Raw genomic sequence first — 121,896 nt, 5'->3', positions numbered from 1 at the left:
ACGCCCGATCACCGCAGCCGCCCGATCGTATTTACTTTATACGGACCTGCTTCATTTCTTTCCCGGATCGACGTCCGGGAGGGAACGAATAAATTGCATTGTTTTTGTGGAAGCAAACAACCAACGCTTCCGGGTACACGTGCCGACAGGTACCCACCCACGCACACTTGACTATCGGCGGTGGCACGCGCTCAGCTCGGCGCGATCGTTCCGGAGCGCGCTGACCGCTGCTATCTCAAGCAGCGCCCCGCTGCGGCGAAGGCGTGACTTGCCCGCCGCGTCCTCTCCCAGTTGGTTCACTAGTCCCTCTCCCCTCCGCCAGCCGGCGAGAGGAGGCAAATGGGTCCATAACGAGAGACCAGCGCGCGCAGTGTGCACGCTAGAAGCTAGACGCGACGCACGTGCCTTTCCAGTTTCGCGATCAGCCAGCGTTGCCCTCACACGCCGCCGAGGCAGTCCATTCATTGAGCCAACCGCGATTCGCGCGGATCTCTCAGGCCTTACATACGCCACCATCCTCCCGAAACGCTATTATAGAGCTGGGCCACCAGCTGCGTGATATTTTTCCTTCTCTCTCTCTGTTATTGTGAGAAAGGAAGAGTACACATAAGTCACCTGCTATAGAGGGGGAGAGAGTAGAAGAGAGCGCGAAGTGAAGAGCGCCACGTAAGAGTATATACCCGCCACGCGCGCGCGTTTCGCATACGGCAAAGAGAGTCTACGCCAACTGAGCACGTTGGCCGTGTTTTGGGGAGGAAACTAGTATCGCGACGAACCGTCTGTAGTTACCCTGATCTCGGAGGCGTGCGGACAACCCCGTTCAGTGATCGTGGAGCCCAGCTCACGGAGGCGGTGATCCGAACTCTCTCTTCGTAGCGCCCGGACCCTCATCCGATTCGAGCCACGGACTCCGGGCCCAGGGAACGTCGTCCTCACCACAGAGAGGCATGGACTACTCCCCCGTCAAAGTGATGCGTTACAAGGTAAGTCCCCCGATCTCCTATGCTCTTGTAAAAAGCCATACTGGACGCTACTATCATCTCCTTCCATAGAGGCTGGAGAGGACCGCTCCTTTCTTGGATTCCGCACTGTATTCAGTTCCATTGCGAGGAGCGCCATACACGTTTTGCTTCTTTCGAGCGGCTCGTGACGCCGGCTGTTGTGGGTTTTTTTCCGCTTGGATAATAGCGCGCTCTGTCCCTTCCCCTACAAGTGGGTCGCCAGTGGAAGTGCAGTAATCGATACTCCTGATCTCGAAATAGAGAGAAAAATGGACTCGATGCTCGTTTTCTACCAACCACATGGTGTGCCGCGGAAAGAGAATCAACTCGTTAGTAGCTCTGATCCGACCTAAAATCCTGGATTGACCGCCGTAATGGCGTTTATCGTAACGCTGAAGCGCGGATGTAAACACAAGCACGTGCTCTGTGAGGTTTTTTTTTCCACCGGTGTCTGGGAACGTGGTAAGCATTTTAAGAGCCAGTAACGGCAGTTTGGAACAATTTTTTTTGTTTAAATACTTCTAGGGACGAAACTTTGCCAGTGAAAAGCGGTGCAGGGTGCGCGTTCATGGTCGATACTGCCCGCGGTAACCGCACGGTGTTGCTTTAAGTCGCAGAATATGTCGCCACATTTCGCCCGCAGCACAGAGAACTTTGTGTCCTCACATCTAAGAGCGCAGTCTGCATGTGCATCGATTAAACTCAGCCGTACTATGATTAAAAAATAAAAAAATCCTATCGACTTTAGTAAGTACGTTTAGGTGCACGGGGAATGCTTTCCGAATTAGCTCGCTTTTAAGGAAAGGGAAAATGAAGGATAAAGCCAGTCGCGATTCACTTGTGAAGATCTCCAAAATGGCGAATATGACAAGAAATCGCGAATACTGTAGCATAAATATTGTCACTGAGAAGAGTATTGCATTAATTGAAAGAAGTTTCTGAGGCAAGGATATGGACGGCAATCTAGATCCGTGAGGAGGTGTTCTGATCTATGTGGACTCATATGTCGCGACAGAGCCGCTAAGCACGTAGCGTTGTTGTGAATTGTCTTGTGGTTAATCTTAATCCAGTTGGAGCAAATCCGGCAGACAAGGTCGTGAAATTCCAATATTTTTTAACGCATTTTTTTCTCAGTGACTAACATACTGGGATGTTAAGATTGATGATGTAGAGAGAGAGAGAGAAAGACGAACAGAAAGGCAGGAAGGTTAACTAGGCTACGCCCGGTATGCTAATTGATGATGTAGGAATCTAATGGCGATGTAGGGCATATCGAACGTTCTTGGACGAAAATTTTGAACATTGAAGACTGTAAGGTACTGATATGAAATATTGTAGGTAATGGTCGTCTTCCGATACGTAGGAAAAATCTTTACAGTGTTTCCATCGCTGACATCGAACAGCGAAGACTCCCATAGAAAACCAATGGGCAGCGCTTTTGAAGCCATCAAAACAATTAATAGCCGAAATATTCAAGCCTGCTGACTAAGGATATATTGATTGTTATAGTGAAAGCTTACGATACATGAAAAAATATTGCGCTCATGAACTCTTTCCGTTGAAAAAGGCATTTGTCCAGAATTTTTGGGCATGTGACGATTGTAAAGAGCGGCTTAGATTTACAGATTGGACTGCCGTTGTTTTGTGGCAATCAGACACAGCGGCACGATGTCATTTACTCACGCCATGAGCAGCGACATCACAAGTCTTCAAATGTCCAAAGCGCAGCTTTGCCACGTAATGGCGGGAAATGTTCCGTTATATCGCCATTAAAGAATGGTATTGTGCATGCTACATACACGGCTGCACTCACAGCTTGAGACGCCAACAGACGAAGTGAACGTTCGCCCCACTTTTAATGCATTATAAACAGCGCTGATGTGCCGAGACAAAGAAAAACTCGCCCTGCTTTTGTTTCCTTCAGAGCTTGTAAACAAACCGACCTATTTCACACTTGCTTCAAGAAAGACTTCGCTAAAACCGGAAAACCTAAACTTTCTTAACACTTTTTTATAACGTTGTTTATTTGTTTATTTATTTATTTATTGCTTCAGGCCATACAAGGAGTTAGAGAAAGCAGAAACAAAAAAAGAGGCGGGGTGTTAAATGAATGAGAAAAGGCGGGATGATCTAATGAATGCGAGGAGGGAGCGGTGATTTGGTTTAGTGGGGTTTAATGTCCCAAAGCGACTCAGGCTATGAGAGACTCTTTAGTGGAGGGCTCCGGAAAGTTCTACCACCTGGGGTTCTTTAACGTGCACTGACATCGCACAGTGCACGGGCCTCCAGAATTTCGCCTTCATCGAAATTCGACCACCACGGCAGGGATCGAACCCGCGTCTTTCTGGTCAGCAGCCGAGCGCCATAACCACTGAGCCACCGCGACGGCTGTGAGTGGTGATGTGGCCCTTGTGTCCAAGCAATATATACATGACGATAATTCATTAACGTTGATCGCCCGTTGGTTAAGCAGAGAGGTAGATAGGTAGTAGTGTGAGGCCTAAGCAAAGAGACCTCTCGCTTACAACTAAAGTAAAGTGAAAGTATAGAAAATAAAGGAAGGATATGGAATATTATGCCGGTCAACATACACAGTTGGCTAGCGTTCAACAATTATGTGGTATTTCAAATCTTCCATGGGTATAGTGATATGATTCGGGAGGTCTGAGTCACCAACATCAGCGCTTTATTTCCAAGGCCTCTTAATTCAGCTCTTAATCACTTGATATCAAAACGTGGAGTTCATGGGCTCATGTAACAAGTTTTTAAACACGACCAGACACGTGACGAAGTAGAGGCGTCAACAAAAGTATCGCGTCGCGTTGTCATGCACTCGAAAATCGTGGAATAATTCCGTTGAGATTACGCGCCTTCTCCTTTCCCGACACGACATAAAGGAAGCTTTATCGCATGCTCGTTGCCATATTTGCGCTCATCGCAATATTCTTGCATCGCACGTGTTTACCCAGGCGGCTTAAGACGCCAGACGGGCTTATCTCTGCGCGGATCAAGAATGCGACACCCGTCTGGCCTGTAGTTATACTCCCTTTGGACCACGGCATCTTTCCGCAGCTTAGGAAACTACCGGGATTGACGTCACCTCTCGGTTGGCTTTTAGAGCAGCAACTTTCCAGTCTGCCTACCACGTCCAGGCGATAAATTCCTTCGCCCACTTGTACCCTCACACCAACGCCGTGCTGCGCCTGCACTATAAATAACGAACGACTAGGTCTGCGGAATAGGGGGACTTGATAAGAATCCATGTCCGCAACTGTCTTGAAGCCCATTAGACCAGCTCTCATCTTCGAGTCATATTCATTATTTTTTTCAAGAACCGTCTTGAAGTCCAATTTTTTTAGAATTCGTTTTGGGGGAAAGAAAATGGCGCTGTATCTGTCTCATATATCGGCGGACACCTGAACCGCACCGTAAGGGAAGGGATATATGAGGGAGTGAAAGAAGAAAGGAAGAAAGAGGTGCCGTAGTGGAGGGCTCCGGGGTAATTTCGACCACCTGGGGATCTTTAACGTCCACTGACATCGCACAGCACACGGGCGCCTTTAGCCTTTTGGCTCCATAAAAACACAGTCGCCGCGGTCGGGTTCGAACCCGCCCGGCAGGGTGTTCCCCTGCATAGCACATTAGCCTGAAATCGACAGTGATGCCGCCTAGCACTGTACGGCGTACGTGCAGAGAAGCCCAGCCTACTCGCGCGCATTATTTTACTGAGGTCGCGCAGAGCCGTTTGTGCGTTCCCCCCTGAGCCCGGTGGCCTGCCCCATCAGTGGGTGAACCTATCAGGCCCTGCAAATGTTTTCAGAGACCTCTACTCCCGCGGGGCAATGTCCACACGTTTGAGATACAGTAGGTGATGCAGCTGTCACTGGATGAGACAACACGCGAGCCCAAACAAAATTCCCATACAGTTGTAGACCTCGTTCTTTATTTGTAATATCGAGTTGACCTATAGTTTGTGATGAGAAGACGGTCATGCCTGGGCCGCGTTAGTTTTTAGTCTCGTTCGTCCTACGGTCAGGTGAAGGCTCATCAAATGATTGGCCAATTTAGCTTGACGCTTTTAATTGTGACCTTTTATTTTGTATTACATTGACCCCAGAAAAACAAGTCAGTGCATGAAAGCGCGACCTATATCACCCGCACCCTAAGTGAAAACGACAGACATTTCGGAACACTAGGGGATGTATCGCTACGCATTTAGCCGTGCGCGCAGCAAAGCGTGTCTGCGCAGTATGGAATGCAGACCTGCGCGGCCGTGTTCGGGACGCTCACTCCCGTCATTCATTTACTAAACGAGAGTGCAGAGACTCCGCCTGTCGACCAGAAATACGCGCTTGATGAATTCCGAGCGGCGGCACTATGACACCATTGGAAAGAAAAGAAAGAAAAAATTAATAAATTCAGGAAAGAAGACACCGGCACGCGTTGTCCACTTGCGACAAGCCCTTTGTACACAGCTGCGGCGTGGTCAGCGGAATCCAGTCTGTGCCACGAGCGGAACTGGATTGCGCTATCTCTGGGAGACGCTTTTATATGAATTTTTTTTCTGAGTCGCGTCCAGGTACGCTCGTTCATAGAGTTCACATCCGGATGACGGCTAGTGAATTACAATTGCGGGTCTCCATTTCTGCAAGAAACCGGTATGAATGCGATAGAGGGCTTGGTCAGCATGCATGCCTAAAGGCGCCTTATAGATCGATATAAGCGCGATACACTGTTTGGCTGCGTACAGATTGGTGGTGTATATAGCGGGCGTGCTGCACCGATTTTCTGCATTCACCGAAATTCAGTTTCAACTACGCATTCAGATTGGCCTCTTAAAATTGACGTCTGGAATAGAGTCTGTGGTGATACATATCCGGCAAAAACCACAAAACAATGACAAACCAGACAAGCAGAAGAACACAGCACAGTCGTTGCTGCAGTGTCGATTTCGTTCTATGATTTGTCGTCATTCTGCGCTGTTTGCCGAGAACATTTCTTTGCGAGCTTCGTTTGATTCGCGATCCAAATCGTGAACAGCCTTAGCGGGAGGCCTTGCAGCTTTTGTGTTTTCTTGAACTGAGAAAGTCAGGTAGACATCGTGTAAAATAATTAAACAAAAAAAACCCTCTTCAATCAGTCAAATGCATGCTCCTCGCAAGTGAAGCTCTGCAGCGTTTTGGTGGGTGCACATTTGGCGTCAAACGATCAAGACCCCAAGAAACGCTAGGGCGGTTTGTTATTCGCTGGCGAACCCCGACGCCTACACGAAACAGCAGCCAGGGCTTCGGTACCAGTCATGGGCCACCGTCACGTGGTCAGAATTCACGTTGGAAATGCTGCCCTCAATCGCGTGACGCAAGATTTAACTTTCCCCAGCTCGCAAGGCTTTGGCAATGCAAGCCTCGGAATTCAGGCGGCTGGACATGGAGTTGACAGAGAGAGATAAAGGGATTAAAATTAAAACAAAAAATAGGATAATTTAATGCCCAGAGAAGAGAAGCGCGAGCGCTGTTTTGCCGCGGTTGGCCCCAACACATGCCTCTACATTTACAATATAGGCGCGCTTTTGTAATGCCCTATAGCTGATTTTTGCCGCCGACGACCGTGGCCGGGTTAGTGCGCCGTCGGGATGTTGATAAATCGCTCAGAGCTCGGCCTCTGCGCAAACGGCGGTCAAAATAAAGTCGTACAAAACTGAGGGCTTCGCAAGCCGAAACAAGCCATGGACATGGAACGAAGAGAGACGACAGGCGGAATGCGCCCCCTGCAGAGAGACGTTCGCTAATGCTTCCATTTTATAGGGCATAACAAGTTTCTGACGTTGTGAAAATTAAAGCACGCGGGAAACTAGCTGTCAGTCGTTTGGAGATGTGGACGTACATGTATTGCACGTGCTAGGAGATAGCTATAGTGTGAGAGAGTCGGTTCAGCTGGCAGGTTGGTTTCCTTTAGTTCAAGGGAACAGCAAATAACGTGCGCGAAGAAAGCAAAGGATTTAAACACTTTTCACGAATTTTAAGGGCAAAAAATTGAAAACAGCAATAGCGCCTCACCCAAAACAATTGCTATATGAGGGCTCCTAAGTCCATAAGACCACGTGATCATGACCACAGGTGACACAGTCGCGTGCAACCTGCCCCATTTGCCTGCTATTCAAAATGACTAAATCAATGCCTTACTCTCCTTAAGGGTTTGAAGTTGTTTCCATGGTTGCCACTTATTGCCTTTGAGAAAATCGCGGAGTTAACATTGTAACCGCATGCACCTAATAGAGCTCTCTTACCGTCGGCCGCTCCCCAGATGGGCGACTTTTTTCACGTTGGCGTAAAACAAGAAGTTTTGCTCCTTCAATGCAACCCGCCGCAGTGGCTTAGTGGATAGGGCGCTCGACTACTGATCCGGAGTTCCCGGGTTCGAACCCGGCCGCGGCGGCTGCGTTTTTATGGAGGAAAAACGCTAAGACGCCCGTGTGCTGGGCGATGCCAGTGCACGGTAAAGATCCCCAGGTGGTCGAAATTATTCCGGAGCCCTCCACTACAGCACCTCTCTCTTCCTTTCTTCTTTCACTCCTTCCTTTATCCCTTCTCTTACGGCGTGGTTCAGGTGTCCAACGATACATGAGACAGATACTGCGCCATTTCCTTTCCCCCAAAACCAATTATTATTATTGTTATTATTATTATTATTATTATTATTATTATTATTATTATTATTATTATTATTATTATTATTATTCAATGAAAGAAGTGAGCTACTCCTGTTCTTGAAAATGCAAGTATTTCGCTGAGGAATGTATAAAGCGAAAGTGGTTGCAATGTCCGTTTTGTCGTAACTCTCTGTAACACCACGATGTCTCATGTATTCACACGCGGCAATTTCTTTTTGCTTTGCTTGCCAGCTTAATTTCTGTGCCCGTTGTCCCATGGCTCTATTGCCACTTGTCTCGCAGCAGCTCGACCGCGCTGAGCACTTAAGCGCGTATTTAACGACTGCCGAGACAAGTCGAGGCCAGCGTATTTCCACAGGCCAACACAATATTGCTCTATTTCGAGAAAGATGTTTGTCACCAGCCACGCGGCACGTTCAGCGCGGGATGCAGTGTTTTCATTTCGGTTACGATGAGCAACAACTATATGGGCCGGATGGGCGGGAGGGTAGAAGCTTCAACCGGCAAAAAATCCCCGTCACGTGGGTGGGAAGTGTCTCGCTTCTTCGATAAGCTCGTCCTGACTCTGCAAAAGTCACGTGAAAACATTGCGGTTTTCATGCCGACGTCTCCAGTCTCCCACGCTGACTGTGGACAATGTTTCATCTATACCCTTTCCTCCTTCGACAGCTCTGTTACCCTTCAGTAACGTCACATACCTCTCGATTGCACCCATATAGCTTCGCTTCCCGGAATGTTACCAGCGCGCAGGTGATATATCGTTTATCCTAATATACGCTTATCGGAGACATTTTTATCAGCGCAACGCTGCTATACTTGCCTCTTAAGACGTTCAGCGGAAGTAGATAGTGCTTCGCTTTGAATAAACAAGAGTCTTTCTAAGGCACGTGCTACTTACTATGAGACACTGGCGCGTCCGTTATCGTAATAAACACACTAAACGATAGCGACAAGGCGCGTGTCCGGCTTATATTCCAGCTATCGTAGCGTCTGATGCGGACACGCAGATAAGGAGCCAAGAACCTCTCTGTATACGAATGAGGCCTTCGGCGGCACGGGTTGGTCGGAGTCACGGTAATCACGCGTCTAGACACTACGACGCCACGCCGCGTTTCAAGTTCGCGCATGCAATGAATGGAAACTTGTGGGAAGGCACTTTCTCTCTTTCCTGCTTCCCTCGCCTGCGCGGGACGATCGATCAGACTTATGCCGTTACCGAGTCCTCGTTTCCGCTGCGAGTTTTCCATTCCTTCAGTCACGAAGTGCCCGCGGTAACCGCTGCCTTTGTGCCGCAGCAATTCGGTGAGATTGTGTCTGGTCACTGCGTGGTCATTTACGGATAATGAAGGTAAGGGAAAATGACAATTCCTTTTCTATTTGCTTGTATGGTAAAGTAGGTTTAAAGGACCTTGTCGTGTATGCAGATATCAAGAGAGGTAGAACTCATATCGGGCTTACAAACTCGCAAGAATATTTCACTTCGCGTTTGCAACGAACAAGCAAGAAAGCTGATTCTATTCCATGTATTTCCTTATCTGGGGAAAAAAAAATACTGCGCTTTATCTGTCCGTCCTTGTCGCTGGGTTGCAGCTCTTTGCCATTTGGAAGATGCAGTCCTTGTAGCCAGTGAGGACTTCCAATATTACTGCCATCTTCTGACATATAGTTGACGAATCTCAAGAAAGCGGAATTAAATGTGGAACAATGCCCTTATCCCGCTCAGAAAAGAATTTCTGAAGCTCTCCTAGTTCCAACAGCGCACACATGGTACAAACAAAGCATTCTTTTTTTTTTCTCTCGCATGTTTAAGCCTCCACGAATAATTAATTCTGCCGAATTCCGTTGATTCAATAGCGACGTCAGGGGCCGGCCCCACTAGAGTAAAAACTGGGTGAATATATAAATAATTCATAACGATAAGATACGTCATGTCGACCATGGACGCATCTCTGTGCGTCAGACGATTACGGAAAGGTGTACATTCGCTCAGTATCGTCAATTTCCCGTGTCCGCCCCCTCGTTTGTCGTATAGTCTTGGACTCGCGTGGCAGAGGTCCCCTGACGCACGTCAGCTCCCGTTATCGGCCGAATGAGCGCAATCCGCGAGGCCTTCTTGCGCAAACATCTCGCAACTCTTCGGCGCACTGGGTTCTCGGCACTTCGATTTCCTCGTTAGCTTTTCACCAGCGACACTTGTGCGTGTACTACGGAAGTGGCATGCTAGCGTCGAACTTGCCCGTCGGAGCGGAAATAAGGCTCATTCACCACTTGCCGAACATTTCCGCCAGAGTGCGCGCCGCGTCAAGGCGAAAGCTTCGAGGGAAAGCGCACTTGCTCTCCGGTCTGCGTTCTTTTCAAGGGCGGAGTACGATATTCGCTGAGAGCTCGCGAAGCATGCCGCAAAGCCACATGGGCGCTTAAGTCCGAAGTGAATTCTACGCGCTTAGGCGCGTAGGCGGGTGGTTTAACTCCTCGTGGAGTTGGCCGATTAGAATGGCGCAGCTGTTAAGTATACGCTTGGGCAACACACTGATGTTTCAGCCATGCAATTTTGTTTTCTTTTTCCGAGAATTTGAGGGCTAAAACTCGCCGATGAGAGAATTTTAACGGCGTTTAAAGGACTACAGACACCTAATTATAGTTTCTTGTTTTCTGCTTTCAAATGACGTGTTAGACATTACAATATATGGATCACCGAGGGGTATTCGCCTACGACCGCGAAATAATGTAAAACTGAGTTTCTTCTGTCATGCTCTTTCGGTTTCATCAGCTGAAAGATTGCCTTGATGTATAGTTGACCTTTAGGTCACGTTAGGCACAAAAAACCTGCAATATAAACACTGATACGTAGTTTCAACCCTCTACAGCACTTAAGCATCTGCCTCGCATGTAGGAGGCTCGGGGTTCGATCCCCAGTGCCTCCAGGTACCCACCGGTCATACAATGGGCACAACATTCCCCTGCCTGGTGCTCGGCTTCTTTACGGTGAAATGCTTGGGAAATGGGTCTTTGACCCCAACTTGAGTAGAAGAAAAAACCCGTGGCGCTCTTTGGCCACAGATTCCCTTGTGCCTTAAAAGTTCGTCATCGTCATCTACAGCACCTGCTCCAAGAGCTGGAATGACAACAAACAACATATCAGCAGTTTTACTGCCTTTTTTTTCGTGCTTCACGTCACCTAAAGGTCAACAACACGTCACAGACATCATTCCGTTTATGAAACCGAAATGGAAACAGCGTCAAGAAGAAATTTAATTATAAACTATTCAGCCGTCGTACGCGAATGTCACGCGGCGATCCATGTATATTAGTGTCTAACGCATTATTTGAAAGAATAAAACACGCAAACAAAAATTTGGCATCTATGGTCCTTTAAAAAAACGCTAAGAACCTCAACTGACTCATTTTTTTTTTCCAAATTTGGCATATTTCTCTATTTTCTGCAATCAAAAAGGGCCTGAAAGAGAAATTTTCGGGCCTAATCTAGGGCAAACATATGTTGCCATTTTAACGCACGGAACATATGGTTAGGCTTTACCTGTGGTGTTGTGACCCTGGAAATCACCATCGTAAACGAGAAGGAAAATCAGAAGGCTACTGGAAATAGCAGCAGCAAACACATGTGGTAAAGAGCGATCGCAGGAGAAAAAGACAGAAAGGCAGGGAGGTTAACTAGGCAGCGCCCGGTATGCTACCCTACATGTGGGAAGGGGAACGGAGGGAGAGATAGAGAGGGGAGAGAACAGAGTAGAACAGTGGTTAAGGGGATCGCGAGAGAAGCTGGCTAGGAACTAAACAATGCGAAATATATATGTGGCTAAGTAGTGGAGCTGACTGCACGTTATAGACAGACAAACTGAAAAAATGCAACAGGCGCGCCCCACAAACTAACTACCATGACCATTTTCAAACTGTCACGCTAGGTCGGGCGCGCATTTTTTCAAAGAATGAAACGTTAAGCGAGACTGAACTGGAACCTTTTGACATCGGTAATTTATCCGCGTATTGTTGTGGCTCGCCGATGTGCGCGGGTCTATTGTTCGCCTTCTGTGAGCACGCAAGCCGAATAAGTAGATGACGTGCTGGCGTGTATCCATCATGCCGTGTGCTGGCCATTGTTACCGTTCGGCATCTTTTCTTTCCTATTCTATTGCTCTCGTGATTGAGTTTTTGCGAATTGAGCTCAATCCGTGTCACGTTCTGTGATCTTCGACAACGTGCTAGGCAATGTAAACGAATCTGAACAATTGCAGCGGGGAATCTGCATATATGTGACGTAATGCATACTCAGTGGTGGCCGCTATAGAATAAGAGAGTGTCATGTAAAGCTAGGAGATAACGGGAAATAGCTCATTCATGGCGCACATTCAAGTTCATGAATGCGCACATCGACCGCAACCGCTTGGACTGGAGCCAAAACTTAGCGCAACCATATCGATTCGACTCGAGTTAGCAAAACACAGCAGGGCACAGTGGTTATCAAATCGACCTTGTCCTCCCGATGCGCCGGGAAGGCCAATCGATATCGCGGCCAGTTGAACCGTCGCCAGTTAACCAATATCGAGGGGTTCCAGTTCGGAGTGGTATGTCTCCTGCGATGACGTCACAATCTTGTTTGGCGAAGGAAGAGGAATGTAAGTGTGACGGCCACGGCGGTGGCCCGGCAATGTATCCTGCTTAGCATCAATCGAGTTGGCGCCCTCCTCACCCCGATTCGATGGGCGCCGGCGAGGCGTGCCGCCCGATGCGACGCCGGAAGCCCATCGTCGCCACGCCGGCCAGTGCTCCCGACACGGCGCTCCAGCTGCGTCTAGCCGTGTCCCCCGCACAGACAGTCGCCCGCAGTGTCTGTGTTCCGCCACTGTGGCACGTTAGAGAAGGGGGGGGGGGGGGGGGGGGAAGGTGCACACTACGATCGACGTCGTGATCGATGCGGGCGCACAGGCGCAGCATGACGCTGGCTTTGCGAGACTTGGTCCGCGAACGCGACGCCAGTTACGTCGTAAAGAGATCTCTCCTTTCTACTCGTTAGATGGGGAGGAGGAAGGCTTGTTTACGATGCAAAGCGTTCGCTGTAGCTTGTATACAGCCCTGTGCGGAAACGTCTGGCCGGGCGAGGGCGAAATTGAGTTTGCGGACCCCGCGAGTGGAATATATACCAGAGCTAATGGATAGTTTCGGCGTGACCTTCGTTAAGTGTATACGCGCTTTGCGCTGAAGACGGCGTCAGGGTTAGCTATCGCAGCTTTCTCTCTCTCTCTCTCTCTCTCTCTCTCTCTCTCTCTCTCTCTCTCTCTATATATATATATATATATATATATATATATATATATATATATATATATATATAATATATATATATATATATATATATATATATGTGTGTGTGTGTGTGTGTGTGTGTGTGTGCGCGCGCGCAGTGAATGTAGTGAATGCGTGTGCGTCCACCCGGTGGGTATACACACACGCTGCAGCGTCATCCTTTAGCGACGTGTCGAAGAAAATAACAACTAAAGAACATAAAAGTCGTCGGAATACCGGCGGCACTGCTATCAGTGCTGTGTTCCGGACGGTTGCGTCTCTATTTTTGTTTATTTTCTCTCTTTTGTTTTAGGCTGCGTTAATTGACCTCCTCCGGGCGCGGGTGCAATGTCAGCGCGCGAGCTTTAATGAGCTGCGGAGGGCGTTTGCTTCCTGCCGCCGTCTGTGTGTGTAGCACTTCCCTTACGCGATCTGATTGAGGGTTAGCGTCTGCGGCTTTATCTCTCGGCTCGATACAGAGGGCGCTGTAGTCGTTCGACAGAGAGCGATGAACCGGGCGCCAGACGGTGCCTTTTTCGGTCTGGGGAACTTCGTCTCGTAGACTGCGGGGCAGATGGTGCCGCGCTAGGCTCTGATGTCGCGTTTAGTCCTTCCGGATGTTGTGAAGTCGTGTACTTCGACTAGTTTCATAAATTTCGCGATTGTATTCAGTGGCATACTTTTCTTTGAAGTCTGCATAGTCTTACGAAGTCTTCAGAGCGCTGTTTCTTTGTTTATAACTTTATTTACTCTCCAAGTAGGCTTTAGCAGTCAGGGGTATTTAAGTGGGCGCTTTCGACAGTGAGCCCCTCTGTGGTCACGTGATGAAGACGAACCTGGAGTGAGCGCGGTAATGGGTGATAGGGACGGCTGTGGTGCAATTTTCGAGGTCAGTTTCATAGACCAGCAAGAATAAAAGTCGAGAAGTGTTTGTATTTAACATGTATAGCTAGTTGGTTATGCTTTCTGGGGAGACATTTATGCGATCCGGACATGACAGTTAAGCGAGGAATTGCCGTGATGTCGGTCCGTACTTTGAGCTTGCAAGTCCAGCGGAGTCTTTGCGTCCACTCTGTGTATATTATATATGGGATGAATAAGATGGAAGGGCGATTTCTCCTTCAGCATCTACCGCAGATGTAAAAAAAACACACAAAAAAACTGCCTGTCTATATACATACACTGTTCGCTTGCAAGCTGCATCAAATGCGGCATTCTAACGATACATGCGTACCTATAGCCAGTGGAAGGGTAATTACTTCCAAGCGATGGAGTAATTGCTCTGAGCCTGCATTTCAGCTCAGCCGCGTAGGGAGGGCTACCAGAGAGTGATTAATCGAACTTTGTCTTGCTTAGCATTTGTTTTTCTGTCCTCGTGACACTATTCGATAAAACGAGGAGGCAGGCAAAGGCGGAAAAAAAGATTAAATCAGCGTCGCGAGAAACACTGCGTCTATCTAGCCTGCCAGGGAAGAGCTTGTTGAGGTGTGGCACAGGTGGCGAACAAGACGCTGCACAAGCAACGAACGAGCTTGTTGAATGAACGGCGGCTACACAGGCGTAACCAGCCACTATACTTCGCCACACCCTACAACGCGGCGGTCGTACACTCGTACACGCGAAATGAAGCAAGCGTAGTAGTACACATGCCGTCGACGTTGGGACCCAGCAAGAAAGCTACGCCCATTTGCGTACTACACGTTTTTATTTTGTTTCTCGCTAGGGGGCCAGGCACGTGTTTCACACCCCCTCCCCTAAATATAGACAGGGTGCGCACACGCTTTGTAAAAGCGCCTTAGCAGCTCGAAGGGTGCTTTTATAGCTCGATCGCCCCGCCCGCCGGCTTTGGCTATACGCTAGGCGTGGGAGCTCGCGCGGCGGCTTCTCTACGAGAGGCGAGATCCACTCCCCGTACGCGAAGCAATGTCGAGCGGCGACCTACGCGTGCGCGGGAAACGAGCGGGTTTGTTTTGACGGCGCTCTCTGCTCTTCCAGCGGCGCTGATCCGTTTCGGACGCAGTCTGGAGCTCGAGGGGCTGTTTGATTTCCTGTTCACATATAGCGGCTGCGCCGGAGGCGTTCGCTCCTGCTTGTAAAGGGAGTGGGTCTTCAATCCGCGGTTTCTTATTTCGGCATCGCGCCCTTTACGCCTGGCTGAGTAAGAATCCACAAGTGCACAAGTGGTAGGGTATTGATAAAGGGGAGCCGGTGGAAAGAAAGAGACAAAGATAGAAAGAAAGAAAGGCAACCACTAGAGTTTGCTTGGATTCACTCGTATGTGTGAAGTTGTTAAGTAGCGGCCTCTTTTAGAACACATCATAGAGTATATTGATGCTATATCGCGTCGACGTGGTGGGTCCGTTAAGCTTGTTTTTGTTTTGCTAAATTTACAGGACTCCGCTTATAGCGTCGCAGACTGTTAGTAGGCGTATGCACCGTATTGGAGATGTTTTACTGAATGCTTGTCGGCTGCATGGCTGTTTTGTAATCTCTACCACCTCTAGAATCGTACGAACACGACTGTCTGCCCGCCTGATAGACCAGTTAGGGCTAAACTGGTCGGTATTTTTTGGAGGCTCGGCACATGACTATTTCGAAGTCAGCGTGCTCCGACAAACGCTATCTTGTCTTCATATTATATTCAATTCATTCGCTAAACAGCTTGATGAATGTAGAGTTCGCCTGATAACTTCTTGTTTCAGGCCACATTTATTGCTACTTTCAGGTAGAAGTTGCAAAACCACGACTCGCATTTCTGTCTGCCGCCTCTCCTGGAATCGACGCTTTTTAATCAGCGATGCTTCGAATAGAGGAACTTCGTAACTGTGAATTGAAAAGGATGCTAGACTCTGTGCCTTTATACACAGGACAAATCGGTCATTCATTTTCGAGAAAACGCAGACTCGGAAAAGAAGAACGCACACGAGGACCAATAACACATTTACGATGACGCGCGTCTGGCGCACAAAGCCCCGTAATTCAGCGATATCCTATTCTCTCGCATAGGATATAGAGTGCCGTGCGGAGTGAAGCAAAAATAAGGAAACGGAGGAAGCAAAGATCAGTCTAGGGGGTTCTACGATAACTCTTTCGCCGTTCCAACAAGCTTCCTGCCTCCCCCCCAGCACACACCCAACCTCGGGTGCTCAACCGAACTTGCAATCCGTGGCGGCGCCGTTGCCAAGATACGCGAACATAAATAACTCGGCGCGCGCTGTTAGACGGGATTTTTCGCAACGGTCGTCTGTTTTGGAAGTTCCTGTTGTAATCGGCCCCAGCGATCACATTCTTTAAATTCCTGCACAGCCAGGAACGAAGACGCCGAGAGTCGGAGCTCTGCGGCGTCGTCTCAGTGCGCGAAACCGGTTCCATCGACAAGAATATAAAAGAGGGCATTTTTACTGAACTTTGCGCGCCGCCGTCTGGCGCGAGCAGCAGGGCAGGGCGGGCAAGCTTGCTTCTGCGCGGGCAGCCGCCGCCTCCGCAGTGTGGACTGTGTTCTCGTCTGCGTTCGTTCAAACCTGTGGAGGCCGGCGCGCGCTCCACTGACCGTTCGCTAATCGCGCGCGGCGCTCCAGAACTATGAACCGCGAACTGTTTGAGTTTGAGTTTCTGGTCAGCTTTGCACTCTCGTTCGAAGCTTTGCATTTTGGTCACAGGAACGAGCCTTTACCTTAATGTACGCTGCTGGTTGGAGCGGGAGAAGTTCCCCCTTCTGACCACCTCGCACTAAACTCTAAACAGTAATAGGCCTACGTCGGAGTACAAATGAAGTAGGCTGTACTACAGCACACACCGTTTTATTAAAGGGAGTGAGCTGGAGGACAGCTTACTCCTTTCTTTAGTCCTTTCTGTTCAGAGCGTATATTCTGCACGCTGTTGGCCGGCGTTCGCTACTCGCGTTTAAACCGATATTCCGGTGACGTCTCCAGCGCCGTGCCTCCGGCTGATCGTTCTCAATAAACCGGGACACGTGCCTCAGTGCGCATGCGCAGACAGACTGCATCTTCGGAGTCTTGTAGGCAGTATCGTGTTCATGCACAATGGTACTGACCTGCAAGCAATGCCCTGCGTTTATTTCACACGAAACAAGCCATTGCTTGCAGAGAATGTTCGTATCTGAATCGTGAATACTGGAGTGGATGTCACAATGTGGGATTGAAGCTGATGATTGTTTAATCCCCCCCCCCCCCCCCCCCTAACCAGCGCAACGCACCGTGCTCTCGTTTTCAAAATCGCCTTTTCAGCGCGTCCTAATGAAAATTAACTGCGCAAATAAAAGGCAAGACACGAAGAGAGACACCAGACGGGACCCACGCTTTTAATTTTCCTTTAAATAATCTAAACTAACTAGCTTAGCAGCTCATATTATTCAGTGCGTCTTCTCGCAAAGTTTCACGCAATTGTCCCAGTATACTTGTGCGCGGCTTCTGAGAGCATCGATCTCATTATTTCACCAGAGGCATACAATGAGCTTCCGCGGCAGGTGATCGAGCCTCGCGCGCGTGCGAAAGCATCGCCACTGCGCCTACCGCGCTAGCAGGAGTCACCGCAGCCACCTGCTTTTCCTCTTGAGGCACCCGTAGACAAAAGCACGTCGCAAACACCCTTGTTACAGCAGCGCACAGCAGCGCACAGCAGCTCCGAGCCGTGTGTTGTGTATCCTCACTAGCACGCGACGAAAGGGTACGCCAGCTAGCTATTCTCCCCAGCCTAGGGCGAGGCAGACGAGAGCAGTTGGCGGCGGCCTTTTTGTCGGAGGGCGCCGAGGCTTGACCTGTTGTCGGTGGTGGAAGAAGAGAATCAACTCTCCTTCCGTCGGCACCGCTGGCCTGCCCACATACCTTCTTCTCCACGCAACACGCCTTTGCTCTTCCCAGACTGTGCATGAAGACAGGAAAGGAGCGGACGGGGAGGGGGAAAGGGTGCAAAGGCCGTTTCCGTGTTGTCAAACAGGATCGTTGGTCCGTGACAGGACGTAGACGCTCTTTCGCGCGGAGCGTGTTCTTACTTTTTTTGACACACTTTCTTTGCCCAGCGCTGCTTCATACGAGTGTCTTGGGGGCTTCTCGCTCGACCCCCCCCCCCCCCCCCCCTTGTGCAAATCCAAATCCGCTCGCGAAGCCAGCCAGTCTGCGGCGAGGGTGCGCGCGAGGAATTCGCGTGCTCTGACGCCCGAGTAAATACGTCGAAGCGGCGTGGTTTGAACTCCACCGGGATGGTTACTTAGGTGGGAAAGGTGATCATTGGGGCAGTGAGCTTTGCTGATGGGCAGCATAGCGAAATGATGAGTGCGCAGCGTTTTATTGTGCATTTCCGCCGTCGCCTCACTACTCTCGGTCAAATGGGCTCGGGATGGAGAGGGCACTAGCTGTTTTTATTTTTTTTTTCCGCAGGGTTAGATGACGTCGCGCCAGCTTAGGCGGTGAGCGAAAGCTGACTCAGGTATCCAGAAACACTTGCTCCAGCGTTTCGCTCAAAGCGTCCGTAGGAGACGTAAGACACGTGCGGATTCTGTATGTATGAAAGAAGAAGAGGTCTTTGTTTGTCGTTTCACAAAGAAGACAGAGTGATGTAATTTAGCCTGCTATTTTTAAAGCCCACTAACATAAAAGTACAAGCTCCGTACACTTTTGTGCGGTTTTAACGAGCTCTTATAAGCCCAGAAATTGTTTCTTGGACGCCCAATACCTCTAGTGCGCCGTAGACAATAAATAATATTTGACGTCCATTACGCCGAAAACTTTTTCCACTACGCCGAGTACGAGTAAGGCGCGTTGTTACAGCCACCGGCGATCACTAGGTCTAACAGCTCTCTGACACGCCTCCTATAAGTGCCAGCATCTCAGACCGGCCGCCAAAGGCCGGCGAATATGGCCTAGCTGTCAGCAGCGGTCCCTTGGCGTCCATGAGGCTCACAGACGTCATGCTGTGTTTCACCTGTGTCCTAAAACAAGTGTACAAGGTGTAAAATTCAGCTGTATTTAATGTATCAATATCTGCTATTTAAATCTTCTCGACATGTTGTGTGAAGTATTTGTGTGCGCGCGGAAATCTAATAGTGCAGGGATGGCCAGCTTGGAACTTTGTGCATTACTTTTTTAATGTTAACTGAAGAAATATGGCCTATTAAACTGCAATATGGTTAGTGTGCTCACTGCGGAGTGAGGCCGCGGGAATGTGAGCGCTTTCTAGTTTTCCGCCAGTCCGTGCAGTGTCTCCACAATTAAGGACATACGATACTAGACACTGGACGATTTGCGACCGCTCTGGTCTTATCTTATTCTCTCTATTCTGTGATCTACCACTCATTAATCTTAATGAGTTTAACTCATTAAGCTCGCTTTGATCAGTCCACGAGGGAAAATGAAGCAACATGTTAGATATAAGCCCGAAGGAAATCCGAGAGAGCTGACCTACAGTGCTCGCCGAGTTGGGCAGCACCTCTCGCTCGCCAGTCGTGCGGAAAAAACAATACAACGCGTGCCGGCGCCGCGCACTGCGACTGCGGATGGCGATGCATACGCGGGAATAATGCGACAGTCGATAAAATTCCCCCCGGCCTCATTTTCTCGTCGTTTTCAAGGGTGTTTACTTTTTTTTCCTCTTACCGGGCATACGTACAATGTAGACTCCTTGCGCCACCTATTGTGTTGCGCGTGAGACAGAACAGACACGTCGAGCGCTCTCGAGAAGGTGGGAAAGGGGGGGGGGGTCGCCAAAGGCCGGACAAACGCGCACAGTGTGGTTGCAGCATTGTCGAGACTTGACAGCGAGGTGCGGAGAGCGAGAAAAGGAAGCAAACAGCTGTGCATTGAGTCCTTTCGCTTCTTTCTCAACTGTGTTATTCGTTCCTATGCAGCACGCTTTCTGCACTTGTTCATAACCTTTAACAACGAAAAAAAAACAACGACAATAATACTGTTACTAATTACGATTACTACGATGTTGGCGGTTGTGACGAAGACAATATCCATTAAGATTATGATGACGGTGTAAGAGGGTGAAGTACTCTATAGGGAAGGTTGGGTTAGAATTATGTGTTTAGGGGGTCAAACGCAAAATGTGCACACGACGAATGATGAAACACACGACTAAGGCTGTCACGTGGCAGTTTCAGTGTCGTGGGACTAGCCCTGGCAATCACAGAGCTGCATACGAGGTCGCAAATCAAGCGCACGAGGCTTGGTTGTAACTGTCACGTATGATATGTTTTTCCATGACAGTTCTGGAGGACACGACGTCTTTGTAAGGTCGTGCGGTTATTTATTTGTGGCTTTTTATGGGTCGCTCTGACTGCCAGCGCTTGTTCCATGGAACTGAAGATTTTAGGCTACAGCGTGTGTCCTGCACTTTTCCGTTGTCTTTGGCATGTTTGTTTTGCATTTTTCCCCTAGACATTAAAATAGACCTCCGTGCCTTCATTCCCTTATATGTTTGTTTGTTATTATTCATATGCAATATTTATAAAGTATTTACAAACGATCAATCGGAGAAGTTAATTTCTTTGTTAATTTCACCATCGAGAAGGAAATCAGAAAGACAGGAGCGAGGCAGACACACGAAACCGGGGCCTGTTGATACTAGGATCCGACTTCAAGATGACCAATACTGTGTCAGCTACAACGTTGGTGTGACTCACTGTGGTAATTATCCGCAAACAAATGTGCACCTGCAGTGCCATGCAAACGTTAATACACTTTCATTTGCAAGCACCGGGGTAGGTACCAGTGCACTCAGTGCAATCTTAAGTGAATTCGTGAAGGAAACGATGCCGTGCGTCGTTAAAGAGGATCAAGTACTGTGGCCGACTCTTTCGCCATCTGGTTATCGATCGCGACTCGTAATCCAGGAAAGGAAAACCGGCATTGCTTGCTGACTTTCTTTTCTTTTCCGTGAAGCATCCTGCGGTCGCTGTCTGCTTCCTCGAAGACAGGAAAGAACAGTACCCATTCCACCGCTAGCTGCTGCTCGAAGAACCGATACCCAGAGTTTTGACTCTTGGGCCCAACTGACGCTTCCTCGCATTTACGAGCGAAGATCCTTTTTAGAAACCAGGGGACTATTTACTTTTTCTTGCCTTTCGTATACCTGAAAGGCCTAGCTGCAGCCTAAATAGCCGCCTATACAGAGGGTTAGCGTGCTAGAAAAACAATAACTGTACAAATCACAGTGAATAGAACATACACATGCAAGCTCGCACACGCACATGACTTTGCGCATGTCTATCTCTTGTGTACTACAGACAGCGTGGCTCACCACTTCAACACATTATTCACGCGGTCACGAGTGTTCACGGGTGCGACAGTTCTTATCGGCACTTATCGATACATATCCGCATAGGCGCGCTCTTATAGCTAGACGAAAAAGGAAACGTCTAGATGAGATTATTTTGCTTTCTTCACGTCTGTTGTGCAACTGCGCCTGGTCATTAAACCTCTTGACCGGCGGCCGAGATATTGACCGGCTATCTGCGTGACATGTTTTCGAAATCATCGCCCAGCACTTTCTCGTCTCAGTCTTCGTCGCCAGGAAGTGGTCGTCCATTATTCATATGCTTTAAAGCCCGGTGGCTCATAACCTCGTGCATGCAATGTGCTTGGAACTTGGAGGAAAGATGCAATGACTCACTATTAGGATTTTGTCACATTAATTGTGACCTATATAGAAGATCGTACTTCTGGCTCTGGACGCCTTCAAAATTGTTATGCGCCTTTTCCTGTCTGCACAGCGGCAGGCAAAAACTAAATAATTAAACGCACGTATTTACTGTACAAGCTCTCAATCCAAGTAAATCTGGGAAGAAGCATTTAGTACGAGTGTTTTGAACCTAGAAAACATGCGGAGTCCCGTACCAAGTTCACTGAATTGTGCAGAAAGCTGCCATCCTAACAATAAAAGCTAGAGGTACGCTTAGTGTTATCTACCCAGAAAGGCAGGCTTCGCACGGTGAGGGGAGAGGAAAGAATTAGAATGCGTTACGTCTGCGCCTCGACAAACTTAGCCACGTTCGAGCTTATTATAATGATCGATTAGAGCTGCACGAACTTCCCTATTATTATGTTAAACAGAGGCAGCTGTCGCGTGATGAACTGCCGGTTCAACGCCTCTTGCTTTGTACATCATGCTCCACACCAGCGCAGGCTACCTCGAGTGCCTTCGTGATTAATGACTACCGTGTAAGCTGTTGCCGCTCAGAGCAGGGATGCAACTTTGCAACAGGATGCGGGCATCGGGGTCATAACTGGAAATCGTGATGGTTAATCGAGGTCCTCGGTGCCGGCAACGCCTTTAGCCAAGTCGCCGCTTGGCGAAAAAGGAGGGAACGTGTTGACGATGAAAAACGATACTTGGTATCGCTGCGAATGACGGTAAATGGCGAAGCGAGGAGGCTCGCATCATGAATTAAGCGGACCCTGAGGCTAAAGGGTATTCACTATGCAGAAGAGGAACCTCGGACATTTCACGGTTGTTCGTAACTTCTAGAAAAGACTAGGAAGGCTTCCCTTTTCGGATGTAGAGGCACAGGTCACATGCACATGTTCGTTCTGTCAACCTCTTCGCTCTTCCTGATATTAAAGCAATCGCTTTCTCTGTCGTTATATAATGTTTTTTATTAGCTTCCGTTATGCTTAACATGATAAGAAGCGATATAGGGAGACACAACTAGCATAAGAACGTCATCCATGGAAATACCATGCCGTCCGAAGAATACTCCTAAAGCCTGCCTTCACACCACTCTTTGTTTGGCCAGCCTGAGTACCAGAAAGTCCGGCCCGCCAGCGGAGGATTCTTTCTACCCCACTCGCGTTCATTCACTCCACGCTAATGACGTCGAAAAAAATAACAAAAATTCGTAGCCGACCACTCCTCAGCTCAAGAACCACCCACTAGGACGGTCGGCGACGTAGGCGCGCTGAAAAAAAGGCGCCCTGCATCCGGACGGATCTTCCAAGGCAGAGGAGCAGCGCCGACGGCGGCCCCAAGAGCTGCGCCCGAACACTCGGAGAGGGTCCGCCGCAGACGGAGCGCGAGGGTGCTTCCAGGCGCGCATGGCGCCCCGGCGTCGGTGGAGAGGAACAAGGCCGAGATTCGGAGGCTCGGCCGCCTCCCTCTCCCCTTTCCGGCTGTGGGAGCGCAATAATGTCACCGCCGACGTCAGCGTCGGGAGCGCGAGGAGAAGGAAGAAGAGCCCGGGTTGGGAATTTTCCACTACGTGCATGTGCGCAGGCCCGCGGCGTGCGCGCGCACTCCCGACGCGCGCTCTGCCGCTTTGAGAGAGAAAGAGCGCAGACGCTGGCGCGAGAGAAACTAGCCTTCCTCCACCATGCGAGCGCTCCTGAAAGCACTCTTCCCTCCAGCGGAGGAGCACGGATCTGTTCCGCGAGGCAATGAAATGAGGAACATAGAAGGAGGCGAGCGGCGCTTCGTGCTCAACGTGGAAAGGGCGAAGTTGGAGGGTGCGAGGAGAGGAGAGGGCACATCGAACTGCTCGCGTATCGATTGATGGTGCGCATGCGCTAAATGTTCCGCGTCTCTCCTCTGTACCGTCTCACCGGCTGGTGCACGCCGGAGGCTCCTATGGCGGCGGCGCTTCTGCGCATGGCGCGGAGAGTGAGGTTTGGAGGCACGGTGGCACACACCCCCCATTCATAGGAAACGTTTGGATCCCAGCCGCTGCCGCCGCAACCGCAGCGCCTCTCCAAGAAGCGCCGGCTTCCTTTACCAAAGTTCGTGCGCGGCATAGGTTCGTGAAACCTAAAGCAGCATCGGAGAACGAGCCGTGGCGGCGGCGCCAGGAATAGGAGTGCCGACCCTGCAGGCCAGGCGCCGAATGCGAACGAATGGCATGCTCGTCGGGTTTGATACTACTGCCTTGGTGCGATGAATGCGGGTGCGAGCGTTGCTTTCACACAACTAAGGCCTGCTTGAGAAGGCTGATGCGATGAGACTGTGCCAGAGTGCAGATTGTGTGGATTGGGAATACAATAGGCTACGTGTAAACGCGGTACAACAACACGTACTGTCATAAAGCATGCGTAGCAATGTGCACTGCGCTTGTCAGATGGTGCAGACGGTGTGTTGCGAAATGAAACACATGAAAACAACTCTCTCGTATCTCCTTTTCTTTTGTATTTTGGAGGACTTGCAACACACACCGCGTCAGCGGTTCCTCATTTTGGCAGGAAGTCTAGTCTACGCGCTGGTATATGTTTCTGCAATTTATTTCTAAACTTTCTCGCAGTTCTAAAACTTCTGCTTTGAAGTAGTCCAACGAAAAGGTATTGCAGCGGCGAAGTCATTAGTAAGTCTTTGTATGTTCGTCTGAAGTTCGGTAGGTCGGTCTCATATCCACAGATCTTCCTTTCTTCTCTTCGACAGCACTGGTTGGTCGAAAGCACGCCTGTTGGACAAAGAGAAGGAAAACAAGGTTAGAACTTAGGTATTCAGTCAGAGTGGCGCTGTGAAGCACTTGGGTGGCAAGGCCAAGTCTGTGTCACGTCCTTCGGCAAGGGCGCGATGCCTATTCGCGTGCGTCGAAAGCATTAGCTCGCTGTGTCACATGAATCAGTAATTCTGGCTTCGTGCCTGCTCCTCAAGATGCGTGCTTAGACCACTCATACATTACTTTCTTTTTTTTTTTGCGAAGGTGCGCAAGAACTGTGATAGCCCCTACTCCTATAGTAGCTGCCCCACCGTAGGAGCAATGGAACTTTGAGCCGCAGATATGTACGCATTAACGATCGGCGTCCTGTCCGGAAAGACGTCTTTAGCACCTCCTTTCGCGGAAGCGAGCGGTGGAAAAAAACGGCTGCGGTGGGAAGAAAATTCCGATGGCCTCTTCTTGTAAGTGGCATTTAGGAATTTCCGTCCATTTCAGGAATGGAAGCATTATCCCCGTTATTTTCTTGGTTACGCTTCCCTGGGGGTTTAACGTCATCTTGCTTCCGTCGAGTCTATATCAAATTTATGCGCGCAATACGACCGCGCAGTCTTAGAATGAAATTTTAAGCCCGAATACAGCCCGTGGCGACAGCACTGAAAAACCTTGCCGCAAAAAAAGCTTCACCGCTAAATGGCTTTCGCAAGCGTGAGTGGTCGCCTGTTCTGGAAATATGTGATTGCAGTTAAAGCCAGCGGCTTGACGAAGCGGCGGACAGCTCTCTTAGGCGAGACCTTTTCACCAGCGCTGATTAAGCTTAGCTTGTTTCTTTTCCTCAGGCTTTCGTGTTTTCCAGAATTTACTTTCCGTTATGCTATTCGCAGAATTTATCTGGCCGGTGCTGCCATCTCGCCGCCACGGCCCGCATATAGCTTGGTTATAAATAATTAAACATAGCGCTTGAGAAAACTTCGGCAACACCAAGAGGAAACTATACGCTTCGCTTCTCTGGACAAGTATGGTGGACGAAGATAAAAATGCGAGAATACACACACACACACACACACACACACACACACACACACACACACACACACACACACACACACACACACACACACACACACACACATATATATATATATATATATATATATATATATATATATATATATATATATATATATATATATATATATATATATATATATATTAGAGAGAGAAGGAGACTAAACATTTGAAGTTCGGAGTAAGTAGTGCGAACACCAATAAAAAAAAAACTCATACAGCGGTGGTTCTCCCTCTTATGCTGCCTGTCGGTCGTTATGTTAGTTTAATTAATGCAGATGTGATCGCTTATTGCGCTCTGAGTTTGAATTGCCAATATCCAGTACACCCTTCCTGAGAAGTCTAGACCTCTGCTGCATGCATTGATTAATGCATAAAATTGCGCGAATGAAAAAAAGCGTCTCTAGATTATTCCCTCTTGAACTGCGTGTAGCACATTCGGGATGCATCTCTAACATAATGAGACAAATTAACTCCACTTTTGCATAAAGGCCTGTAAAGTTAATGCTGACTATTCACTGCTGCATTGTGACGCTGGCGCCCTCTACAGTCAAATGAATTTTTAATCTAATTGCTCAACTGTCTGCTTACCATCCACCTATATGCTTATCATCCTTCGTTAGGCTAATAAACGGTTGATCATCTGTTTCACTCGACACTTCTACTGGGAAAGTCGCATTTTGTTCTTAATACTGGTTGTGGTATAAATTTCACGCATTTGTTTTCTAACACATGACGCTTTTTTACCACTAAACCACTGATTTTCCCATCGGTACTTGCACCGCTTGTTTGACCATTCATAGGAGTCGCATTGCACTGTCACGTGCCATGATTCTATAAGGGTATCATAGACAGCCCATGTCGCGCGATTCGCTGTGTAACGTTTTCAGAGAGCACGTTACTATACTGTCTGTGAGCCCGTCATTGTTGGCTGTCGGTCAGCTATACAGGTGCGGGAGTCACATAAAACAACAGAAGTGCCATCAGAACGCATCAGAACGACTGCAATATAAACACACACACACACACACACACACACACACACACACACACACACACACACACACACACACACACACACACACACACACACACACACACACACACACACACACACACACACACACACACACACATATATATATATATATATATATATATATATATATATATATATATATATATATATATATATATATATATATATATATATATATATATATATTAGAGAGAGAAGGAGACTAAACATTTGAAGTTCGGAGTAAGTAGTGCGAACACCAATAAAAAAAAAACTCATACAGCGGTGGTTCTCCCTCTTATGCTGCCTGTCGGTCGTTATGTTAGTTTAATTAATGCAGATGTGATCGCTTATTGCGCTCTGAGTTTGAATTGCCAATATCCAGTACACCCTTCCTGAGAAGTCTAGACCTCTGCTGCATGCATTGATTAATGCCTAAAATTGCGCGAATGAAAAAAAGCGTCTCTAGATTATTCCCTCTTGAACTGCGTGTAGCACATTCGGGATGCATCTCTAACATAATGAGACAAATTAACTCCACTTTTGCATAAAGGCCTGTAAAGTTAATGCTGACTATTCACTGCTGCATTGTGACGCTGGCGCCCTCTACAGTCAAATGAATTTTTAATCTAATTGCTCAACTGTCTGCTTACCATCCACCTATATGCTTATCATCCTTCGTTAGGCTAATAAACGGTTGATCATCTGTTTCACTCGACACTTCTACTGGGAAAGTCGCATTTTGTTCTTAATACTGGTTGTGGTATAAATTTCACGCATTTGTTTTCTAACACATGACGCTTTTTTACCACTAAACCACTGATTTTCCCATCGGTACTTGCACCGCTTGTTTGACCATTCATAGGAGTCGCATTGCACTGTCACGTGCCATGATTCTATAAGGGTATCATAGACAGCCCATGTCGCGCGATTCGCTGTGTAACGTTTTCAGAGAGCACGTTACTATACTGTCTGTGAGCCCGTCATTGTTGGCTGTCGGTCAGCTATACAGGTGCGGGAGTCACATAAAACAACAGAAGTGTCATCAGAACGCATCAGAACGACTGCAATATAAACACACACACACACACACACACACACACACACACACACACACACACACACACACACACACACACACACACACACACACACACACACACACACACACACACACACACACACACACACACACACACGCACACACACACACACACACACACACACACACACACACACACACACACACACACGCACGCACACACACACACACACACACCGCACGCACGCACGCAAACTGAGACAATAAACATCCATGCCCAACACGCATTTAGTGCAGCCTGTATGTTGCTTCCGGTGACATTCCTGTTGCGTCGTAAACTGCGCGAGAAAACACAAGCGAGCCTTCTTTCGCAAGTTTATTTCATTTCATACTCCCGCCAGCAAGAGTTGTGCAACGATAAAAACTCAGCGCGAACAGCGAACTTCGTGGGGTGAAGAAAGTTGCACAGAGTAGGGGCGTGGCCTACGGTGCCGCTTCGGCGAGAACTCCGGCAGGATTCTGGTGCCGTGACGTCACGAGCACGCCTCTCGCCAACGTGCCGCTGTATATCAGTGCCTGAGGTTCGCGTCGCCCTCTGGTGGCGCCGCTGAGGCCAATGCCAGCGTGACGTCATCCGCTGGCGCAATCCAAAAATATTTACGTGCTGTTTTTAGACCGGCTGCTTGGGCCGACCCATTCCGCCGTAAATAGGGGAAGTCTGCCACGAACTGCAGCAGCTGGGGGAAAGTGGAGAGAGAGGACAGTGCTCCCCCTAGCGTGCAGGCTCAATGGTGAACTCGCTAAACTTGAAACCCAAGACGCGCTTTTAGCGGCCCTAAGCAATACACACAGGCTGCAGAAAGCAAAATTTCCTGGTTAGAGGAAAAGACGAACTTATATAACCAGTACGGCGAACGGTGCTGGGAACAGCCTTGCGCCATCTGCCGGAGAAAGGACAAGGAGTTTTCAGGGAGAGAGAGAAGTTTTTAAAGCGAATGAAAGTGAAAAGGTTGGCCGGTGAATGATGTCGCAGGCCCCCTATTCCACAATGGGGGAGGGAAGAAGCATGAGTCATAATAAAAAGGAGATACTGATGAACTAAGGTGCTGCCGTGTTCGTGTTTAGGATGTGGGTAATTGTACGCTCCAGCAGACTTAAGCGTGGCAAGTTCTAACTTGCCTCACTGAAAATCTGGGCTCTCTAGTTGCTCATTATTGCATCAGAAGCAGCTGGACTCTAGCGGCTTATTTAGCTGCTGATGCCGACGGTTGCGGCAACATAGTGCAGAAAACCACGTAGGGGTGGACTTGCGGCTTCACACCAAGTAATATACGATTCTGCAGACGGGCTGCTTGTTCAGCGTTCCCTTGCAGGAAGTGAAAACACTTACGCTATTAGGTGGTGCCCAAGCTTGCAGATACGATAAAATTTAAACTCTACAGCCTTTTGCTGTCGTGCCGAAAGGGCCGACGTGATGCTTTGAGTAGGTAAAAATGCTGCAGAAGTAACATGACCGGAAAATAAAAAACTAAGAAAACACGAAAATAAAAACGCACGTACGGTATAAAGTTTCCCATTCAGTTTCAGTGTTCCGAAGCAAAATAATAGAGCACCGCAGCGGTGGCCTATTGGTTTGAGCATCCGCCTCGCATGCGGGAGGTGGGGGGTTCGATCCCCAGTGCCGCCGGGTACCCACCGTTGATACAGTGGGCACAGCTTTCCCCTGGTCTGGTGCTCGGCTTATTCAGGGTTAAATGCTTTGAAAATAGGTCTTTGACTCTACCTTGAGCAGAAGAAAAATACCTTGTGCCATGGCGCTCTTGGGACACAGATGCCTTTGCACCATAAAAAAATCATCAGCAGCAGCAGCAAAATAAGAGATTCATTATACTCCGCTTGAACGTTGAAAATTATTCTTACGTGCGAAATTCCGCATTTGGGTGGCGTTTCTTCAGCCTTTTTTTTTCATGTTATTAAGCTACGATGGCTGTATTCAATAGCGTTGTCCAAGCGGAGAAAGGTCAGCTCTGCGCATGCGCTGCTTTTGTGATTTTTTCGTGCTATACAGAATGTCTTTCGGAAAAATGTACAGTAGAGTTTCAGGGTTACGCTCGTCGGAGCACTGTGTTATCTTTTATGACAACATATTGCGCAGCACAATATTGGTGGCAGCTCTGTATTGAACGTTCTTCATGCAACTACCTCAAACTGCCATCATCGAAGGACGCAATACACCACAACAATGGCTGCCGGGGCATAATGGAATCACAGAAAACTGCCGCTCGGACGACCCCATTCTGGACTGCCCTTAGTGATGGTCTTTACGAGGGTGCGCACTCTCCACCCCTATCTCGGGAATGGTAGGATCCACATGCTTGCGTGGGAGTTCATGCGCCTACCTCGTGGAACTCGGGCCAAGTTTTCAATCTACGTCAGCTTCCTCCGGAGCCTGACCTACTGCTCCGTCTTCCCGCTTGCCTGCTGCAATGAGAAGCAACTTGGCTGCTTCACCCGCGGCGGCAATGAGACAATAGAGCATCTGCTCTGTGAAAATCCCCTGTCCAGTACGGAGGGGCAGTCATTGCTAACTAGACTGTTCACTCAGCCGTCTTGATGCTCTCCCGTTAGTGGAGATCGAAATCGTCGGAGGATGGCGCCACCGGTCGTGAGCGCTGAACGCTTGCCAAAGCACTGCCGCGCTTCCTGAGGGCGCCGTGATTGCGTCAGTTATTTCTCGTGTCGGTTATTTACGTGCTTCATTCTTACTTCATCCTTCTCTCTCTCTCTCCCCTCTATTCCCCTTATTGTACTCTCGTCCCTCTCCCTCTAAAGGAAGCTTCATCCTGTTGACATCCGCGCCTTTCTTTTCCCCTTTCTTCATTCAGTTGTATTGCCCTACATCTCCAGGCAGTGCCCAAAAGGGAATCCGAGCACAGACCGCAGGCATTGCTTTGCAGGTCACATTATGCTCTGCTGATGCATCTAAGAGCCATCACTGTTAAATTTTTATTTAAGCGACAGCTGCATGTGGAACACCACCCGGTGTTATTGGAATCATTTTTCTCTCTTCCAACACCCGCAAACTACACCAAACCACAAGTAAATATGGTTAGAATACGTGCTCGTATTTCTCCAAGTTGAGAAGTTGCTGAAGACACGGTAATAACGTATTTGATTTCAGTCCGGCTATGGTACCGCCCTGGTAGTCTAAAGTTGCATCCAGAAGTCTTGCGCCAGCGCTGTCTTGACCAAATGTCGCGACAAGCAGTTCTGGATTACGTCCGACAACGGCCGGGGAAGTAGTCCACGCAAACTGTCGAGTTTTTAACGCCGCCGCAGAATCGCAGGCCAGCGACACCCTTCCTCTCAGCAAATCATAGCCGAGTATAGAGAGCCTCAGCGCAACGCTTGGTGCCGCTCGCTTCCAAGCCATTCACCACCACCCGCGAAGCGCGCCGTATACAATGCATATATACATTGTTGCTATGCATCATATCAGAGCTGTCATCTCCCGCTGCCTCACGGGTCGTCGGCACCTCACGACGAGGAATGAGGAGAGAGAGGAGGGGGGGGGGGGAGGAGGGAAGGTCCCGAGACCAGACGCCCTCCACTTTCACCAGAAGCGAGGAACCGGTCGTGGGCTACGGAGCCCCGTAGTCTTTAGGAGTGCCTGCTCGCCGCCGGCGGCCGCACATACACGCACACACGCTCACGCGTCTTCCACCCGCGAGGCCGTGTCTCGGTGAATGAACAGAAAAGGTCAGCGGCAATTGAAAAAGCCGCGGGTGCGACGTCCGCGGAGGGCACTGGATCACCTCGGCCGCTGCAGCACTGTTTCGACACGCGGCTGCCACGGGTCCGACTGTCGATATCTAAGTGGATCATCGATCTTCAATGCCAGAAGTCGCAATCAGCGTTGCTGCCTTCACGCGTCAGCGAACGTCGCCGCTGTCCTTTCTTTGCTTCTGGCCTCGCTGGGAACTGCCGATTCTCACCAATTTCTTCGTCCTCGTCTGGCCGTCACGGAGGTGCCAGTCGGGCGGGCGGCCGCTTTTAAGCCCCCCCCCCCCCCCCCTTCCCCCATTCCGCTTGTCTGATCCGGTGAGACGATTCGTGAATGAAACTGAGTAGCAGTTGCTCGTGTCTTAGGCAGTGCTGGAAGGACTGCCAAATCAATACAAGAAAAACCTCGAAGAATTTTAGGTCCTACGGGACAGAGAAGTGACAGGAGTGACATTCGCACTAGTCAACCTCAAAGGCATTCTGGTTGTCTTTGGCCTACGTGTGAAGAGGAATTTTTTTGTTTAAGACACGATGCTAAGTATGCAAAAATTACAGAGTGTCACTGAGAATCAGCGGTCCGAAATTTCGGTGATATCCGTGAGCCAGACCGGTCAGTTGCAGTTGCACTGAGTTGTGCCGGTGCGGTGCTTCGCAGTAGGTATTCCAAACCCCCGCAGGTATTCATGTTTGGAGGGAAATTTTGTAAGCAAGTTTATTTGCAATTGCGTAGAAACTTCAGTACCATTGGTTTTCAACTGGAGCGGAAGCGGGCGGAGGGGAAACTTGATTGACAGCCCGGAAGAATGACGCTGTAAAGGTTGCATTTGCTGCCTTGTCGATGACTGGAACAACGAGAAGGGACACTCATCATCAGTATTCAGAACGAGTACTTTCATGTTTTTATGTACCCCATGTTAACCGCATCACCAGGGGCCTTGATTAAAAAAAAATAGAGGCACATATCTCCCGGAACCACGTATACATCTACGCTCTCTTTCACAATAATCACTAAAGGCATTGCCCTTCTCTGTTTCCATGAACTGTCGTACGACATGAACAATCTCCGCTCATTTTTTTTTAATATTCTGGCATTATTTCGTACGCCATTAAGATTTCATTGCTCAACCTACAAAATAAAATAAAACAAGTTTATGTGTTAGCTTAGAATTGACTATGATGAATGGAAAAGCGTGGCAGCTGTTTCACTCAGTGTGGGCTGCTGAACTGCATGCAAACAAGGGAGAGAAGAGTGTTTAGGTCGGCCACTCACTCACTCACTCACTCACTCACTCACTCACTCACTCACTCACTCACTCACTCACTCACTCACTCACTCACTCACTCACTCACTCACTCACTCACTCACTCACTCACTCACTCACTCACTCACTCACTCACTCACTCACTCACTCACTCACTCACTCACTCACTCACTCGAGGACCGTTGCAAGTGAGCGGCATTTGGCCGGATCGGGTTGTCGCGATGGAAACAGAGGCGAACGACGCGGCGCTACGCGCGCCGCTGTTCGAATTTCTTTTCATCGGGCTTTTACCTGCGTGGCACGAAAAAGACGCTAGAGTCGTCCTGGAATGTATCATGGAAGACGCTGCAGTCTTTTTGTTATCACCAAAGTAAAAGCGTGAAAAAAAAAGAAATGCGAACGGCGGAGCGCCTATAGGATCCGCTATGTTCACATTTCTTTCCATCGCCCCTGTACGTCTGTCAGAGAATACGACAGGAAGCGAACGTGAGACACGCCTGACTAGCGAACGAAACTGTGCCGAAGCGCGTGAATCACACGGACTCCGGAAGGTAGGAGACGAGATACGACGCAACCAGATACGTCTCTTGAGACATAAGCTGCATCATGTGCTGCGAGGATGTGCAGGAAGGGCAGCATCGTATTTTGTAGCTTCACGGGCTCAGCTTCTTTGTGAGATCAACGTATCAGCCTTGCTCAGTTGAGCCATTCACTGCGCAGTGAAATTCTTGTTCACCGCGCTGAATCGCGACGCGCGCCGTCAAGCACATGGACGAAGCTTACGCTCTAGCCATGCAGAAGCAAATAGAAACGAATTTATATCCCCGCCTCGTCTACACTGTCCGTCTCAGGTGCAGTCGCGTCATAAACGAACTTCGAGCTTGCACTTGCACAGATGTTGGATAAGCGCTACAGTCACAGTCTCCTCATTCCTTTTTCTTGTCCCTCCGGCATGGTCTGGCCTCACTTGAGGTCTGGCGCCATGTTTTGTCTCAGAGCGGTCTTGCCCGGCTCGGTCTTCCCTCAGCAGAGGTCTTGTCCTGCTGAGTGCGTGCGTGTGGCCTGCGCACAGGGCGAGTGTTGATCGGCGCGGACCCCAGGCGCCGTTCACGCCCTTGGGCAATCGGGGCTGTCTCCGCTACTTTTAGCCGCGGCCCCCGCCTGGACGGAGACTCGGCTGCGTGGTCCTCACGTAAGAGAAGGGGGCGGCCGCCGAGGTAATCTGGCACGCCCTGCTCGCTTGGCGGCGGCGTTCTTTCGCCTGTGCTGCCGCTTGTGCTTCGCTGGCATTCAGTCAAGGGGCTGACGTCGCGAGCACGTGCTCCGCTTCTTTTCGCCGTGCGGACAACGCTCGCGCTGTCGGCGATCTCTCTCCGGATGCGCGGTGTCTGGTGACGGGCATCCGCTGCGTCACTATGCGCGGCATCCTCTATGCTCACGAGACGCCGGTGCGTCGATCATCCCTCGCGCGTCAGGTGCATACATGATAGGGCGCGATTGTGCGACGCCAAGCGGGCGGAAGAAGGGACGGGGGGTAGGAAAGGGTCGGCATGCCTTGCGTCGTCGGTGTAAACTACCACCCCCCTCGCGCGCGTTATGTGCGTTGGGCTCAAGTGTCGGCTAGGGCGGAAGTCGTTCCCAGCAATCACGGGACAACGACAGCGTTCGGTACGCTACGCGCAGATGCAGGGGTTCTATGGAAAGCTCGGGGAGTATTCCTTTACATAGCTCGGACACTATAGACGTAGTGTGCAAGCGGCTGTCCTGGCAGTGCAAGCTTTGATCTGCAGTTACGAAGACTTGGAGAAAATCGTGTCGGTTTTCTTCACTGCCGTATGGCGGCGCTAGTCTGGATGCTAACTGAAACCTTATTGACGCGTACTTGACGCATCAAAGCTGCACCTGGCTGCTGTGCCATGAAACACAAATTTCGTACCCTTATTTTCTTTAACAGGTGAAAAGTGGGGCTGGTTGATGCGTGATCTTGTGGCGGAAAACGGGGGGTTATAGCAGTGGGGACAGCATCGTGTCCCCACTCGCCTATGTCTCGTGTAAGCGCTGTTTTTCGCCTCAAGACCATATTTTATTGTTGGAAACGCTATTGATATCGTGGATTTCTGCAGACAAGTCAACTCCCGAGTTTTCCGTCTTTTCAAAGGAAACTAAACAATGTCGCATGGTGAGCTATCTGGAACCGACATGGCAGGTTGAATTGCAGATGTCTGCAGCAGATTTTTCTGATTAGGTTCAGCGAAGTGCTTTGTATGCGATCTGTGGCACTCGCGCACAAAATTACTACACGCAGGACTGTTGCCCCCCAGGTGTGCTCGTTCAATAAAGTCGGCGGGCACTCTTTTCTTTTGAGCATAAGAAAACAGCCGAAGAAATCATACGAGCGTCACAGCATGAAAACGTCAACGCTAACGCGACTGTCTTTTGCAACCGAGTATCTAAAACTGCGGCATGCTGCAACCTCAAGAGACACCCAGCAATTACTCGAGTCATGCGCATGCGACACTGACAAAGCGTACACAAGGGAAGTGCTAGGAGCTTTCGCTGGACGTGCGCCGACCATTAAGCACCTGCTACTAAATCAACAAAACGTTGTTGGAAACAGTCGCCCAGTTCTCTCACCTGTGCGCGCACCCCTATAGGCCATTCTAAACTAGGCTCACGGATTCTTTCTCACCGTGGGCTTCCTACATGACCGAGCGTCCTTCTTCCTTTCAATTTGATTACATCTTTTTCTCTCTTCGTTTGCGCGCTGCATGCGGCCGTTGTTGTCGCCCACTTTCATAAGAGCGTGCTTACATCATGCGCTGACGCCGGCGACGCTTGGCAGGGCGATCCATTTCGTCACTAAAGGTTCTTAGTCTTCTTGCGACTTTGTTGTTTGTTCGGCAGCGCTGGAAGCGGGCCGCGAACAGCACTCAGTATGCGCACAACGACGCGTGATTAACTGGAGGCAACTGGGACCGCTCCAGCGAGCCGGGAATAGCCGGCCCTGTTCGGCGACGTCCAGGTGGCGCTCTCCGCGGCCCTCTCCTCCTTCGTCTTCGCTCGAGCGTGTTATTCCGAGTCGTACGCGATGCGTGAAATTTTTCGCGGTGCGCGGCGCTTCCGTCTGGTGACCTTGTTGTTTCGGGGTGGGCAGACAGGGCTGGCATTTAATAGCCTCTCTGTATCTATGCGAGAAGCTTTGTTTACAACCTATGAGCACTCTCTTAAGGCAACAGACTATCTTTAGAGGTTCTATTTAATTTATGTTGAGGTTCTTTTGAATTTATGTTGAGGTTCTTTTGAATTTATGTTGAGATTCTTTTGAATTCAAGTTGAGGCGCCTGTGAGGAAGCCCGGAGGAGTTGCAGATGCTATGCATAGCAATTGGTAAGGAGGCCTGGCACCTAGCTTCCTCTGAGTACCCGTGCAAGAAATGCATACCATCCACTCTCTCCAGACGGCAGGATGCATTATTTACAGATTCATTTGGATTCCGATCGAGCCTCCTGTAATGGATAACAGCACCTCTTGCAGAAGCAGGAGGTACTGTGCTTTGCACGTATGGGCTGAACGACTCGGCACACAACTTCGTCTGCCTACCGGTGCAAGAAAGTTAGCATCCGTGAATCCACTCTTGAGACGACAGTAGACGTGCTTTGGAGAGGCTATTCAATTTTGATTTAGGCTTCCGTGAGGGCGACGAGCACTGCGAGCTAAAGTTAGAGATTTTATGCATAGCTCATGCTTCTATCGGCTTACAAGCACAAGCCACGTTGCTTGCACTTGGTATAGAAGGCATTGTTCCTTCGAGGGATGCCCCCCCCCAATCACCCAAAGAGATTTTAGATCATGCTTGCCACAATGCTTTGCGGCCTTGTTTAACATTGAATCTTGTCGATAGGTCTACAAGTCTCCCCGTTATTAGCTAACAGGATGTCGGGAGATAAAAAAGTCGTTCTTTATTGAATGGAGGTAATGCCAGTCGCGTAACATGTATGAGCTCGTACGGTTTGTTTCCTTCCCTAAACTTAAAAAAAAACAGCCGACACATTCTTTCTTGTTGCAGTCAAAGAACTCACAGCCGCAACGTAAACTTTTTCTGAAATATTTGAAAAGCCCCCATTGTCGTAAACACTTGGTCGCACTTCCAGTATGTTCCTCCGTGGCAAGCGTATACCTTCCTATATGTTCCCCATGACGAGACGCGCCTGATGTCGGTGACGTTGCTGTTTTGTTTAATAATTTGAGTTTACGCTTCAGATGACACGAAAATTTTCCACCGTTCGTCCTGCCCTTGTTTCTCATCATCCAACGGCATTTCAGAGTACGCTCCACGCCAAAACAAAGCGCAAAAGTCATGATTGGTTGTCACTGCGCCGCAAGACAGCAATACGTGGGCGTACTGCCTGTAAATCTAAAGCACCGACATGAATGCTTGTACATGAGTAGAAAGAGAAAAGACCATGCTCTTAGGCAACGAACGGAAGAATGCAGTCGCACTTTTGAATAAATTTCAAAGGTCTCTTCCCTCCAATGGTTCTACTCACATATAAGATTCACCAGATGTAGCTCACCGTTAGGCGAGTGCATCATAGCACGACTGGAATAACCCCAGAAAGGTACGTAGTGTTCAACGAAGACAAAACGATGAAAAAAACGGTGAAAGAGGACTCCATTAAAGATGCGTATGACTTTGATTTACACCCAGCCTGTCGCGTACGTCGTTCGGCGTCACTTCGGCTTATTCTGGTCGCCGCAGCACCACCGTGCGACTTAACGACGCGATCTTATCGTGCAGGAATTCGGTCATCGCTTTACGAGTCACGCGAGGCTTTGGAAAGAATAAGTAAGGCGCTTGACTCAAGAATAGAACCGATCACTGCATCGCCACAGCAGAGGCCTCTCTTATCCTCTTGCTCGCGTATTCTTTCTCTTGCCGCACCCCTACAGCTACTGAGAGCACATTTTCGAGTCTGCAGTGTTTTTATTGGTGGTGGCTGTGTTGTGAAGCGTGTATTCGACTCCGAAAGGCGCTATCTAAGTGATTCGTGCTAGACGGAGTGCAATTCGCGATCGCCTGTAAAGATATCCGGCCATCGATATGCAAAGGGCAGTAACTTTGAGCGGCGATCATTAGGTGAAAGGAACAGGCCGCAAACTCTCAGCTGCGTACAACGTATATCTTGAAAACTAAACATTTTGACAGATTTACCTGTCTGGTTGGGTTTGAAGACATAATAAACTGCACATCTCCAACCAAAAATGTTAACTTTCACCCAACGTTTCGGGCTTCGAAACGTTGGGTGAAAGTTAACATTTTTGGTTGGAGATGTGCAGTTTATTATAAATAAACGTATATCTTCCAGCCAAGCAATACTCAAATGATTTACTCAGCAAGAATGGGGGAGAGAGGACCGAGGGGAAGGCGCTTCGGTAAAGAGCAGGCAGATGTGTTCCCAGCCTTCTACGTGTATGTTGTATGTGCGGTACGCAAGTGCGTATAGGAACGGAAACTCTCTCCGGCTCGCGTGTGACCCACACACGTACTCAACCTCGAAACTCACAATTCCTTTTTGTTTTTCCTTTGACTTCTCCCATGGAGGCACGCAACGGACGGAGGGAGGCCGTTCGCTGTTGTCGAATAGGCCACTGCCTCTGAGGCCGACAGAGAGAGCGCGACGTACGCATAGTTAGCGTTTAAACGAAACCTAACGCGACGACGCCGATAATGGTCTGCTTGGCGCCGCCAGTTCTCTTCCGGCTTTCTGTAGTCGCCGCGACTTCGCCGGTGGGGACGTCAGATAAAGAGCGTCTCCTTGTACGCGCAACGCCTGCGCCTCTCTCAACAATGCGGGCCTGCTGTTGTCCCCGAGCCCAGCCGTGGGCGAACCTTTCAGTCCCGAATCTCGTGCTAGAATATATCGCGCTAAGAACGCAGCTTTGTGTACTGCGCGCTGTGTAGGTTGCGTAGACCCGATGTGTGCTACGGCGGATAACCTTAGCGCATGCCTGTCACTTAGCCTTAGAATAGTCCGCCGACCAGATAACGGAAACGAGCGCCATCACCTGGCCCGCGAATACGTATACGACCGCGAGAAGTGTACAGGCGGCATTGTTGGAGAGGTCGTTTTAAGGCCGTTAAAGTCATTTCCTCTGCTCACTGCCCGTTTAAAAGCGCGCCATTCAAACACAATAGGAAACAACGAACACGAAGAAAGGCTTCCTCTGTTGATGCTGTTAGTGCCAGGGCTGGAGTACATACATACACGAAAACCTTTTTTAGGCTATAGATACTACAGAGGGTACTAACGGCGCGTTGTTAAAGAACTCTCTGTGTGTAACCACAAGTGCGAAGTGTCGTCCTCAATTATTGCCAGGCAATGGGTTCAGAACCAGCTCGTTTACCAACAGTGCTTTCGGGCAGTTAGTCCGAAGGCGGTTAGTCTCCCTCCCTCCAAACCCGCACCCCGCCATTGTTTGTTTATATATAGGCGCACGTCTGTGAGTTGTGCGACCGTGAATAGCTGTGCATTGTTGTCTTCCTTTCGCCAGTGGGCAGACACATCGATGCATGTACAGCATTGGGCAGTATATACCTGCCGCCGTTAGGGCAGCAGCTGCGGCCGACTGCTGCGCAGCTGCAGCTCGCACGCTTCTCGATTGAGGCTATACGCTGCAGCTTGGATTGGCTGCAGCTGTGGCGGCAAGCGCATTGTTGTCCGGCGCGCAGGTAAAAATCGAGCATTTTTCTCTCCGACTCGATCATTCCAAATTTCTGCGGCAGGTTAAATACTTTGAGCCAGCGTCGAATGCACACTGGCGGACTCGGCTGTTTCTGAACAGCTTAATGTCACAATGATAGTGAGTACTATAGTTTGGGACTAGAGGCGCCTGTTCCAAGGATGTCTGCTGTTCATTTCGGGAACCCCATCGGCACTAGCAGCTATCGTTAGTCAGCCTTTAGTAAATCGAAATGAACCTGTCCAACTTAACTGTCCAGGGAGTCCAGGAAGGCCCGCAAGTCCAGGAACACCGTACGTGAAAATATCTGGCATAATATATATGCGGCCCCACAAATCTGCTATTTGGCTTTACGCCGATTAAACCAGCGGGCTCTGTATACAAGAGTGACCTTTTATAAAATGTAGCTCGGCGTCTCGCAAAAAAAAAAAGAAAGCCGGCAGAGGGGGAATGAGGTACATGAGTCAACAATGGTTCCGGGACCAGTCAAGTGCCAAGCTGGAGCGCAGACGTTGGCTTTTCTGCGAGGCATGGAAGCTCCGGCACCACGTGACCGCATTTGACCAATAAATAGAAGCACGAGCGGCGCGTGTACAGACACGACCGGTCTGGAGGCAGCAGCGAGCTCTGCCGCTGGTCTAGTCCGGCCGTGGTAGAGGAAACGGGCAGTTTCTCTGGCGAAGGCACATGCTATAGAAATGACGGGGGACATACGGGGCACAGGTATAGCACAGAAGCTGCCATAAATTTGCCTAACGCGCAGGCCACCCTCACGCACTCACTAGGGCTGAGGTAAGACCGAACACAGGGAAGGCAGGACGGTGGTCCTTCAGCCGGTGAAGGCAACACTAAGACAAAGCATGGCAGCAGACTTCATCCAAAAGGAGGGCAAATTGTCCCCGCGGTACAGAAAAAAGAAGAGAGCGCAATAAGTGCACGGGTTCTGCGAACTCAGGAGTTGCGGGACTGGAGGGGAGCTTTTAGTTCCGCCTTCGCACCTCACCTTTCCCTAGTTTTTCCCTAACCTACTGGCGGGCTCCCGTAATGCGATCCCTTTGCACTGTAGGCTTGAAAGCACGGCGCCCTTGACACTGCCTTGTCGTCCTGTTTGTCTCGCCACCCTGAGTGCTGCTCCTGCGGCGACTGGGCGAAAAAGCAGGTGCAGCAAAGTGTTCTGCGACACTCGTGACGGCTTACGGCGTTATGATGCGTGCGCCACTCCTGGCTTGTCGCAGTTTTAAAAACGGAACTGCGGATTCCACCGTCATAGGTCACGGATCATTTTAAGGACCACCGCGGGTTCGCCCCGTTGCCTCCGCGAGCGCATTTTTAGAAAGCCCGAACCCCGGAGTCGCGTATTTTTCTCTTCGTGCCTTTATTCCTCTTCCTACAGCTGAAGCCTTTCGGTCGAAAACAGGAACACAAGAATAGGAAAACGTCGCGCTGCCGTGTTGACAGACAGGGGCGTTAGTCACTCGCGCTGCTGGATCGAGTGCGGAGACGGCGCCTATTTTTGTTTTGAGAATTCGAAATGCGCTGTTTCTTTTCGGAGGCACCGCCGACGATATAAGTGGGTGAGACATCTCTCCGCGTTGTTGCCGCAGTGGGGATAAGTGGCGTAAACCGTGCGGGAAGAGGTGCGATGATATTAGCATTTTTTTTTTCTAATTGACTACACGCTGTGATGAGATGGCAGTGATTACATGTCGTGGTCAGTTAGTTTATAGGGGAATGTCGTGCGATTAAGATTTAGTTACCGGTGCGAGTTGTGCGCAAACAAGTGCTTTTCTTTAACCACGCATTTTCATACTATTTTCGTGATGCCGTGGTATACATATATAGTCTACGAAAGGAGAAAAATAAAGGTCCTGGAATTGTGAAAGTGAAGGAAGCTTAAAAACTCTCTTCAGACGGAAAACGCGTCTTTTGAGCGGTGGGAGGCGCTGCTGACCAGCGATAACCTGGAGGACCAACGGGCCGTCATACAACACAGGGCAGCTCAAGCCCGACGAGCCCTGGAATGACGGCCCCAGCCATAAGCTCGCACAACTCCCCTTCTTTTCAATAACGTTTCCTCCTCTACCTCCTCGCATAATTCTTCCGCCCTTCTAAATTCTTCGCGCCCTGTGTAAATAGGGGAAAGGCGAGACGTAAAGAAGGATAAAATGAAAGGGTAAGAGGGAAACAATTGAAGAAAAGAAATGATGAGTGAGAAAAGGGAAGGGTAGAAAGAAGGGAATGAAGGCATAGAAATGGGAAGAAACGGAGGAAGGAAAGAAGTAAGAAAGAAAAGAGGGAAAAGAAGGAAACAAATAAAGAAATTGGGAAAGGAACAAAAGAGAAACGATGGAAGCAAATAAGAGAAGAGGAGAAGGAAGCACGAAGAGAGAAAGATTGAAGGTAACAGGAGGGAGAAAGGAAGAAAAAAGAAAGACACAGAGAAAGAAGGAAGGAAGGAAAAAGGGGAATTGAGGCATGAAGGGAGAATTAGGAAGGACGAAAACAAGGAAAAAATGAGGAAAGAAAAATGAGGGAAATGAAGTTAAGGAGAAAGGAAAAGAAAGAATGGCAGGAAGGAGAGAGAAAGATAGTGGAAGGAAAAGGTCGCTCGCCCAATACGGCGGCAAAACCCGAGGGCAAACACCTCGCGTTGCGCCTGCACTCGACACTGCGCGTACGCGCCCCATGGCTTTGGAGGACGCCCGTTCAGGCAGCGCGGCCTTTTCCTCAATAACGGCGGAAAGAAAAAAATCCCTGCGCGCTTTCCGTCGTTTCGGCTTTCGGCGGCGCGAAACACAACACGCTGAGGGGGAGCGCAAAATAGCGCCAAGGTGAGCTGCAGGCCTGTTCGAAAGCGCCACGGTGTCGCCTTCCGTGACCTTCAGTCACGTGACACCTCGGGCTGCTCGCGCTCAGCATACGCGCGGTCGGATACACTTTAGGGAGGAAAACGACAAGGTAAAGAAAAGCAGCACTACGTTACTGAAAACGGCAGGCGTCGGTTTTCGCCGTGACGTGCGAATCCGGAGCGCGTATGAATGAGCAGGGAACCACGTGGACGGCGTTGAACTTTGTTCCTTTTTTAGTGGTTTTTGAGGGAAATAGATGGCGCAGTAATTGCCTCACATCTCGGTGAACACTTGAACCGCGCCGTGAGGGAAGGGAGGAAGGTGGGAGTGAAATTATTATAATTAATTATAATTATTGGTTTTTGGGGAAAGGAAATGGCGCAGTATCTGTCTCATATATCGTTGGACACCTGAACCGCGCCGTAAGGGAAGGGATAAAGGAGGGAGTGAAAGAAGAAAGGAAGAATAGGTACCGTAGTGGAGGGCTCAGGAATAATTTCGACCACCTGGGGATCTTTAACGTGCACTGACATCGCACAGCACACGGGCGCCTTAGCGTTTTTCCTCCATAAAAACGCAGCCGCCGCGGTCGGGTTAGAACCCGGGAACTCCGGATCAGTAGTCGAGGAATAATTGGTTTTTGCGGGAAAGGAAATGGCGCAGTATCTCTCTCATATATCGTTGGACACCTGAACCGCGCCGTAAGGGAAGGAATAAAGAAGGGAGTGAAAGAAGAAAGGAAGAGAGGGGTGCCGTAGTGAAGGGCTCCGGAATAATTTCGACCACCTGGGGATCTTTAACGTTCACTGACATCGCACAGCACACGGGCGCATTAGCGTTTTTCCTCCATAAAAACGCAGTCAAAACAGAGAAATAGGTGCTCTAATGGAGGTCTCCGGAATAATTTAGACCGCCCGGGTATCTTTAAAGTGCACTGACATCGCACAGCACACGGGCGCCTTTTTTGTTTCTTTTTTGCGTGTGGCCGTAGGAGCTATAATGACCGTGGAGGAGGAGAAAGACCGGGTAGGGAACAAGTCGGCAGAGACCAGCGCGAGTGATCTACTATGTGCCTAGGTAGTAACAGGCAGTGAAAAGTTAGTAACGATGCAAGAGAAGTAGTAACTGCTGCACTTACTACCTTTTTCCTTGCAGTTACAAACTTTTTTTTTTAATAATATAGTCCTGCCTGCCTGTGCGTTCACAGCGAGGCACTCGAGCGAAACTGCGAACCTTGGAGTTCAGGCTTGTGTTTCAGAGCCACCGAAAGTTGTCCCTATGCTCTGCTGTAACTCTGCACTGCAGCACTTTACGAATTGGGATTTTTTTTTTTGAACTCTCCCTGGCATTGGTGCTGGGTGGCAGAAAAAGCTTCGTATTATGACTCTCTCGGTATTGCCTCTTGCGCTCGGAGTTAGTTGGTTAGAAGCCAGAGTGGTATGTCTGATTTGGTGGACGCAGCAGAGTGAAGGGCGCTATGTAATGCTGGAACGGCGCGAATAGAACCACAAGGCACCACCAGCTTGCATACTGCACCGAATACAGCTTCTTCTGTAAAAAAAAACAAACAGAAGAACGGAGGACAGGGGAATAGGGGGAAAAGGGTGCGGAGCAGGTTATGGGGAGACGCTACCTAACTGAAACCTGAACCGCGTGCCAGGGCAGGGATGAAGGGGATGATAAAGAGGAACAGAGAAACAGCTACAGGTACAGTCGTGAGCGATTTGAGAGGGAACAAGGTTCGAGCATCCATTTATTCATTAATCCGTACTCATATGTGTGGGAAGCACTTTTTTTCAGTTTTCCAATAATTTTCCTCTTGGCGCATAACATGCAAAAGTCGTTCCCAGATTTCGTGACGAATAAACCAGAAAATTTGCAATTTTTTTCTTCAATACGTTTCTTCGATCTCATATTGCTCTCGATATCGCGCATGGCCTATAGAGCGCCCGTCGCTGGATTGTGATATCAGGTTTCTTGGTTGGACTGTGAAATTCAACCTTTACTGTCTATTTCATAATTGTTTTACTAACTTCTGATCACTTTTCCTTAATTTCCAATGTGTTAATTTTACACAGTTCTCTGCCTAATCGCAGCGAGTGGTGCAATTTTTTTATTTTCGCACTACGAGGCCCCCATTAGTCCTTGACTTTGGGACCCCCATCTCAATTTTAGCGTCTTTTTGACTACGTATAAGTGTTTCCCGAGGTTAATAAACTAAAGCTGAAAATAAACAGAAGACAACAGAAGGGCGACTGGAGATGCGGGTGAAGCAAATTGTGCGTTTGCTGACTCTGCGATGACAGCGCGCAAAGGTCTCATACGACAGAACATGACGTCATCTGTGACCCCGCCATGATGGCCTTTCTGGTTTTTCGAAAAGACACACCGATCTGACGCGCACATCATTTGGCTCTGCGTCACATCTTGCGTCGCAGAAGACAGCAGGTAGCGACGAGAGTGTGCGATACCGAATATAGGGGGCGCAGGCATCGACGCGCGAAAACGCAGCCCGCTGGTCACGCCACACAGCGGCGGATCGGTCCGCTGCCTGCGCTCGTACATGGTGGTCGTAACAGGAGCGCGGTAGCGCGGCGGCTGCCAACGGAGCGTCCGATTTCGGCGATTTTTCCCGCCGCGTCTCGGCATGTCCTGTATGTACGGGTTGTTCCGGGCTCGTCCGGCTCGGTGCTTGGTTCGCGGCGACACGCCGCGTCTTTGAAACCGCATCGCCGCGCTACCGCGTTTATCGCCGATAACGAGCCGCGATTTATTTTATACTTTTTGGCTCTTGCGCGCGCCTGCCAGGTGCGTAGTTCGCTTCTAAAAAACGGCCAGGATGTTTGCGTCTCCCCGGAAACGCGCGTGATCCGTAGCGCGGAATAGTGGATGAAAATGTTGCTGCAGGGTACACCTGGGTGGATTCATAATTGAGCAGCGCGCAGGCTAGACGCTGTAATAAGGGGGCGGGGTTAGAGCAATGTGCGCGCGCCTACCGTTACCAGTGTTTGTCGGTTTTGAGAGCTATACAACTGTCAGGAGCGAGCATACAGTGCGCCCTGTATAGTTTCCTCGTTACGTTCTCCCCACCGTCTATCGTTGCGCCTTTGAATTATGGACGAAGTGCAGCGAGATATTTGTTCGTTGACGTGGATACGTCGCGCATGTGCTCTGACGGAATTACACAACCGCGCGTCGCGCCGGAAGTTGGGGTGCAGGAAATAAGGGGATGCTAGATTCCTGGCATCAGAAACGTCGCGATCAAAAAAAAAAATCACAAAGCCGCGAACGATCAATGTCGAGAACTTAGTTGTAATCAGAGCGCAGTTTCCAAAAAAAAAAAAGTGGGTGGGTGGGTGGGGGAGGCCTGAACCTGAGGGACAGACTGCAAGGAATATACAGAACTTTCGTTCTCGAGTGCGGGCGAGTTTTTTTTTTGTTCTCCATAGGAATGCCGGAGCGGAAGTAAAGGAATGGGAGGGAGGGTTTAAGGTGGCGGACTGTTGACCCGAGTTGCCGCTTTTCAGTCCAACATCCGGCGCCACTCTCGAGTTTGTTTATAAACACGGACGCTATTCTTAGAAGCCAGTCGCGCTTTCACTGCGACTGAGAGATGTAGAGGCGTCAGACAGTAGCGGAGGTGCTAGAGAAAGCCCCGACCGTGGTATGCACGCCTTCAGGCATTTCCTTTTTGAACTTGGGCGACCAACGCACATATCTCGGCTGCTTTTTCCACATTGCTGTTAGCGTTGAAGATGACGGCGCTCTTGAAAAGTTCAGCGCGCAGCGCGTGCCTTTCTTTTCCCCTTTCTGACTTATTCCTCCCTGTGCACTAAACGCAAGACGGCGCGCGCGCCGAACGCTGCAAACATGTTCGGCCACCGTTCCGCCTTTTCTGACTCCCACCAAGTCTCTTTTTAGCATCCCTTCAAAGAAGCGTCTTCTTTTTTTTCCTTCTCTTTTCGTCGCGCGTTTTCGCAACGCCCAGCACTCCGCGGCCCCTTATTCACTTTCTTTCTTCTTCTTATCTTCCCGCTTCGGCGGAGACGTCGGCCAAGGAAAAAGAGAAAACGTCCGAGACCGATTTCACCGACGATCTCCGGCAGCCACTTGGATGTCGGAACGCGAGGGACGCGTTTGGAATATTCACCTCTCGACTTTAAATAAATATACACGACTGACGAAACCTTCTTCTCCGAATGCCCTTCCTTTACGTTGAAGGCCCGTACCGTCCGCTAGGCGCATGTGCTCGACATTGAAAAAAAATTGTTCCGTTTAACATTTCCTGTTTCTTTTTTTTCCTGATCGTTTTTCTCCGCGTTGTTCTGCTTCGTCTTCATCCAAAGCTAGATTAGCGTGTGCGCTTTCGAAGCACGCGCGCGCGCGATGTCCTTGCCGTATCTTAATTCCCCTCCCAGTGGACCGAGCCGTTCAGCCTGCTGCCATCCCGCCCAACATTTCGCTTTTCTTTCTGCCTTTATCGGTCTGCGGCACGTGGTCTGGTGGTAATTGGAGGCGTATAGCCGCCGCATTACACTGTTCCGTCTTTCTTAAGTAGTATTTAATGATTGGAACGGTGGTGTTAAGTGTCTGCACTGTTTATGAAGCGGTAGAGGCGAACGTTCCTGGTCGGTGACTTCTTCGCCTGTTACCGCATTGGTCGCTGTGCCTTCCACTGCGTGCTCTTGATTGTTGAACGCTATCTATTTCAGGTAAGTTTAACAGTACTACGCAGTTTCTTCGCTTGGGCGCCAACTGCGTTGGCGCTGCTATTAGTCCCTAAAAAGGCAACAGTTACATCTTAAGAGAATAACTGCAAATTAACACTAGTGCAGTTAGTGTCCTTGCGGACTAACCACTCGTCACGGGGGACTAAATGAAACAGACCCGCACTTGACTCGGAGCGTATGACGGTTTAGACAACGTGTTTTCGAAGTTTCCCAGTCGCCAGTTGCGTCGCATTTTCTTCGAAGAGAAACAAGGAGAAAATGCGGAAGGCACGTATTGCCGATAGTCGTTCTGGCTCCCCATGTTCGCAACTCTGTTACGCTTTTTTCCGCATAGGCGGCGCGCGCGCAGGAGAATTTGGCGCCCAAACTGGGGAAAGCTGCTCGCAGCCGTAACAACGCGAGCGCCTCTGGCGTAGACTTTTTTTACGCCCGCTATTTTCTGCGCGCTCCATGTCTGCGCACGCACGTGCACCTGACAGCATTCTGGGCTCACGTAAACAAAAAAAAAAGAAAAACAAAAAGAATCCTTGCGCTTACGACGGACGTGACGTAGACCCCGCCTCCAGCACCTGTGATCGAGGGAGCGGACTCAAAACAATCTGCCTTTGCGCACGTGTTCTTCCCGCGTCTAGAATGCCGACTACGCAATCGGCTCGCCACCTGTCGGTGAGCCGCGGAAACTCGTCGCCGAGGCACTGCACTAGCTGCACTTAAAGCGGAAGTCGGCGGGCGCGGCCCTGCTTTTTCTGAACTGGGAGCCTAATGCACTGCAACGATGGCTATGACGTTGCGATCCTTGTATATATGAGCTATAAATAAGGACAAGAAAAACTTAGTTGGGGAAAAAGGAGGACACCTATAGACAGGATTGTACGTCTGTCTGGATTCAAATTGCGCACGCGGTGCATCACGGGAACTGACAAGCACTGGCGTACTGTGTGTTGAGACTCAGTATTAGAGAAAACTTCCTTTTTTTATTTCAACGAGCCAACGGAGCTGCCACTCATTGTGTTTAGCTCTGCGAAGACGTTGTGACGCGGTTACGAATCTTCTGCATAATAAATTTGATCAACGTAGGGAAAGTGTGTACAGCTCAGGGAAACCTTCACTAGTCTGAGCGGAAAATTTTCTTGTTTCCTAGTCTTGCGATAAAGGGAGGGTGCGCACTGCGAGAAGAAAGATTAATTAAATTTCATACGAGTGCCTGCCGAACCAGAAAAAAGACAAAAAAAAACGCAATTAACGGAGCTACCTTGCATATGCCTAATACCTACGTGGAGTGTATCAGCATTAATCCAGAGAAGCCATGAGCATGTATGAGGGTTCCGTACATTAAGTCCCGCCTGCATAAACCGCAGGTATGCGGTCTTGTTCCATCTCAAAGCTACTGTCTTGCTCACGTCAAGAGGCGTTGTCAGCGCTTGTTCGCACTTTGTTCAAGTTCGCTGAGGCTGCTGTGTCGACAGCCACATTTTGCACCTGACACGGTTCGTGGCGTGAACTTTTGCTAGCGTCTTATTTACTTCCGGTGGAGGCTGGCATGCGGGCGATTATTTCTTGCTACTTACGGACGATCTGGCTTGCTGGGCTAAATATCCGAAATTTTTTCGTTGAAATGTTGGCCGCCTGTTTGTAAGTAACACGGAAGTCATCAACAATTTTCTCTCGATTCGACCCATCATGTGAAGGTTTATAATATGAGCGACGAAAGACAGCACAAATATGTGATTCGAACCTTGCCCCGGCGGAAAAAAATGAGTTCGCTACTCTAACAAGTCGCCTTTCACGAGGAGTAATCTGTACTTCTTTAGAAAAAAAATGAATGATAATCTGTGCAAAGGGAATACACGAAATATCGCCCTCTTGCGAAGTTTTGTTATACCTGTAAAGAAGGCTTGTTCATTTTTAGTTTGCGCAATGAATGACGTGCTCCAGGGCAGGTAACAAATTTCTGCAGTGTGCTTGAATAGTGACGTAATATAAGTAATTCAATGAATACAGAATACAGTTCAAGGCATACAACCACGAAAAATCCGTCTGAGAGGACTTCACGCCTCTAAAAACCGCAAACTGGCTCTTTTCAAAATTTGGATGCCTTATGAAGATGGTGGCGTCATCTGCAGGCAGGAACATGAATTGCGCGGAAATCGTTTAGTGGGCTAGGGCGGCGTACATCCGGAGCTGCCTACGCTTCGTTCGTTGCTCATAGGGGGCGCGTCCACATGTATGCTAGGTGAAACAACGCGAGAGGCTACCAAATTGCAGACTCTTGCAGAAAATATCCGCCCCCAGCCAAAGGGCTCCCCAAAGCGGAGGAGATTAGATGGCGACGCCTCCGGACAGGAACCTACAACTTACCCGCCCGTCTCAACCTACTCACCCCCGGGTCCTACGACTCCAAATGGAAATTGTGCAAGGAGAACGCGGGCCTGCATCACATAGCGGGGACCTGCCCAAACAATTTCATTCATTCATTCATTCATTCATTCATTCATTCATTCATTCATTCATTCATTCATTCATTCATTCATTCAAAAGAAAAAAAAATATTCCGCGCAAAAAACGCATGGACGACAGAAGAAAGACAAACACAGCATTCATTCATTCATTCATTCATTCATTCATTCATTCATTCATTCATTCATTCATTCATTCAAAAGAAAAAAAAATATTCCGCGCAAAAAACGCATGGACGACAGAAGAAAGACAAACACAGCATTCATTCATTCATTCATTCATTCATTCATTCATTCATTCATTCATTCATTCCAGAAATGTGTCTCCGGAGGTAGTCAGCTGATGAACCCCTACTTTGCCAGCGATATAAAAACCAGAATATGCTTTCATTCGTTACTTCAAATATAAAGTGCAATATTCTGCGCGCAAGGGGTTCTGTAACATGATTGAATGATTCTGTTAACAGCCAAGGAGTGCGTTGCCCGAAATCGCGAGTGTGACATTCCTTTGGCAGGAACGAGCCCGTTTCGTATTCTTTTACCGCCAGCAAGGAACGCAAGTATGTATCCACGCGGCGTGATTGGCAGCAGTCAGTGGAATACTACCGCGTTTCCGCCCTCTCCACACCCACTATACGCCGCGCCCCGTAGCGGGCTTTACTCGAAACGCAACCTCGCAGCCAAAGGAGGCGGGGAAGGGACGCAGGAGGTGGTGGGGAGAGAAGCTACGCACAGGTGGGTCGGGCGTATAAATAAAACTGCTAGGGGCGCGGGCTGCTCAGTGCACCATGAAAGTAAACAAAAAAACAAACTAAAGCAAGCATGCCGGACACCGACAGTACACAACTGCACAAAAAATAAAAAGAAAGGAATGGAAAGGAAAGGTATGGAAAGAAGAGAAAGAAGAGAACGGCAAAAAACCGGCGTCAATCTGCGTCAAGGGCAGGCGAACCGGCGCCCACCGGTCGATTCCGGCGCGGAAGCGGCGCGTCGGGAGAGTGCGAGGCTCGTTTAACAACTGGCTGCATGTGTGTGTCTGCCAGCCGAGGCAGACGGCGTCATTTGGGAAGTTTACATGCGCGCACCGCCAGTGACCGGCTGGCCCTCGCCTCGGCCCAGGAGGCCTTCGCTTTATTTTTTTTTTTTACTTGGACGGAGCAGACACGCTAGACCCCCTTTTGCCCCTTTGACGCCTCTTCAATCTCCCGCCGCCGTCGCCTTGCATGTTGTGTTTTCTTTCCCATAGGCGTGGTTTTCGCATTCCGCGCCGGGCTGAGTGCGCCGAACGATGTGTATACAGTTTGGACTCATTACGTCATTGCCGCAGTCGTAGATAATCGCAGTCTAGGCGCGTCGAAGGCGGTGCCGATATTTGGAGTGTGGACGACTCTGTGGCGAAAGTTGCAAGAGCACTCACCTCATCTAGGCGTGTTCACGTATTGTGGCGGAGCTTGCTTGCTAAAGCTTGTGTTTTTGGTGTTTTTGCTAGTGCTTGCGCGCCATCTAGCAAAGAAGTCCTGCGACGCCTCGTCTGCCAAGCACCTGCTTCGCTGTAGCATCCCGGAGGCACTCGTAGGTGGCGCTAGCTGACTGACATGAGCGTCTGCCGTGTAGGCCCGCAGCTGTGAGATTTCCAGCAATCGTCTGGAACCTTCGCCGTCACGCTACACGGGGCAGTGCGTATCCAAGTGTTTCACTAAACGGAGTGGCCTGCTTTCAAAATTACCACAAATCTCCGCGCATTAAATATATGTGCGCGCATGAAAGAATGTTTCTAAACCCGAACAAATTGTCGACCTACTGCAGGAAAACTTTCACTCTGCAAGTTGACGAAGCCGATGACAGTGAGGACACAAATACATACAATGCTTCCATAAGCGAGATAGCATATTAGTCAGCAATTATCGGCGCTGATTGTTCGCGTTGAGCATCTATTCTTTTCGGACGAAGAAGAAAACAGGCTAATTAGTTACTGATGAAACACCAGGATTTGCTGCAGGTTTCAGAGCGTATTTTTTTCTTGCTAAAAGCGAGTATTTCTCTTTCCTCTTTCACTTCCACTTTACTCGCTTTACGTATGGCGGGGTTGAGGTGCCCACTGAGAAGTGAGACTGTTACAGCGCCTTTCCTTTCCTGAAAACCTGAAACCTAAAACTTTTCCAAAACCAGGTGGAAGAAGAAGAAGTTATGCAATAGATGTTCGTTCGCGTAAAATAACCTCTATTTCGGGGTTTCGGTGTGATTGAAGAAAAATACAGCTTTTGTCAAAATATTCAATCAAGGCTTCGTAGAGGTGAGGATGTAAGAATCGCATTTTCGAGATTGATTGATTGATTGAAAACATCTTTATTTGCTGAATATTCGTAGAACACGTGGGTGGGCCGCCTAGTCCGATAGTCCACTTGTTATTGCTGCTGCGCTGGCCCTCCTTACCAGCCAGTGATGCCGGTCAGGATCATCGCTGAGCAAATAGCCTCCCACTGCTCATCTGAGGGGTTTGGAATAGGGCCAACTATGAGATTAAATTGGCATGCCCACACCATGTGGTAGAGGTTAGCTACCTCCGAGAAATTCTGAGGATGCAAAACCGCCAACGCTGCATGGTTCGTTGGCGAACCTCTTGAACTGCATACTTTTGACAAATGCCGTACGCTGTCAGCCCCTCTTCTTACTAGAGATTTTCAGTTATTACTGTACAATACTCACATTAGACTTCGCCACTGTTTCTTGCTGTTATTTGTTTGGTGCTGGTGTCAATATGTGTCTTCACAGATATGTGAGTCATTTACCGCCATCTGTTAACGTGCACGTGAACAAATGGAAGAGGCACACACCATACGCCTACATGGTCGCTGAGAGTAGTTTGGGCGTCGCGTACACTTGCCGGGAACCACTCACCCCTGTTATCGGCTGTGACACCTCAGCAGGCGCCTGTCGCGTGCCACAAGACGCACGTGCTCTTCGCGCCGTAGAAAGCGCAGCTAGCCAAGGGTCACGGGTCGCTTCAATGTTGACATGCAGAAAAAGCCACGGCGTATTCAGCAGCCGCGGGTTGCCTTATCGGGGCGGACTAAGCATAATAAGCCTTTGGCGGAAACCGACGGCTCCGATAGGGCGGCGATGTAGAGAGTGTCCTTTAGTGCATTCTTATTCTGACGAGAGGGTTTTCCAGCCGCGTGCTGCAGTTATCGTGCTGAGTTGTGCACGGAGAAACCCGGACTTTTCCAGTGCTTCCTTGTGCGACTAATGCTAGAGAGACGACTGGAAGAATGCGTAGTTGACTTCATATTACGCTTGCCGGGGCTATTCGCGCTTTGTATACATCGCGAACAGTGACGTATGTATCCTGCTAAACTATCTTATCGCTTGAGTAAAGAAGCAGGGACGCCGGCTTACGGGCGTGTGTAGCTTTGAACTTGCCATCAATAGTCTCCATATCGTCTGGTGTCTTTCGAACGGTCGAAAATCTGTGGTTATGGAGACTGTTAGCTCTATGCAACTTGTCGGGCAAAGACTGGGCAAAAAGCAACAAGAACCCACGAAAATCTATTATGCTCAAGCTTAAAATTTGTATTTAGCATTATTAATAGCATCTGCGTCACTGATTATTTCCGGTAATTAGAACACCGTGCAAATTCGGTGCAAAAATTAATGAATGCGTTTTTAGCTAGAACGCATAGTGTGCTGTCTATAGCTATATAGCGATAGCCAATGAGGGGTGGGGGCTCTGAATTCAGGGGAATAGTGCATCGCCTTCCGTTTTTTTTTAGCCGTCCTGACGAAATCGTATTTTGCTCTACAAACAGTGGCACCGAAACCTACATGTGCTATTGTGTCAGCTATATTTTGCGTGGCTTAGCTATAATCTCCTGTAAGGTATTTTCTTTGTTATTGATCAATGGTATTATTCAACGAAAAGCGTCGGACAACATATAGAGAGGCACAAGAACAAAAAAATACAAAAATACGAATTGTTATCTAATTGAAAGACAATGCGATGCGTGTTTAAAAATGAATGAAACGGCAGCTCCTACGCAACACTTGCGCGCAAGTCCTTACGATGGAGAAGACAGACGACAGCGAGACTGTATTCTTTCCGATGTAGACACGATCCACCACGACCCATCAAAAGTGCGGGCGCGAAAAATAGGGCACGGCAGAAGACAAACAAAAGGCAATGAAACAAACGACGAATGCGATTCGCAGTAGCACGCTTCTCGAATTCTGTACTACCTCATAGTTCACGTGACTTTCTTGATTGCGACTATCGGATATGAAACGCCGTCCTGTGGAAATTTTTTATTTGTCCCGAGGTCAAGAAGGGTGCGGCTTCCTTGTACTCTTTTATCACGTGCTTGAGACACTCCTCCGGGCATCCGCAAGGATATCACCACTTCCCGGATCACTGCCATCGCGCTTCCACTATGACGCCGAGCTACACAGCGCAGAACTCGCGCGCCATTCAGAAATTGTGCAGAAGTGACGTGCTTTTTTTTACCCATCCTTGTAAGTGGGACGAGTTGTGTGCCTACAGAGCCTGATTACGGATGGAGCCCACTCCGAAAGTTGTGAGTATACGATACTCCCAATACCTCTGCATTTTAATAGCCGGAAGTTTAATTTGCCAATGTTTTAGAGGTTCTTGCTTGCGCCATCCGATGCACTCATCGATTGCAGTCTTGACATTTAACGAGAAGAGACAGAGTAGTTTTGTTTTCAATGCCCGTTGCTAGGCTTTAACCGCGCTTCTGCCGCCCTTTTCCCAGCACGTCATAGACGTGCTGGATTGGAGCGGCAGAGAGATGTGTGTCGGCGATGCTTTGTTGGCGGGGCGGATCATCCTCCGGAAAGGTATGGTGCAAGTCGCGGGGAGAGTGGCATTAGGTGCCGATCGTTTGTGATCGATGGATGGAGTGAAAGGTTAGCCTCCGGACAGGGGTCAGGTAGGTCAACCGGTCAGCCCCTGAATGGAATGCGCGATGAGAGATCAGTAGTGTTTGAGTTGGCGCAGCTTAACGTAGCGCCATCTACGCACAAGAAGTGGAAGTTGTAGGGGGAATATAGGGAGAGTCGTAGTCTGTTCTCGCACGTCTCGGAGTATAGGTGCCTTTCCTTTGTGCTCTTGATGCGACCTTCGCGCCGATCGTATGATTAATCGGGCCAGAGGGCGGAAGGTTCCGGATTTACTTGAGCGCGGGAGTGGGTGTGCACTCTGATTTCTTCCCTGTATCGCGATTGGCTAGTATCTATTATACTGCTGTGTGTAGATGAGGGTGAAGAGTTAATATTGTTGGACAAGCGGGTCTACGTGCGAAGTGAAATTCTTTGCCTCGAAACTGGTGACAGGCGCTTTGCCTAAAAATGCGAGATAATTTGGTTGCGATAGTTTGAAGGAACCGTCATGGACTCAGTGGTGGCTAGAGTTTCGGGCGGCGGAGCAGAGGGTATAATGCTTCGTGCAGACTGAAGTGAGGGTGTGTGTGGATGCAGAAGGGACAGTTCAATGTGGCGAATAATGTTTAGTGCGGTGTAACGTAGACGGGTAAAAGAAACACCAACTTACTACTACTGCTAGTGCGATTTTATTTTGTACGTCCTTCATTAAGCAAGAAAAAAACCTTTAGGGCTCAGCTCTCTGTACTTTCGTGTTTGCATGTACGGACACGGAGATTTTTCGCTGGCACTCTTAACAAAGCAGTTTCCTTCGCGTTCCGCTGTATGCGCTTCTATAGTTGACAGCCGGGGCAACGCTGGCATCTAGACCGAGGGCGGCACATTCCCAATGTAAGTAATGCACTAAACACAGAAAAAGCACTACACCACCCTTCAAGCGTGCTTACCAAAAGTTCGACCTCGAGTTAGAAGAGAAGCCAATAGACTTGTTTGTCTCTCGTCCTTGCAAGCGAGAGGCTTCTGGTTGTAGTCACTTTGGCAGTGGCAAGCTCCGAACTTACTTGTTCTCGTTTAGAGTCACGATAGGATCAGCTGCTGCAGACAGGAAATGTCCAGACAGGAGCGCCTAAACAGGACGACAGAACGGGGCGGCCAGTGATCGAACTGGACCGAACGCGCCACCCGTGTCGGAATGAAGATGGATGACGGTGAGCGCCGAAAGCGGCAACAGAACTCTGCACACAGCAACGGCGCTACCAATCCGAATTCGGACAACAGTGCGCGTATAGCCGGTAGCAGCAGAAGCAATAGGCTGCCCGAATGAAGAAAAGTCTGCAGGGCACGTGGTGCGTCACGAGCGCATACTTACGCTCCGGAGGTCTGTCGAGCTCCTTGCCACAGATAAGGGAACGGACGGACGAAGAGCGCAAGAAAGTAACTTTCCGCATCTCAAAAGCCGCGGGCACACAGCCGCACTCGGTAGGCTTGTGTGTGTGACGCCGATTCCAGACGATCGAGGTCCTTGCCAAGAAACTTCGCAGCGCCGTCGCACCCAGACTTTCTCGCGGCCACAAACGGCGGACGTGCGTAGATTGCGGCGTCACCGTTGCCGCAAGATGATTGACTAAGTGCGTCCGGCTGGAAGGGCCGGCTGCCGTGAAAGCGATAGCGTCCAGAATCGCGTTTCACGGATGGTCGCGTGGCGCGATCGTTCTTCGACAGAGGCGAGAGGTGAGCGGGGCCATTGGAAGGAGCGTGACCCGACCTCGTGCTTGCGTGTATACAGAACTCTGCTGTGCGGTATTGTCCTTGCGGAGAGAGGGAAGGGTGGCCGTCCGCAGAACTGCGTTTGGCTGACGCAAGAGCGGCTTGACGTTGCTCCTACAGCTGGGAAAGGTTATAGGACGAGACGTGATATAACGCAGTATGTGCCATGACGCGTTTATGATGATACATATGTCATTATACTTGCACTGTTATTGTTAATTAGTCGGCTGCCTCTAATCAGAGTTGGAGCTTCTTCGAAGAGCCTGTGAGCTTCGGGTACGTACACTCATATGACTGAGTACGGAGCGTGGAATAGTTTCGGAAGAAGAAAAAACGTGGTTTGGATTTGGCGATAATATAGCATGTCTCTCAAGAGTACGTCATCACACTATGTTTCAGGGAAATATCTGATGGCTTTATGAAGTAAAAAAGCCTGCTCTATCGCTGCATAATATAACTGACTAGACTGAAGCGACATCGTCTGGACGACGCCCAAGTGCCTGTCACAAAGAAAGCCTTCTTTCTTCTTGCCTGTGTGTTTATTGCAGCACACCCTCTTCGGACGCAGAGATGCTGTTTCTGCACGTGTTGTTTAGCCTCCCTCCGTTCATAGATGGCGCTTCTGGGATTGTTACCGGACGCAACAGTTTAGGCGTCCGCGCAGAAAGAGGCGCTTATCATGCATTTCCTCTATACTAACAAACTCTTCCTCACCCAATTTCTGCTCCTCCTAACGCTTGGCGGGAAACACACAATATGAGTTCACTTGATGGCTTGAAGCCTCTAGAGGCTTTTGGAAAAAAAAAGGTGTTGAACAACGACGTCGCTCTTGATAACCGTTCACGACTTCGTCTGCCCGTGGTGGGTGTCAGACTTTCTTCCATTTGCCGTGAAGTCAGATCACGACGCAAAATCCCCGCGGCTACGCGTATTAGCGCGGAAAATACGACAGCTGTTGCACCTGGGGCACAGCTGACAGCAATTGCCGTCATTAGCCTGCATCGACGGTTGTCTGAAGACCCAGCAAGGCGGTCCGCAATATTAAAAAATACAAAAAACTATGGGTTGTGTATGTCGTAGAGGCACAGAACCGACGAGCGGAGAACAAAGAAAACAGAAAGCAAGATAACAGACGATAGCATCGCGGATGGGCGCGACAGAGTTGCGTTTGTTCGAATCACACGTTCAAGGGAAGCGCATATATTTGGGCGTCGAAAATCCTTTTTGCGTCGATCGTGTCGAAATCTTTAATTGGCTTAGTCACGCGATTTTGGCTGCCCTCCAAATGAGTTGCACAAGCGCATTCGATCCTGACCTTGCCGGATAAGAGAGCCCGGAATTCGTTTGTTCGCGAGGTTGCAATTACAAAACACAAAGCGCTAGGCTCCGTCCCCCCTTGACGTCAACTCAGAAGCGGATGAATGAGACGGCGTAGCCCGTACGACGAGCCATTTAGCGTCGTTCTAGAAGAGCCTTGAGAACTTTGTCCTCGACGCAGGTATTTATAATATCGCTCTCTCAGGCGTTGCCCTTCACTCTGCGCTGAATGTATTGTGGGCAATCGAATATAGCCACGGGCTGTTTGTAAAAATAATGATGATGAAAAGAAAAAAATGAAATGTCATCTCGTCACTATCATCTGAGAGGGGGGAAGAAAAATGGTACGTAGAACCACATTTCTCACTGAAAAGGAAAGAAAGAAAGGAAAGAGAGAAAGAGAGAAAGAAAGAAAGAGGAAATAAAGAAATAAAGGAAGAAATTCCCAGCCGCGTAGACGCCATCGCAGCGACAGCAATCTTAGTGCAAGCATGTAACGTGTAATCATGGGTCGGGGTAATACTACGCTTCCAATCCAATTATATCCCAATGAGATTCGCTGCGCTCTCGTGTTACAGGATAGAGTGACAGCCGCCGTGGCGGCGTTATCGTCAGGATCAGCTAGTCGATGCGGCGCCTGACAAGGACGGAGTGTAATTATTTAACTAATAGATTTTGGTTTGCCGAAGTCATAGATTGGACTACGAGGGTACTACGCCATGGCCGAGGGCTTCCGATTGATTTATATTACGTTTTTGTCTTCAGCACAAACAGAAATCGCAGTATGTGAGCGTTGCTGCTTTCTGGTTGTATCCAAGAACATCCTATGCATGTCGCCGGGCATCAAAGCCGCAAGCTCGTCGCCACCAACAAAACCTTGCGAAACATGGTGACCGCTTGACCACCGCGGCTTGTAGATATAGAATAGAATCGATCGATGAGAAGAAGAAAACTTCGCGCTACATTTTTCATTATAGTTTGGACAGAATAGATTATTTCGCGTCCCTAAGGAAAGATGTGGATGCCGCGAGAAAGAGAAACATAATGGCACCAAAATGCTCGTAATTCAAGCTTATAGGGGGCGCCATCGAAAGTCGTCCGCTTCCATCCCTCCACGCTAAGTGCTGCTGGACTGGGTAGTTCCGATCTATACGAGCACTGACCCCGAGAGGTTCCTATTTGCGGTGTGCGCTTACTCGCGCAGGTTCAACAATAACAAAAAGAAGGCGAAGGGAAAGGTGGGAGAGAGGGAAAGAAAGAGCAGCTGATTCTAGTTGATTGTAGGCGTGCGTGAGAAATGCTTTCCAAGCGAAAGACATTGCTTACTTATCTAATAAAAAAACAAAGAAACAATCAACACACTTGGAGAGAAGCAAGGAAGTAGAGGTGGAATGCGACGAGTCCATGCAAGAGGTCAGTGATCGTATGATCGTATTAGGTACGGCGACGGGAGTGATTTCTCGCACTGCGCAGTTCACCCTTTCCGGTCTCCGAGCTGGTCGGTCGAGGAAACGCAGTCCTGCTCCTCTAGCCTCCACTTTCGCTTTCCGTGTTCTGTACGCTTTTTTGCTTTGCTGCCCCCGTGTGCTATACATAGCTGCTAGAAAGAAACGTGAAGCCACTCCGTTCCGGCACTGCGAACCCCAGGAAAACAAATGAACTGCCAGTGGGGACTTAAAGGGCAAGGACGATCGACTACGTCGTCCCGACTGTCTGTAGATAAGCCGCGACGCATTCCCGGAGGTGGTGAACCGGACGGGACTGTATGAGCGTCACGCTTCTGCGCACGCCCTCTAGCGACCAGCCGGCGCCGGGTAGACGCGAGCGACCCGTGGTGAGCAACGGCCTTGGACAAGGAAAAGTTCGGGCCTGGACTTGACCGTTGCTGCGTGTCCGGCGGTCATTCACTGAAACGTGAAGGCGCCACCGAAAGGGGTGGCAGAAGAAAAAAACAAAAAGTGAAAGCAGACTAGCCCACGTTCAGAAGTATGGCTCGAAAGATGAACGGTGTACCACACACGCGCGACTGACCTTGCGTACCAGGGCGCAGCGACCCCTGGCGAGGTTCTTCCGTCGACGCCGAGAAGCGAAGAAGGTACTAAGTCCGGCCTTCACCCCTGGCGAGTGCGTTTGTGGGGTGTGTCACGCGAGTCTGTTAAAATGTATTCGGGCGCGTGTCTCTTAGAAGCGGTGCAAAATGTACCGCCTTGGCGGCGGCTTCTCATGGTCGCGAGAGTGTCCGTAAGGTGTTGAATGCTATCTTAAACGCTTTTGAGGCGGGTACAGCAATAAGTGCGCCATATTATGCGCAACCAGTGTCAAGGAGTGTCTTTTCTTTGTAATGCTTTGCTCTTAAGTTAAAAGACGCTCAGAGGAATCTTCGTTGAAGTGCAAAGAGAAAGAAAAGATGAACGAATTAAACAGAGTCCACATTTCTTAACAGATGCTATTGTTGCCGATAGGATTGAACCGGCAGCTGTAATGCGCTTCCGATTAATGTCCATTTGCATGACAGTGCATTTTTGAAATACTAATGCACCCTTAACTGCATTACAAAGCAAGCTGTGAACGCGGCTGAGCTCAGTGCTGTGACAGCGACTGAATACGAAAAGGACTAGGAATAAAAAGAAACGCAGAGCGCTAACAATTCCGAAAAAAAAAAATGAAACGCGAATACAGATTGTTATTCGAGCTTAAAAGTACTGAATAATTCGAACTTAAAGTACTGAATTTGCGCCGCTCTAGAGCTCCTAAGTGGACGTATAATAATTGATGCGCTATATGCCTATACGCCAGCTCCAATCAGTCGCAATCACACACTGTCACAAAGTACTTCCACTCTCGCTTACCATTTACACGCGTTAGCTTGGCGTTTTACTTCAGCTTCTGTCTTCCTTGCTCTATATTCCGTCTTCCGGCGTTTAGTACATACCTCCGCTTTCGAAATTAATAATAATAATAATAATTGTTTTTTTTTTGGGAAATGAAAATGGCGCAATATCTGTCTCATTTATCGTTGGACACCTGAACCGCGCCGTAAGGGAAGGGATAAAGGAGGGAGTGCACGAAGTAAGGAAGAAAGGGGTGCCGTAGTGGAGGGCTCTGGAATAATTTTGACCACCTGGAGATCTTTAACGTACACTGACATCGCACAGCACACGGGTGCCTTAGCGTTTTTCCTCCATAAAAACGCAGCCGCCGGGTTCGAACCCGGGAACTCCGGATCAGTGGTCGAGCGCCCTAACCACGGAGCCACCGCGGCGTGGCTTTCGAAATAAATGCCGGTTGTGATTCAGCACTGCATCCTTGCTGGTCGACACTCTACAACCGGAATAACAATAGAATAGAAGGACTACACTGCATAGCTTCTCCGTTTTTTATTATTTCAGTTTATATACATATGAGGAGGGCATAGTTGAAAAGCCCGAAAAACTTAGATTATTTATGCCGCACAGGTATGTGTCTTGCGTATCATGTGCCTTCTCTTGCGTTCTTCCGTATAAAGGTAAGCAGGAAGCAGACATGGAATTCTCGCGGAAAAAAAAGAGAAAAAAGCGCCTCGGTGTCTCCGGCTCTTACGTCCTGCAGCCCTCCGAGCCATGAATCACGCCGCATGAGTTCCGTAACCCTCTCACGCACACACACATGGCGGGCGGGTGTAGCGATGCACGGTGGTGCTCGTCCCGCAGTTCGCGGAGCAGCATGCCAACATCGCCAGTCTTTCTCGGGAGACAGACTGCGCGGAATGCATCCGCGAAGACCCTTTCTGAGAAATGGGGTCCGATCCGCGCCGGGACTGAATCAACGGCGTCTGCTGGCGTCGGGAATACGACGGCGCCACATACTTTAATGCGTCACACCCGCGTTTGCTGCGTGCTGTTGTTGATGGTAGGCACATAAGGAACCCTTTGTATGGTGTTCGAAACTGTAGAGAACAATTGTTTGTTTAGGTTAGGGTACCTTGCGGGACCCGAGAGTTACACATGCCCAACGTTCTCGGACGAAATTTTTGAAAATTGGAAAATTGTAACACACTGTTATGGAAATATTGAAGGTAATGGTCCATTCTTCGGACACATAGCAAAATCTTTATTTTAAAGTGTCTCCATCGATAGCATCGAAGAGTTAACGTTGCCATAGAAAACCACGATAGCAAAAACGTTAATAGAAAAAAAAAACAAGACTGCCGTCGAGTGATCTGCGGATGTATTGGTTGTTGTAATGAAATCTTTCATTCTATGAAAAAAATTGTGTTCTTAAACGGTTTCCCGTTCAAAAATAATTTTTTTTTCCAGAATTGCTGAGTATGTGAGGGGACGGGGATTCTAGTCAGAATAAAAATATATTAGGAAAAAGCATGGCGGCAGAGATGCGTATTGAGAACTGTAGATATTAAACTCGATGATAAGCTGTCAGTGATGTTTGACAGCCAATATGCGGCATACGTACGTTCCCGTTATGGGAGAGTTTTAACCCAGCCCGACTGCCGTACTGCACTTCGCTACCCTTTACCGGTCCGCTGCCCTTACGGGTCAGGTTCAGGACATTGAGCATGCGCTTTAGGCACCCGGCTGGTCCTGTATACGTCCACGCTAGCACGCCTTCGCTGCGTTGAAGCTTTCTATAGTAGTAGATACACAGTCTTAAAGGTACAGCACCCGGTGTATTTGGGCTGTGCGCATGCCGAGTAGCGGCGGGAACGCGGGGGGGGGGGGGGATTTTTAGAATTTTCGGCACTTTCCTTGATTTCCATACATTCGGCTGATAGGATCTCAAGCGATTTAAGACTTGGCCGCGTTAGGTGTAAATCTAGTGCTCCCGAGTGCTCTCTGGCGCATCTAAATCGCATCCAACTCTTGAGGACATCTGAAAAGAAATGCACCATTATAGCTCGGCTTCCCGGGTCGCTGCTTTTACGCGGAAAGGGACCACCTTAGCTTCAGAGAAGACCTGTTAGCATGTTTCGGTGGGCGCGCAATCGTGCAGATAAAGATAGCTTCGCGCTGTTATCTATTCCACGAACACCATCGGCGATTGACATTCAGGCGCGCTGCTGCTATGCAGTCCAACGAATTTATTGCTTTGGACAGGCGTCCGAATAGATGAGTGGACCGAAGATGGAGGACGACACACGAAGTAAACGCTGGAAAAGCGATGACACGTGAACACCGAGCAGGCGAATGCGTGATACGTTGGCGCCTATTTCTGACGATGAAAGATGAGCAAGCCTGCTGAGAGTGGAATAGGAATTCGACTCCTCGAACTTCATCTTCGTTTTCTCATGGTGCGGTGACAATTCAGAGCACAAGTGCCATTTTACAGCGCTCGGGAGTGAGAGATAATTAATGTTGCAGAAATTTTCACTCATCTTTTTCCGGGGGTCGCATCTCGGAACAAAAGGTTGGCGATGTTTTGAAGCGAGCATTCGTGCTCTTTATCGAGACAAGGATGATGGTATCGAGTGCTCAACAGATAGATCGTGATACCCAAAAGTGTCATAAGTTGACAAAACCTGCGCTAAGAACGAATGACTTGAGGGGAACCAATATGTCTGTGACCACTTCTATTTGTCAGTAAAGTTTTCGTGTCTTTAAGCCTTTTTTGTTTTATCCCGGACACTGTGCCTTGCACAGTGCCTGCTGCTTCTGTTGTTGTCAGGAAGAATGAAAAGGAAAGTGCACAGGCCTGCCCACAGGCTCAAGCTGAGCCACAATCTCTACCGCTCGCTGAAAGTAGGATAGTTTAAAGAGGATAGAAAAGACGCGCGCTATAATGTCCCAGGCCGATCCCGGAGGCAGTGCAATACCGGGCCAACCTGTGGTGGAGGTGAAGCAAGCTTCAAGTACTCCGCCACATTTCCAAAATTAAGTTTAATATGTTGGGTTCAATTGGGACCCGTATCAGATATTCTTGTACAGTGGCGCAGTGGTCACAGTGTTCAGTTAGTGAGCGCGCTATCGTGGACTCACCTCCCTACCGCGGCCGCTGCATTTCGATAGGGGGATATGCACAGGAAAATAAAATACACTGCAATATTTCTGAGCTTACAAATCGATTCAGTAGTCTCTAATCGGGGTTGCTCTTTGCAGAGACAGCATTTGTGCGTTGCAGTAGTCGTAGTAGGAGGAGGAGGCAATAGAACGCAGGCTAACTGTTTCTCTCTGGGTCGATGCCTGAACCGTGCCATGAGAGAAAGGGGGAAGGAAGCAAGCGAATAGCAGGGAGAGAAAAAGGCGTACAAGGTGCATACAACGCCTAGTAGAGGGCATGTATAAACTGGGTCCGCTGGTCCAACCCACACAAATGCACACTGTTATTTACCCTCGCATCTATCCTTTATTTTTGCACGATTAACCGCAGGCATATGGCCACTTCTCTGTTTGCGCTGCTTACCGACACTGGGCATTTGAACAGTAATATGTTTCTCTGTAACGCTCATACGGTACGGAAACGGATTTCGAATTTGGACGGCAAATACAAGGAAAGGCAGTACAAGCGCCTGTACTGTTTACTTGTATGTGTCGTCAGCGCTGTTCTCGCGCTGAGAACAACCGCAACCATCTGCCAAGTTTTGCGTTCTTCGGAGAGCTGAAATCGTTCGACTTTGAAAAATTAATCGATGCAGTGGTAAAGCTCCTGACTATGACGCACTTGATTGAATACACATTGTCTGTGTCGAGCAGAAGTGAGAAACTGTCTCGAATAATTAGCGTTAGGCTTCCACTGCAAGCAACGGCGATGTTTCAACGGGCGTCTTAAGCTGCGTAGAACTTGCATAATCGGCGGTAATTTTAGAAGATAGTGTTTAAAAGAAGTTTTAGTTAGAACAGGAAGACCGAAAACCTATCAGATACAGCTATGAGGAGCTAAGATGGGCAATAACTTAAAACCTACAATAAAGAAGCGAGAAAATTAAGCAATGTAATAATAGCTACAGTGTTTTCGACCCGAAAGCAGGTTGTCGGCGCGTGTTTTCGGCTATCTTTTTGCCGTCCAAATACGCGCTCCAAAAGAAGCATCTCACAGAGTTGAGCAGTGAATGTCGCTACGTTGTTCGCTCTTCAATCATGTGTAGCAAGGCGCATTTGAAGCGCTGTTTCTGAGAACGCATTTTCCACGTGGACTGCGCGTTTCCCCTATGCCTCCGGTCTCTCCGCAGAAGTCGCGTACGGAGATGTGATGCGTGTGCGCTGAGTTGCTTATCACGCGGTGATCAACCAAGTTATCACGTGGCTTCGCGGCTTAAGCAGGTGGTCGCAGAGGGGATCAGCCTCTTCCAAAGAGGAGTGATGCAAGGTTTTCCAGGCTTTGCGTGCAGGGAACGTGCGCTTCTTCTTTTCTTCAGGCGTTTGCTTTCTGTGATGACAGCTGCACCGTGGCAGGAACGAATTATTACTCCGCGGATAGTTCAGAAACACCCGGAACGCATGAGCAGATCGCAACGTGAGCTACCCAGGTTCCCTCCCCCATACTATCGACCCCTTCCCCATCTTGATTGTTCATTTTTTTTTTCAGGACAGGAGAGCTAGAACGAATCGCAAAGCATGCTTTTCTTCCATTGGCCGGATAGGAGGCGTGTCTGCACGCCTCCGACAATTTGTCGCTTTGATGCCGGTGCTGCTCCTACGTACCTTCGAGGGAAGAGAGAAAGAAATAAGAGTGTTTGTCGATGAAGCGGCGTAGAACAAGATCGGCTTTGACAGGGCGTCTATTAGGCATTCCGAGTTCCTGATGCGGGACACGCTGAACTTGAGCGCTCATGTCGGGAAGCACGGAAAATGGCTACCACTGGTAACGTTGCTCTTTTGAGCACTAAATGACTTCCCTATTCCCGTAAAAGAGCAGACGTTCCAGTTCAAAGGCCGTTTAAATTGTTCATTGTCCCTACTTTTTAGTGACTAATTATAGTGAGTACTATACTTGGGTAAAGACAGTTGCTAGTCTGCGAAACCTTGTCCTGGTGCACTCAAGCGCACTACGAGAAAAAAAAATCCATTCATACACGTGGAATGAATGCTTTAGAACGTGTTTATAAGTTGTTTTCATGAAGGCAGAACGAGTATCCGCTTACAAAAGTTCGTTTACGCAGAAATCTATAAGTCATGATAATTTATTTTTTGAGACTCATGCGTCGTACAATTCCGGATTTTCAAGATTCGGTAAACAAAATTCAAAACGCTAAACGGCTTCAAAATTCCCTTAACAACCCGCCCGACCAGTGCCAGTGATGCAATCTTGAGATTATCAGGAACGAGCGGCGCCGACTGCTTTCATCGTGTACGAGGGAACGTGTAGGAACGTCTCAACAATGCCGAGTAGCGCCTGCGCCCTTTCTTACACCCGCTTAACGTGCGCCGAGTATGAAGCGCAGATAAGCAAGATATTCGCTCACCTTTTGTTCTCGATAGGGCAGCAGCAGGCGGAGCTTTTACAACCTCGCCGCTATCTAGATCTGATTTTTTTCTTTCCTCTATATTGGGAACTTCCGCAAGTACCGGGCGCTGCGAGCTAGATTTACGGTGTCGTCTGGGAGTTTTGTTTTAGCTTCTTCCACATTTCGCACAAGGGCCTGATTGCGCCTTCTTCGGTTTATCTTTTCAGTAACTAGGGGCAACGTCTCGTCTTTTCAGCCTCTGGTAGCTCAATTGATCTGTCTATCGGAACGAACGGTCTTAAAGGGACACTGAGGAGAAATTGAAGTTGGCTTGTATCAAAAGAATAGCAGCTCCTGATCACAAAAACGCCACTCTTCCTGAAAACAAGGCTCTTGTAATGTAGAAAATAGCAAGAACCAAAATGCAGGTGTCGCCGCCACAGGCCAATCTCGCAAGTACAAGTGTGATGACTTCCTAGCACAAGAGGCGCCACCTTGGAGGAATTTTCCTTACTTCATGGAAGCCACGAATCTCTGAGGCTGGCAAAGGAAGGTTGCGCACCGCACCGCTAGCTGTCAGAAATCACGGAGTCTTCGTTTACGTCATGTTACACGTCACTCCGTTCTGAGACGTCATAAGAGTTGCCGTGGCGTCATAAGAGTTCCGTGAGTTTGAATCAGAGCGGCGGGAAAAACTTTTTCATCTTCGAATCCAAATTTCTTTGAAATAAATGCATCTTTCGCGCCCGGACAAGCGGCAACAAAGCCATGAAATGCCGAACTATCAGATTTTGCTAACAAAAAAAAATGAGAGTTCTCCTCAGCGTCCCTTTAAGCTACACGGTGTGCACTGTATATAGCATCAATGTCCCAGCTCTTGGAAACCGAGCGAATGGCCTCGACTGAAACGGACACTGGAAAACGAGTGCCGCCTTGCGAAGTCGAGGTGCTTGGAAAGAAAGGTCGAACGCAAGAGAGAAAGAAGGCGGTGTCATAAACTCCCCCACCCTTCTCGCATTCCTCCAGGGCGAATAAGTATAAGTGGCATTGATTGCAGACCGGCGCCCCCGGACCTATGAAGGTGCCTATTACACTGACCACGTGTTTCAATGACGGCCATAGCCTCTTAGATCACGTGACACCATGGCGACATCTTTAAACGCGCCCACTTCCCGGCCAGCCCAAACACCTGGGCAGATCATCATTAGCCAGCAGTTGCACGACGACGCCAACTTGGAGAAAACGCGCTACCAGCCACCTCTATGGAAAGAAGAGGCGCACAGCTTCGGCAAAGATTGCGAGTTTAGCTTGATTCTGGCCTTGGAAACCAGAAAGTCTGGGCCAGCTGTCTAAAGCAAAACTGAAACGGAAGTTTTGCTGCAGGGCATGAACAGAACTGCAATACAATGAGGAGAGGTAGTATGTGTTGCCGTTGATGCAATTTCTTTAATGACCACCAGCCAGTACAAACAGCTCAACGGCGCTGTCAGAAGTGACATCAAAGTTTATTTCAAGCCTGCAGTTCAGCTTCATCGAACTTATGTTAAGACACGGAGGGTGCTGGGAAAGAACTCCCGCCTATTTGCCCTTGCTGTGAAAATAGAGCAAACTTTGCAGTCCGAGCAGATTAAAAAGAATGATTTTTAAGCCATTTTGTACCCGACGCGTCTTAGGCTAGCCACCCAGAAAAACCTTCTGGTTTTGCTCAACTGACGCATGTTGTGACAGCTGTGACCACGCTTGATCGTTGGTACGGCATTGCAGAGAGCCCACCGGGTATAGGCGACTGAGCACTGCTTCATTTTAGAGTCCAGTACCGTTAAAAGCTCCCCTTACGAAAATGACTAGGTTTGAAACTTGTGGAACTCCGTTAGGAGATCTTTGAGGCGCAGCCTTCAAGCCTGTACAGAGCTGACAATCTCTCGCGACTAGTATGCGTACAAGGAGATAGAAAAGAAAGACAGAAAGAAGGAAGAAAAGCAGGAAAAAAGAAGGAGAGAACCCGGGCGCGCACGTCCGATCCCTTTGCCGACGACAACTACGGGGTGGTCCGCTTCGCTTTGCAGCTGCGCTCTTGCGGGCACCGCTCGCGCACGGGGCAGGCGTACGCAGGCAACTCAGATGCGGTCACAAACAGACCTCTCACGATGCATTCACTGAGTGGGCCGCGCGTTTGTCAGCTTTGACGTCAAGGCTGACGCCCCTGACAGGAGCGCCGAGAGTGCTGGCGAGGCGGACCATGCAGCGCATGCCGCCGCTGGACGACCTGCACGGCTGTGTAGCGGGCCGCGTGACATTTTGTTTGAAAACAGCCCCATGACGTCACGGCGAGGAACGAAACGGCGCGTGGTTCATGAACCTCGCCCCTTGGCCGAGCGTGTTATTTGGCTTAATTTTTTTTTACCTCCGCGTCTTAGAAGTTGTTCGCCTCGCGCGTGATTAAACTTGGTTTTGTTATGAAGGGCGCCGAGCGTGTGGGACTGGCTCGCGCGCGCGGCTGGGCGCTCCGTCGCGGGCGCAGTTTTCACGAATGTAGCCTTGATTTTAACCGAGTAGCTTAGCAGACGCACGCTTACGTGTCCCGTAAGGCAGGTGTACGTTGTGAGTGAGGCCGAGCCTCAACTATGCTGACTGCCGACTGGCGCAAGCGAAATTGAGCCTATTTGCATACGTTATTTGAAAAGCGCGAGTCACGTGCGCGCGAGGGGGGAGGGGGGGATTATAGAAAGAGTAAGCGCCACTCGGCTTCATTTTTTTGAGTCCGTATAAGAAAAGAAAAAGCGGAGGTGCTGACGGACGCTCGCAGTTGCGGCGTTAACTGAGTGCACACTCATGCAAGCATGAAAGCATCAAGGGTACGATAGTATGAGGCATGCATTCCTCGAGAAGACGGGCACGATGTTGTACTTTGGAGATACCTTTGGCCCTTTGGATGTGGGACAGAAGGACTAAGCCTATCACTTTAAAGCCACGAGTGCAAAGTATTGTGCCTTGTGGAACAGCCGCAACATTCGACACCGGCGCATATTGGCCCCGGCAGCATCATTAAGACATTTGTAGTGAAGCACCTTATTCAGCTTTCCCTGACGCAAAGTTCAGTAGTCGGTGAAGAGCTAGCATTAATATCATAGCATCACAACAACACTTGCTTCGATTCTAAGCAGCCGGCAAGGTTCTTGCATAGTATGGGTGTTGCGACAGCAGTAGCGAGCCGTTTTTCCCAGACCAGCCGGTTCCGCTTTCAGCGGGCTCTTGGGCCAAGTGGGAAGTGCTAGTTAACACTCTTCGCGAGGCATCGTGACGTTGACGACTTGGATAACGGCCAGTGAAAGGCATGCGCGTGCCGTGCGGAGGCCCTTGACTCGACGTACAACGCTCGCCGCGTACAAGAGCGAGACATCCCCCCCCTCCCCCCGCTGCACGTGGATGCCCCCCGTCTTCCCCCCTAAAACGGCGCATTGCTCCGGATAGCTTCAGACGCGCACCGGTTCATTCAGCAACCGGTAGGCGTCTAACTACAACACACTGTTCCTGTGGTCTTTCGCCCTTGGGTCGTTCGCTCCCACCATCTCTCCACAAAGTCTTAGACGGACGCTTTCCAAAACGCCGCAACTCTTGTGGGTGGTAAACATGTGTGAGAAATCGGAATTCGTACACCGTTCCATACATCAAGTACAGAGCTATGAAAGATACGGAAGTAGTCCACATGAACAAATAAAGCCAGGAGCGTTACTGCGCGCTTGTTCTCTGGCCGAGTGGTCTTATGCACAAGAAAGCGACAGTGTTTCGTCAGTTATAACAGTGCGTTTAATCACGCTCATGACAAATGTATTATGCAGTGAGCCTGTAGGCAGAACATTTGATAATTTTCGCTCTGCACAAGGAACGCACAACTTTTTGATCGCGGATGTAGGCAGCGCAAACAAGAGCGCTAGCTTTGACAGCATTGCACCTAATGTGCGAAACGGAGTATAGAGAGGCGACGGATATTGCGAGACTGTTGTAATACGCCTTCATGTGTCTGAAGGATCGATTTGTTGCTTAGCTTCTAGGTGCATTAGGAACGGGAGTGATGCCAGCAAGTAAACAATGACAAAAAAGAAAAGGAACGCACAGCACGTAATGAACTAATGGAAGAATTATATTCGTTTGTTAGTCGGCATCGTGTAGTGTGTTCCTAACCTTCGCTCTAGTCGTGTACTTGCTATATCTCTAAAACAACGCCGTCAGGGGGCACGGTGGTTTCGCAGAGAAGACCTAGCTCTGCTTCTTTGAAGTGCCGTCAAAACTAGGACTCGATTCGCGAGTACGTATAGTCTGAACTCCATCCAAAGATCTCCCCCCCCCCCCCCCCCCCCTTATTTTTCAAGGCTCCTACAGCCTGTGTTACTGCTGCGCGGAACTGTAGCTGCGGCAGGCGCCTGTCGAGCCAAGCCGTCTACACCATAGGGCAGCGCTGAGCCCCCGAGTTCCCAGCCGGATCAAACTGGAAGCGGAGCATGTGGAGAGAAGGGGAGTATTGTGGAGCGTTAATCCTTTGAGTCTGAAGATCGAGGGGGTCTCGGCGTCTTCGGAGTCGCTCTGAGCCACCGACATTGGGAAGTGCTTTCCAACTGGACGTTTGCCCGCTTTGCTTCACGCAACTGTGCGCCTTTCTTTGCGGCACGTGGCAAGCCGTGAGGCGTGAACACGCTCTCTCGCGCTTTTGGTTTTTGATAAAAGAAAACCAAAAATTCTCTTGGCCCTTTTCCCACTCTTGCGGGCCTATCAGGGCTGGTCTGTTCGCGCTCGAACTAAATAAACAGTTGGGTTCTACGGGACTTCTATTAAGTAGTAGGCATGGTATCTTGGAAACAGAGCCGGTCTTTATTTTCGGTGAATTTGTGTATGAGGCAGGAATCTAGCCCACAGTTGTGGCCCACAGTGTTTGGCCAGCCAAACATGGTAGGGTGGTACCTTCTATTGTGACTGTGGTTATGGGTTATGGCGTTCAACGCCTCTGGAGAAGTGCGCAGTGGCCTTATCTTGATCAGATGTAGTACGGGAAAGCCCGTTTCAATAGAATTCGGTGGTCGTGAGGTGGCTCTAGATTGCGGAAATAAAATTCAAGCTCTTCATTACTGCTTGCTTCAAAACTAGAGCGAAACATTGAAACGCATAAATCAAAAGCAGGACGAGAGATTTCGTATTAAGAAGATAATGTATTCGTATGTGGCGTTGAATGTTTTTCTGCATTCTCTTGAAACACAACTCCGGTATCGACCAGAAAAGCATGGTGGTTGAATCAATTATCCGATAATCCGAACAGGTTTTATAAACCGCGACTGATACAAATATATATACGTTATCTCCGGAAAAGCTTTCCATATTGGAAGCGCGCGCATACACTTACGCGAGGTTATAAAGCTGCCATTGCTCGATTTGTCCGCCTACGACATTAGAGCAGCTGCGTCAATGCACGAGACACGAACAGCGCGATTACAGCAATGGAACGCCGTGGAGTACACAATGGAAGGGAGTGGAGGGCTTGGGAGGCAATGGAAACGTGTGTGTCGGAGCACTCGACCCCCCGTGACTCTGGCGCAGTTAAAGAAGAGCCATCTGTTCAATGCCAAGTATCACAGCTCGGAGACAATGTAGGAATGAGTTAGTCCCTGGGCAGAATTGAAGGAGCAAAAAGCTTAACCTTCTTGAAGAGCTATAACCACCTGTGAAAGTTGGTTTCTGTGAATGGTTAGTTGCTTATGGATGCTCTCGGCAGTGAACTTAAGCTCCCGAGGGCATTAATGCAGAAGCAAACCTCAGCCTGTTGGAACGGGAGTTGGGCGCGGCTTGTCAGAAAACAGGCGGGCACGCCCAAGTTAATACAGGTTTCTCTTGTAATGCATTTGTTCTCGTGATGTCAGTATTGACGCCTCTGGAAACTGTTTCGGCCATCGATCGTTGGGAAATTTCGCGGGAGATTTTCATGGGAACTCCAGAATGCATTATATCTTCTTGCCTTCCCATGATAATAATGGAAGACAGGAAAAAAAAGAACTCGATTTAAACTGGCTGTAGCGCTGAATTAATTTAAATAAAGCAGCTGAGATATCTCTGTACTACAGGTGCGTTTGACTAGATCTATGATTGACATGTTATAATCAGTGAAAAAAAGAACAAAGACAACAGCGCAGCACTGTAAGCAGCCTTAGTTACTGACAATCACAGGATATTGGTTTATTGGCTTATTGGGTTTAACGTCCCAAAGCGGGTCATGCTATGAGGGACGCCGTAGTGAAGGGCTCTCGAAATTTCGACCACCTGGGGTTCTTTAACGTGCACTGACATCGCACAGCACATGGGCCTCTAGAATTTAGCCTCCATCTTTCTGGTCAGCAGACCAGCGCCATAACCACTGAGCCAGCGCGGCGGGCTGATCGCAGAATATCTCAGATCCACTGACTATAATGTCAATGGACACGAAATAAAATACTATTGTCTAGTGCAATCTGTGTGCATAGTGTCCAGCATCTTTGACCAATTACTCAGTGAGAGAACGGCAGCTTTATACGCGGGCTGCTCTTAATTCCGCAAGAGTACGTGCGACATTTCATTTTATTTCATTTAATTCAATGGCCTCGACCATTGCCATTGCATGAGGTGTCGGGTTACAGGCAAATGATGCAATAAACGAAGCTTACGATTGCAACAATAGTCGCCCGTGGAGCGAAACCTCGCGCTTGTGAAGGGCGCTGGTATGCAAATTTGATTACTGCCCATATTAGGAGGACAGACAAAAAAAATAAAGGGAAAGGGAAGACGAACGAACTATACTTCCGGCTTCACGCACGCTCCGTGAGCGTGCCAGACACTTCCATTCACGTGCTCCGCGAACTTCCATTTCTTCGTTGTTCCTTTGAGAAACGGCATAGGCTACCGAGACCTGTCGCACAGTTTCGAGACGTAACTGGTTCAAAACCTTGCGTGACGAATGAACGTCGCAGCGTTCGCGGACCAATAAGCGCAGCCGTGAGCCTCCGGCGTGGCCGAACCGCCCGTGCGCGAGCGGAACGTTTTAATGAGACAACGTCTGGGACCGCTCAGCGGAGTACCTCTACAAAAGGTAACCCGCCTGCCAAGAACACAGTCGCGGCGTCGCAGCACGTGACTTCACGCTGGGCCAGAGTCGAGTACAACGGGTCCTCCTTTTTATTGACAGCTCGCAGTCGCGTCGTACCTCACTGCTGGCGACGTCTTGACGCGGAGGAGTGTAGTGTTCGGCAGTGTGCTTGGGGAACTCGCCTCGACGGCCGCCCGTGAAGTCGACGTCGTCCTTGGCAGAAGAAGTCTTCTTGCGGGCTTGAAACTCGGCATCGTCGATAGTGCGAACGGTTGTCTGGAAGCCATGCTGCGAGGCATTCCCCAGTACTTCCTCTTGAAGGGAAATTGCAAGGACCGTGATGCGGCCGACCATGAACCGATGCTTGAGGTACGAATGCTGATAACTCCATGCAGAACGCGTATTTAGCATCGCGATGTGAAGCAACGGTTTCGTTTAGGGGCATCGCCGGATGTTATGTGGAAGTTAAATGTCCAGCGAAAAACGATGAACGAACAACAAAGATTACAAGATGACCAGAAAAGAGCACCTAAGCATGCCTATCTGGCATACGCTGGCGATCTTCGCTAGTACTCCCTCTTCGCGCTTCATTCCCTTTTTTTTCGGCTGGAAAAATCATAGCGGTAGATCTAAGTCCAGCGTTGTACCTGCCGATTTTTCTTTCCTTGTCCTTAGTATATTTTGTTCGTCGTTAAATATAACACTCTTTGTATCCCATGCGTTGATGTATAGACATCGCATGCATATGCTGTGCATCTTTCTGTCGTTAAGCTTGCAAGCTTTAACCACCAAGCGTATTTCCAGCGTATGCTCCCTGCCGCGATGTTTGTACATCGTGTATCCTTGTACTCGTAGGCTTGATGTGACTTAAATTTGACGTTGTTTGTGAGTGGCACTGACGAATTTTCTGCCAGGAACTATCCGTATTAAACCAGAATATCATTACAAACTTGTGATTTTCAATATGGCGCAGGTGTTGAATTCTGAATGATGTTCAAGACAGGTCGCTAACTTTTGTCTTTTGAATGAATGTTATGGGAAATTAGCTCTTGTCAATATTCGTGCTATAACCAACCTTGTTTGTGTTACGTTAAAGTTGATCTTGAATTTCCGTGTTTAGCAATACAAGCATGGTGTGAAAAAGGTTGTCCCTAAACAAATGCGATAATTCTATGATGTAGCATGTTAGCACGCAGCACAATTACCCCCCCCCCCCCCCCCCATTCATTTTCCTTTCTTCCTTCCGGCTTCCTCCTCCCAATGTGCGACCCAGTTTTTTAAACCTTAACTTTTCACATGTATTCATTTCACTTGTCTTCTGTCCATTTTTGAGGCTCAAGAAGGGCTCAAATACTAAGCGAATGTAGACCACGAAACAAGTTCTTTGTTCATTTTTTTCCTCAGGAGTACCCGAAAAAAAAAACAAGCAGAAATTGTCGCCGCTTTTGTCTTTTCGTGTTCTCGATCTCTCTGAGAGGGCCGTATTGGGCAGAAGCAAATCTGCAGGATACTTTAGAGAAATCCTTCAGTGAAGAAGAACCGTACACGTGATGTTTCTAGCTGAACGTAAAATATAATATCATTCAATATTTTTCGCATTGAATTCGTCTGCAGATCTTAACGCTTTAAAGTATGCAGCGTGCGGCCATCACCTCTTAATCTCATTACCCAACATATACCGCCTTACCAGCAGCGTGACCTCAGCTTTCCGTTACGAATGTGATAGCCCTTTTTTAGCGTCAGCATCAAAAATACGGACGTGTATACGTTAAGCACGATGATGATTTAAAGGACCGCAGCTGAATGAGTAAAAATGATCAATTTTGAGGTCATTGGCACGCCACCGGTAGAGTAAGAATCCTAAGCACATGCACACGTAGCACTGACTACTCTAATCTGTGATTGGATGCTAACTACAATCATTGCAGGTTTATGGGAAGACATGATGCAACTATGGCGTTCGTAGTGCGCCGAGTCTGCTCGCGTTCTCCACGATACTTCATGGTTGAGTAACCCAAGATGAAGCTGCGGCATTGTTTGCTTTCAGTCCGCCGGCTCTAGTTAATAACCAGGCATTTACATACAATGCCCGTGTCAGGAGGAGAAGGCAATCGAAAGGCAGTGATGCGACGGGTCGATTGCCACCGCTTTCGCAGGCGCCTGAAATTCACCGTAGCTTGAACTTATGGTCCAAGATTAATTAGTCTCTTTAGATACTGAGAAGACCACCCAATGACCGTGGCTTCAGTTAATGACGAAACAAAGTAACCGCTTTGGTGAGCCTTTCTCATCGATGCGGATCGAAGAATTGCGCAAGAAAAAAAGGAGGGGTTGTGTGGTGAAGAGAGATTATGATTGGTTCTTGAACAATTTTTTTGTTCGTGCTTTTAATATATATATATATATATATATATATATATATATATATATATATATATATATATATATATATATAATATATATATATATATATATATATATATATATATATAGACGAGGGTGGCGCTGGTGAACACTCTCAAGGTTCGCTTACGCGCAAAAACATAAATACCCACTAAAGCAGCAGATTGGACAGCCGTTGCCGTAGCTCAATTAGTAGAGCACCGGACGCGATATTCGGAGGTCGTGGGTTGGGATCCCACCGGCGGCATGGTTGTTTTTCTGCTGCTTTGGAAGTAATTTTCTTTGAGCGACAGATTAATCGAAGTGTTATCCTACCATAGATTGGCACTACAATTTAATAAATATAGAAACATCCCCCTGTGCACCTTGGTTCTTGTAAGCTCAGAAACTGAGTGTTAAAAGTAGCCCTGTGCTTTAAAAGAATAAACAAACTGCGGTTTAGGCGCTCTGTGCACAAATGCGTTAGAAGCTTCGGTTAAATGTACTGACGCGAATCTGTGCAGTGTTCGTTCATTCTTCAAGGCTGTAAGCTGTCGGCGCTCAGCTTTACCGCTTTGTTTATGATGAAAGACGCGATCAGATTGATCTCGATTGATCACATCAACGCGGAGCCGATTCTACGTTGTTCCAGAATGTTGTGGTAACTATGCATGCGTAACTCAGAAGTTCGCTATGAGGTTTAAACTGAGTGCAGCTCAGAGCGGTAGGAATTCTATTCGACGACCGCCGGGCACGCTTGTTGCTACGCCGCTACCGAGTCATTCAGTTCTTTGCGGGTGCAAGTCAGGCCAAATAAAGAGTTTCGTTTGAAAACCTTTTCCGCTGTCTTCCTGCTCGCTGAACTGCCGTCACCACTACGTGACAATATCTCATTTGGTATAAATTAACAGTTGCCGTGTTTGGTTTCCTGCTGTGCCAAAAGAAAAGGAAAAGTAAAACTTTTGTTCGCAGGAGTAACAGAAAATTGTCACAGTTAAGACGTACGCGTTGAAGATTTTGGCGAACAATGCCCAGTGTTAAAGTGTGCTAATCCTTTTCTTGTCGGCAAATGTTTTGTGCGTCTTTGCTTCTCGCAATGCGACGTCGCGACTGTCACGTGCAAACAAGCGCGCTGATGGAGCAGGCCTGAAGTTGGTTTCTCTTCACTTGTGTCGCGTTCAGGACACAGGAAGACGTAACAAGAACGCGACGCTTACAAAACTCTGTTTCTCTCACTGCTCAAGGTTGGAAGTTCTAGGCTGGAATGGAGGAGATATATATTTATTTTCGGGGCCACAAAAACTGAACGCATACGCACGGGGCACTTTCGGCTGCAGTACATTCACGCAGGGTTGTTAATTATTCGCATGTAGTTTCATTTAGTTTTGAGAGTTCTACTGGGCGAAATGATTTGTATGCAGTAAAATTATTTTTATCTGGCAGATCATTACAGATGTCAGTTGTTTTTGTGCTACAACATGAAGAGGCAGCAGCACTACCTTTCCCCTTGGTGCTTTAGCTGGTGAACGAAGGAAAACTAAAGAATGACGGCTTTGACCAAGAATTACGAAGCAGGCCGACCAAACTCTAATGCATGGATCGTTACAAATAGCTTTGTCTGTCTCTTGTTCGTTTGTCGTTTCATTTGGGCAAGATTCGCTTCACAGATCCGTTTGAAAGTTGTGGGGTTGACATGGGGAGATAAGTACGTTCTCCCCACTCAATCGCGGCTGACACGGTTCAAAGCCGCCCGGACCCCACCCCGTGATCGCGTACGCTACCGAGCGCTCGCCGACCACGGCGGGCCTTGCTCTGGGGGAACAAAGGAACGACACATTGGCTGACACAAACAGGCATTTATTGCTACAGAAACAATAACGCCAGGTAGCAACAAGGTACGCTAATGAATCAAGGACGTCCGACTCACCAGCAAGGTTCCGAGCGAATGTTCGCCCGCGCTAGGGCAAGGGATATAAACTCCGCAGGCCGGACGGGACGAGTACGGGAGCCTGTCTCCCCGTCGCTTCTTCGCCCCGCCGGCGAAGAGCGGAGCAGCGAGCGACGCGTCCGATCGCGGCGATTATCCCGGCCCAAGAGACCCCATCTCCCGCGGGCAGGCTTCAGCAGTCTCCCGCGCAGCGACGCTGGCGCCCTCTCTTGCCAGTTAATGTAACTGGCAAGGGAACGCGCTCATCCACGGGTTACGACTGCTGCTGCACGGTGCCTCGCGGGAAAGCAAACTCAGGGGGCTGCAGGGCAGGTCCCCACATCCCCCCAACCTTAAATAGACCCACGCGCCTGAAAGTACATGCTATGGAGGAGTCTCCTGGTCTTCATGTCTTTGAGGCACGTCTTGCAGCGGAGGTCACGCCGACAGCGTCCACGCAGACTTCCGCGGTATTCCGAAGGCGGCGTGAAGGTCTCCGCTGGGACGACTCGTATGGCCCGCGGACTACCGTGTCCGCAGGCCCGCGAATCGAAGGCCGGTGGGAAAACTGCAGGCCAGGATCCTGCAGTAGTCGCCAGGGCAGCAGCAGCCGGAGGTGACTGCTGACTGGTCTCGCCACAGCTGCCCCGGATGGATGCGGCGAACAGGATACAGGCCGCTCCGTCGCAGCAGGTGGCAGCGAGACGATGTGCACCGGTCAGCAAGCCTGGGTGGCTCCACCGGATCTGCAAAATTGTCGAAACGCTCTCGGCGTGCCTTTAACGTAGGTCACGGGAGGGGAAACGGCATCCGCAAGGGCCTCGTGGCACAATGCCTAACTCGCTAGCAAAACGTGTCGGCGGCTGTGCAAACGCAAAGTTCGAGTGAACAAAGCCCTTTCTTGAGTTGAACGAGACTGCTCAGTTCGTGCGAGGTTACAAAAAAAACGGACGGGCAGCAAAGTGCGCCCCCTCTCAACGTCACGGTCCGGTGGTCATCTCTTTTAACGTGGTGCAGGCGGCTCCGAAAAGCCTCAGGCCTAACTACCACTCCGAAAACGACCGTGACCACAACAAAGACCCGAAACGGGTTCTGTGCGCGCAGCCGCGAGGAGACATCAGCTTTGTGGGGTGGTCCTACCCCGCTCACTGCACAAAGCAGCTTCTGAGCGGTCGGCGCCCACCGTATCGGACGGTGTCGGAGCGCCCGGTGCCGAGCTGCAATACCAGCGAGCTCGTAGCGGCACCCGTGGCCCCAGGCCACCCGGCTCCCGGAGCCGCGACTCCCAGAGTCGAAAAAGAGATAGTAGAGAAAATATATACAGAAACTCGGACCACCCACGCGGCTTCCGTACTCACTCGCTTCGGGCTCGGCGACTCCGCGGGCGCTAGGCCTCGAACTCCCTCGATGCGGACCAAGTCATTCTCGCGAAGAAACTCCAGGGAAAAAAAAATGTGCTGAGCATGTCGAAAAGTTCAAACATGCTGCAGCGCAATACACCTCGCACTCAAGAAAGCATGCCGCAGGTCCTAGCGATCAAAATTCACTCTAGGCCTAGCACTTGTCAAGTCCGGACAAAGAGCGTTCCTCGAACCGAACCGACAGTCGTCCAATGTTCCAAGAGCAGGCCCCACGTTGGGCGCCAGATGTGGGGTTGACATGGGGAGATAAGTACGTTCTCCCCACTCAATCGCGGCTGACACGGTTCAAAGCCGCCCGGACCCCACCCCGTGATCGCGTACGCTACCGAGCGCTCGCCGACCACGGCGGGCCTTGCTCTGGGGGAATAAAGGAACGACACATTGGCTGACACAAACAGGCATTTATTGCTACAGAAACAATAACGCCAGGTAGCAACAAGGTACGCTAATGAATCAAGGACGTCCGACTCACCAGCAAGGTTCCGAGCGAATGTTCGCCCGCGCTAGGGCAAGGGATATAAACTCCGCAGGCCGGACGGGACGAGTACGGGAGCCTGTCTCCCCGTCGCTTCTTCGCCCCGCCGGCGAAGAGCGGAGCAGCGAGCGACGCGTCCGATCGCGGCGATTATCCCGGCCCAAGAGACCCCATCTCCCGCGGGCAGGCTTCAGCAGTCTCCCGCGCAGCGACGCTGGCGCCCTCTCTTGCCAGTTAATGTAACTGGCAAGGGAACGCGCTCATCCACGGGTTACGACTGCTGCTGCACGGTGCCTCGCGGGAAAGCAAACTCAGGGGGCTGCAGGGCAGGTCCCCACAAAGTCTGGATGAACAAAAGTCCATGAATTGAAAAGTAAACGTCGGACGTCTTTCTCCTGCGTTGAAGGCAGTTGCTTCTGGTTCGCATAGGTGGAATTATAATCTGGCAAAGGCCACGGTTACTTACGCATTACATTTGCTTTTTACGTTCAACCTTACATTCAATCTTTCCTTTTATGCGAGTAGGGCCAGTATCAGTATCACTGGATTCTGCAGGGCTTGCCTTAAATATAGCTTCTAAAACGCTATTGATCCTGAGCGTTTTGCGACAAAGACAAAAACCGGTTTTACTCTGAAGGCACAAGAGAACTGCTGAGCTCTGGCACCGGCAGATGCCTTAGACAGTGCGCTTTAATGCCAGAAGCATGCACATAAATGGAAAGTATTCTCTGTACTTGTTTTTGTTGTCTCATTGCTCTTCACGGCAATTGATTTGGTGCGCAGTTTGACAAGCATCCCAATCTTCTTTTTTTTTCTTTCTTGATTGCGCAGGCCAACGGTAACCACCGCGGCTTGCCGCTGCGATCACCCACTGCGGACATCCCCGAAGTGATCATCACCGCCTCACGGGACGTGGACGAGAACAAGGAGCGTGGCAACTGGTCCTCGGGCGTCGAGTTCCTTCTTTCCTGCCTCAGCTACGCTGTCGGCCTCGGCAATATATGGCGGTTTCCCTATCTGTGCTACCGCAATGGAGGAGGTAAAAACACGCGCTGCACTCAACTTCACTGCGGAATGCAAGCGTCTTAAAGACAGATGATGTTCTTCCCTAGCTACTTGCTCTTCACGTAACGGCCTCTGATGGCCATAATTTAGGTACGGCATTCCAGAAGGAGTGAAGCGTGGATTGAGCAAGCCATATCGGTTTACGCAGTGTGTGGCCACTATGCTAAATTAAAAGGCTGTTTGAGAGGAAGGCAACTAAACTATCAGGAGCTGTTTTGAGTATTATTGCATGTAATTATGCCTTCCTTTTTGTCGTCGATTTTGGACGACAAATTTTTTGGTATAATAAGGGACTAGCCTAACGGAGACATCATGAGGAAAGCGAGTTAGGGGCGACCCGGTTACTTGGCACTTACAGTATTGTATTTCGCCTGGTGGAGAGTGTAAATATTTGACTAATACCCCCCTTGTCGCTCATTAAATCTATTTCAAGATTTATTGGGTACATTCTGGGCACTTCCGAACACCTCTAAATGCTGGTGTCTGGGGAAGGAACAATTGTTCGTTTTTAGCTCTTTGTTCACAATGGACTTAATGCTGTTGGTAGAAATTAGATACTTGGAATGACATGGAATTATTGGGCATGTTACCGCGATATATCTTAAAATCATATATATTCTTCTCCAAGGCGCACATGTGTAGTCTAGAAATTGTCTACCTTGTGAAAACCTAACCGTTTTCTTTACCTTTTTGTGTAGGGGCCTTCCTTATCCCGTACAGCGTCATGCTTCTGTTCGTCGGACTTCCTCTTTTCCTCTTGGAACTGTCTTTCGGCCAGTACGCCAGTGAAGGGCCGATTACTATATGGAAGATATCACCATTATTTCAAGGTACATATATTAGCAGTGTACCATTTATTGATTATTACGTTTAGAAAACATTCATACCTTTTGCATGCATAGTAGGATTCCCTTCTGTCATCATGTAAAGTCAAGTGTGGCAGTTGCACCAGGTGGCAGCTGCTATTTCCTTGTTGCAAAACAAGGTGGCAATTAGGTAAAATGCAGTTTTGCTGCTACCATGCGCCATTGCAAGAACAATTTCCCTGGAAGTCAGAATGCGTTGTATAGAAAGGTTTGCTTCAGTGCTTGGAATGAGACCTTAATTCTTTTATTTTCTTTTCTTTATGTCATCTTCTCGCAGGAATTGGTTATGCGATGTTCCTAATGACTGCTCTGGTAGGAATCTATTACAACATGATCCTGGCATGGTCCTTATTCTACTTGGCGTCGTCTTTAACTACACAATTGCCATGGAGTTCCTGCAGCAACTGGTGGAATACTGATGGTGAGTTTCGTGCTTTTGTGAAATTTTTTTCCAGCATTTGCATATTTGATCGTTACAGACTGCAGAGTTTGAGGGTTTTCAAAGCGCAGTTTGCAATGTGCGATGACGCTGGCTCAGCTTCATGGCAAAAATAGATAATGAGGTTTACGATAGAGGGATAAGCTTTTCTGCTGGGCTATCATGCGCACGCAGAAACCTTACGGCGCGGTTGAGGATTCGCTCTTGGCTTTTGTTATGCATGGTGGGTTCGTGTCTAGGGTATAAAGCCACCTTGAAACACGTGATAACAGGTCTTGCATAAGCCGTGCTGTGTGTCTCGGGAGGGGGTGTTCATCCTATTTGATGCTTAACAGCAAACTCCTCCGACTTCAGTAATTAACGGTTGCCGTTCTTGACGTAAGCATTTTCAGCAGTGTTCTTTCCTTTTTGTCACGAAGATGTTACAATAATTCTGTTCAAACGTTTCACTTTCTAGCATGTCGGAGGTTCGACACAAAGAACTGCACTGCCCACGGGGGAGTTCACCTCGCGAACGGTTCGTGCATCATCCAGGACGAAGTTGACCCGGCTGTGTGGGAAGCGGTGAAGAACACTACGGACAACACGAAAATGGCCAGCGATGAGTTCTTCCAGTAAGGGCTGAGAGAGGTTCTTCCTACGTTGTTATTTAACAATAGCATAGCAGATAACGCGCGTTACGTTGCAGCTTCAACTCTGTTTTCTCAGTATAGTTAGCGACAGACAACTGATGCGAGCGAGAAGAGTCATATCTAGCACAGCAGCATGATATGAAAGAGCCCAGGAAGGGAGTTTTAGCCACATAGAATCAAGTAGGAGTAGTGTACGCTTGAAATCGCAGGGCAATAATTGAATGTTTAAGCTACCAATAGCCTAAATGGTGTGCAAAGTTCGCACGAATAAAATCGTTTGTATTTGCGTTGTTGTGGGTGAGTAAAGTAAGATTTTGTGCCTTTGCATATATTTAGGTTATGGCCTGGTGAATGAAGGAAGGGGGGGTACCTTAGAGAAGACGTTGCAATTATGCTAAACAGGTGTGGTTTCGGGCCTTAAGTGACTCTAGGATTACTGTTCGCAGCTGGCGCCAAATGTTTACATTGACCATGCTCAGCTACATTTCTCATCTTCTCGAGCGTGCCATCCTGAGCTCTGTCCTTCAGAAACTAAGAAAAAATGTTAGGGAGGTGCTTGCTCAATGGCTTAGACAGTGTAACTAGTACCAAATGAGCACACGAGAAACAGAAAAGACAAAAAGGGGCTTCAAAACGACAGTGCAAAGCATCAAGCAATTTTTTTTTATTTCCTCCTCAGCGCAGAGAAAGGCCACAGAAGCCGCGAAGCGGATGAGCTCAACGATTCGTTATCAGTTCCTCGAGGTTCCCCCATGTCCTATTCCGAAGCCTTTGATTTTCCGCGCTGATTACAATGTTTCATATATTCTTCAGGCGTTCTGCGCCCATACTGGTCGCGCAACCAGCTCATTCATGTTTGCAAATATTCTTTCAAATTACTGTTCCCGCTGTGCGAGGTTGCACACTTAGTAGCAGAGAGCGCTGATTAATTTACTCCACTATGATCAATATTGCACTGCTAAAGCTAACTGAACTCCTTTATAAACTACATGCTTTTGGGCTTAGCTAGTTTATGGGCTAAAAAGCTGCGTATTTTATACGGCGTGTCATTCCGAGGATTGATAGCAGCTTTTAAAAATAAACTTTTTCCCCTAAAGAGAATATTTTCTCCAGTCGTGAATTATCACCATGTGGCCGACACGAGAAAACAACTGGCTAAATAAAACTCAATATTTATATGTCTAACTATTACACTCAGCTGCTTCATTGTAATTAGAGATTTGTAGATAGCCCACCATAAATAAAATCTATATTTGTGTTTATGTTTCCGAAAATGCAACATCGACAGGAAGTTTTTGGTCACCACTCATGACAAAAAAAAAACCACGGAGCTGAAAAGTGCACGCAGCGGTGCTTACCAGTACGGGTCAGTCGACAGCCACCGTATAAATATGCTTTCAAATCGGGAACCACCGAACGTACTCTCCAAGAAGTTTTGTACTCGCAAGTGTAGTGCGCAGTACCCGTATGATGTCTTATCCTTGGCTACGCGCCTGTTACTCGCAGCAACTTTGTGTTGGACCTCACAGAAGGGCTGCACGACCTGGGAGGAGTGCGGTGGCAGCTGGCTCTGTGCCTTCTCGCCTGCTGGGTCATCGTGTTCTTCTGCCTGTACAGGGGCGTGAAGACAATGGGAAAAGTGAGTGAGCAGCATGTCTTCAGTGTGAAGTTAACCGATAGAGCTCGTAAATCTGCGGCTTACTCAAAGTACGGCAATTGTGTTTGCATCCGCATGGTTTCGAATTGTGATTTCCGTAAAAAAAAAAAGAAACGAAGTAGGAGGCATATGATGCAAATACAATGCTCGATGAAGAAATTGCGGTTTAAACTCCGCCCAAGCAAAGCTACTTGGCTCCAAGGTAAAGCTACGGAGCTTTGTGAAACCTTGTGGAGTCGAAGTAAAGGTCTTTGTTCGGGGCTCAAAGACGGGACGACCACTGCTCAGGGGTAGTCGCTCCACTAACTAAGCTTATTACAACCTTTGATTTTTCATAAAGGTCACTTCGTGCATCACGTTTAGGCTGACTAGGACGGCTAGAAGTTGGCAGAACGAGGGTGCATGGATGAACCGGATGTAGGGACATCATTACTCCATTGTGGTGAAGTAAAATTTTAGTCAATGACCTAATTACGTTTTAACTTTAATCCAGCGCTTCCACACGGCAGTAAAGAGAAGCTGTGTTTCTATCTTCGCAGTGGAGAAAAGTTAAATTAGAACGCAAAATAGAATTAGACAATAAACTTTCATAAAGATGTGATTGAGTAACTCCTTCTTTGAATATATTTTACTTCGCCTCGGGGAATTCTTCTCAAGTCAGAAGAACAAAGTGCATTGCTTTGTAGCTGTAAACACCCGCATTTGAAAGCTTTGTATTACCTCGTACATATGCTCCAGATGTAGCCGTGGCTGATATATTGCAATTTGTTTCGTGAATTTTTATGACCAGGGGGTGTTGTGTTTTATGATCTCCTAGTTCAGGGTAACTAACTGTGAAAAGATTTCAAATATTTTAGGCCTTAACTGTGCATCATGGCGGCTAACGCCTCTTACACTATGTAGTCCCTAAAAGTTTCTCCATAATGAATACCCAGATGCGGTCGGCGTTCGCGTTCTGCTCAGAACGTTTCTACTCTGAGTATGGTGGCAATACTTGCCCTTAAACTTGACCGTGTTTTTCACTTGCCCATTTACTATGCGCTGTAATGGCAAAACATAACATTCGAAAAGCTGCATTCTGTGTTTCTGTGTAATCCGCGCGGCAAAGTTCTCTTTATCCTTTAACCGCTGACATTTACGAAGTGTGCACACTTATAATGGAAATGACAGATAACACCTAATTACTGGCTCTTAATACGCAAATAAAAGTCAGAAATGCATCAAAACATCTAAACGTCTTACTGTTTACACAGACTGCTCTTGGTGAGACTTTGCTTAATAATAAAACATTTCAATATAACATGATTTTAAATTTGTTTTTGCAGGTCGTCTACTTCACAGCCTTGTTTCCATATGTCGTTCTGGTCATTCTGTTGATCCGAAGCTGCACACTTGAAGGCGCATACGATGGAATTATGTTCTATCTGACGCCACAATGGGAACGACTGATGGAAGCTAGGGTAAGACATGATGCTGAACAGTATTTCTCCTCTATTTTTCCCGGACTGTGCCGGAACTCTTTAGCTCTCGATTGGTGCTTCGTAATGGGCTCCGTCCTTGCTTAAAATCTGCTCTTGTGCTCCGTTAATTTACGAGCAAAAAAGTTTTGCAAAGTTTGTAGCGTAGTTTCTCATTCATCAATTCTACTCAAAGTGGATTAAATTCCGAAAACTTATCAAGACGTGCTAAGAAAAAATACTTTCAGAACATCTAAGTTAAAAATGTGCTGCAGGATTTTTTGACAGTTAGTGATGCTCGTATAAAGCCGCAGCGATTATCTGCACGGACTGCATTCTTTTATTCTCGAAGGAAGTTCTTTCGACTCACTGTTACTGGAACTGTTTCGCTCTAACCACAGCTAACTGCTTCTTTTCAGGTCTCATAAGTACACTGGGTGCCTAAGCGCACTCACGCAGCTGGTGCGGAGCTAAAGTGTAGCTTTTCGCTGAACTCTGCGCTAGATTAAGTTTTCCGGACCAAGATAGAGCACTTAGAAAGAAAGCGGGACTAAATTGAAGTATAAAAGAAGGCAGGATAGAAAATAGGACAGAAAAAAAAAGAAAAGCATGCCACTTCCTGCCTTGCACAAGGGCACGCGAGTCTGGAGGCGCACTGCAAACGAGGCAACCCTATTACGACTGCATAGGTTTTTTCCCTGTATCGTCTCAGGTCTGGGGCGACGCTGCGATGCAGATCTTCTTTTCCTTGTCTCCATGCTGGGGAGGCCTTATTACTTTAGCCAGCTACAACCGTTTCCATAACAACTGCTACAGGTAAGCCGTCTCCTGGCTTTGAGTGGCCATTCTTTTTTGCATGACTTGTGTGATGTTTGGTGAGGATGCTGTTGAAGTTTGTTTGATTACTGTTGATGCACGTCTTGTTTTGTGTTTATTGCGAAAAAGTGTTCGTTCACTGAAATGACGCGTTGCTGCCTTGATTGACTTTGCAATCTTGTTGATTACGTGATGTGTATAAAGTGATGTCGTGCTCCATTGTGCAATCTTTCTACCAGGAACTAGCGCGCGAACCGCTAGGCTGTCCTAACCGCCGTTCCCGTTTCTTTTGCGTCTTGTTCGCAGGGACACCTTGTTCATCTGCTTCGGCAACTGCGGCACGAGCTTCTTCGCCGGATTTGTCATATTTAGCATAGTCGGTTTCATGGCACACAAGCTGGGTGTGAACGTGTCTGATGTCGCTGCTCAAGGTAATTGCAACTCAGAGACACTGAAACCTATACGTGTGCCTCTCGTTGTGATGTCCCCCGCAAATGGTCGTGCCGGCAGCTCACGCAAAAAAAAAAACGCAAATCGCCACGCCTGATCACGGACCCAGCCGTGCAACATCACGATGCGATCGCTGAGCGATGCGTCTCCGAGCTGCGAGCGCTTTGCGCATACGAGCTACGTGGACTCTGGCGGAAGTTGCTTTTCACACGCAGCACCATCCAAAACGATATCCGGCAGAGGCTGACTGCGCAGAAGGATGGAATGAAGGTTCCCAGTGCTTGTTGCAGCAGCTAATGCGGGGTAGCTGTGAAATCTGCGTTCTGTCTGGCGAGAAAGTATGTCGAGTTGCATCTGTGGCCAACAGGACGGTGAAAAGCTCCCACGAATGTTAAAAACAACTAATGACAACAAAGTTTTCAAATTTTACCTCTTTCATAAAAAAAAGTACCGAGAGGGGATTGGCAACATAAAAAAACAATACCTAGAGTCTTTGCTTTGGCACAAAACGCCAGGGAACATGGTGCTGTAGTAGAAAAACAAATCCTGCTTCATAGAGTTTCACAAGTAATTAATGGGTTTGGAGGTAAGTCGCCGGTTGAGTGAAAGGCACGCTTCCCGTACGGACTGCCGGAGGCATGGAAGAAGACGGATGTGTGATGGACGGCAAGTGACCAGCGATCACGGCTTGTGCGAAATGCAGGGGGCTTTGGCCATGAGCAGCCACCCATTTTTTTTTATTGCACTCCTGTATGACTGTGAAGGAGATTAAAACTCTTGTTGTTCCAGACCGGTGTGTTTGGAATGATTTGAGTGGTGCCTCAATAATGGCTATACTTGTGTTCGCAATCTCTTCAGTGTGTGCGTGTGTGTACATATACGCTGACTGAAAGCATTAAATGGTGTTCTTTCTGGCGATGTCTACTGATTGATTGCGCGCTTTACAAGTGCGGCTCGAACGATCTCTTGATTGTGACAGGAGAATAAGACACAAGGTAAGTCTCGATGTTCCTTGCACCGATAAGCGCGCTCAGTAAATTGTGTTTTGTGATGCACCTTAATTGAAATTGCATTTTTTGCTTTGTTTTCCAGTCACAGAATCATGCTATTTTGTATTCCTTATTCACGTTCTGCGCAACAGTGCAGGTTTATTTACGTGGTTCTTGCACTCTTTAGGCTTAGTGACCGCTATGCCGTGATCGCTTTTTCTCTGTTATTTTTTTAACAGGCCCCGGATTAGCATTTGTGGCTTACCCTGAAGCGGTTACCCATTTACCTCTGCCACCTCTGTGGGCCTTCCTGTTCTTCTTCATGCTGATGACCCTGGGAATGGGAACTCAGGTAACCACTTTTGACGCGTCGCTAGCATCAGAATATATTCTTTGTTTTGTGTTTTGCTAACCTCATTCAGGAACTCTACTGCAAAAAAATAATTTCCCCGGCTTTGAATTTATATCCGATAATCGCATCGCTAGTGGGAACTGTGGTGAGGATATTACAGACAAAAAATATATATAAAGCAACAACCGAGCTAGTAAAAACATACAAATTACAAAAATGCTGCAAAAACCATCAGGTCGACGCAAGTTTGCCAGGTAGCTAGTGCAACCGTGTCACCCAACTTCTGCTTTGTTGACCCTCGATGGGGTGTTTTTATGGACATCTAATTTCTGGTTTGCACATCGTAGATGCTCCTTTATAATATGAGTGCTTGCATCTTTCAGTAAGAACACAGCTTTGAGCCCCATTCACTTGCTACCTTGCTGTCATTACAAATCCTGGTCATAAATCCTTGCAAGCCGGTTTTGCAGCTTCTAGCTTTCCTCTTAGTACTTCTCCGAGGAGATCGCATGCAGCGCGACCGTTCAGAGACATGCCTAAAGCTTGTGAAAGAAATTTTATTCGACAACTGCTGCGCATATTTAAACTTTTTACGCAAATGTAGCCTACAGGGACCTTTGGTACTGTTGCCAGTCTTGTGAAGATGAAAGTGAGGCCGTGGTCAAGGTATCGGATCAAAAGTTCGTATGGCGAGGGGTTCTGAATCATGGGCACTTTCAGCTAATGAGGTTTATAATGCGCTGGCTAACGGTGATATGATATGATAGTCGCTTTTCGCATGCCAGAAATAGAGTTTAAACCACCTTTTGCCAAAGGTGGTGCTTATTTGCATCTGCCGCTTGCACTCAGCGGTGCTAAAACGCCATACCTTTAGTGCTATAGTGCAGTGCTCTGCTGTGCAACAGAGTGGTGGGAGCTACAAGGTAGGCCCGGTGCGGTAGGTTTGACCATCCGGATACACGGGCTATACCGCTCTTCATCGCGCAGCGTCATTCGCCGCCGTCATCTTTTATGAGTGCATGGTCGTGGTGGTAGTTATGCCTTGTTGCGCAGGTGGGCCAGCCAGTGATGTCACTTTATTTTCACTGTTGTAAGAATAATCATGCTATGCAGCAGTTAGGCAATATTCTACATTATAAAGTAAGATGCAGATTTAAAAAAAACGCAGTTGTTAATACTGGCCATGGTCAGTGACGTCCTGTGTTACTTCGCTAGCCAATCACAACAGTAAACGAAATCAGTTTTGTAATGTTTGACTTTATTAAACAAGCCAGATGTCAAAATTCTAGAGCTTATATTTGTTTTCTTGTGATTTGCTTGTTGCTTAGGTTAAAAGAAAAGTTTTAACAACGGACAACTTTGTTGTCGTGGAGGAGTTCTGTGCGACGGCACTGAATATGGGACGGAGTTTCACTGCAGACTTAAGTTGTATCCGAGTATAGTATGTAAAAAAATTACATAGCCAGGAGCTTGTTGTTTACTCCCTCTCCGCAGTATTTCACACTTATACCCACTGACGGAAAGCAGTTATGTCAACATTTGTTATACAATTTCGGGAGAACTTGTAGAAAGAGCGCTGGAAGAGGACACGAAAAGATCGGCCAGGAACTAAGCAAGCACTTAGCTCGATTTCGTCTTTTGCTTTTTTGGCTTTCTTCGAGCGTTGTTTCTGCAACCTATTTCCTCGTAATCAAAGCCAACAAATCCCGTGGCTCATTGTTGTGCTTTTGGTTTCCCTCCAGTTTACCATCATTGAAACAGTCGTCACCACCATCGTGGATACCTGGCCAGAGAAGCTTCAGCACAGGAAACCGCTCGTCCTGCTCGGTGTTTGCACAACCCTGTTCTTCGGCGGGCTCGTCATCTGCACAAATGTGAGAACGCTGGGGAAGGTTTTGTTAGGCGAAGGCGAATGGCTCAGCATAAATTTCTCGTTTCCATCTTTTCCATTTGAAGCCTGGGCATCAAACAAACAGGAAAGAATAAAAAACCATTGCGTGACACTGCCAGCCTACATCAAAATCATACTGAAGTAGGTGTATAAACAAGGGAACATGACTTTCCGCTATATGTGTTACTGTGAAAGGAGAAGGTTCCGTCTCTGATTTTCTGTTGGCACTAAGTCTCGCGAAGAAGGTTTTGATGCCAACAAAGGACTTTCAGTGTATATGCAAAAAGCGAGGGCAGTCTAAAGGCGCACTCCTTTCACATTTTGCTTTGGGAATGGCAATGGAAACAAATGCAAGGAATGTTAAAGCTGCTTTTAGTGTAATCACCTTTTACCATGACCAATAATAATAATAATAATAATAATAATAATAATAATAATAATAATAATAATAATAATAATAATAATAATAATATAATAATAATAATAATAATAATAATAATAATAATAATAATAATAATAATAATAATAATAATAATAATAATAATAATAATAATAATAATAATAATAATAATAATAATAATAATAATAATAATAATAATAATAATAATAATAATAATAATAATAATAATAATAATAATTGGTTTTGGGGGAAAGGAAATGGCGCTGTATCTGTCTCATATATCGTTGGACACCTGAACCGCGCCGTAAGGGAAGGGATAAAGGAGGGAGTGAAAGAAGAAAGGAAGAAAGTTGCCGTAGTCCCATGAGCAGTCGCTAGTTGTTTTCATGACCGCTTTGGACGCACTTCCGTTATACCTCGCTCTTGCCAGAGTGAAAGCTGAGCACCTGGCAGGAGCATCCACCTCAGGCTGATAGCTAGCTTGTCGATAACGTTTCGTCTCGCCTTCAAGATGTTGGAAAATTTTAGCGTAGCGGAAACGTAATAGCGTAGACGTATACCAGTTTATTGGATGCCTGCTGCATACGCGCCGTGGTAGGTGCATGTGCAGCCTTGCCACGCACCTACCACTACCTATTACCAGCCGTTTTATTGCTTAATCAATCTGAAATTACCGGCAAATGCTGGATTTTGCGCTGGACGAAAGGCAGTACAAACTGAGCGACGTGGTATTGTAAAGATGGCATTATTAGAGATTTTGTGGCAGAAGTGGTGTTAGCAACGTCGCATGGGTTCAGCTCATTTTTAAAACAGGGTTAGCGAAATCAAAAGAATGGAAACTTACAGCGCAACGAAGTATACTATTGCTTAAAATTAAATTTGCATTGTGTTCTGTCTACCACACTCATCCTTTCAGGATGTTCTGAAGCCCTTAAAGATGTTCTGAAGCCCTTCATTGATGATTTGTATCTTCATCCAAGATCCAAGAGTGTCCCATTTCTGTTTCACACTCTCCGCCAATTAACTAGAAGCCCCTTTATATACACAGCGTTTAGAGAACATGCATTTTTAAAGCTCAGAATTTTGCTTCTCATGGGGTATCCTGTTCTAATATGTTTTATAAGCACGTGTGTGAAAAGAATGCAGATGCTGAGGTTTGGATAAGTTTAGCAACTCGTAAGCTGTTGAAGCACATAAATGTCAGGGCACTACTGTATGTTGTCTTCGTACCGGAAACTTTTGCTGCCATCTTTTAATTCTATGCGGGTGTTTGCCTCTACTTTTCTACTATTAGGGTGGAATGTACGTGCTGCAACTGATGGACAACTACTGTGCTAGCTTCTCGGCCTTGATAATTGGACTGACAGAAATCATCGTTATAGCATGGGTTTACGGTGAGTAGTGGCAAATCTTCTTGGCACACCTAATGCTCTATCCGGAACAAAAATACTCCAGGACGCGTAAAAAAGCGATTTAGATGCATAGATACGAAGGCACGTCTCTCAACGATCACTTCATTTGACTTCCGCAGATTAGATGATGCCAGTCCGGCCTTTGCCTCCACAGGTATGGTGCGGAGCCACCGCCCAATAAAAGAGCTGTCAGCTTCAAATGCCGCTTACGCGTCCTGGAGTCCTTTGTTCCCGGTCGTATCTTTCGTGGATACTAGACGAGAGAGAAGGCATGCTCTCCAAGAAGTAGTCTGAAGGCTGCGGAGCTAAGTTAAACCAGTAAGAGAAAGTGGGAAAAGGCTGGGAAGAGCCGCAGTTCTGCTGCTTATCACGTACTTACAGTGTCCCCTTTTGCTAGCATTGGAGAGTCATCAGTAATCGTCAAATGCAGGACTGCTACAAGAAGAGCTTGATGAAGGTCACTGAGGAATGCTAAAGCGTGCGGAACTTACTACAGTTGAACCTCGTTATACCGAAGTTGAAGGGGCCCGGCGATTACTTCGTTGCAGCCGTGGCTTCGTTATAGCTCGTGCTGACCTTGCTTCCAAGGGCAATCGCCATTCCTTCGATATATCTATTATTTAGTTATAAACCGTTTCGCTATAACCAGGCTCGATTGTAGTTATTGTTCACGGTCAATGATGGCAGTCATGTAGGGTAGCCCTGTAAGCAAGTTGCTTAATACGTGTGTGATAGTCATTTGGCAGCGCAAAAGGGACGGAATAAAAGAAGAAATGAATAGACACGTGACAGGCACTTGGGACTTCCATTTAGTTAGATATTGAAGTCAGCTGTTGTTCCGTGTTCGTATGTGTCCTCTTCTGTCCAAATCCTTTTGCGCTACCGCAATTTATGCTTATAATGCAATGACGCGTGCCTAGGAACATCGATGGACTGAATGTGCACAAATACCTTAATGGAGTTCAAGAAGGTTTCACCAATTCCTTACAAGAATTTTTTGCATCTCAAATCGCTACTAGATTCCGTACCATTACTAGGATTTTGTCTGAAGGAGAGAACTTTTTGAGAGCGGAGGTCTCCTTTGTAGTGCTCGCTTTGCGTAACTGGGATGATAAAACTGAGTTCAGGAAAGCCGAGATGTATTCGTTATTATGCTTGGCGGAAAAATAGAAAGGAAATACTCGTTGTGGCCTGATGACGCGTTTTCGACGATCTCTATTGACTTGCCGGCAACAAACTGTGCCACTCATTCGCATAGGATTTGAAATTACGCGGTTATGTCTGGCAGGATTGCATCAGTCCATGCTTATATTGTCCTCTTTGCTATGCTTCAACTTACTGTCGGCGAAGATGAGCTGATAGTTAATCAAGACTGTCGGCACATGTCTTCAGTTAATCAGTAAGTGGAGGCGTTATACTGGTCATGTGTATGTGGCTCCCTGGCACTCTTGGCGCGAACTAATTTACGGTTTGTTTTCACAGGCGTCGATCGCTTTCTGGATGACATCAAGGTTATGTTGGGCCGATATCCGTTCCCCGCGCAGTACTGGAAGTTCGTGTGGAAGTACCTGGTGCCGACGCTCATTGTGGTAAGACATCTTATCTTGGACATTCATGCGAACTAGAAATTAACGAGAAAACCCAAGGAAGCGCCCGCAATGCTAGGCCTTTCTGTTCTTAACGATAGCAACACTGTGCTTTCTAGGAACCTTATGGTGCATGAAACATCACTTTCTTCGTTTAATAGTCAGATTAGAAAGCTTGGCGAGTTGGTTTAGCATTACTGAACAAATGATGTGCTTATCGGCAACGACATAAGAAAGAGTAGGGCACTCCAGGAATTGTTTCTGTCCCGCATTTTTCGTGTCGTTGGTAAGCGTCTTCTTTGTTTCTGTTTCATGTCCCCGTCCGAACACAGGACGCTTGTTACTAGCTGTGGATTTCTCATTTCGCAGCTTATCTCGTATAATGTAGAAATGCTTGGTGCCGTGGGGACGAACACTGCTCTGCAATGCCTCGTGACCGACAGTGGGTAGCACCGTGCCCCTTACAAGCATATTTGATTGCACAACTAAAATCACAGCACTATTTATACCGCACACTGAGGTCCCTCACGGAGCACACTTCAGCGGGTCTCGTCAGCTCATAGAGCACAACTCCTGCTTCCGAGGTGTTCTTGAGTCAGTGGGGTTGCTTATTCCTGCAGCGGCTTACATTTTGAGATGCAGGACATCTCCCCGCTGTCTGCTTATTCGCTGAGTACGCGTGCGGTTGCATGCTAGGAAGCTTGTGCGGATTCAGAAATATGGGCTGCAGCCATCTGAAATTGAATCCTTGCAACCCTTGCCATGTAGTATCCATTTTAACTTGATGTTTCATATTACAGTTGGGTAAGCTTCTAAGCTAAGTTGGGCAAACTGCGCTCAGTTACCCGCCAGTAGGCAGCCAACTTCAAGAGGCGAATACAGTGGTGGCAGGCAGAGCTGATAGAATTAAAACTGCGGTTACTTGGCAGATTTTTTTTTCCGTAGTTGTCTAGTGCTACCCAGTGATTGTGATAAACTGGAACACAAACTAAAGTGTCCACCGGCCAGTTCGCCAGATCCATGTTATTCTTGTAATCTTCTCCAAATTAGGCCATACTTAGCTTAGCGGAGTCCAGCGGAACAAACACAAAAATTGAACACTGTTGCCGACCTGTTCTGCGCGATAATTTACTTGGATTTTTTTTTGCATCTGCTGTCTGTAATTCATTTTTACAATCGTTCTTACAGGAGGTCCCGTCCACAGTCTGACTTTGGGACCTCCTTCTGTATTCCAATGTTTTCCTCTAACCTTGTACCATAAACATGTAATAAACGAACCTTGAACCTTGAATGAATAGCTAGTGTGTGTATCGGTGTACTCAATGTCGCTTTCCGGCTACAGGCCATCTTGGTGTTCTCGTGGATCGACATGCCTTCGACAAAGTACGGCGAGTACGAGTTCCCCGCCTGGGCCACCGCTGTGGGCTTCCTGTTTTCATTCACCTCGGTCAGCGCCATACCGATCGTGGCCTGCATGAAGATCTACAACGCAAGGGGAACCCTGAAAGAGGTGAGTGGCTGCCGTGGCATATTGTGCCACTTCATGTGAGGCACCTCCCTGTATTGGGAGATTGCTTGCCTTCTGGCACTAGTACGCGCCACTGTGTTTTGAAATAGGATATTGTAAGATAAATTATCGTTTCGTACCATCACATTTGGGCGGTATGCTCACTAAATAATGTTTTCAACACTGCACCAGCGACATGCAATCTAGCCATATCTCGAGAGGTTTCATGTACCGTGATTTGATGATATAATACGTTACTTTTCTCACCTTCACTTTTCACAGCATAATTGAAGAAAAAGTGGCGCTGATCAACCAAGTAATATCAGTAGAAGCCTAAACAGCAGCGTTACCTTAACCAGAGCGAATCAGTAGCATATCTGCTGTTAGTGCAAAAGTAAGCCGTTTTAAAGCAAAAACCGAAGCTAAGATGAGTGTATCTGCAACTAAGGAATAGACATGTCATGTATGCTATGAAAGGTCGCAAAAAATGACACGCTCGGCTTCGATTCCCTGGGAATGAGCTGCGATACTTTGACAAGCGTAGTTCGTAGCAGAAGTGCACCTTTCTTAAAGTGCTGCCACCCGTACCAGAAGGCCGCATACTAGTCCCTTTGCCCCACTTTCATGAACAAAAAGAAGAATGACAGTTAAACCTCCGCATCGGAGGCGTTTCTTGTCACTTTACTGGATCTGCTTGATGAGACCAGAAATTCATGATTACTAGCCGGTTAAAAGATTCAGACGTGACCTAAATACGGCGAAAACAGGGTTTTGTACCGTCCGTTAATATTACGTCTTCTCTTAACCTGCCAGCGGCCACATATGCAGGAGGCCAGTAACAACTAGCTCAACTAAACGCGTTGCAAATTTAGTTTCATTTTGTACAATCACAAGCTGCCACAGTAGTATGCAGAGAAACTCTCAGTGCATGACAACTGTTTCGTAACCCAAAGGGTGATATTATATTTGCAAACAGGGCTAGAAAGCGACGAAAAACGACATCAAAGTGTGTACAGCAAGTTGGAAGGACGCGTAAAAACTAAAAAAGAGAGAAGGAAGTGAAAACGATGATCGTCAGAGTGCATAGTAAACGAAATCACAGCTGACCTTGTAATTTTCAAGCCGGTCCCAATCAAGAAAGCTTCCTAGCCGCTGCTCTTTTCCCGGTTCAAGCTCATTGTGCGTTCACACCCGTGTTCTCCTTGTTCGTGCAGCGCATCAAGATGCTGGCTCAACCAACGGCCGACTGGGGCCCCAAATTGCAGATGCACCGCATGGAGACGCACAGCCCCAAGCACACAGACTCGCAGGTTCCTCTGGCGCTGCCGAACTACAACCAAGATGGAGACGACGACATCGACTACCCCGTGTATTACAAGCCCGACAACGGCGACTCAGAGTCCGAAGCCGGCGGCATCAGTCTCAACATCCCGCCGAAGAGTCACTACGAGACAGGCCTATGAGGGCGCTGTCATCAGCCGCCGCCACCTTCGGAGAGCACCAGCCGCGGGGTCGCTTCTCTTGTGACGCAGCCCCGACGTCGCCGGCACGACGTCTTCCTAGCATGTGCCGCAGCAGCACCGTCTTCCACGGAGAGGTTCGGGGCCGGCACCTCGGCTACCAAGACAGTCTGAGGTCGTTTATACCCTGTAGCTGTACTGTAGCCAGTATTTTAGTCCTTTGGCTGCGAAGCGTTTGACACCCCGGAAGATATAGACTGAATTGCTCGGCAAACGCCTCTAGGTGCGGACGCGCTCAGCTTGATTGTGCTGCTCTGGATAAGTTTCAGATTCCGACTGACAGCTCTGGATAAATACTCCATTTTGCAAAGAGGAATCCTGCTGGCTTGATAAGTGGCACGGAGGAAAGGAACTACATTTACTGTTGGCGTTCAGTGAGTGGGGCACGGTTTTGGCACCCCAAAAAGTGTTCGTGCTTATGCCGTGGTCCCTCTATACGCTCTGCTAGCAGCAAGCAGCAAGGGAGAGAAAGGGAGCATGGCGGAAGAAGTGCTCAGTGTGCGAGAAAAGACGGCCATGGTTAGCTGTTTTTCTTTGAATTCTTCACAGAAATTCATAAGAAAATGTGAGGTGAAGTGGCGTTCGTCGGGCAATTGGTTTATATCTTCCGCGTGTGAAAGGTATTACGGTGTTACTCTCCTACCACACCACGACACAATGGCTTGAAATACACTCGGCTTATGGGGACTATGAGCTAGCAGGAGGCCAGCTCATTAATAGTCCTGGCCTGAGTTACGAAAGGCTAAAAGGAGACACTAACTTCTGCAGTTGTCACTTTGGCAAACTTGCTGCGAGGCAGTGTTGCTATGAGTCTGCAGTTCAGATGCTGGCTAAGAACCGCCAGTACGTCCGACCAGCCAAATTTGGGCCCCTATGTTTTAAGCTGCTTCCCTTTAACATATTGCTAGGTAACTTCGTACACCTTTCAGCAAAGTGATATTTAGCATGGGAACATTTTCAAAGCGGCAGGCTGGCTTATTATCTGTTCCTTTTTGGCAAGTTGCATGCGTCGTTGAAACAGACGGGCACGTTATTGCCACGGCCTTATGGCAGCTGCTTGAGTGCAGTTGTTGACAACTATTTATTATGACAAGAACACCGCGGGCATGGCCACACAACATGCAGCTAAATAAGCTGTGTTAAATTCATGTTGGTTTTACAGCGGGTCCTTTTTTGATCTGAGACATCTACTTCGTTTCAGCTTGACATCTTATGTCCCTCATCAGTATGGTTAAAAATTTGCTAATAGAAATAGTGTAAAAAACAACGCCCTGACAGCATGGTAATAACCATGTGCGTGAACTAAATGAAGATTCCTGATGGGAATTAGCATAACGATGTGAAAATAAAATTGCATGTCCGAATTTTTTAAGAACCCAGCATGCACTTTGCTTTACATAAAGCTATGTTGTTAGCTGCTTTTTCACATATGCTGAATTTTTCTGTTCTGTAGGAATGAAGCGAGCTCTTGATGTCAAGCTGAAACAAAGTGTGCTCCTACGAAGATGGTGCTCTGGGCACCAGTGTGTCCATGTATTATATCAACAGCTAGTGAAAAAATCGTCGGTATCAAACACAATATATCATCCATCACGCAGAATTGAGCTACTGTACATTAAGCTTTAAATTGTATCATTTGCAGTTTGGGTGCAGTGCAAAGAAAACGACACCTTCACTAACATGTAAGAACCGTGTTTAATCGTAGAATCGTCATACATATCACTTTTTTATATGGTTTGTTCACAAGGGTAGTCAACCTGTTCATGTGTTCTTCACGTTTGAAATGTACTGCATGCACTTAGTTTACAGGTTTCCAGTAAGTTATTACTGCACATTACACAGCGGGAGGTGTATCCACAAATATGCAATAACTGGCTGACCATCGTTACACCTCAGAAACGAGGTGACCAAAAGCTAAAACATTGCTCCAAATCTATGTTCCAGTAACAAAGCCGCTAGCCTCTGAAATTTTATGCCGTGAAAAATTAACAAAAGGCTGACACTGCGTGGAAAGTCACTGTGACGTCGGCTGTTGAGAAAAATAACATTTCAGACGTACTGACGTCTGCTATGGAAAGGGGCTTAAACATCAAGAAACTGCAAGTGGGCTGTGAAGAACGTCATAGTAGGGGCTCCAGATTAATCTCCGGGGGCTCAGGACGTCTTTGCAGTTTGCCTATATGAAAATGCAGCCACAGCATCTACAATTTAATGCCATGACGTTGCGTTAGCAGCCGAACGACACTGAGACTTAGCCACGCGGCGGTTCACTAAACGCTTGCAATGGGGTCCTTGATACATTGACGTTAGCGAATGCATCCCTATTTGAAGAAGCATGAAGCCATCGAATGACTCTTATTTCCTAGATGCCATTTTGACAACATATTGTGGCGTTTTTAATGCAGATCAGTATTTTGCGGTTGCACCAACTGTTGATGGCGTAAAGCCTGGATCAAACTGTTTCAGCGATGTGCTTGCTGTCTGCAAGCCGTGCATAGAACACTCGGAACACTAAATCAGTTGTTGACAGTTTGGGTGCAGAATGTGACTAAGCAACTACAGACGTTCGTTCTCATGCAGCAAATAGTCTACAAACATGGCTAAGTCTGTTTAATTTTGAAAGCTAATAGCAAAGCTTAAAAAAAAAAAACAAATGCTGCCTCATGCATCTGTTGACAGCACTTTAGCCACATGTTAATGTAGGACGATGATGTTTGTCTGTGATCTTGCTTGCTCACATCTTTAATGGGGAAGAGAGCAGTGTAAGACAGTATGCACGACGAAAAATTGTGCTCATGTCTTCCGCCTACGCAGTATCCATGACATTAACAGTACCCAGAGAGCAGTGATCAATTTGTACATAGTCATACTTGTAGATTTGTCATAAAACAGCTGGTTTGTACTTACATGTGCCACATTGTTATGTTCAGTTTGTATTGTTCATTTCCGCATTATTTTGCTCCAGTTGCTGTTACTGCTGCAATCATTCTCTTTTGTTGCTGGGGTGCTGTTTAAATGAATGCATGTGTTGCTCGCTATCTGCGTTGCAACAGGCGGGGTGCTGAGCTGAATGTTGTTTACAGATCACGGTTGGTTGAATGATAAACTGCTGTTGTAATTCTCAAAGCAAAAATGAAGAATGTGCTAAAATTAGGTCAAATGCCATAAAAGTAAAGTCATAAAAGTAAAGAAAAGGCACATGCAGACTAGCAAATTCCTGAGTGAGAGCCGGAACATATTGTAAAGCATTAGATAACATTAAAAGAATTACATATTTTTCAGCACCTTTACATATGCTCTGGCATATTCGAAGTGTCTGCTGACAAGGTGGACTCAGTTTTATTGAGAACACTTCAATCTGCGGGGAACACTGTGTGGCATCTACACCGTTGCAAATCAAAGCGCAATTCATTAGTTGCTGTTTGCTCTTGATGTTAGCTATATTAACGCGTTTCTTGCTGTTGAGTGACACCCTAAGGGCGATTTTGACCATTACTATTTAAGTTTGTACAGTGTTTGGTGCTAATCAGTGCGTAAGGAACACCGCGACTGCAGCTTCCTCAATGCCACGGTGAGCGAATCCTGCTGTGAAGTTGTATATATGTCTGTTTATATATACTTGATTGACGAAAGATACAAGAGTGGATGACATTTTTCAGCAGTCGAGTGTATGTCACGACCACAGACCAAGAAGCTCACGGCGTCGAAGGATCATGGAATATTATCGACTCGTACAGACTTGTGCCAACGGGATACGATGACGTGTGCCATGTGTTTGTTGTCGCGTGTTGTTAACGAGCGCTGTTGCTAGTCATTTTGCTTGAGTGGCGAGCGAATTTTTGTTGCACAACGAGATGTGTCGTGCATTAGGTGCCGGGGCTGTTTGTTTTAGTTCGCATATGCTCTTTTATGTTATACGTATGTATGCCGAAGTTTCAACACTGCGGCTCATACCTCAGTTTCATTTCATTGACTGAAATGCGCAACGTGAACAAGCAGAAGGTCGTATTGTCCATGGGCAGTATCTTGATTTAACTTCAACGCATTATCCTTTAGTCAGAATTTGGGCTTCCTCTGGAAATATGCTTTGAAAACATTTTAAAGCAAGCGTTTATCTGCTAGCTGTACTGGGCGATTGGAAATGCGTGAACAACTTCGGCATGACTCCTTTTCAGCGGCATTGTACGACAGCATTTTCACCGAAGAAAATCGTTTTTCTCGTCCTCTGTAGTATTTCACTCTACCCTGGTTTCGTCATGGTCCTCGAGTCAATTGCAGTAGTTCCTCGCGAATATCTCTTTTGCGCTTGTTTGAATTCTCACGGCATGCCGTAGCAATGGTGAAAGAACGAACATGTGGCAAAATACAGAGATTCAGTTGGCCGGTTGCTGTGGATATGTCGTGGTATGCACGAAGTAAGTTTGTGAAGATCACAACATTCGGTCACCTGCGAGTCTCGCTTTCTAAGGCCTTTGCCTGCGGAATGGAACTTATGTTATCGTACGGGTAATCGCTCTACGTCGAGAAAATAGCAACAGCCACGGCATTTATTGATGATAAGTTGTGCGATAATTTCTCAATCTTTTGCGTGAATACACGCCTCCAGATTTGCTAACAATGAACAAGAAATCTCGGCGACTACGTGATGTGCTGAAACATTCGGGACACAAGCTTGTTTTTGGATAGACCTTTCCCGAACAGTTGTTACGCAATAGTTACAGCGAGCAAAGCTCATGGTGGCAGAAAGTATAGGCATTTTGTTTTTACGCATTTGTGTGTTCTGTATAAATAGAACTTGCTACTCGCTTTATGCAACACCGGTGTTCGCACCGGACCGTGTGCTCAACAAAGTGTTTTCAAAGACATGTTTTCTTCTTGTACATATGAAACATAGAAAATTTCATCACCTTGTTTCAGTTCCTGGAATCGTATTATATTACCTTTTTTTCTGCATGACTTCATCTCACTACACATCACATTAAATTTGTTGCATGGACGATTGCATAATAAACACTTGGCGATAACTAAGCGTGTTATTTGAATTTTTCTCTTAGTTATGTGGGATGTGTGTGGACACTTGCTGTCAACAAACTCTCACTACTCACTGCCGCAAAAAACAAGTTGCTCCAGGAAGCCACCCCATTTTTACATTTAACTGTAGCTACTAACTTTAAATGTATTTTAGTTTAAGAGAAAAACAGAATGCAAATTTTAAGAGAATAGTGTTTTTTTGTGTCGCACATATGCAGCGATTTCGAAGTATAGTAGCATGCAACTTAAAATATAGCGTTGGTAACAATGGGCCACGGTCCGCGGCAACCTGTAGTACTCCGCTAGCCTATTATAACAGGAAACTAAAGCCAGGTATCAAAATTCCAGAGCTATTTTTTTCTTCTTGTGATTAGCTTCTTGTTTAGTAACAAGAAAAGTTTTAACAAGGGACTACATTTTTTTTTGCCGTGGAGGAAATCTGTCAGGCGGCCCTGAATGTGGGCGGAGCTTCACTGCGAACTTATGTTGTATTGGACTATAGCCGTGAAAGCAGGTTTTTTTTTTCTCTCCAGGTTCTGCGTGTCACTTCGATGAATCGAATCGCTTACGAAAATTTAGTTTACTGGTGGCCGCGTAAGCCTATTTCAGAGCAGAACGAAAGGCTCGCATCAAAGCAGCAAGTAAGACCATATGTGCTTAAGCAGAGCGCAGATGCTCAAACACAGCAGAAAACAGCGCGTAGAGAGGGAGAAAGAAAAAGGCGACACATGTCATCTTTACTATTGCGTTTGTCGTTAGTCCAGACTGTTATCACCTGTTTAAAGGGACACTGAGGAGAAATTGAAGTTGGCTTGTATCGATAGAATAGCAGCTCCTGATCACAAAAACGCCACTCTTACTGAAAACAAAGCTCTTGTAATATAGAAAATAGCAAGAACCAAAATACAGGTGTCGCCGCCACAGGCTAATCTCGCAAGTACAAGCGTGATGACTTCCTAGCACAAGAGGCGCCACCTTGGAGGAATTTTCGTTACTGCATGGCAACCACGAATCTCTGAGGCTGCCAAAGGAAGGTTTGCGCACCGCACCGCTAGCCGTCAGACATCACGGAGTCTGCGTTTACGTCACGTTTCACGTCACTCCGTTCTGAGACGTCATAAGAGTTGCCATGGCGTCATAAGAGTTGCCTGAGTTTGAATCAGAGCGGCGGGAAAAAATTTTTCATCTTCGAATCCAAATTTCTTTGAAATAACTGCATCTTTCGTGCCCGGTCAAGCGGCAACAAAGTCATGAAATGCCGAACTATCAGATTTTGCTAATAAAAAAAATGATAGAGTTCTCCTCAGTGTCCCTTTAAGGAGGCTTCTGGAGCTAGAACTTACTGAAACCACTGAATGCGCACAGAGCAATATGGTACTAGGCTGCCTTGATGCACGTGCTCCTCGCCTTCTAGCGCGGAAGCGCTACTAGGCACATTTTAAGATTTCGGGCATAGGTACGTATGTACGTACAGAGGGCAAAACACATCTCTAGAACGACCGAACTGAATGTTCCGCAGCTCCCAAAGTTCCTGCGACGAGGAAGGGAAAGATTGACGATCAAACCCTATGCTTACATCCAGACCATTTTTAAACAAATGTCATCGCTATATATCTCGTGTTCGTCCCGAAACGCCCTGAACGTGTTGTATACAAGCGTTTTGCCCCCTGTACGTTCCTGAAGTCTGCCTTGTGGCAGGCGGACCACCTGCCTATACCGGGTAGTGGGCAACCTGCCGGGCTTGTACACCCGGCATGCCTTTGGCCACGTCTTTATTGAAATGCGTTTAGGGTAAAGGCCTCTAGGGTGAAGGCCTTCATGGTAAATGCCTTACGGGTAAAAGCGTTTAGGTAGAAGGCCTTTAGGTCAAATGACTTTAGAGCGTAAGGACCTTAAGTGCGTACGTTGTTGGGCTAGTCGGTCAATCATAGTAAATACAAGAAGGGGGGTACTGCGCACAAAAAGACAAGGACAAGAAGATAACACATAGTGCTACTGCAAAATTATCCGCCCTTAGTCATTCTAAACCGTCTGCTATTTATTTCTATGCGATGACGTCTATTGTTCTGTTGCCAGGCAAAGCCAAATATGCTGCACACATGAACAATATCGCAACACACAGACGAGCTGAAACTCACGTCTGAAGCTGAAGCTCATCTGGGCACAAAAATGACGCAGTCGCCAGGACCTTAAAATGGCTTAAGGCGCATGCTAACTGGCCTTTCATTACCAATTAGGATGGACTTAACATTCATAAACACTATAATTTTGTGTTATGGCCATTGAACCCCACATGAAAATTATTTACATTTCCAGCTTATGTAACCGTAAATTCTTCCAGCTGGAATTGTTTCCTGCTAGAATGGAACTGTAGATATTGCCAGCTGGAAGAATTTCCGGTTTCATAATCCCGCCGGAAATGGAAATATTATAGTTGAATAACGTACTGGAAGCATTTCCATTAATAAGGTGGATTGTTGAGCTAGTTGGTACTTGATTGCTTAAAACCAGCAGAAGAGAAGAACCTGACACAACGAAGAAACACACAAAAAGCACCAGACAAAGCACCTTGTCAGTGTTTTTGAGTGCCAAAACGCACAAAGTCAGGAAACCTTTCCGGGCGATTATGTAAGAAGCTCACACCTGGAAACTGCAACTTTCGACCTGTCTTGTCAATCACCTACGCCAAGTACACGTGGATGACCCCTTCAGCATCAAGAACTCTGAAGAACTGGAAAGTAGCCTAGTCCACGTCTGCGTGCTTCTTCCTTGTGTTTTCTGCTGGTTTTAAGTAAGCACTTTCAGTTTCATATGCTAGCTGGAAATGAAAAATTTCCGGCTGGAATAAATAACACGAAGGACAATGTTTTCAGCTGGAAATTGCATAGTTTTCAATGCTAAAAGATGTCATTTTCAGCTGGAAGCCCCTTCACCGGAAACAACGCCTACACCGGATTGAAAGCTATAATTTCTAGCTGTAACTTGTTTTTTTTTGTTTTTTTAGGGTTCTATTGAAGCTGGAAATTGAAACTGGCTTCTATTGAAACTGGCTTTCACCAACAGCTTTCGTTACTCCAGAGTGCAAGAAGCCTAATGGCAAATTTCTTCTATCTCTTGCTGTCGAAAGTCCTCTGCCGAAAACGGATGCTGTCTACAGACGCACGAAACACTCATTCGTCGACAACACAGCCACATTGTCAGCTAACGGTTGCCAACGCCGGATAACCTTTCCCGACGTGCGGGTACTAACGTTCTTGCGTTTAAAACGAGGACGAGAGCCAAACATGCAACAGAACACAGGTTCTCAGTGCTGATAACACAACCGCTCAATAGCATTTCCTTCTTCTATATGCTAAAGAAGTTAAGGGGAGGATTATGCGTTCTTTAATAAACTTTAAGGCTGTCCAGTGACATATACACCACGAAACGAAAAACAAAATCAGAGAAGCATTACAGCTTAAAAAAAGCGTGAAGCGGTTACATTGCAGTATCGAAGTATAGAAATACGAGTAAGTAGGAAGTATTCAGATGGTGGCTTAAGGATAACGAGAGGAACCCAGCCGGTGAGCGAAGGAACTAATGAACAGGGAAATGAAACGAATGAGTTATTAACTGACACCGGTACCCAAAGACGAAGTTGCCGGTCTCACATCCGCCCGACCTTCCACGAAAGAATGCCGAGGATTATATGCTGCGGTCTTCTGGACTGTAGGTAGGAAACGTTATTCTAAAGGGAAATGTATTGCAATACAAATACAAAAACTAGAGTGCATTCCCAGCGTTCGTCCTTCTATTATGTTTCGAATGTAGCTCTTATAATGGGTATTTGTTGCGCCGCAAGACCTCAAGGCATCGATTTGTGGTCGAGAACAAAGTAATGAGGGCATATAGAAAGTGACCCAGAAAGCTACAACACCTTGGCTGCGGCCTTGGGCTGTTCATAGCTTAATAACTTCGCCTCTGAGGCTCAAACGGCGCGCAAAAGCAAGCTGAATTCATCGCAGACTCAGACAGGACTGCGACATCAAAGACACTAAAAAGCCATGCCGTATACGCCTCATTTGCAGGAGCAACTCAGAGATAACTTACAAAACTCATGCGCGGCACTCAGAGGCCGGGCACTTGACATGCACCAAGGAAAAATTCCTGGCTCAAAGCATACGAACTGTAAGTACGCTACCTGTGTGGACGACGTCAATTTTAATAACTAAGGCATGTGCAGACACGCGTTTCTCGCTGGCTCCAGAATACTGCAGTCCCAGCTTAGTCTTGTAGTATTTGCTTCCTTTGCTGGTGTCACCATGCGCTAACTGGGAACTTGAACCGCTTGCATATATAGGTCAAGCAGCTCCTTGCAAAAAAAGCGTTAAGATAAAATATTCCATTCAGTGCGCATGCATGCGCGGGCGGCGACTTCTATATGGCCAAAATTGTTACAAAAATATTAGAATGCCGAATATAAGTGAGAATGTCTTCTTGCCTTCCTTTTTCTCGAGAAACATTTGCTGCCTGTGGAAAAAAATACGACGCAGGAAAGCAGATTCGAGAAATTTAGACCGCTGCTTGCAATTGCAAATTGACCACAGTGGCTGCATCTGTCCTCGAAATAGCAGTCAACCTGAAAGGGGGAAATAACAGCTATAATCTGTTAAAAACACTTTCTTCTGTTCGAAGTCACTTTCTTGGACGGCTACGTTGAAGCTGTTCGCAAATTTTCGCGCGCTGTGCTGTGACGTGAAGGCTTGCGCCATCAAGTAGCGAGTTGCTCAAACTGAGAAGCGCCTAGGAACAAAAATCGATCAGAGGTGGCAGCACAAGATCTGCAGTCTCCTGGTTGGTGCGCTGCAGTCTGAATCTGCAGACTTAATATACTGGCCAACACTAACCCTAGAGGTAGCGCTGGTAGGGCTGCGCATCCGGACCATGCATGAGGAAGGAGGAAGGAAGATTTATGCAGAGGGCAACGGGTGAAGCCTGTTTTACATGAAGCTAAAATACTAAAGAGTCCTGCAGCGGCGGCGGAAAAACCTGTTTTGAGTCGTCGCGGCGATGAGCGGCGAGCTTCCAACTATAGCCAGATACAACTTAAGTCTGCAGTGAAGCTCCGCCCACATTCAGGACCGGCGCAGAGAATTCCTCCACGACAAAAATGTAGGCCGTTGTTAAAACTCCTCTTGTCACCTAAACAAGCAGCTAACCATGAGAAAATAGTTATAAGCTGTATAATTTTGATACCTGGCTTGTTTAATAAAGTCAAATATTAAAAAGCTGATTTCGTTCACTTTTGTGACTGGCTAGCGGAGTAATACAGTACGCCGCGGACCGTGGCCCAGTGTTAACAACTGCTGTTTTTTTTTAAGTTGTATCCTACTATAGATGAAAATTTTCGCTGTGACGCGCCGCTTGAGCGCGCCGCTTGAGACACTTGAGCGCGGCTATGTTCAAAACGTAGTGTCATGTGACTGCGGGTTCGCGTCAGGCAAAACGTACTCTTCCGCTGTGTATATTGTAAGCACCAACCAAATCGTTGCATCTGCAACATTCCAGACGGTGCGCAGTGCCTACTGAAGTCGCATATCATCTGACACGTGTTAAGGCAGCTCTTCGTGGATTAAGCCGCCATGATGGCTGTGTGGTCATGGTGCTCTGCTGCTAACTTGAAAGACGCGGGTTCGATCCCGGCCGCGGTGGTCGCATTTCGTTGGAGGCGAAATCCTAGAGGCCCGCGTACTGTGCAATGTTAGTGCACGTTAAAGAACCCCAGCTAGTGGTTGAAATTATCTGGAGCCCTCCACTACGGCGTCCCTCACAGCCTGAGCCTCTTTGGGGCGTTGAAATCATGAAAATCGAATCCTCTTGGATTGTGTTGTGTTCAGTTTCGTTAAACATAAGCAGCTAAGGCTATAGTAAGTCCAACACAAGTAAAAATGCTTGTAACATCATTCGCTTTTCAATGGGTGCTGAGTGACCTCCTCGTTTTCTACATGGTGGGCGCAATGTAGCGAGCTCCGGCGTTGCCCCCCCCCCCCCCCCCCCCCCCCCCCCCCACTCCCCGGTACATCACCCGGACTACGGCGCCGTGCAGCGCTGACTGGAGGCAACGTAAGCTACTAGCCTAAGCTGCGATAGGGTGAAAAGAGGAAGGGCAGGAAAGGACGTCATTCGCCATTTTCGGGGTATATGACAGGCATTCATAATAAAGAGGGCGCTGGCCAAGGTAGCGTTCGACGGGCGCCGTAATTGCAGCGGTATAAGGTGAAGGTACACTAAATATTCTGAAATTCTCAGTGCACAGTTAGTGCTCATGCATGAGCCCTTGCAGTTAGTTGATGCATAAATATTTGGCGAGAAAGAGAAAGACAGAAAGCGAGAGAAGGAAATTTGGCCCCAAAACGGAGTGGAAGCCCCGAAAAGTGGCAGCAATTTGTGAGGCAGCTAAGCTTTGAGTTCACGGACTGTAGCCCACCGAAAGCCTCCTGCACTGAATAGCATTAGGAAGTGTACTCAGGAAGTGCAGCTAAGAGGTGCAAACTATCAAGCTCGTGAACTAATATTGAATAGTTCACTTTCTAGCTATGGACCCCACCGGTATATTTATCGAGGTGATTGTAGCCGACGGTATATGATATTCATAACATTTTTTGCAATTCCGAAAATGCCATTCTTGTCTCCGCTGCTGCGCAAAAAATTTCGAGCTGCACTCAACCGAAACAAAAATCGCGCTACCAGAGGGAGCGTTAGTCCCGCCCGCGATTGCACGTGCTCTCTGCCCACTCGCCAATTCCAGTTTTTGTGCTGCGAAAGAAACACGTGACACCCGTACAGCTCTGTGACTCAAGCTCCTAGGCGTGGCCAGCGCTCTTTCTGGCCGCGCAGTGTAGCTTCTTCCCCAGAATTTGTTGCGCGGCAGCGGCGACCAGAGTCGCATTCCCGAAAATATAAAAACTGATATTGGTATTTCTCAGGGTTCTCGATAAATAAAGAACCTAACGGTAATAGTTAAAAAGTTATCTATTTAGTATCAGCTAACCAGCCGGCTGTTGCACGTCTGAAATGTATTCAGACGCACTACATAGCTGACAATTCTGTGCGAAAAATGCGTTCTTCTAACTCAACAAGGCTTTCTTTTAAATTGCTAAAAGTTTTAGGTGAAACATCCTGCATAGTTACGTGCACGACAGAATATATTGATTGCTTTCATGATTGAAGTGCCAGAATTTGTTGCGCAGAATAAATGTGAAGTATTTCCATACACTGGATTCGCGGCCATGCCCAGGATCCACATAACATTCAAGCGGATGCTATGACTCATCTTCATACATTTGACAATCCGCCACCTTCCCCTCTTCCCCCAGAACCGTTCCTGTCCCACGTTTCCGATTCCGAAGTTCTGCGCCAGCGAACACGCGCTCTAATTCCTCCGTGTTCGCACCCTCTCCCCCGTAGTCTTACTCGGCAGGAGGAGGTATCCGTGCGCCGGATTCGGGCAGGGGCGGCTCTGACACCATCTATCCGTCATCGGTGGCGTGCCAAAGATCTGCCACTACCTGACAGGTGCCCTCACTGTGGCGCTGCACCGGACATATGTGATGTGCGGCACTTGTTGTGGACGTGCCCAGCGACGGCTGCTATCAGAAAACGGCTCCTCAGGGAGGTGGGCCTGCGGTGGAACCGCGAAAGTGACTTCGTGAAGTGGGCAATGGACAACCGTTTCATTAACAACCTCTGCGACTACCTCAGCGCAACGGTTCTTCAGTCCTTCTTTTAACTTTCAATCCCGTGCCTTCCTTCCCCCCTTTCCTTTTCAACTTATGCCTCATGGCACACTTCTCGAATAAAAAAAAAATCTATTTTAAAGCCCTTGTTCTTCGTCTTCTTTCTCTTGGTGTCCCCTGTAGCAGCGCTTTCGAAAGTTTTTAAAATTATGTACCAACTCGCTCAACTGTCCGTGTTACTAAAAAAAAAAAAAAGTCACGGGGATGCTTTGAGAAATAACTTCGACCTGTCGGATTCGGGCCCAATAAAGGTAGTTCGGCAGAAGGTAGCACCTGCTGCTTCGTGTGTCGGCACAGTTAGACCCCAGGGACAGACTAAAAAAAAATTCCTCACCTGACATACAACAGAACAACGTCGGACGGCTGTCTCTTGTGGCGATAGAAAACAAAGCCAACTCAGCATAATTTCTGTTGCGGTCCTCACGTGAAAAACGGCACACACCCATTGTACGAGAGGTCAAAACGTGGGCGGCGACTTCTGTGCGGTTCAATTTGTTTGAAAACTAATAGGATGCAGAATATCTCTGAGGATGTTTCCTTGCTTTTCTTTTTGCCGAGACACGTCAGCCTGTGAAAAAAACTACAGCGCAAGAAAACACACTCGACAAATTTACGCCGCTGCTTGGAATTAAAAATTAACTACAGCGGGTGCATCTGTCCGCGAAATAGTAGACCATGTGAAAGGGTAAACAACAGCTATATGTGTCCGTATGAATCAACAGCGCGAACTCAAAACAAAAAGAAGATAGTACAGAGCGCTGAACTTCCAACTTTTATTTGAATGAAACTGGTGTGCGTATACAAGTGCGGGTTCAGTTCTGTTCAAATAAAAGTTGGATGTTCAGCGCTGTGCTATCTTTTCCTTCTTCCTGTTCTGTGCTCGCGCTGCTGATACATATGGATCGCAACCAACTAGTCCGGCAGATGGTGTTATTCAATAACAGCTATGAACTGCTAAAAAAAGCTTTCTACTGTTCGAAGCCAGTTTTTGTACGACTAGGTTGAAACTTCACAAATTTTCGCGGCGGAGGGGAGCGCGCGCATCGAGGCACCCTACTGTGACATGTTAAGGCTTGCGCCATCAAGTAGCGAGCTGCTCAAACTAGGAAGTGCCTAAAGAGAAAAATCGATCAGAGGTGGCAGCACAGGTTCTGTCGTCTCTTGGATGGCGCGTTGCTTCCTCCATGTGCGCGGCAGTCTGAATGTGCACAGTTAGTATACTGACCAATGATTACTCATGAGGGCATGCATTCCATTGTGCATGGACGAAGTAAAATTTATGGAGTGGGCAGCGAATTAACGTGGCCATGACCAAACTGTACTCTCATGTGACGGCGCCTTCGCCTCTTTCATCAAACAGTACTCTCATGATGTGCAGCTTGCACGCAACAACCGAAGAGCTGTGTTTGGAACGTTTCAGACGGTACGTGGTTCCTACTGAATGCCGAAATCCACTTTAACGTTGTGAGATATTAATTTTTTTACCTTGCATTCTGTAGGGCTAATAATATTAATTGGTTTTTGGGGAAAGGAAATGGTGCAGTATCTGTCTCATATATCGTTGGACACTTGAACCGCGTGGTTAGGGAAGGGATATACGAGGAAGTGAAATATGAAATGAAGAAAGAGGTGCCGTAGTAGAGGGCTCCGGAATAATTTCGACCGCCTGGTGATCTTTAACGTGCACTGACATCGCACAGCACACATCATACTGTAGGGCTATGAATGCATATATTGGAGTAATCTCCGCGCCGAATGGGTTACACAAGCTCTGGCCGTGTATCGCCGGAGCGCACAAGCCTGAAAAACGTTGAATCGTCTGAGAATATCGCTGTTTGGTGTACGCAACAAGGGCGCTATCCAAAGAAGATCGCGGCGGCTACCTCGACAATAGATCCGGCTTACTGAATAGCTTAATTATGCTGCGTGCCCTAATTACTGCGTCCCTATGGTGCCGATAGCCGAAATATAGCAACAAACCTCATGCATATTTTATTTGGCGTTGACATAGAAAGCAGGGGGTTATTTTTTGCCAGCGGAGTACGAGCCCGCAATGTGGTCGTTCAATAACAGTGGAGATTTGAACTTTTTGCTGAACGGGGGCGTTTATGCATCAACTTTTAGAAGAAAATCCGCCGAGGAGTCGTGGCGTATCACGCTGTAGTGGAGAAATGACCGAGAACGCTTCGAAACGTCGGCGTTAGAAACAACTCGGGACAACTATATACGTGCTGGCATTTGCCCCGTGTGCAAGTTCCTTACACGGCATAAGGTTCTGGCGCTGATGCGAATGAATGTACTGACCCGTATCTCGAATCAATTCGATGCACTGACAGTGCTTTGCGCGCTTTCTCGGTCGCTCTCAGGAATGCCGGTCAAGGCAGCTCCACAGAGTGCCGTTTGCGTTGATATCACGTTTCTGAGAACAACGGTTAGGCTTAAGGTTACGAAATGGAAGGAGTCGCCTCTCGCGGTATTTTCAGAACAGTGACTGTGGGCGTTCGCGCCCATGAGCAAATGGTAGGGCACCTGAGGACAAACGCTGCACCCTGACCTGATAAATTCGAGAGCAAACTTTCAAGGGCGTCTTCTAAAATGTCGGTTATTATGCACTTAATACAATTAGAAATCAAGTTCTTAGATATTTCGGGCTTGTAAATATGCTTATAATATGCATATAAATCCTCATAGCAATTCATCATCACCTTCAACCTGACTACGCCTAATACAAGGCAAAGTCGTCTCCCATATATCTCCAATTCACCCTGTCCTTTGCCAGCTGCGACCACCCTATCCCCGCAAAGTTCTTAACCTCATCCGCCCACCTAACTTCCTGCCGCCCCCTGCTACGCTTGCCTTCTCTTGGAACCCAATCCGTTATCCTTAGGGACCAGCGGTTATCCTGCCTTCGCATTACATGCCTTGCCCAAGCCCATTTCTTCCTCTAGATTTCGACTAGGATGTCATTAACGCGCGTTTCTTCCCTCACCCACACGGCGCGCTTCCGGTCTCTCAATGTTACACCTATCATTTTTCTTTCCATGGCTCGCTGCGTTGTCATTAACTTAAGCTGAGCCCTTTTCGTTAGCCTCCACGTTTCTGCTCCGCAGGTTAGTACCGGTAAGATACAGCTGTTGTGCACTTTTCTCTTGAGGGATACTGATAAACTGCCATTCATGATCTGAGATAACCTGCCGTATGCACTCCACCCAATTCTTATTCTTTTAGTTGTTTCCCTCTCAAGATCCGGTTCAGCAGCGACTACATGCCCCAAGTAGACGTATTCCTTGATCACTGCCAGCCCCTCACTGCCTATTGTGAACTGCTATTCCTTTCCGATACTGTTGAACGTTACTTTGGTTTTCTGCATATTCATATTTAGACCCACCTTGTGATCTTCCTGTCTTAAATCATGGTTTGCAGTTCGTGAGTTACTTAGCAAGCAATGTCATCAGTAACCGCAGATTATTAAGGTAATCTCCACAGATGCTAAGAAGCCAGAGTCCTGGCCAGAGTGAAAGTTGTAAGTAGTCAGCGTGCTGTCGTGAACCCCTTTTAAGTCCCAGATTTGCCCCCGTCTGAACCCGATTCACAGCCCAAGACCTAAGGACGACTGCATGCATGCAGATCGATGTGGAGCGCGTAAGCAGCGTGTCTGACATGGCTAAGCAGATTACGAAATCAATCAAGACTGTGTTCTGAACTGGAGCTTTCTGAATGTACCATCAAGAAGAGTCTGCGACTGCGGAGACGAAGACGTTGTTCGATCTCCTGTCGCCTCAGCTCTGTTTATTTACCTAATTTTCCCTAATTTATCTAGTTTTATTTGAATATTCGAGGACGGCAGCATCTTCAAGGCGGAACTGTCCCTATGGGAAGAGTACGGCTGCTCCGGCGCCGTCAAGCCTAAAGGTACCACCCCATTCAAAAGAGGCCGGCTCGGAAGAGGCGGCCATGGCTTCCCACGCTGTGGAGCGACCAGAACATGGACACGACTACCCGTCCAGCGAGACCTCATCGCTTAGTGGGGATGAGTCAACGATCGTGGATGGTGACGAGTCAGTGGCCGATATGGCTGACGTGGACAACGAGGGCTTCAAGTTGGTGAGTTATCGCAAGCAACGATCGGTAGGGATCCCGGTAGTGGTTGAGCCCACAGAAAAGGGGGTTGATTTAAGAGAGAAGAATCCCATCTTAGTTTTCGCGGCCATTCAATCACTGCTGGGATCAGCTCGGATTCGAAGTCGGTTCACCATGCACGGGGTTCTTCAGCTGGATGTCTCGACGGAAGAGCAGGTTGACATGCTCCTGCAAAGCTCTCAGATTTTTGGCATCACAGTTAACGTGCGGTTGCCCCATTCCTACATGAAGAACACCTGTGTTATTAAGGGTTTACCAAAGTGGCATTCAGAACGCGACCTACTTGATTATCTGAAACCACAAGGTGTACTGCCCCTGAAACGACTTGTGCGCCGTGTGGAGTCTCCAGGAAAAGAATGGGCTGCGAAACCTACCAACTCTATCGTGTTGACATTCGCTCACAACTCAGAACGCCCCGAAAAAATTGATCTGGGATTCACAAAGCACGCAGTTGCAGACTTCACTGAAGCTCCTCCACGGTGTTTTAGATGCCAACGGTTTGGGCACGTGGCCAAAGTTTGCACAAAGGATCGACGCTGTAAGCGGTGCGGAGGCGACCACGACTTTAAAACCTGCAAGGCAGATTTGGCTTGCGCCAATTGCGGTGGTGATCATCCAGCGAGTTTCGGAGGCTGCCCCTTCCGTGTGGGCGCTCTGTACCGTCGGAAATACTTTATTGCTGATCCAAAAACCCCACCAACTGAGACGCCTGTCCCAGGGTTAGACGAGTTCCCAGTGTTGGAGTCTGATGTTGTTGCGTTGCCCAACAATGTCCCTAAGAGACCTGAGCCCAGCAAGACGCCAAAGCCCAGTGCGCGCGATTCGACTGTTCGATCTCCAGCAAAAAGTGTCCATGTTCCTGAGTGGCCGGATCGCAGCCAGACTCCACGGCAAGGGGGACCCTCATATGCACAAGTGACAAAAAAAACCAGCTACTGCGGCCAAGAGTGTGTCCCCATCGGCATCTTTTGTCGATATAGTAAGTGAGTGCGTTGCGCAAAATAAGGAGCTCAAAAATCAAGGTATGTCTGACCTTCTTCATGTTTTGTTTGGGGCCCTGCGTTCACATGTTCCAGCGATGGCGCCTGGTAACCTGAAGAACTTCCTACAGCTGGTGCTTTCTTTTGAGTCCATAATTGCAACTTTCGCAGCGAACTTCCCTGCGATCTAAAATGGATGGTGTTAAACCTCGTGGATCTCATATGCACCGAAAAGTGCCGTTTATATTGCAGTGGAACTGCGCTGGGATTTTAAGTCGGTTAGCTGAACTAAAAAAAAAACGGCCGTGGCTTAGCTTGCTTAAGCCTGGTGATTGCGAATCAGGGCCAGCTTTGGTGAGAGATTTCTCCTGTCTTTTCTTCGAACGCTCTCGTCTCTGCTGGGGTGTTTCTTGTGCACGCTGTTTTCTTCGCTTTTCGTTTTCCTTCTCTCGAAACGCACGTTCCTTCTCGAGCCGCTGTTCCGGGGTTTCTTGGACACGCCTCTGCCGTTTAGTCGCGTTCCAGCGTTCTGAAGGAGACTCACTGTCGGGCAAACTCATAATTTCTTCCTTTGCTTCTGCTGTTTCCACAGAGGAGGTTGCACGTTGTCGCCGAGCTGAATACTGGGCACGCCGCTTAGAAAGTCGTTCTTCTCGTTCTCCTTCCGTCTCCGTAGCTCGCTGATGCTTCCTCTTTGCATTCTGCCGAGGTGCCTTGTTCGTAGGCACCATCGTAACATCTGGCTGTATGACTGCCTTGGCGAGAGAAGCGGAGCTGTTTTATACAGCTGGTGTGACGTCACTCTGACCGTAGCGCCCCTGGTGAGAGGAGCGGGAGTTAGGCCGCCGTTGGTGGCTACCGCCTCGCCTCGCGACGGCGTGAGATGGGGCCCCGTTTTTACACAGCTGGTGTGACGTCACACCGACCGTAGCGCTCCTGGTGAGAGGAGCGGGAGTTAGGCCGCCGTTGGTGGCTACCGCCTCGGCTCGCGACGGCGTGAGATGGGGCCCCGTTTTTACACAGCTGGTGCGACGTCACTCTAGGTCACGTGGTGTGACGTCACGCAGCGAGGTCACGCTAAAGGTCAGTGGTGCCTACCACCGCCTCGCCACGGAACGGGCTGAAGTGCGACCTAAAGTAGTATTGCTTCGCAATAAAACTATTCTTGAAAGAGACTTGTGTTCCAGTATTGGCCCTTTCAGAAGCTGGCCTGCCAAGCGGGGGATGTTTGACTGGATATGTCGCCCATAAAAACTGCAGAATAAAGTCATTTCCTGCAGGAGGTGCTGCGCTTTACATAAGAAGGGAAATTCCACATGTTTCTCTAAGCGTTGCCGATCTTTGCACGGATGACATTGAGGTACCGGCTGTGAGAATACAGCTCGGCTCTCGAACCCTTTCTATTGCATCCGTGTACGTGTCTCCGCGGAAGAAGGTAGCATTGGATTTGTTTCTACAGCTGCTCTGCGACCGCTGCCCAGCTCCTAGAATCATCTGCGGTGATTTCAATGCCCGTCATGCCGTTTGGGGTGACAGGAACACGGATTCCCGTGGACGCACACTTGTAGAGGTTATTGACAGTTTGGACCTGTGTGTTGCCAATGATGGAAGCCCCACTTTTTTCCGGCCTCCAGCCTCAGCGACAGCTATAGACCTGACACTGCATTCACCTGACGTCCGCGTGAGTTGGTCAACAGCGCCTGACCGCATGGGAACTGATCACTATCCGATTTTTGTGTTTGCTGCCGACTTTCGTATGTATGGTCCTAAAATTAGCAATGTGGTCAACTGGGACAAGTACAGAGAGCACCTAGAACGTGTTTCTTGTGATGTTGTTGACAAAATGATTTCTAGTAAGCTAGCAGCAACTACGGCGGTGAAGTTACCTGATCATTTTCCGGCCCCGGATTTAAAACTCAGGAACCTCTGCGCAGCGAGAAGTAGGGCGGAGCGCCAGCTCGTGCAGAAGGACGACAGGCAACTGAAGACGACCTTCAATAGGCTGAATTCTGCTATTAGACGGCACACGAACAAGCTGTACAGGTCGCAAGGGGCCTCATTCTGCGCTAGTTTGACTGTGTTCTCACCGATGACGAGAATATGGCGAGTTATTGGCAGCCTTGCTGGAGAATCTCGCCCTTCGAAGCCTTTTGAAGCTTTTGCAATACGCAAGGAAAAGCCTATCGCGTGCTTGGCAGAGGAATTTGCAGACGCACTCGTACGCGCTGAATCTGAAATAGATATATATACACCACCTGCTTAATCCAGGTCTATCATGGACGTCCCGTTCACGCTTCGTCAGCTCCAGACTGCGCTCAATGGCCTGCGGCACCGGTGTGCATCAGAATTCCACTTGAGCAATGGGGAAACCATCCTTCTTCAATGGTCAAACTTCATGAAGCGCTGGTGGTCAGTCGCATAATGTATCAATTACCTTTAATTTCCCCCCTCGGCATCACAACTTGAACGACTCGAAGTTGTCCACAGAAAGGGCCTAAGAAGAGCCATTGGAGTTCCCCAGACGGCTGCGAACAAGGCAGTACTTCATGAGTCCCTATCGAAACCTCTTAGCCATATCGCTTCCCAGAGGCTACTAATGCATCTTGACCGCCTAGGAGAGACGGTAGCTGGGCGATCCCTTCTCCAGTGGCTCTGCAAGAGATATGAGTCGAAGGCTTACTTGGCACTCAATACTCTTAGTTCTTTAGGCATGAATGTCCGAAGGCAAAGGAAACGATTGAAACCCCCCTGGTCTTTTCCGACCCTCGACTGTAAGGTCACAATTCCCCATGTGAGCGCAAAGCGCAGCTCTCCTTTGGCAGCAACGCGTTCGCTTGTACTTGAACACTTGGTAACAGAGTATGCCTGCCATCTTCAAATTTTCATGGATGCTTCTGTGGACAAGGTCAAACAAGCTAGCGCATCGGCTTTTTACATTCCTTCTTTGGACTGTAAGTGGTCCGCACGCTGTACTGCTGTCGTATCCTCCACAACGGCTGAAAGTGTTGCTATTGAGGCGGCTTTACGGAAGTTAGGGTCTTCTCCGGCTCAACCTGTTGTCATCCTAACTGATTCAAAATCTGCCCTTCAGAGGTTAGAGTACGGATTCCCCACTGACGTCTTGTCTATAAGCTCTCTGCGCTTGGTGCAGAATCTGCACAGCAGAGGCTTTAATATACATTTCCAATGGGTGCCCTCTCTCATAGGAGTCAACGGTAATGAGGTGGCAGACAATCTCACCCATAAGCTCTCTCAAAGATTCCCTCAAAAAAAGTACCTCAAGATGGAAAAAGTCTCTGCAGGAAAACGGTGCTCGATCACTTCAGTACCCTGTGGAGTGCGTCCCACAAGCCATGTGTGATCAAGGGACTGAAAAGATCTCAGGCGACCCTTCTACATCGAATTCGCACGGCCTCTGCTCGCACTCCTGCATGGATGCATAAGACGGGCATAGCATCGTCTCCGCTCTGCTCTTTATGTGGTGTGTGCTGGAATATCGAACATTATATTATGTACTGCCCAGAGTACAACGCGGAAAGGCATGTGATGTGCGCTTCCTTCAAGAAGACAGGAACCCGTCACAGCACAGTGCAGGACATTGTCTACCCGAGTGGAAACCAGACATGCAGAAAGGAGGCTGTACGCCTTCTTTTAACATTTCTGCAGGACACGGATCTTGTTTCTAAATGGTGACAGCAGGAATGGACTAGGGCCTACTGTGATGGAATGTGTGCGTACATGGTGTCTTCCGGAGTAGACTACGTTATACTGTGAGTGAATGTGTGTATGGATTGTGGCACTACAATGGCCTATGCTCTACTGTGACTGAATATGTGCATAGATGGTGAATTCTGGAGTGGACTGTGATGTGGACTGTGTGGATTGATTGCGTGCATAGATGGCGACTACGGAAGAGAATGTGCGCTATTTTAAGAGACTGTGCGCATAGCGGTGTAGATGCGAGAGGCTTCAGGACATTGTTAATATAGAAGGGACGCTACGGTGGAGCAATTGCCGGCAGATAAAGCAAGGCTAGCCCCACCTGTAGCATTCAACCCCTCAACTCAACTCACTCAACTCCTGCGACTACGGGAGAAAACCTTGTCTACATGTCTTCTTTTACAACAGTTAAGGCGGGGAAGTTCTCCCAAGCGAATGGCTCCACCGTGATTCTACGCAGTAACTGAAAACGCATGGATTCATCGATTCATCTGCAAGAAGGAAAAAAGATGTTAACGAAGTAGGCTCGGGTGCAGGCATTCTTGATAACGCGTCTCGTGTGGCCATGTGACTTAAGAGGCATACGCTAGCATATGGAGGAAGGACGGCTAAGGAGAGGCCCCCGCTATCCGAGCTGCACGACAAATATGGAGGACGGAAATTTTAGAGAAGAGGCCCTGACGTCACATTTTGTGAAGCCGGGAGCGAACTCGGCGCCATCTTGTGCGGGTGCGCTCTTTCCCTTCCTTGTTTTCTTTCCTCCGCCGCACCTCGTGCCGCCGGCCCGCGCGATTGCGGGCGCGTTTAAAACCCAGCGAAGGAACCGGCCTAAAGAGACATCAGCGGGAGGGGCGCTTGGTTTGTGGCCGTTGTTTATTTACGGGACACTATAATAACCCGGAAATATTCCTGCAAAACATTCGGCTGTTCCCAGTTATCGCTCTGGGTCACGTCGTCTCCACGTCATCTCTGCTCTCTTGTTCGAATGAAACAGCCCGGCCTTGGTAACAATCTAGGAGTACCCGGCGAAGGCGCTTAACTAAGCGTGGAAGGAACCTTTATTTTCATGCATTACGGCGGCCCACCATGGGGTGCAGTGTCTTTCGTCGCTTTTGCCTGCGTCATTTTGCCACTGTGGAGGGATGCGTCCCCGGGGTTTCTTCCAGGCTGATTTGGCGAAACGCACTGGTATACTTATATCCTGTTCATCGTAGTCTCGCGTTTATAGCAGGGCGGAGGGTTACTTTCACCAGATAGGGTGATGGGCACAAAATTTTAGTCCAGTGAAATTGTATACAAAAAAAGAAGAGAAAACCAAATCTAGCATGCACTTTGCAGAGCCTCCTTGCTTAGGTTGTCTTCTTTCTGATATGAACTGTTACACATGGAGCCTCTGATATAGAAGTTTATTTTCTATGCTGCGACCTGTATCATCATACGTTTCTTTTTTTTTTTGTTCACTGTGTGTCTTGGATCGCGCAGTATATTTCATGATGCCTCCGAACCTACTGTCCCGCTTAATGCAGTGTAAAGTACTGCTTTTAAACTGAGGCCTCCTAAAAAGTTGTACAAGGCTATCCTGGAAGCTTTCCGCGGCCAGCGTGCTGGCGCAAGTCTTATTTAATTGGTAGTCTGCAATACTTGGTACTTTCAGAAAATAAGGATTTTAAATGCACTGCGGTCAAATATGCTCATGAAGTTGTGAAAAAAAATCTTTCTCTGAATGAATTAAGAACTTCATGCATGAGATCACTGATCAAAGTTTTTGATGTCGGGTTGTTTGCATGCTATTGGAGTTGTAAAATGGGCTCACATATTTGCCGCACTTTAATAACGCCCTCAGATGGATAGCACAACCATCTCAGTTTTATGCTGAATTAGTGTGCACGTGTCTGCTACTGGCTGAGTCGTGAAACCTGGTGCAATGCATAGTCACATCCCAGCTTAGCGTCAAAGCTGCAGTTGAATGTGGCTCTTAATGCTGAATGTTCCAATCTGTCTTCATTGCTTGTGTTTGGGCAGCTGACCGTGCCAATAGTACCGTCTGTTGCAGCAGTGAGGACAGGGAAATTTCTGCAGTGTTTAACTTTCAGTCTTTTCGGTCTTGAATTTGTTTTTGTGCGACTGGCTATGCCGGGAATGCTTTCTGATACAGCAGTGAGGGTGGGCAAATATACTAAAATGTTTGATTTCTTGGCCCTGAATGCTAAGTTTAGGCTCATGACATGTGTGATCAGTGGTGGCCGTGCCAACAATGACTTTTTATTTACAGTGAGAGAGAAACAGAAGGATGAAAAGGAACGGAGATTCACAATTACAAGAGCCACTGATGGAGGTGACCGCACTGCAGGAGAGGATTTATGGGAGTTGCGGTCGTCCCTTCACTCCCTCCTCCACCCTCACAACCAGAAGTTTTACATAGGAAGATCGTGCTGAACCCCATTTTCTTAACGAAAAAAGTCCGAGAAATACATGTTTCCCTCCGAGAATGACCCATTAAGTCACTCCTATAGCACTGGAACGCACCATGTTTCGCATCCAAAAATCTAGTTTGAAGCAGAAGCATCGACTACGATAGCGTTGTTCGGCGGCATCTGACGATGCGCTGCTAGCTGTGGGCGAAGGCAGTGGAAGTTTGAAATCTCACCGTCCGTGACGTCATCACCGAGCTTCTCCGCACTCCTTCAGTGCTGTGAGGAGAAAGAATTCTGACGTTTAATTGTCGATAACACCGACGTTAAGAGATAGTGCTAGGGGAAAAAAAAAGTTGACGTGCTTTACTTACAGTCGACATGGATTTGAATCCTTGGATATTGGGGAATTCTCACAAAAGGGTTGCGGCTGCCGAGGCTGGTAGCAGCCAACACGGCATCTGGTACAGGTTCGGCGCACCAGTTGCATGAAGTCGCACAGAAATGCTTGTGAGCCGTGGGAACCCTAACTCAATTCTAGGAGACTTAAAGGGGAAGGTGAAACGGTTTTTTGAGAATTTGAGGCTCTTTAAGAAATCTAATATATGAAGCTTCAAGGTAAAGCATGCCCGGTGATTTTGCGCCAGCATTTAAAATAGCGATGTAAACGCCGATTAAAACCAAAACCGTAGTCAGGCTTCTTCTTACTGCGTTCGAGAAGTGCGAAGAAACTCATTATGACCTCATTATTGCCTAAATTTCGGACGTCCGCTACCTTCACCCACGAGCTGCCGTGAGTCTTCCAACGCCGCTAAACTGTGCTTCGTGGGCTTCAGCTACAGCGGCGTTGGTTTAATTCCTTGAAACAACCATTTATTAGTTGCAAACGCAGCGCCGCTCCACGTGACGTCATTATTGCGGCCTCTGCCCTTCGCTGCGCACTGCAGAGAACCCTGACCACCAATGCGACTTCATTCTTCGATTACGTCACCATTTCAAATCTTAGCACAAAAATACCTCACATGCTTTATCAGCAAGTTTCACACATGCGACCACTTTAATATCGTGGAATTATAGAATTTCTTCACTTCCCCTTTAATATAAATGTATATGAATCTTCACAGCAGTCGCACCGCGAGGCCTGGAATCGAACTGCCGATTGCGGTGACAAGAAATGATAGGGAGAGTTTTGATTTTATTCACTTTTCGCAGCCCGCGAAAATTCCGCGAGGTAGAGCATACAGTTGACACATGATTATGTCTATTCAGTCTTCTATTGTTCTTGTCACCATGGTCACACTAAACCTCACTCTTTTGTAGTGAAGCGTCAACAGCGTGTATTCTCAAAGCCCCCCCCCCCCCCCCCCCCCCGTTAATAGTTTTAGGTTTAATGCGGCGTGATCTAAAACCATACCGCAAATACGCAAGAGGCGGTCTAAATCTCATTTCAAACTCTCCGCAAACGTGGGAGAAACAAATGCTTTGTCTGAGTGCATCCGTTTCTGTGCTGTAGAGGACACGTCTTCTCCTCATCTGAGGAGATGCTGGATTCACGATGGCCTTTTCATGCTTGGACGCTACGTGACTGGAAGTTTCACTCGTTATGATCGGTCACTTCAATGGTGCCCGCACGTCTCGAATCATCCCAATACGCACGAACAAGCTTGGCGATTCCGATTGCCTGACGCTATCGGAAGGCTTCGGCGACTTGCATGCGTTTAAATAAAGAGAGTGCATGGTTGCAGAGAAAATTCTTGCGTAGGGATATTTCGGGAGCCATAACGACCGCTAAAAGCAGGTTCTTTGATGTCTACCTTTGAAGCGGCTACTTCTAACGA

At 48.1% G+C, this 121,896-nt stretch overlaps 1 protein-coding gene and 1 pseudogene across 6 annotated transcripts; one reads left to right on the top strand and one right to left on the bottom strand.

Moving 5' to 3' along the window:
• Nucleotides 1-367: 367 nt before the first annotated feature.
• Nucleotides 368-101,029, top strand: LOC144128268 (sodium- and chloride-dependent glycine transporter 1-like). 6 transcript variants are annotated; one of them, XR_013313768.1, is made up of 16 exons: nucleotides 368-983; nucleotides 79,794-80,001; nucleotides 80,726-80,857; nucleotides 81,171-81,314; nucleotides 81,790-81,946; nucleotides 83,471-83,603; nucleotides 84,947-85,081; nucleotides 85,791-85,894; nucleotides 86,201-86,325; nucleotides 87,573-87,685; nucleotides 89,428-89,559; nucleotides 91,271-91,370; nucleotides 92,871-92,977; nucleotides 94,317-94,484; nucleotides 95,696-100,501; nucleotides 100,563-101,029. XR_013313768.1 is itself a non-coding variant. In XM_077661547.1 (15 exons), the coding sequence occupies exons 1-15, from the start codon at nucleotides 948-950 to the stop codon at nucleotides 95,942-95,944; spliced, it is 2,043 nt and encodes a 680-aa protein (XP_077517673.1). In that variant the 5' UTR covers nucleotides 368-947; the 3' UTR covers nucleotides 95,945-101,029. The 6 variants fall into 6 exon arrangements, 4 of the variants coding, with proteins under 4 accessions (XP_077517673.1, XP_077517675.1, XP_077517674.1 ...); XR_013313767.1 differs by lacking the exon at nucleotides 368-983 and adding an exon at nucleotides 72,754-73,126; XM_077661547.1 differs by having other exon boundaries at nucleotides 95,696-101,029.
• Nucleotides 63,061-63,158, bottom strand: LOC144130690 (U2 spliceosomal RNA; annotated as a pseudogene).
• Nucleotides 101,030-121,896: the final 20,867 nt, after the last annotated feature.

Source organism: Amblyomma americanum, chromosome 4 (genome assembly GCF_052857255.1).
Source record: "Amblyomma americanum isolate KBUSLIRL-KWMA chromosome 4, ASM5285725v1, whole genome shotgun sequence".
Taxonomy (NCBI): Eukaryota; Metazoa; Arthropoda; class Arachnida; order Ixodida; family Ixodidae; genus Amblyomma; species Amblyomma americanum.
This window is presented reverse-complemented; position numbering and strand designations above follow the sequence as displayed.

Excerpts from the sequence above, each read along its gene's own strand:
- LOC144128268 (XM_077661546.1), top strand. The coding sequence starts at position 73,043 with ATGCTGCGAGGCATTCCCCAGTACTTCCTCTTGAAGGGAAATTGCAAG. Across the intron at positions 73,127-79,793 it reads ACCATGAACCGATGCTTGAG|GCCAACGGTAACCACCGCGG; the intron begins GTACGAATGCTG and ends TTGATTGCGCAG. Across the intron at positions 86,326-87,572 it reads GTCTGATGTCGCTGCTCAAG|GCCCCGGATTAGCATTTGTG; the intron begins GTAATTGCAACT and ends TTTTTTTAACAG.